General features: G+C 37.8%; 3 protein-coding genes and 1 pseudogene across 6 annotated transcripts in view; all 4 read left to right on the top strand.

Annotated features, from left to right (window-relative positions):
• LOC131838269 (RNA polymerase II subunit A C-terminal domain phosphatase SSU72-like) overlaps positions 1-5866 on the top strand; it is a 42294-nt gene extending 36428 nt beyond the window's left edge. Inside the window, exon 2 of the mRNA XM_059184546.1 lies at positions 5496-5866. Coding sequence (XP_059040529.1) covers positions 5496-5866 — 371 coding nt within the window. The remainder of the gene's footprint in view (positions 1-5495) is intronic.
• A 3336-nt stretch (positions 5867-9202) lies between these two features.
• Positions 9203-36655, top strand: TMEM33 (transmembrane protein 33). 2 transcript variants are annotated; one of them, XM_059162600.1, is made up of 9 exons: positions 9203-9419; positions 9530-9602; positions 14096-14190; positions 14621-14808; positions 19666-19733; positions 20687-20820; positions 26503-26586; positions 31152-31272; positions 32135-36655. In XM_059162600.1, the coding sequence occupies exons 2-9, from the start codon at positions 9558-9560 to the stop codon at positions 32138-32140; spliced, it is 741 nt and encodes a 246-aa protein (XP_059018583.1). In that variant the 5' UTR covers positions 9203-9419; positions 9530-9557; the 3' UTR covers positions 32141-36655. The 2 variants fall into 2 exon arrangements, with proteins under 2 accessions (XP_059018583.1, XP_059018574.1); XM_059162591.1 differs by having other exon boundaries at positions 31152-36655.
• Positions 36656-55357: 18702 nt separating this feature from the next.
• SLC30A9 (solute carrier family 30 member 9) lies at positions 55358-143962 on the top strand. Of its 3 annotated transcripts, none has more exons than XM_059162559.1 (18): positions 55358-55606; positions 66896-67063; positions 81464-81523; positions 83836-83935; positions 86258-86350; positions 86723-86805; positions 98171-98229; positions 103907-103974; positions 106187-106289; positions 116058-116113; positions 119132-119267; positions 122246-122285; positions 123334-123405; positions 123864-123971; positions 126546-126711; positions 129132-129261; positions 131901-132014; positions 140426-143962. In XM_059162559.1, exons 1-18 carry the CDS (start codon positions 55495-55497, stop codon positions 140468-140470), a joined length of 1713 nt encoding a protein of 570 aa, XP_059018542.1. In that variant the 5' UTR covers positions 55358-55494; the 3' UTR covers positions 140471-143962. The 3 variants fall into 3 exon arrangements, with proteins under 3 accessions (XP_059018542.1, XP_059018532.1, XP_059018552.1); XM_059162549.1 differs by having other exon boundaries at positions 81461-81523; XM_059162569.1 differs by lacking the exon at positions 81464-81523.
• Positions 77297-79281, top strand: LOC131824525 (ornithine decarboxylase-like; annotated as a pseudogene).
• Positions 143963-144179: the final 217 nt, after the last annotated feature.

Below are 144179 nucleotides of genomic sequence, written 5' to 3'. Positions count from 1 at the left end.
GCATTATTTGTAATAATAATTATAGTAAACCTGATAAGTTGTTATCTCCTTATTTTCATCCACTCGAAATAAATGATTTCTTTTTTGTAGCATTTCTAGAACCTCCAATGTAGAGCTACATCTGTGGTCCTTTTAGTCCTCGGCACATCTGCGAATGCAGAAGACACAAAAAGAATAAAATAAAAGGAACTCCATTATTAGAATCATATGATTATGCTGGGTCAGTCAACAAAACGAAGTCAAACCACTGAAGAGCGTTTTAATGGGGAATATCATCCTTCATAAATCGGGCAAGCAAACCACGAACCACTTGGAAAGCAACAGGTTTGTGCCCTTCTCATTTACCTTGATTTAACAGGTGCATGGGGCCATGGCCTGGCAGTGTCTAGTTAAGCGTGGGGTCTAATGTTGTGGGACAGATTGTTCCAACATCCTTTCCCCATATATTCACTTACAGTTTTTATTTAGCTTTCAAAGGCAAAGGAAAAAAATTGAACTCATAACAAAGGACTTGTATCAAAACATAACTTTAATATTAAATAGACTTTTAAAAAACCCCAGCAAACCAATAATAATAGATAGCATAAGAGACAAACAATCCAATAGAAGAAGAGACCACAGAATAGAAAACCTGAATGGCCAATTAAGTTATGAAAGGATGCTCAGCTTCACGGCTACTAAGGAACATGCACCTTAGGACAAAATGAAACAGCATTTCCAGACAAATAAGATTGGTGGTAACTAAGAATAACAAATGTTGCCTGGGATTAGAGATGTTATTGTAATCTAAGTACAACCACTAGGAATAAATTTGCAATTATTTTAATATACAAAGTTGAAGACATCCTGACCTACCAATTGCAATTCTATTTTTATTTACTTTTTATTATTATATTTTTAAAGGATTTTATTTATTTATTTATTTGTCAGAGAGAGAGAGGGAGAGAGTAAATGCACAAGCAGAGTGGCAGGCAGAGATGGAGAGAGAAGCAGGCTCCCTGCCGAGCAAGGAGCCTGATGCAGGACTCGATCCCAGGACCCTGGGATCATGACCTGAGCCGAAGGCAGCAGCTTAACCGACTGAGACACCCAGGCGTCCCTATTATTATTATTTTTTAGTAAGCTCTATACCCAATGTGGTATTCAAACTCACAACTCACCCCTACCCCCGAGATAAAGTTTCATGCTCCACCAACTGAGCCAGTCAGGACCCCTATATTCCACTTCTAAATACTTATTCTAGATAAACTGTCATGCAAAGCTGTCCATTTCAGAATTGATTTTAAAGGTAAAAATATGTCCTTTAAGATGCCAAGTAAATTCATTTTTGTAATTCATAAATAGGATTCCAGAGGATAGCTAGAATACATGAACTGAACCTAGGTGTAGTAACATTGTTACATCTTAAACACAATGTTGATTAAAAGAAGTGTATTTGATATCAGCCACAGCAACTTCTTTCAAGATATGTCTCCAAAGGCAAAGGAAACAAAAGTGAAGATGAACTTTTGGGACTTCATCAAGATCAAAAGCTTCTGCACAGCAAAGTAAACAGTCAAAAAAACAAAGAGGCAACCCACGGAATGGGAGAAGATATTTGCAAATGACAGTACAGACAAAAGGTTGATATCTAGGATCTATAATGAACTCCTCAAACTCAACACACACAAAACAGACAATCATATAAAAAATGGGCAGAAGATATGAACAGACACTTCTCCAATGAAGACATACAAATGGCTATCAGACACATGAAAAAATGTTCATCATCACTAACCATCAGGGAGATTCAAATTAAAACCACATTGAGATATCACCTTACACCAGTTAGAGTGGCCAAAATTAGCGAGGCAGGAAACAACATGTGTTGGAGAGGATGTGAAGAAAGGGGAACCCTCTTACACTGTTGGTGGGAATGCAAGTTGGTGCAGCCACTTTGGAGAACAGTGTGGAGATTCCTCAAGAAATTAAAAATAGAGCTTCCGTATGACCCTGCAATTTCACTACTGGGTATTTACCACAAAGATTCAGATGTAGTGAAAAGAAGGGCCATCTGTACCCCAATGCTTATAGCAGCAATGGTCACAGTCACCAAACTGTGGAAAGAACTAAGATGCCCTTCAACGGACAAATGGATAAGGAAGATGTGGTCCATATACACTATGGAGTATTATGCCTCCATCAGAAAGGATGAATACCCAACTTTTGTAGCAACATAGACGGGACTGGAAGAGATTACACTGAGTGAAATAAGTCAAGCAGAGAGAGTCAATTATCATATGGTTTCACTTATTTGTGGAGCATAACAAATAGCATGGAGGACAAGGGGAGATGGAGAGAAGAAGGGAGTTGAGGGAAATTGGAAGGGGAGGTGAACCATGAGAGACTATGGACTCTGAAAAACAATCTGAAGGTTTTGAAGGGGTAGGGGGTTGGAGGTTGGGGGGACCAGGTGGTGGGTATTAGAGAGGGCATGGATTGCATGGAGCACTGGGTGTGGTGCAAAAACAATAAATACTGTTACACTGAAAAAAATAAATAATTTTTTAAAAAGTGGATTCTTTTTTTAATTAAGATTTTACTAATGTATCTGAAAGAGAGAGACACAATGAGAGAGGGAACACAAGCAGGGACAGTGGGAGAGGGAGAAGCAGGCTTCCAGATGAGCAGGGAGCCCCGTGCAGGACTTGATCCCAGGACTCTGGAATCATGACCTGAGCCGAAGGCAGCGCTTAACGATGAGCCACCCAGGCATCCTGAAAAAAGTAGATTCTAGGACCATGCATGAAGTATGGCATCATCCATTTTTTAAAAAGATTTTATCCATTGGGGAGAGAGCACAAGTTGGGGGAAAACCAGAGAGAAAAGGAGAAGCAGATTCTCTCCTGAGTGCAGAGCCCAACGCTGGGCTCCATTCCACGTCTCTGAGATCATGACCTGAGCGGAAGTCACTTAACCAACTGAGTCACCCAGGCATCTCAGGACTATCTATTAAAAATGTACAAGGATACTAATCCACACTATAAATTGTTTATGGTACAAGTACAGAGATAATACAAATATAATGTAATAAAAGTATAAAAACATGAACAGAAAGAATACAGTAACTTCAGTGAAAGGATAGCTCTGATTGTTAGAATAATGGAATGGGGATGGGTTTGAACTCTATACACTGATTAAAAAAGAAAGAATCGGAAGCAAATATGGCAGAAAATTCACTTCTGTGATACACGTATCCCTGGCAGCACAAACAAATTCTCTAAAAGATGTACGGGTGTTCCATATTTCAATGGAATGAACCAAAGCCAAACTCCCATGTATTTGTTTTCCTAAAACTTATCTTTTTGAGAACTTGGCACACTGGTTCTTTCCAGATTCCAAAGGGCGTCCCTTGCAATTTTCTAAATCTTAGTAGCTGTTAAATTTTCCAGGGCACGAAACAAAGGGACAGTCTGAAACATGAAGTAAGATGTTGAGAAAGAATGACTCTAACTGGGTAACAAATCCTTTTGAAATCCAGCAAACTTGCCATAGTTTTCCTTCATGCCTCAACATCCTCAGAGCTGACAGTTACTAAGAGCCACAGAGACGTTTGTGAGCCTGGGGATCTCCTGGGAATACTGTACTGTGCTTTGGGATATATGTTAATCCCTCAGATTCACTCACTTGCTCCTTAAAATGTAAAATGTTGAATAAGAAGTTCTGGATACAATCGTGAGGCCCCTTGTCCTGACTCCCCTTGCAGGCCCCAGGGCAACTTTTTTTCCTTTTACCCATACAGGGTGTAGAGATTACTTAAAAATAAAATCTTAGGGTGCCTGGGTGGCTTAGTGGGTTAAGCCGCTGCCTTCAGCTCAGATTGTGATTTCAGGGTCCTGGGATCGAGCCCTGCATGGGGCTCTCTGCTTGGCAGGGAGCCTGCTTCCCTTTCTCTCTCTGCCTGCCTCTCTGCCTACTTGTGATCTCTGTCTGTCAAATAAATAAATAAAAATCTTAAAAAAAAATAAAATCTTAAAAAAAAAAAAGACTATCAACCGAAAGTCTTCCACCTCCTTCTATTCTCCATTGTGAAGCTTCTCATGTTTGCTTCCTTGAAACGTATGACCTTTGAGAATGTAAAGTCATTGAATTATAAGAAAAGATTAAATGAATTCTCTAAAGGAATAAGAATATATGCAGGGGTTTCATTGAGGGATTTTCTTCTGATGGGAAAATTGGGAGATTACGGATAGGGTCACTGAGCAGTGAGATTTAGGAGGCATAGTGGTATGCTGGAACCAGCTCATATTGGCTTGCAAGAGCTGATTGTTAAATTTTTAGAATTTTGTGAGATGGTTGTTATGCCCAACCATTATTAAAAGGATAAGTGTACACGTTTGCAATAAGTTGTATTAAAAAGAGATAACAGAGGGACATGGCTGACTCAGTAAAGTGTAAGACTTTTTTTTTAACTTTTTTTTTTAGATTTCATTTATTTATTTGACAGAAAGAGAGAGATCACAAGTAGGCAGAGAGGCAGGCAGAAGGAGAGGAGGAAGCAGGCTCCCCACTGAGCAGGGAGCTCTATGCAGGGCTCGATCCCAGGACCCTGAGATCATGACGTGAGCTAAAGGCAGAGGGTTAACCCACCGAGCCACCCAGGCACCCTTAGAGTGTAAGTCTCTTGATCTTAAGGTTGTGAGTTCAAACTCCATGTTGGGCACAGAGATTACTTAAAAAAAAAAAAAAAAGATAATAAACATTTAAAATTCATTCATTCTTAATTTTTTTTTACTACATTTTATCATTATCTATGCCCTTGAGGTTATTTATGTCTATTGTATCTGCATGATGGGAATATTACATAATGGTGTGTTATGCACAACTCTTCCCAATTCCACACTCAGGGACACTATGTTGATAGTTTGAAATAGGCGGTGGTGAGGGTATTTACAACATGGCAACACTAGCAGGCATTACAGATCAAGGCTCAATTTATTAGTTAGTTGATTGTGTAGACTTAAAAGTTATGGAGAGAATGTTGATGCAGATTAAACTTAAAAGTGTGTTATGTCTGCAGCTGTTAACATTGTAAATAGCATTAAAAAAAATTGAGTGGGAGCTCCTGTGGGGCTCAGTTGGTTAAGCATCTGCTTTTTGGCTCAGGTCATGATCTCGGGGTCCTGGGATTGAGCCCTTCATAGGGCTTCCTGCTCAGTGGGGAGTTTGCTTCTTCCTCTTCCTCTGCCCACCTCTCTCTCTCCCTTCCCTCTGCTTGTGCTCTTAGTTGTTTCGCTTTCATTTTACTGCTTAACAAAAATATCAAGCAATATTCATGGAATTACGCTGGTTTATCAAGAGCAACAATATGTTGCTTTGGTTATAAAAACTCAGTAAAAATCAACAAAAGTGTTTTCTGAGAATTAATTGGTTATACGGAATTTAAAGAGAGGACATTTATAAGTTAATATCTTTGTGATAAGAACATTTTTTTTAAAGTAGTTTTCAGGCTTGAGACAAAGAACTCTACACGCAGAATGGCATCTTACATATGTTGGACAGAAATAAGAGGATTGAGCCACAGCCAGAAAGATTCCAGAACTGCAGAGACCTGTTCGATCTGATCCTCACGTGTGAAGAGAGAGCGTATGATCAGGTGTTGGAAGATCTGAATTCCAAAGAGCAGGAGACCTGCCAGCCGGTGCACGTCATCAACGTGGACATCCAGGACAGCCACGAAGAGGTCGCCTTGGGGGCATTCCTCATCTGTGAGCTGTGTCAGTGCATTCAGCACACGGAGGACGTGGAGAACGAGATTGATGAGCTGCTTCAGGAGTTTGAGGAGAAGAGCGGCAGAGCCTTCTTGCACACGGTCTGCTTCTACTGACCCAGCTGGCCTGGCGCCAGGTGTGCTGCCCACCCTCCTGAAGCCATCTTTTTGAGCTTCCTTTTGTTAATACTTTTTCCTTCCTGATGCTTGTTTTTACTTTCAGGTACTCTGTTGGTCGATGGCAGTGGTACCAATAAACTGTGCATAGGAAACGCAAAGACACAAATGCGTGATTCAAAACAATCACGTTTTCTCTCTCCCACGTGTACTTACAAGTGGGATGTTGATTATAAAGTTTTTTTTTTTCCTCTACCCTAAACAGTAAACAACAGTTTATAGTACATTTCCCCCATGAATTTGTGGCTTTCATTGTGGTTCCTCCCTTCCACCCTCCAAACTTGCAGGAATGTACAAATCACCTAAATAAAGCAATGGGCTTTATCTTGATTGGGGGGGGGGTTGGGGAAACAAAAACCTTGAACTCACAACCCTGAGATTGAAAGTCACATGCTCTACTGACTGAGCCAGCCAGGCACTCCATAATAGGATTCTTACAAATCAGTAATACATGGGGAGGTGGGTGGGGGGTTGGGATAACTGGGTGACTGGCATTAAGGAGAGCCCGTGATGTGATGAGCACTTGGTGTTATATGTGACTGATGAATTGCTGAACTCTACATCTGAAACTAATGTTGTATTATATGTTGGCTAATTGAATTTAAATTAACAAACAAACAAACAAACAAACAGGGCGCCTGGGTGGTTCAGTGGGTTAAGCCACTGCCTTCAACTCAGGTCATGATCTCAGGGTCCTGGGATCGAGTCCCACGTCGGGCTCTCTGCTCAGCAGGGAGCCTGCTTCCTCCTCTCTCTCTCTGCCTGCCTCTCTGCCTACTTGTGATCTCTCTCTGTCAAATAAATAAATAAAATCTTTAAAAAACAAAGCAAAACAGTAATGCATATGCCTATATGTTGCTATGGACTGAACTGTGTCCTAAAATTCATATGGTAAAGCCGTAACCCCCAGTATGACTGTTTTTGGAGATAACATCTTTAGGAGGCAATTAAGTATAAATGAAGTAAAAGGGTGTGACTCTACTAATAAAATTGGACAGCCCAAAAAAAGGGAAGTGAGATCACTCTCCCTTCCTGCTTCCTAGCAGGAAAAGGCCATGTGAGCATACAACAAAATGGCAGCCATGTACAAGTCAAGAGAATAGACCTCAGAATGAAACCTAGCACCTTGGTCTTAGACTTTCCAGCATCTCATAACTGTGAGAAGTAAATTTCTGTTAAGCCACCCAGCCTATGGTATTTTGCTATGGAAGCCCAGACTTAGACACACACACACACACACACACACACACACACTCTGTTGATAGGTGTGCAAATACTTAAGAAATGTTAAAGAGGGGCGCCTGGGTGGCTCAGTGGGTTAAAGCCTCTGCCTTCGGCTCAGGTCATGATCCCAGAGTCCTGGGATAGAGTCCCACATCTGGCTCTCTGCTCAGTAGGGAGCCTGCTTCCCCCTTTTCTGCCTGCCTCTCTGTGTACTTGTGATCTCTGTCAGATGAATGAATAAAATCTTAAAGAAAAAAAAAGAAGAAATGTTAAAGAATGCTAAGTGCTATAAAAATATGGAGTAAATGATATGTGAGGAGTGCACTAGAGGTGGCATTTTAGGTAATCCAGGCCATAGATCATGAGGACCTGAACTTGGGCAGTGACCTTAGAAAAACTGAACATGGCTTCAAGAGGGCACCATTTGACTTGTCAGCTACAACTGACCAGCACCTGGACGGCCCATGGATGTTGGATATTTCTCCTGTATGTATGTAAAACATCCCACTTAATCCCCTGAGTTTTAATTTGTTCCTCTGATCATCCTCTATCCTATTGCCAGAGCAAATGTTCTAAATCTCATGATATCACATTTCTGCTTACAATTGTATCACGATTGCCTGGATATCAAGGTCAAGTTCAGATCTCCTTCTTAATACATCTGCCTACCTCTCTCTCTCTTTAAAGATCTTATTTATTTATTTGACAGACAGAGATTTCAAGTAGGCAGAGAGTCAGGCAGAGAGTCAGGCAGAGAGAGGGGGGGAAGCAGTCACCCTGCTGAGCAGAGAGCCCAATGAGGGGCTTGATCCCAGGACCCTGGAATCCTGACCCGAGTGGAAGGCACAGGCTTTAACCCACTGAGCCACTCAGGCGCTCCTGCCTGCCTCTCTATGTCACATCTTTTTCAATCCACTTCTCCCAGTTCCACCTCTATCCCAAACATGCACATCCCTTCATTCTGGTCATACTCAGCTAGTTCCTTTGCTCTGTCCTGTTGCTTCACGAGGTTTCTGTTGCAGTATCTGGAAATCTCTCCTCTGTTTAGCCAACTTCTTGTTTTCAAAATTTAGGGCCAGAATTACTTTTTCAAAGAAACCTTCCCAGACCCTTTCTGATTTAGGTCCCCTCCTCTGTGCTGTCTGTGATGAACTTGGCCTCTGCATATTACATTGTGCATATTACACAAACTCTGTGCCGTGCTATTGACTTACTTGCCTGTGTTCCCCACAATCTGTGTCATATTCATTCTTTTTTTTTTTTTTTTTTTTTTTAAAGATTTTTTATTTATTTATCAGAGAGAGGGTGGGGAGAGAGCGAGCACAGGCAGACAGAATGGCAGGCAGAGGCAGAGGGAGAAGCAGGCTCCCTGCTCAGCAAGGAGCCCGATGTGGGACTCGATCCCAGGACGCTGGGATCATGACCTGAGCCGAAGGCAGCTGCTCAACCAACTGAGCCACCCAGGCGTCCCCATATTCATTCTTTTTATCCTCCATACCAAATATGGGGCCTTTCGCATAGTAGGTCTCATTAAGTGCATGTTGGAAGAATTTATTTAAAAAAAAAAGATTTATTTATTAGACAGCGAGCGAGAGCGCGCAAGCGCACGCAAGAGCACGAGCAGGGGAGGAGTAGAGGCAGAGGAAGAAGCAAGCTGTCTGCTGGGCAGGGAGCCCCAGGCGGAGCTCCATCCCAGGACCCTGGGATCATAACCCGAGCCCAACGCAGCCGCTTAAGAAACTGAGCCACCCAGGTGTCCCAGGAGACTTAATTTTGTAAGTAGAGCTACAGGGCATAGTGAGCCCCTGGAGGAAAACAACAAAGAAAACTTTTCTGAGGCTTAAGAAGCAGACGTTTTGCGGCTTGGACTTTGACGGGGAGGACCACCTGGGAGCCGGAATACAGAGAAAAATTGCTCTGCCAGCCTCTCTTCTCAGCTTACCCAGCCAATCCGAGAGCCGGACAGGTGAAACTGAAACGAGAAAAACTACAGTTCCCGTCATACCTCAAGAACCCGCTCTCGGCGGCTTCTCTTCGTCACCGCCTCTTCCCTACGGAAGTGAAAGGAGCACTTCCGGGTTTGGCAAGAACCTGCGCTCGGCGGCGGCGTTCGCTCGGCCCTGTTGGGTCTTGCTCAGAAGCTCCGCCTCTCCCCGGTTTTTCTAGAAATCCGGCTTTGCTCTTGGTGGTGTCGTGCAGGTTATTTCCCCGCCACTTCGGGTGCTCTCGAGGCAGTGCTCTCCGGAGCGGGCGAGACTTTCCTGTTGAGGTTCGGAGTTCCCGTAGGGCGCGGCGGGCTTGTGGCACGGGATAAGGAAACCGGTTACCGGAATCGCGGCTCCGTGCTGACATCCCCTTTTTTTCCCTTCCCGATTTCAGCGTCCCAGGCGCGCGTGTGGGCTCTCCCATGGCGGATACGGCCCCGAACGGCCCCCAAGGGGCGGGAGCAGTGGTAAGTGAGCGAGCAGGGTCTTCTCTTTCGATTTACTGGAGTTAGGAGGGAGCCGGAGGTGTCGCCAAGACTGTTCTGAGACGTTCCACCTCAGTGCTGCCAGGGGGCTGGGTGGGATTAGTGATTGAGGTGGGGGTAGCGTAGCGAGGAGGGGTCTTGAGCAGAGATGTAGAGGAAGCTACAAGTTTTCTGTTTCTTGAGCCACTGTGGGCCGGGCTGGAGCAGGTGGCTCTTAGCCCTATGCCAGGGAAGTCGGGCCTTCTTACCTCCCCCGTCCCCCCCCCCCCCCCGCCAGTTTCTAATTGTCTTAGGTTCCAAGGTTGAAGATGCCAGCTGAGGTGGTGCCGCGACACAGGCCTCATTCCGCACACGCGTGCTCGCGGAGAATGTCTCTGCCCGTTTTATGGGATTATATGGAAATTACGCAGTGGGGGAAGAGCAGTCTTTTGTTTTTTTGTTTTGTGGGTTTTTTTGTTTGTTTGTTTCTCTTTTCGTCATTTTGTCCTTCTTTACGAAGAGAGATAATAGGTTTCTGTTAATATTTTATTTATTTTTTTTAAATATTTATTTGAGAGAGAGGCAGAGATAGTGACGGAGAGCACTAGCGGGAGGAGAGGGGGAAGCAGGCTCCTGATCAGGGAGCCCGATGTGGGGCTCCGTCCCAGGACCCTGAGATCATAACCTGAGCCAGAGGCAGCCGCTTAATCGACTGAGCCACTCAGGCGTCCCTAAATATTTTATTGTTAACGTGCAGATCTGCTTACTAGTAAGTTGTCCCTAAAGCATTGTTGCCCTCTAATTTTAAACACTATGAATATATGTTTCCCCCCCCTTAAACATTTTTTCCACTTGAAACATTTTACAGCATTTCCATTTATAGACACAATTTTCTTTTTCATTTTGTTGAACCCTTTGAGAATTAGTTGCATACACAATGATGGCTAATTCATAAATACTTAAGTATTGTTCAGTCCCACAGTGCAGCCATCGCTGCAATTTTTGCAGTTAAATTTCGTTGATACATGTTATTATCTGATTTATAATCCATATTCAGATTTCCTCCATTGCCTGTTAAAGCTGCTTCCTCCTTATCCAGGAGTTAGTACAAGCAAGCATTTTGCTTTTACTGGCATTAAGTCTCTTTAGTCTAGAATAGTTTTGCCTTCTTTGTACCATTTTTGACTCTCAAGAGTTCAGACTTGTTTTGCTTCTCAAACTGAAGTTGCTTGTTTTCTTTCCCTTTATAACTAGATTCAAGTTGAATATTTTGGTAGGAATATTCCATAAGTGATACTTGGTCATTTTCCGAGCATTATATATATTTCAGGAAACATTTTGTGTTAATTTATGTCATCATTGGAGATAAGTTTGATTATTTGGTTCAGGTGGTATCCAGCAGACTCTCCACTGTAAAGATACCTTTCTGTGGCATGGTGCTTTGAGACTGTGTGAATAGTTTTTCACCTCAGTAGGTTTTCACCCAACGTTCATTGATTTTTTTTTCCCCCCCAAACTATAACGTGACTGGATTGTTGACTCTTAAAGTGTTAACTGGGGTGCCTGGGTGGCTTACTCTTTAATTGTCTGCCTTAGGCTCAGGTCATAATCCCAGGGTCCTGGGATCAAATCCTTATATTGGGCTCCCTTGCTCAGCAGGAAGCCTGCTTCTCCCTCTCCACTCCCCCTGCTTCTGCTCCCTGTCTCACTGTGTCTCTCTCTGTCAAAAAAAATAAATAAAATATTTAAAAAATAAAAAAGAATAAACCAATGTACTTTTTTAAACCTTTTTTACTGTGTACCAAAATGCAGGTACATAAAGGTGTACAAAATAAAATGAACAGATAAGTGATTTATTACAAAATATCCACCCAAGGGGCAGCTGGGTGGCTCGGTGGGTTAAGCCTCTGCCTTCAGCTCTGTTCATGATCCCAGGGTCCTGGGATCAAGCCCCACCTCGGGCTCTCTGCTCAGCAGGGAGCCTGCTTCCCCCTTGCTCTCTCTGTGCTGCTCTGCCTACTTGTGATCTCTCTGTGTCAAAGAAATGAATAAAATCTTAAAAAAAAAAATAACCACCCCAAACCAAATAGATTTCATTTTATTTTATTTTTAAAAATATTTATTTTTATAAAGATTGATATATTTTAGAGAGGGAGAGAAACTTAAGCAGACTCTGTGTGAAATCAGAGCCCAGCTTCAGGCTTGAGCCTGAGATCATGACCTGAGCGGAAACTGAGAGTCGGAGGCTTAACCCACTGCACTACGCAGGCACCCCAAAAAGATTTATTTTTAAATTTTTAAAAAGATTTTATTTATTTGAGAGAGAACAAGCAGAACCAGGGGGAATGGCAAGTAGGGGAGAAGTGGGCTCTGCGAGCAAGGAGGTGGACATGGGGCTCTATCCCAGGACCTTGGGACCATGACGTGAGCTGAAGGCAGCTGCTTAACTGACTGAGCTACCCAGGTGCCCCAAACATTTTATTTTTAAGCAATCTTTATACCCAGTGTGGGACTTGAACACGCAACTGCAAGATCAAGAGTTGCATGCTCCATTGACTGAGCCAGCCAGATGCCCTTAAGCTTAAATTTCAAAGAACATGTTCTAAAATTTCAGACTGTAGTGTAAATTTCTGAATTTTCTAGAGAACCTGTGTACTGTAAGCTAGATTCATTCTTCCACTTGACTGTGGGTGATCATTTAAATTTAGAGAAGTCACAGTGTGGTAGGTTTGGATACAATAAACTAGGCATATTTCCAAAAATTACCTGAATATTGTTAAAAAGACATGCAGTGAAACATCTTTGGATTTTAAAATGTACTTGGATTTTTCCAAAAGGTTTTTCTATCTTTTTTTATTATTAAAGATTTATTAGGCGGGAACAGAGCCTGAGTGGGAGGTGGGTAGGGAGAGGGACAGGCAGACTCCCCACTGAGCAGGGAGCCCTGTGTGGGACCCTGTCCCAGGACCCCGGGATCATGATCTAAACTGAAAGCAGACGCTTAACCAACTGAGCCACCCAGCCACCTTGTTTTTGTATCTTTCAAAAGATAATTAAGTTAGATTGCTTAGAGTAGTGTTTTAGACTCCATGTTAAGATTCATTAGTGAGTTTTGAAATCCCTTTAGTGAAAACACTATTTCTAAACATTAAATAGAGTACAAAGCACCAAAATCCATTACACATTGGGAAGATATTATTTTGTGAAACTTCTTTGTAGAAGTTTATATATCCATGTGTGTTTGTATTGGACTTTGATGTAAAAATTATTAACGTAGATTCTATCAGAAAACATAAAAGCCACTTTAGGATTTGAATACAAGATACATTTTTTTTTTTAATTTTTTATTTTTTATAAACATATATTTTTTATATACATATATTTTTATCCCCAGGTCTGTGAATCACCAGGTTTACACACTTCACAGCACTCACCAAATCACATACCCTCCCCAATGTCCATAATCCCACCCCCTTCTCCCCAACCCCCTCCCCCCGGCAACCCTCAGTTTGTTTTGTGAGATTAAGAGTCACTTATGGTTTGTCTCCCTCCCAATCCCATCTTGTTTCATTTATTCTTCTACCCACTTAAGCCTCCATGTTGCATCACCACTTCCTCATATCAGGGAGATCATATGATAGTTGTCTTTCTCTGCTTGACTGAATACAAGATACATTTTGAAGAGAAAACAGATTTTAAGTGATTCTGTTAGTGTTAATAGCTCCATCCTTGGCAAACATAGCAAGGGCAAAGATAGAATGAGAAAACATGGAGAATCAAGTGGGTTATGGGAGTTTAATTTAGGGCCACTGAAATAGGGTAAGATGTATGGGGCAGCTTCCAAGGGGATGAAGAAAGTCATAAAATTGAAGAGGCAGGGACTCTTTAACATTTGACAGCTATATTTTGAACCCTGAGAGTATGTCGGGCCCTTGTGTTTATGTAAGCAAATTATTATGAGTTAGGTAGTGAATGAGTGTTCCCATGGTTTTACGTTTCTCCTTTGTAAGGTTTATTTAATCCAGATTGGCTTTGTGTGATGCCTTGTTACTCAGCTCTAAAACCTGTCTATTTGAATTTGAGATTTCTAAAAATAGGCATTATGGTTCTCTTGAGAGCAATTAGTCCTTATTTAACGTTCTTTTTAAAATAGATGAAGCCAGTATCACAACTGTTGAAGGAATACAGACAATTGTAATTAAATTTCTGTTCCAATGATTTCTTTCTTCTTAGTCTTTATGTTTTTAAATATCAGCTGGTATTTTTCTATTGAAGTATTTGACGCTTTTCTGAATCAGAACTATAGGGTGTTCAGAGGAGTCGCTGAGCGGATAGGTGAAACAGTTGCCTTAGGAGTTTTCACAATTTAATGATCTTAAGTAATCTCTGCAGGGTTGTTAAAACATTTTGAATAGGAATAAGACTACGTGATCTTCACCCTTGGAAAGATAATTTGCAGGCTTAGTTACTACAGTATTTTTCTTTTTTAAATTTAGCAATTCATGATGGCCAATAAACTGGACACGGCGATGTGGCTTTCTCGCTTGTTCACAGTTTACTGCTCTGCTCTGTTTGTCCTGCCTGTTCTTGGGTATGTATCACACAGATTTTCTGCCTTTGATACTCAGTTGTTTGGTGGGTTTTCCCGGACTGCCTTTTATGTGCCGGGCTTGTTAAATTGCAAGAGGTTCTGGAGCAGATCAAACACAGGTCTCATGCTTTAGGTGCTAATAACTCAGTAATAGCAGCAACTGGAAGGATGTCTTAGGTCCCGTGCTTTGTGAAAGCACATATTTTTTTCATTTTTGATTTTTGCACTTAAAGAAGATGACTGCTTTATAAAATTCAGTTGGGCAGATCTATGAAGGGATGCTTCTAGGAAGTATAATAGAGTCAAGTAGTTCTTTTCTATTGACAAGTAGGAGATTTAGGGGTTGTGCAATTATGATGCAATCCACAAAGGAGGAAGAGAGCTGCTAGTTGTTATGTCTCAGGATAACCTCTCCTCTGGTAATTTGCAGGTTGCATGAAGCTGCAAGCTTTTATCAACGTGCTTTACTGGCAAATGCTCTTACCAGTGCTCTGAGGCTGCACCAAAGGTTACCACATTTCCAGTTAAGCAGAGCATTCCTCGCCCAGGCTTTACTAGAAGACAGCTGCCACTACCTGCTGTACTCACTCATCTTTGTCAATTCCTACCCTGTTACAAGTATCCTTTTTGTGCCTTTTTGACAAGAAGTCACCTACCAAGTGTATAGGAGATCTCTTCTGATTATTTTTGGCAATAGGAGGGGTTCAACGATGAGGGCTTCCATGAACCTAGGTTAGTTGGTTTGTTGACACTTAATTTGAATGAAGATACATTTAGTGTAAGAGTTTCTGATTCTGACATGTGAAATCTAAATTTGAAGAGCAGATTGGGAATTTTAAATTTTGTATCTTTGTTCTTGCCTCTTGTAAGCTTCTGTATTAGCAATGGGTATTTCAAACTTCAGATTCAAAGCACAGGACTATGGAGGGCTTATTTTAGTATTTACACTTTTTTTTTTTTTTCATTTAATTCACATCTTTGGGAAATTGTCCGTATGTCTTGCTTTAAAAAAAGAGAAATCCTCAGCTTTTTCAACTCCTAGTGAACTAGAAACAAATGGAAATTCAAGAAATAACTTATTTAAGCAGAAAACTAGATAATAAATACAATAAAAATTTAGTATTTACTGCAGATAGAGTAGAAAATAAGGACACGTATAGTCTTTGGAGCTAATGAGAGTGAAATAACTCATTTGAAATGGTATGTTTACACATTTCGAAAGTGTGTTGGGTGAGAATAGCTTTACTCAAAAGGCTGGGGAGGGTTGGGAAGGAGGGGAAGCTCTAGATTAAACAGTTTTAAGTAGATTTCTTTACTACAGGACTTTTGATCTGCTAATGTGCATTGTGAGGCAAAGGGTGACTGGAGTTTCTCAGTCATTTTTAATAGTCTGTCCCCAGTATGGTTCCTCTGTCCCTCCAGAAAGTATTTTGTGCTTTAAGTGCTGCTCTTAAGAGTTTTTAAATGTTTGATATATTCTGATAAATTCATAAGCTATACATGTGTCTACATAACTATACCTAATGGAAAACACAATAAAATCTGTCTCCAGGGCTAAATATTACCTATTTAGATAATACTTTCTATGATTGTGAAGTACCAAATTTTAAATAGATTTTTTAAAAGTCTTAAGGAAAAAAGAGTAGGTAACTGAAATATTTTGAGTACCTGTTTTGTCAGTGCATATGAACTTTGCATACTTAGTCCTTGCAACACTGAAAAAAATCATAGTGAGCATCAGACATATATATTATATATATATATATATATATATATATATATATATTTTTTTTTTTTATTTTTTTTAAGATTTTATATTTTAGAGCACCGGTGGAAGTAGAGAGGGAGGGGGAGAAACAGACTTCCTGCTAAGCAGGGAGCCAGATGTGGGGCTCCTTGATCCCAGGACCCTGAGATCATGACCTGAGCAGAAGGCAAAGGCTTAACTGACTGAGCAGACCCAGATGTCCTGAGCACCATATTGATAAGGGGTTTCAAATAACTTGCCTGACATCACACTGGCAAGTACATAGTAATGCTGACAAGGTCTTTCTGACTTAAAAGATCTACCTAATTTACAGTTAATGTATGTGTAACATTTTTTTTTTTAAGATTTTATTTTTTTGCCAGAAGGAGTGATCACAAAGAGGCAGAGAGGCAGGCAGAGAGAGAGGGAAGCAGGCTCCCCACTGAGCAGAGAGCTGGATGCTGGGCTCAATCCCAGGACCCTGAGACCATGACCTAAGCCGAAGGCAGAAAGCTTTAACCCACTGAACCACTCAGGAATCCCTGCATAACACTTTAATATAATTTTGAAATCTTTCTGTCTGCCTGGACAAAGCCAGTCTACACAGCAGGTGGTCACCAAGTTTTGTTGAGTGAATCCTGAGTTGATGTCCAGTGGGGCTCAGGACCTCTCTGTCTTCTCTGCAGTTGGTTATTTACTAGCCCCTCCCTTTGGGAGTGTTGAAGAGTAAGGAGTTCGTGTTCCTTTAATTTTTACATTAGAGGTTGGGGAGTGGTGAGCAATAGGAAGAGCCTAAACTAGTAACTGGCAAGAAATACTAATTTGATTCTTAAAGTATTTGAGTATTAGGTTAGTGAATAAAGGGTGAGCCCCAAATCATATTACAAAGTTGTGTTCTGATCTTTGGTCTTAAAAAGGTGATGCCGTCCTTGCTCTAATGTTGATAGGTACTTAGAGTTTAACTTTGTAGATTTTTCACTCTTTACATTTTCTAGATAGTTTAAAAGTGACAATGAAAGCTAAGATTATGAATCTCTCTTCTAAAAAAATTTTATTTATTTATTTATTTGACAGATCACAAGTAGGCAGAGAGAGAGGGGGAAGCAGGCTCCCTGCTGAGCAGAGAGCCTGATGCGGGGCTTGATGCGGGGCTCAGTCCCAGGACCCTGAGATCATGACCTGAGCTGAAGGCAGAGGCTTAACCCAGTGAGCCACCCAGCTGCCCCCAAATTATGAATCTTTGATCAACGATTTGTGAACTATAGAATGTTAGTGATAAAAAACTCATTAGAAATCTGTAGCTTTTTTTGGTAGTATTTATTTGAGAGAGAGCACACTAGCAGGATTGGGGGGGCAGGAAGAGAGAGAGAGAAATCTCCAGCAGACTCCCTGCTGAGCTTGGAGGCCTGCTGAGCGCAGAGATAGACCTGGGTCGGGGCTCCATCCCATGACCCAAACTCATGACTTGAGCTGAAATCAAGACTTGGGTGCTTATCTCACTGAGCTACCCAGGCATTGCCCACCCCGCCCTTTTAAAAAAATTTATTTCTTTGAGAGGGAGAGAAATCTTTAGCTTTGATGAAACTTAGCCTAGGATATGAAGTTAATGTCAGAGCCATGATTGGAACCCAGATATCTTGACTGTCCTTTCAGGGTTCTGTTTTCATTACCTGCATCGCTTCTACTGAATCAAGGCTTCAAGTTAGGATATGCGTCAAGGTTTAAATTTAACTATTTAAGAAGCAACAGAATTTTACAGTAGCCTTGGAGAGGAGAGGCTTGTAGCTTTCATCAGTTTCAGAGGGATCTTGATTGATTAAAAAGTGTGAAACTATATATACATGGTCTCCACATGGTCTTCACTGAGGAGATTGGCATTTTACTTAATTCTTGTTAGTGTCAGGGAAGAATTGGTCAAGATATCAACTTGGAGAACTATATTAGGTAGGATTTTCCTAATCCTTGTGTATAATAGGTTACTGTCTTGCTTGCCAGTTGGAATTAGGCATTTTTGGATCCTAATGAGTTATGGTGGTAATGGATTTGGAACTCCTTGTGTTACAATAATCACCATTTCCCATCACACCTAAGCTTTCATTTAGTGTAGAAAAAATACAATGGTTCATTTCTTAGAAACTGCATGTACTTTTTTTTTTCCCAAATGAGGGTAATGTAAACATTTTTTTAAAAATGTAAACATTTTTTGATTTTTTTTTTTTTTTTTTAATAAGTAAACTCTACACCGAACATTAGGCTTGCAGTTGTAACCTTGAGATCAGGTCGCATACTCTGTTGAGTGAGCCATGCAGGCACCCCAGAAACTGCAAAAACCTTTTTTTTTATTAAGATTTTATTTATATATTTGACAGAGATCACAAGTGGGCAGGAGAGAGAGGGAAGGGCTGAGCGGAGAGCCCAATGTGGGGATTAGTCCCAGGACCCTGAGATCACGACCTGAGCCAAAGGCAGAGCCTTTAACCCACTGAGCCACCCAGGTGCCCCTGCAAATACTTTTAGGACATGTATTTTTGCCATTCATAATGAACTAACAGTTTGTATCATTTTATGAAAATACTTGACAAGTTTTGTTGTTCTTATTAGCAGCCTGGCAGAAATTGGGGTAAATAGGATCTTTTGAGCAATTTTCGTTATTCAAAAAGCTGAATGAGAATTGCATATTTATCCATGACATAAAGCCAAACAGTTGAACTCAAATCATGTATGTAATTATTATTTTTTAAGATTTTATTTATTTATTTGACAGAGAGAGAGAGAGCGCACAAGCAGGGGTAGAGGCAGAGGGAGAGGAAGAACCAGGCTCCCTGCAAAGCAGGAGAAGCCCGATATGGGACTCGATCCCAGGTCTCCAGGATCATGACCTGAGCCGAAAGCAGTGGCTTAACCAACTGAGCCACCCAGGCGCCCCTCGTGTCTGTAATTAAACTGATGAGACTCTCAATTAACTGTACTACAAAAGCCCAAATATATATATATATATACACACACACACACACATACACGTATATGCTTTTTATTTGTACAGATTGAGAACACATGAACTGTACAAGCAAGGTAGGTACGGTATCTTGAAATAATGGGAATCCTGTAGGAAAGAAATAATGAAAGATCTTTAGTTGAGGAAAATTGGGGAAGTACTATTTACAAGCTTTTTTTTTTTTAATTTTTATTATTTTACATAAACTCTACTTCCAGTGTGGGCTTGACCTTATCTCGAGATCCAGTACCACCCCAAGATGAAGTCCTGTGCTCTACTGACTATGCCAGCCGAGGCACCCCTGAGGAAGTACTTTCTAAACCATTATCCCAGACTCTGCTGAGCAGTTTCGATGAGGAAAGCAGGACCAAAGACTGCTTTATATTTGAAGGCCAAATTATTCAGGCCAGGATGGCCATTTTGGGGTTAAAAGTGGTAATATTTTGAGGTGGCCTGAATTTTGATAAAATTTAGCAAATGTTCATAATATTTTATTATCTAGTAGAAAAGAAAAAAAACCTTTTCACTGTAATAAAAAAACTGAGCTTTAGAATATGAACTTGTTTACAGGTAGAAAAACAAAATTTCATTTGGTTCCAAAGTAAAACAACAGAAGCCATCACTGGAGTCCTTTTAGCAGATACTGGTTCAGATCTATATTGGGCATGATACATAGCCTGTTTTACAAAGTACTTGATAAATGTTAAACATTTTCCTTAATTGTTTTCTCCAGTGAGTATTTTCCCAGTCTTGTTATTTTCTTTGCTTCATGCTGCCACATACACGAAAAAGGTCCTTGATGTAAGTAAAGCTCTGCCATTTTTTTGACTCCTGCGTTGCAGATTGTTGACATGAATTTGAATTCTAAGACATTTTGGTATTTGTCAGGAAAGTTTGCTTCAATCCCTGCAGACTTGTTGTAAATTATTAGTCATTTGAAAGTCTTAAGTTTGAAATTTTTTATTTAAGTTTCACAAAGTACACTTTATAGGTAAATGATTATATTGCAGAATACTCCCAGTCCCCAGAGAATTTCTGAAATTTGAAATAGATTTGTTTTTTTAAAAAAATCATTTAGGTTTGGTAAGTTGTCCGAGATCTCTTGTTCTGTCGTTGCTTAATTTTAACATACCAGGTAAGTAGAGTATTCTGAATTTCTTTTACTTTAGTGTTCAGAACTGCTGTTTTCCGAAAATATTTTCTTATTCCTAGGTTCGAACAGGAAGCGTCATTAAGTGTGCCAGGTGGATTGACTGCATATGCACTGACAGTTGAATTAAAATATCCAAATGTTTGTGCTCGCTTCGGCAGCACATATACTAAAATATCCAAATGTTTGACTTGTGTTGGCCTGTTTCTTTATTCATACAGTTCTTTGGTCACAGTAGTAATGGGATACTGTAATTTATTTAGCTAAGGACTCAGAAATATCTTAACTGTATTATTAGGTAGTTTGTTATGGTAAGGTTGAAATAACCACTATTTTTTTGTGAAATAATCTAGTCTTTTTAAAAAAAAAAAAAAAAGCATGGAAATGACTTACTAAAGTTGTCTTACTTTTCAAATACACAAAATCCAGCAAAGCAGGAAAATATACACTAACTTTTACATTATTTTGTAAACTTTTATATTACCATTTCCAAAATGTCTTTTAGTTGTATTACCTGTTGGATATGCTGTTTGTTTAAAGAAAGAAGATATTTGAGTAATCAAAAATGCTTCATTATTTCTGATACTGTTTTCTTGTGTTTTAGGCAAAGGGTTCAAATAGTTTACCTCTGCTGAGATCTATCTTGGATAAATTAAGTGCTAATCAACAGAATATTCTGAAATTTATTGCTTGTAATGAAATATTCTTGATGCCTGCTACAGTTTTTATGCTTTTTAGGTAAGAATAAAAATACATTTGTTTTGGGAGGCAGATGACTAAGTTAATGTAATAAAGGTATTATTTCATCTTGCTTAAATCTTGTTAGATACTGATATGCAGAACTAGATTGATCTTAGCAGCCATTTTTTATTGTATCGTAGAGAACCTGAGATGTTATGGTAAACCTAGGAACTTGCTTATTTATCATTGCTTGTGATTTACCGTTTACTGTTTTGAAAATTTATTTTAGAATTGCTGCCTTTGAAAGAATCTTAGGAAGCCTCATTTAATGTGTCTGCCATTATTTAGATGGTTTTTCTTTCAGAAAAATTACGGTCTGATACTGATAGCTGCCTATTATCACCTCCGTGTTTTGTATCTTTTTTTTTTTTTTTTTTAAGATTTTATTTGCAAGAGAAAGACCTAGTGAGAGAGAGAGCACTAGGGGGAGGGGAACTCGAGCTGGGAGGAGAGGGAGAAGCTGGCTCCTTGCTCAGCAGGGAGCATGACCTGAGACTCAATCCCAGAACCCTGGGATCCTGACCGGAGCTGAAGGTAGATGCTTAACCAACTGAGCCACCGAGGCGTCCCTTGATTGTTCTTAATTATAGCAGTAAGGCATGAATAAGTTTCTGTCCTGTTAGAAATTAAAACAGGCTAGTATTGACCCTCCCCATCAAGATTCTTGCATTTAAGTTTTAAAAGCTCATTTCTGGGGAGATGGGTGGGAGAATGGGTAAAAAAGATGATGGGGATTAAGGAGTGCGCTTGTGATAAGCACTGGGTGATTAAAATGAAAACTTGAAAAAAAGAAGAAAATGGAGGAGCATAAGCTTTGGTTACCAAGTCAAAAGTTCTTCTCTGTCTCTGTTAATGTGTTTATCTTCTTTGTTGTGGAAAGAAAAAAATTACTAGCTTCAAAGCTAAATTGGAGAAAAATTCAGATCAGCAGGAAAAAAAAAACTACATTTCTGCCTGGATTATTGCTTTTTTAGTTTTTCCAATAAGAGGACATTACAGATAAAAGCTAAAATACCATTTGAATCTGAGTTGTTGCAGTTCTGTCCTCTTCTCTTACATCTTTGTGCATGTTAAAAATATTTATACAGATACATAGAAAATACATACTATGGGGGCGCCTGGGTGGCTCAGTGGGTTAAAGCCTCTGCCTTCGGCTAAGGTCATGATCCTGGAGGGTCCTGGAATCGAGCCCGGCATTGGGCTCTCTGCTTAGCGGGGAGCCTGCTCCCACCTCTCTCTGCCTGCCTCTCTTCCTACAAAAAAAAGAAAAGAAAATACATATGGGTGCAGGATTTTGGGGTTTTGGTTTTTTTGTTTTTTATTTTGCGTCAGAAGTGCCATAATCCATCTGTTCTCTGCATCTTGCTTTTTTCCACTCCTCCAGTATGTTTTCGTGCCCTATTCATGTTGATAGATACAATTCTTGTTTGTTCCATTTAATGGCCATGTAGTGTTTGGTCATATGCTGCATTTTATTACCTGTTCCATGTTGATGGAGAAACATGTGTTTCCAAAGTTTTGTTTTTCTAAATATTGATGGATGAACATCTTTTTATCTTCTTAAATTTTTTTTTTTTATCTTAAATAGTCTCTACTCCCAATGTGGATCTCAAACCCCGAGATCAAGAGTTGTATGCTGCTTCGACTGAGCCCTCTTTTTACCTTTCTGCTTATATTTTTTGTGCATGTGTTTTCTCTAACCTAGAACTGATTTTGCTGAGGCTAAGCTAAGTGCATTTTATACTTAATAGACCATGCCAGATTTTAAGATGTCTGTATTTGCCGTTTTCCATGATCTCATTAACGCAAAAAACTTATTTTTTATGAAATATTTCATTTTAGTGTGCATTGCCTTAATGAGTGAGATTTTTGCATGTCTGACTCTTTAGCAGTCTGTAAGCCAGTAACAGTTTTATAGATTTCCTCATAAATGCATTCGTTCCATTCTTTTAAGTAATGTTTTTCTCTGGAAACTCCAGGATCACCACCTGTTGCTCAGGCTGTAGGATCATAAGTTAGGTAATATAATCTAAATAAAGTCTGAAATGGTAGAGTGGAAAGACTTATTGGGCGTTAGAGACCTGGATTCTAGTTGATGTGATCATTAACTTAGCCTTTTGAGCATTGATTTTTTTTTTTTCCACATTTAAAAAACTTAAACCTTGGGGCGCCTGGGTGGCTCAGTGGGTTAAGCCTCTGCTTTCGGCTCAGGTCATGATCCCAGGGTCCTGGGATCGAGCCCCACATCGGGCTCTCTGCCTGCTGCTCTGCCTACTTGTGATCTGTCAAATAAATAAATAAAATCTTAAAAAAAAAAAAAAAACTTAAACCTTAAACTGATTTTAATTTTCAAGATTATTGTAAAAGAGATGAGAATTTACCAGAGATATTTAAAGAGAGAAATCACCTTGTTATTTTAAAAGTCTAACATAAGATTATAAGCTTTCCCTCATAGGAAAAGCTCTTGATGATTTAATATCATTCGCATATAACACAAACTATAAAATTAACTTGAAGTCATTATTCCTTAGATGGTCCGTCCATGATAGAAAGACAATCTAGGGGCGCCTGGGTGGCTCAGTGGTTAAGCCGCTGCCTTTGGCTCAGGGTCTTGGGATTGAGTCCCACATCGGGCTCTCTGCTCAGCGGGGAGCCTGCTTCCCTCTCTCTCTCTCTGCCTGCCTCTTGGTCTGCTTGTGATCTCTTTCTGTCAAATAAATAAATAAAATCTTTAAATAAAAAAAAGACAATCTAATATTAGAAGCCTTCATTACGTTATATTTTTCTGAGCAATGCTTCAAGCTTTGTATTTTAAAATGAAGGTAAAGTCTGTGAGTTTATCTTATGTATACATGGACATGAGTGTAAAAAAAGATAAAAGGATGAGATCTTGTAGCTTTATTCGTTAGTAGAGAGCTTGTTACATAATAGTAATGCTAAGGTGAACTGGTTGAAGCTAAAAAAAGCACGAGGGAAATTTATGTGTTGTGCTGGGGATAATCCTCAAGATAAAGAAAATTTAGAAATTTGTTAAAGGGCGCCTGAGTGGCTCAGTTGGCTGAGTGGCTGCCTTCGGCTCAGGTCACGATCCCAGGTTCCGCAACGGGCTCCCTGCTCAGTGGAGTCTGCTTCTCCCTCTCCCTCTGCCTGCTGCTCTGCCTGCCGCTCTGCCTACTTGTGCTTTCTCTCTCTCTCTCAAATAAATAAATAAAATCTTTAAAAAAATTTTTTTTTTATTAAGAACTGTGTAGGGTGTTCCCTTTTATATTTTGGGATATGTTTGTATATTTAAGGGCATATGAATGTTTTTTTCTGCTTCAGTTTCTTCATCTTTGAAATGGGAGTGATAATGCCACTTCCCTCTTGGAATTGTTAAATGGATTCAGTGCATTGTATAGTGAGCACTGTATCAGTGTCAGTCATTATATGCCCTTGTGTGAGGGAATTTCTGGAAGGATTAATATTAGAGACTGAGCTGTAATTCTGAGGAAGGAGCTAACTTGGATGATGGAAAATTTTTCGTTGAATATTCCTTTCTGTATTTTCCTTTTTTTTTTTAATTTTTAAATTAAAATTTTTTAATTTTTAAATTAAAAAAAATCATTTATTTATTTGACACAGAGAGAGAGATTACAGTTAGGCAGAGAGTCAGGCAGAGAGAGAAGGGGAAGCAGGCTCCCCGCCAAGCAGAGAGCCTGATACAGGGCTCGATCCCAAGACCCTGAGACTATGACCTGAGCCAAAGGCAGAGGCTTAACCCACTGAGTCACCCAGGCATTCCTGTATTTTTTTTAGTATGTGTATTTTTCAATTTGAAGAGTTAAAGATTTGTCACAGGAGTTTTTGGGGAAAGTGGATGTGACATTTAGTTTAGTGATTAGTTTGTAACCATAAATTTTTATTATGAAAGTAATATCTCAGTTCAGAAGAAAAGGTAAAAATTAAGTTTAAAAACCACGTTAGCATCTTTAATGTATTTCTTCAAAAAGTTTTAATATAGAATTATAATATGTATAGTTTTATGCTCTGCATTCTTCAAGGTTGCTGTGTGGTTTTCATAATCAACACTTTACATAGTTGCATATTAACTCTATCAAATAAAGGTAATATATATAGCCTTGCTATTAACTATCCAAATAGTGATGCATTTAATTTGTAATTATTGCTGGTGAATGTCTTAATCCAGATGGTCTTTCTAGGAAGAAATTCTTGACTTAGAATTTCATAAATATATATATGGCTCTTAGGTATTAAAATTATGTTTAACCAAGCAAAATAGTAGAATAAGCTATGTGAATTTACTAGGGAACCTGTGTGATTTTATTAGCTTTTTTGTTTATATAAAATGAACTGGGGCACCTGGGTAGCTCAGTGGGTTAAAGCCTCTGCCTTCAGCTGGGGTCATGATCCCAGGATCCTGAGATCGAGTTCCGCATCAGACTCCCTGCTCTGTGGGGAGCCTGCTTTCCCCTCTCTCTCTCTGCCTGCCTCTCTGCCTACTTGTGATCTCTGTCAAATAAATAAATAAAATCTTTAAAAAAAAATAAGTAAAATGAACCACTTTTCATTTGCTATGTTGTAAAGTTTCAAAATTTGATAATCAGTTATTAGTGGTAATTATGGAAGCATTTATACATTTTCTTCTTTTGAAAGATTTTATTTATTTGAGAGAGAGATGGGGGAGGGAGAAGGAGAAGGAGAGGGACAAGCAGACTCCCTGCTGAGTGGGGAGTGCAACAGGGAGAGTTGGGACCAATCCCAGGACCCTGAGATCATGACCTGAGCTGAAGTCAGAGGCTTAACCTTCTGAGCCACCCGGGCACCTGTATACATATTCTGGTTCATTTAATAGCATTTAAAGTTTTTAAAAGTAATATATACATAAATACATGTTTATAAAAATTTAAGTAATAACATTTTACTTGTTAGCAATCACATATATTCTTTTATTTCTTTTTCTTTCTTTCTTTCTTTTTTTTTTTTTTTTTAAGTAAGCTCTCTGTTCAACATGGGGCTTGAACTTAAAAACTCCAAGATGAAGGGTTGCATGCTCTACCAACTGAGCTAACCAGGTGCCACTCTTTTACTTCTTTTAAGAATAACTTTGATTTAGGGGTGCCTGGCTGGCTTATGTGTCCAGCTCTTAATTTCTGCTCAGTTTATGATCTCAGAGCTGTGAAGTCAAAGCCCCATGTTGGGGTCTGCACTCAGTAGGGAGTCTGCTGCTCTCTCTCGTCTCTCTCTGCCCCTTCCCTTGCTCGCACTCTTGTTCTCTCTCTAAAGTAAATAAATAAATCTTAAAGAAAAAAGAGTAACTTTGATTAAGACTTGATAGGTATTACCATGACCATTTTTTATTTTATTTTATTTTACTTAGGGTGTACACACATGTGCACCAAGCGAGCCGAGAGGGTCGGAGAGAGGGAGATAGAGAATCTTAAGCAGGTTCTATGTCCAGCACTGAGCTGGATACAGGGCTCAGTCTCAATGATCCTGAGATCATGACCTGAGCCGAATTCAAGAATTGGACGCTTAATGAACTGAGCATCCCAGTCGCCCCTACCATGACCATTTAATGAATGAAGACACACACAGGCACTGGTTAAATTGCTTTAAGTTTTGAGAGCATACATAAGAATTGATAATGTGTATTTCTTGCCCTTGATTTGTTTATTTCAGTGGCCAAGGAAGTTTGCTCCAGCCTTTTATATACTATAGATTTCTTACTCTTCGATATTCCTCTAGAAGAAATCCATATTGTCGGTAAGCTGGTGATTAGTTTAAATGTCTTGTTTGTTGAGAGTATTGTGAGATACAATATTTATAATTTGTAAGAGTTGCCTAGCTTCTTTTATGTTAGAATTTAGAAGCAAGTGATATTTTTGTAAATTAAAGTTCCGGGCCTTAGTAGGATTGGTGAGGAGGTGGTTGTATTTCTTTTTACAAGCTGAGACCAGATTTACCTTGATCTCCACTAAAATAGTAAACCAGTAAAGCAGTATTTAAGTTTAAGGAATTTAAAGATGTCTAAGACATTAGTTCCAAACTCAAGGCACTCTCCTAATTGAAGAAACAAAACTGTATGTCAAATAATAAGGATGGGTTCACAAACGCATGTATGATGCATTGTTATGTTTTGCTTTATCGTATCAATACTGTAGTCCACAGGAAAGAGAGATCAGGAAATAAAAAGAGTCCATGAAAGTTTCACAAATCAGAGGTTTTAATTTGTTCAAGAAAGATTAAAGCCTTCAAATAAGACAGAATAGGTGAAAGCATTTTAGGAAAATAGTAGGAACACAAGTTCAGAGCCAAGAGGTAACAAGCTGTATTTATGACACAGAATAGACCTGTTTGACTCTACCAGGGATTCTGAATGGTAAGTGGTTACACTTAAGACTAAAAATGTATATTGGAGCCATATCATAAAATTTCTTGAATTTCAGGATAAAAAGTTTGGAACTTATCTTTTAGATGTATGAGAATGATGGTTTGGACATGGTTTGGACATGATCATATTCTTCGGTAGTCCTGTGCAGAATAGTTTGGAGTGGAAAAATGAGGAAGCAGTAATATATATATATTTTTTTAAAGATTTTATTTATTTATCAGAGAGAGAGAAGGGGAGAGAGCAAACACAGGCAGACAGAATGGCAGGCAGAGGCAGAGGGAGAAGCAGGCTCCCTGCCAAGCAAGGAGCCCGATGTGGGACTCGATCCCAGGACGCTGGGATCATGACCCGAGCCGAAGGCAGCTGCTTAACCAACTGAGCCACCCAGGCGTCCCAGAAGCAGTAATATTTTAATAAGTTACTATAATGTTCAGGAATGGAGGCTTCAGTGATAGCTGAGTTATGCATGTGGATCTCAGAAGTTAGAGTAAAACTGAAAAGAATAGCTGTTTTTAATAGCTTCCTGGATATGTTACTGAGAATACTAATGTTAACACAGTTTTTGTTTGCAAATTTAAAATAAATTCATTGTATAGTAGAATTCAGTCAGAAATCCAGTGAGTGTTTTAGCATGATCTTTATTTTCATGAGCAAAGTAAAAAGAACTGAAATCAAATGCTGGTCCATGTTTTTTAGATTAGGCAGGTTTTATAGTTTTTGTTTTATAGATTTAGGCAAGTTTTTAACTTTAGGCAAGTTACTTAAATTTTAATTTTTTCATTGGTAGAGGAGAAAAATCTCCTGGGGATGAAATGAAGTAATAACGTGCTTAGATTCGGTTGTGTTTCTAATACATAGTTTATTTTCCTTTTTCTGTGATTCTAATTATCCTGGAGGAGCTTTTATGTTCTGTTAGACAATGTCTTTCTTACAGTACTTCCTAAAATAGAGCTAGCTTCAGACACAGGTTCTTAAAGAGTCCCTAGTCAGAAATAAACTTTCGGTTTTACTTGATTCCATGAGTTTTTGCCCTTGTTTTGTATCTGGTTCATGTATTCATTTCAGACAATATCTTCTGGTCTCCTGCCCTAGTAATCCATTTTTCATCAGCAGCTTTGTTTTTTTCTGCTTCTTTATACCCTTTTTATCTCTAATCCCATTTTTCCCACTTGCCCTTAAGTCAGATTAGCACGCAGAAAAATTTAGAAGTGTCCAATGGGATAAAAAAGGAAATAGCAGGATCCAGGTAAGACAAGTATGTGCTAATAAGCATTTTCAAGGATCTCCCATAAACACACAAAACACATGAAAACAGTGGAAAGGAAATGGGAAATATTTGAGCTTATAAATATTGATAAACAGCCTATAAAACTACATTTTCTGTGCTACACTTTTTTGTTAGGGATTTTGCCAGCTTCTACCATTTGTACTTACAGTATCCATTCCCATGTTAAAGGTATCAGTCCTTTTTAGATGTCAAGGGTAGATTGTTCAGAACTGCGCTGTCCAGTATGGCAATGGGCAGCCACATTTGATTCTTTTTTTTTTTTTTTTTAAGTAGGATACATACCCATTGTGGAGCCCAACTTGGGGCTTGAACTCACTACTGAGATCAAGACCTGAGCTGAGATCAAGAGTCAGATGCTTAACTGATTGAGCCACCCATGTGCCCCACATTTGACCATTGAAATAAAAACTAAAATTCATAAACTTTAGGGGCATCTGGGCAGCTAAGATGAAAATCTTCCTTTGGCTTTGGTCGTGATCCCAGGTCATGGGATCGAGCCCTATGTCAGTCTCCTGCTTGGTGGGGGGTCTGCTTCTCCCTCTTCCTCTGCTTCTCCCCCTACTAGTGTTCTCTCTGTGTCAAATGAATAAATAAAATCTTAAAAAAAAAAAAAATAGAATTTGTAAACTTTAAAACCCAGTTCCTGAGTCACATTAGCCAGTTTCACACACTCAGAAGCAATGTCTGGCTGATGGTCACCCTACTTGACAGCATATGGAGACACTTTGATCATCACTGACCGTTTATTGTCCACTGCTCCAGCACTGTGACTTGGTCTAGATTATGCCAAGGACAGCCTTGAATGAAAGAACTGGCCCTGTGATTTTAGGCAAGCCATTGGCCTCTTGAGGCCTCATCTGTAACCTGTGGGGTTTGCTTAGAGTATTTTTACGGTGCCATCTAGTTTTATTCATTAGTCATTTATTCAGAAGACAGTGATTGTGTGTTGGTGAAGTCTGAGTTCTGGCACGTGGGTGCCTGAAAAAGTGCATGTTGCTGGAGTTACTGACGTATATAGGGGAGTTCTGAAGATCAGTGCTTCAAAGGGAAGATGGACAAGATCATGAAAGGGTTTGGAATTTATTTCAAGATAGGAAGAGCATTTGGAGTTCATAAGATGGAGGGGTTGAGAATATGATGAGATCTGATTTAGAAGTATTCCAGAAAATGCATTACATCCTCAGCAAGAGGAAGAATGGACCACTTTGGAGACTGGGAGAGTAGTTCAGAGCCTGAACTAATTCTGTGTAAAATAAAAGAGATAAATTTGAAAGATTTAGCAGGTTGGAGCTTAGGATTTGGGGAAGACTAAGATAAGGAAGCCCAACACAGGATACAGAAGGGTAGAACAGGAATTGTCTGTGTGCAGGATGAGTCAGCAGATAAAGTGAAAACTCAAAAGTGAATAATGAAAATTACTTCTGGTGGTATATCAGAATCTCTTGTAAATTACAGTTCAACCAACATACATGATTTTGTGTCTGTTAGCCTATACAATGTATGTGTGGTGTGTACAGTATGTAATAGAGAGTCCTTTGGAGGCAGCAAGCACAGTAAAAGTTCACAATGTGTTTCGGGCACAAATTTGCAACACAACTGGAATATAGGGGTCGTGGCAGAGAGTGGGAGAGGAGATGAAGCAGAAAATTCGATTAAGACCAGATTCTGGAGGGCATTTGATGTTAAAGAGTTGGACTTAAAGTCTGAAGGTAGACAAGAACTGGTTTGATCAGTGGGATGATCCAACTGGGAAGTGGCCTTTCTTGAGTAACTTCTGTGCTGTCTCACTCAAATTACTCTACAGCTGACTCCCATGAAGTACGTATGCCTGTTTTGTAGATGAGGAAAGCTCTAAGAGACATTATGTGTTTTGTTTTGTTCTTTAAGATTTTATTTATTTATATGACAGGCAGAGATCACAAGTAGTCAGAGAGGCAGGCAGAGAGAGAGGAGGAAGCAGGTTCCCTGCTGAGCAGAGAGCCCGATGCGGGGCTCTATCCCAGGACCCTGAGATCACGACCTGAGCCGAAGGCAGAGGATTTAACCACTGAGCCACCCAGGCACCCCTAAGAGACATTATGTTTAAGGCAATAGTGTTTTTTTTGTTGTTGTTGTTGTTGTTTGTTTAAGATTTATTTATTTGCGATGGTCTGAGAGAGCATGAGAAGGGAGAGGGTCAGATGGAGAAGCAGACTCCCTGCTGAGCGGGGAGCCTGACCCAGCCTTTGCTCAACCAGCTGAGCTACCCAGCCTCCCTAAGGCAATAATTTAAGGAAAATAGTAGGTGGGAGTGCCCATAGTATATAGTTTTCACCCTGTTGCTCTCTTTTTTAGAACTAGTTGAATATACCCAAGTTAAATGTGAAAATGATGTGCCTCTACTGTAAAGATAAAATCATCCTTTATCTCAGCCCTTGGAGATAACCATTTATTAGATGCTTTTGTTAAATGAACTCCCCCCCCCCCACCTCCCCTCAAAAAAACACATAAATGTTGATTTTGAGAATTTTATTTTGTGTGTTTCCTACAGTGCATTGTAGTTATTACTTTTACTTCAGATTCTTTACTGACTATGGGAAATCCTTCCTCGGCATTTGTTTTGTATTCTTTTTCCTTTTGTGTCTGAACGAAAACTGTTTTATCTTGCAGGACCTTGTTTAATGAACTGAGGATTGTTGTTGAACACGTAATAATGAAACCTGCTTGCCCACTGTTTGTGAGAAGACTTTGTCTCCAGAGTATTGCTTTTATAAGCAGACTGGCACCAACAGTTGCGTAGTTAAACATCCAGCTAAGTTATATATAGTAGAAATAAGCATTTTTAGCAGTTGGTACTTCTGCTAAGGGTTGTTAATTCCAGGTGTAAAACTGACCTCAATCCAATTTACATAAACGCATCTCAATGGAAAGTTCATCATTTTCCTGGCATGTTAAATCAAGCCTTTTAAAAAGTTCCCAAGAAAATTTTATTGTGCTGTGTTATTAATGGTTAAGGAAGTTTCTTTCCTGTGATCAGTGTATCAGAAATTTTTTAAAATGCTGCTGTGCCTTTATCATGAAGTACTTTTATTTCTCTTGTAAAAGTAGCTTTAAAATTTCTTTCAACCTAATTGGTACCCTAAATTTATATCTGGCATGATTCCATTATAGTAATATTAACATACATGAATTCATCATATTTTGAGACAGTATTCTTTTGCCATTCAGTAATTTTGGTTGATGATTTTAAAAGAAACATTTACCACTATATTTGATTTCAGATTGTTATTAAATTCATGTTCTGCTGCTTTGTTAGGATTTGTTTTGGATATATCATTTTAAGAGGAATTCTGCATGCATCTTGTATCTTATGCTATGATCTTCCAAATTTTATTTCCATAACTACTGAATGTGGCTTTGAATATTTTTTAAAAGGCTGAACTGTAAGCGTGTTAGCCAACTGGGTCACTATCTGGGGTCACTGCTGTTCCACGTCAGAAAGCCTTAGTGGTTATATGGCTTTCCTTTTAGATACCCATCAAGGTACCTTTCTCAAATTGGAAACCCTTTTACAAATGTGGACACATAGATGATTAGCATTATTGGAGTTTATAGAATTAGATTCTTGACTGCCAATTTTCTTGGTTTCTTAGGCTTGAATTTTCATAGACAGTTGCAGCAGTTCAGATGTCTTTTGAAAGGAATGTAACTGAAGATTGAGCATATGCCTGTGCTTGGGTCTGTTCTGAAATAATAATGAAGATTATCCTGTAGATTACATACTTGCCCATCAAATATGACTTAAAAGGTTAAATGGAAAGATTGATAGGTAAGATAATTGGTGGGGAATGGGGCTGGAAAATGAATTGTGGGGGATTAGTGTGTATTTTAATTTCTTAATGCATAGGTAAATTTGGGAGTCTTGGGTGTATTATGCAGCTGTGATTTGAGTTGTATAATATGTTAAATCCTGTTTGTTGAGCTGCTCTCAACTTCTTTATAAAATTCATTCTGATCTTTAATTACTGTTGCATGGTTGGGAATGTTTAAAACACTGCAAAAGTTTTAGTACACAGTGATGTAATGGTTTTTGTAACCAGTTTTCTTCTGTCTGCATGTAATTGGATTTCTCATACATTTATTAGTAAGTTGTCAGTAACATCAGTTTCTTTTTGTTCAACTTTCCCATCTTTGGAAATGTGATGTCTACTTGATAGCTCAACTGTAGCCAACTGTTTTTGTATTTTTTAAATATTTATCTACTAAGTTAGAAAAGCAGCCTCATGCAATACAGTTGATTGGGGTGGGTGGGTGGGTGTGTGGCTAGCCTCATTATCACTATATATGTAATATGATGGTTTTAAGAACTAATTTTCTAGAGCAATAAAGTGACTATAATGTTAAGTAAACATATTCCTGATTTCTAATGATGTCTTTAAAAATTAAGTCTTGAATTATATCAGGAAATCTTGGCAGCTGAAGTCATATTTATTTTTAAGTTACGTGTTTTTTTGTTTTCTACAATTTTTAAAAATCGAGATAATTTTAGATTTATAGAACAGTTGCAAAAATAGAGTTCTTGTATACCTTTTACTCAGCTTCCCCTTATATTAATACTTTACATAACTATATAGCATTTATCAGAACTAAGAAATTAGCCTTGGAACAATACTATTAATTAAAGTATAGAACTTACTCAGATTTCACCATTTTTTCTGTTAATTTTCTTCTTGTGAGCTGTTTTTACTGATTGTCTTTTAATGACCTATGAGTGTGCCTCTGTTCTGAGTTTTTCCTCTTTAGTTTGGGAATTATTGTTGGTCAAAAAGATTTCCCTAGAGGGAATAATTTCATGTTGGTTTTGATGAAAAGAATCTTAATATTAAAACTTAAAAATGTAGAATACCCTGTGCTTGAAAAGTTGAGGCTTTTTATCACATAACAGGATTATATTTCTCATATGCTCCTGTTGGACTATTCTTTAATGGAAGGTTTGATTTTTAAATAAAAAACTCCTCAATTCATGAAAAAGTAAACTTTACAATTTGAGTGTTATTGGATGTTTAGTTTGCATGAGCTAGTACCTAGGAATTCCATGATATGTGTATGTACAACCAGCTGATTTTACATCTGGAATTACAGTTTAATATGTACATCTATCAAATTAAAATTAAGGAAATACAGTAGCAGTATATGGAATGAATGAAGTAGAAGAAATTATAGCATAGCTGAACTTCATTTTACTTCCAAGTTTAAAAAAGTCAGCATCCAACAAGTGCTGTAATGCTATTCTAGGACTTTTAGATATTAAACCCTCTGGGACAGGTGGAAGCCTAAAATAAAACCTACTTTTATTATAACAAGAATTCTGTATTCCTTTTGTATACCTGATGCCTTGTGAATATAAACTCTATTTAATATCAGTCCCAAACTGAAATTTCTTAAATAGTAATTTTGCTCCTGGAAGTAAGCAAGTAATTTAGGTATTTAGGAATTTCCCTTACAGAAAAATTAAGGCATGCTGATATTAAACCAGAAGTTTTTATGAAAGACTTAGGAGGTCTCTTTAATAACTATGAATTGTAAAGCTGTTACAATACCTTTTCTTTCTAAAAATCAAGATCAAAAATTCTGATTAGGTTTGTAAGTTTAGGACATGAATATCATTCGATGTGGAAAGGAAGATGAGTGTATATGTAGTAAGATAAGTGGAACTGAGATTGTGTGTGTGTGGTTTTTTTTTAAGTTTGAGATAGAGTGAATGAAATTAATTTTGAGGGATTGTGGTTAAAGACTCTTATCTAATCCTAAGGAGTTTATTTTGATTCATATAGTTATTCTGAAACTCTTACCCCACTCATGCCTGCCCAGATCCCCTTAAGATCTGCTAGCCTCAAAGCTACCACCCAAACTTAGATCAATTTTGATTCTGACTCTTAAGGAAACAAACCTCAAGGGAGAAAGTAATCCCAGTCAGTTACGGATGTGATCAGTAGATGGCACTCTTTCCTCAGGTCATAGGCCCAGTTGGAAGGTTAAATGCCACCAAAAGTACGGAGTCAGCCATAGAACTAAGGATCTGATTTCACCTTTTTTAATATGTAATTACTCAAAATTCAATAAATATTTAGTGAACATTTAGGGTGAGTACATAGTAATGAATTGAAACTACACTACTATGTATTGAATTATATTGAAATCATAGTAAAATATTGAAATGTTGAAAACCTAGAAGAGTACCCTATTAATGTTTACCCTATTAATGTTTAATTATTAATGTTCTAGTCAAATGGTAATACAGGCCACAGTTTAGGGCAGCATTATTCAGATCATGGACTCTGTGTTGTTGTTTTTTTCTTTATAAATAATGCCTAAATCACCTAAAAATACATGAATTACAAAATTGTTCTTTGTCCTTAATTTTCAGGTGTATAGAAAAATGGTACTTAAAATTTTTTCATGGTCCTTTTGTAGGTACACAAGATAAAACCAGTTCAACCTCTTAAAATTTAGACTTCTCATGGTAATAATGTAAAAGCATATTGAGATTTTTGGTTATTTTATCAAGAATAATATCTAGACTTGTAAATTCAGTTTGAGTTGCAGTGACAGCTAGTTTCTCTTTCACACCTCATTGGAATTTCTCTACGATCAGGAGAATTCTGCAGAGGCTATATGATCATGTAGTTCAATAGATAGTGTGCCAAAGATGTGTGTTTATAAATCCAGGAGTCTTTTCCAGGGTTTGTTTTAATGAGCAGCCCTCTTCTAATGTGCAGAATGGAAAAGTATTACTGGATCTGGTATTAAGGGTAAGAAAGGAACTGCTAAAAGTTTGGAAGGATTCCTGGTAGTAATTATTCTAGGACATTTGTACCTTCTAAGGTGGTGTTCAGGTGGGTTCTTAGAAGGAACCTGGTTTTCTCTGTGTGTGGTATGAACTCTCTAGAACACTCTTGTGCAGGGCAAATAGGAAAACTGCTTTGAGTTTGAGTTGATGTGACAGGAGATAAAGTTCAGTATTTTTTAGAATCTAAAGCAGATTCTGTTTCTTAGGAAAGTGATAAGGAAAAAATTGGTAGATACCTTTGCTGGAATCTAAAAATTAACTCCTACTAAAGGAGAAGGAAAGTCTCCAGAGTCATTTCACATTGTCCTTCATAGCGTTCTTAAAACTAACTTTTTGATATGCTCAGTCCTCTTAAACTAATTTTTTTTCTTGGTTCATGACAGTTGAATTCCAGATTTTCTTTTGTACCTTTAAAGCAGAACAATTGCTTTTGACATGAATTTTTGCTTATATCATAAATATATATTTGTAAGTTGAGACCAAATGGGCAAAGTCTTGGGCAGGAAACATTTGTGACGTGTCTATATTGGAACAAATGTAAAAGGGTCACAAAGATTGGAAAGAGCCATAAAAAACTGCTTGATTTATAAATGCATTAGTTCTGGTGCTCCATATAATGGGATATATTGAACTAAAAAATTTGTATATATAGTATGTCAGCATTTCTTAGTAACTTCTCTTGAGTCCATTTTTAATATCTAATATTGTACAGGTTGGGGAGTTATACTCTTCAGGCCAATACTATCCAGACTGTATAAATTTATAAAATAAATTGAAAAATTCATCATTCTCCTATATTCAAGACCAACACACATAAATGCTAATGCAGGGCTCAGAGGGGAAATATATTTCTCCTGAATATTTGAGAAAATGTGAAGTCCTTTCAAGAAAATCTAATAAACATAATAATCATAGCCTGCTGACACTAAGGAAAAAGGACCTCATTCGCTCTTTCTTTTATGCAGTGATTTACTGGTCCCTACTGATTTCCAAATTGGATCACTGTAGTAAATTATCTATGCTGGTACCTGTAAAAGTAAGCCCTGGGATCCATATTTGTTTTGTGTTCTGCTTAAATCAGCAAGAATGATAAATTTGATGGTGTGAAATTGAAAGTGTCAAGGGCTTTCTTTGGTGATTGAACAAAATGATGTCTCCACTTTAATTTATTGTGACCCTTTTTCACTCTGTGTGCTTTGTATATCTAATATTTATTTCAATACAAATTAAATTCTTGTTCCTTCATCTGTATTGTTATATATCTAAGATTTTATTGATGTAAAAATCGAATTGTGTAATAAAAATCTCTCTGGATTTAAGCAGATTTGAAAATGTTATGTTGCAAAAAAACATTTACAGTTAGAATTCAGCTTTCCATTGTGCTTCCATTGCCTTATTGTTAGAATAAGGTGAATATGAACACTTCTGTTGTCCTCAGCCCATCACAGATAATAGAAATGGTGTAAATTTGTGGTCTAAGGTGAAACGGGAAAAAAAAAAGTTATAGTGGATCTCTGAGCTGTTTGAGTGCTTTACTTCTGTACCTTTTTTTTTTAGTGAGATTTATTGCCTAGTGGATAAGTTATTTATAACCCTCAAACTATTTACAATATACAATATGCAGTTGATTTATTTATATAATAACTAAATCAACACAGGGTAACAGAGGAATGTATTTTCCTTAGGTGTTCAGAATTGGCAGATAGTTTCTGTGGCAATTCTAACAACTTGTACTAAGCAAAATGCTGTATAAGTAAGTAGTTTATGGTTTTTGTTTTGTTTTGTGTTGTTTTTTTTGGTTGAATTCTTTGAATTTGGACCTCTGCAACCGTTATGACCAAGAGTTCCATAAGTAACAGGTCATTTCATTTAAATAACCAAAAACCCTCAAGACAAAGAATTGAAACTTGCAGTGATCCAGAATAATATGAATGTATTTTTTTCTTTTTGTCATTAACTCCTAAAAGATACAGTTGTTAAAAAAAAAAATAAAAAAGATACAGTTGTATGTGCAGGTTTCTCTGATCTGAAATAATGGTCCTTGATGCAGTGAACTCTCAGATTCATGTTTTACAGTTCATTTTGTTAAATCCAAAGCATATAGTTCATCCTATAAATAATCCTATTTTGAAAATAGAATTTTATTCCTTTATCTAAAAAGCTAAATTCCCTTTTGGGGCTTATAGTATTATTGGGCTTATTTTGAATTAATGTTTTATATATGAACTTAATATTTCTCTTTCCCAAAGACAGTCCTCAATTAAAAAAAAAAAAAAAAAGGCAGAAGTACATTCTTTAAAAATATCACAAGGGGGCACCTGGCTGGCTCAGAGGGTAGAGCATGCGACTCTTGATCTTGGGGTTGTAAGTTCAAGTCCCACATTGGCTGTAGAGATTACTTTAAAAAAAAAAAGTCTTAAAAATGGGAACACTTTTTAGAAAACTATTTTAGAATTTTATGTGGGCATATTGCTGGGAATAAAATATATTTGGAAGGGAGTAAACATTTACCCTAAATAGAACCTACCAGAGGGTTAGTTTGTTTTTGCCTTTTAATATTATAAAGTCAGAGGATCTGTAAAGCTTATTACTGTTTGGGTTTTTATATTTATTATAGTTTCTCTAAAATGGTTTTGTGGCAGTTATACTTGATATTTATATAGCACTAATAGCTTTCAGTAACATAGGTATTTTTTAACCCTTTGACAGTAAAGTGCCCAAATTTGAAGCAGGGTTGTAAAATCATTCTTAAGTCTATTGTCTATATACTAGGAGTTACCAGATCGTCAAATTTTAAAATATTAGAATCTTATTTTAAGTACAAGCACACTGCCCCCTATTGGCAAATTTTCTGAAAAATTCTAATGGCTTAGTTTGCATGTAATAAAAATCATAGCTTGACTCCTGATTTAATTATTTCCAGTTGGTTTTTACATTAAATGCTAATTTGGGTCATGAAGGGATTTTTATTTATGATTTCAACCTTTTAATGTTATGAAGTGCTTTTAGACCATTATCATTGGTTAATAATAGCTATTTCAAGATGCCTGAATTGAGCTGATGAATTTTTTCATTATATTTATGAGACAAGTAGACTTTTTGTCTGTGTTTTAAGACTGTGAAACCAGAATTCCAGATAAGCCCATGGAAATTCCTGACTGATAATTTGTGAAGGAAATCCGAGTACAGCTCTCACTCAGACCATGCTCACTGAATGCACATATTTATAGTCTAAATGATAGTCTTCGGAAACAGCGGACCATGGCTGTTCTCTGTGATACCATCATAATTTGGGTATTCATACAGTTCTTTTTCAAAATTTGTAGGATAAATCATTCAATATTTAGGAGATGCTTTTAAGCATTTGCTCTTTGCCCCACCTCAGAAGGTCATCTTAGATACCTCATATGTCTTCAAAGTTTTGAGCAAGGAAGGATAAGAGGAGATAACTTCTCTAGTAAATGAACATTTTTTTATTATTAATAATGATTCTCCTATACGTGGACCTCCTAATTACCATGCCAAGAAAAATATTTTATAACCATTTACACCAAATATTTAAAAAATTTTTTCCCTTGAGATAATGTTTTCACTCTCAGACATCAGTAGAACTTACCACTGGTTAAGTATTTTAGTGTCGTTTTGTATAATCTTATTGATAAGGCCTGTATTTTCACATTTTGTTACCACCATACATGGAATATACAAAAAGCCCTTTGAAAATACAAAGAAAGTTTGGGTTGTAATTAGCTACTAGTAAATCTGGTTGTAAATCATGGTACCTAAGTCACACAGAATCTTTTAAGGTTTTTTTTTTTTGCCTGAATGTTGATCAAGGCTCTTAGAAACATATATCCAGGAACCCAAGTTTTCAACTATTTATTATTACCCAAAGAAAATAAACTGAAAGGATAATGCCACACAGGCCAACATCCACAGGAGTTCTAACAACAGAACAATAGAATAGTTGTCAGTGAAGGACTGCCGTGAGCAGTGGGAAGACGGAACTGAGCAGGAGGGTACATGGGATTGAAATACAAATGAAGGGGCGCCTGGGTGGCTCAGTGGGTTGGGCTGCTGCCTTCGGCTCGGGTCATGATCTCAGGGTCCTGGGATCGAGTCCCACATCGGGCTCTCTGCTGGGCAGGGAGCCTGCTTCCTTCTCTCTCTCTCTGCCTGCCTCTCAGTGTACTTGTAATTTCTCTCTGTCAAATAAATAAATAAAATCTTTAAAAAAAAAAAAAAAAAAAAAAAAAGAAATACAAATGAAGACATTTTGACACTCCAGTCTCACCGTGGACCCAATTCAGCAATAGGTTACCAGCTCTGGTGTTCCTGGGCCAGTATACCCTTTAATAGGGAAGAGCTCTGTCCCAGATCTTCTTTGATTCCCTGCTGTGGGAAGTTGGGCTGGATTATATTACCCTCAAGAACTCATTCCTTTTGCTGAGATCCTTCCCCACCTTTGCCCTGTACTCCATCCTTGTTACTGACCCTGTCCCTGACCCCCATCCCTTTTGGTGGAGAAAATCCTGAAGTTTGAGCCCTGCAAGGCTTCAATCTTATAACCCCCTTGTCAACAATTTTCAGTTTTGACCAGAGGTAGGAGAGAAGGGAAAGGAGAGTGGGCATTGCTCAAGTTGGGGAGTATCTCAGGTCCCTGTGGCCTAAGGCTAAGTAATTTTTCCCACATCTCTGAAGTACAGAAAGATCAACCCAGGAGAAACAGCTTCTCCCTGAGGCCTAGAACTGAGCTAAATAAAGTGAGCACTTGGAAGACCTATTGAGGACACATGTTCTGCAAAGGCTTAGATTGTTTCCTTTTTTTTTCTGAACTTAACCCTGCCTTTATTTCCGCTTTTCTCTACCTCCAGACATCTCATGAACCTCTTTCTCTTGGCCGTGTCCTCAACACTTGCCCCATTGTTCTGTTCTGTTGTATTTGCCCTCCAAAACGTCAATCTCCAATCTAAAATAATACCTCCCTGGGCCTTCTTTCTCATAGCATTATTTTTTCTCTACACTTAATAGTGTTAACTCACATCTGGTATACTCTTCTTTCTTTTTATTCCTTATTTGCTGTTTCAGTTAAGTCTCAGGTATGTCAAAGTCTGTCACTGTGATAACAGATTTGTCAGTTCCTCTTGTAATCTCAGTTTCCTTACGTATTATTATTATTATTATTATTATTATTTTTTAAAGAAATCACAAGTAGATGGAGAGGCAGGCAGAGAGAGAGGGAAGCAGGCTCTCTGCCGAGCAGAGAGCCCGATGCAGGACCCGATCCCAGGACCCTGAGATCATGACCTGAGCTGAAATTAAGAGTTGGATGTTTCCATTGAGCCACCCAGGCACCCCTAGGTGTCTTTTGTGAACAGCTGTTCTGGATTATTCTGTGATCAGCTTGTTCAAGCTGGGAATGACATTATCCCAGAATTCCCTTTCTTGGGTTCGAGTGGGCCCAAAGACCAATTTGTGTGAGAAATGACTGGCCGAAAATGAAGGCGTGGCCGTTATTTGGTAGATGGGGGTGATGGATAGCTCAGCAGTGCCCCGCAGGGTCAGGTGTGTAGTTGCTCTTTGTACTTCATCCTGCTCTTCCTTTGGAATGCTGCCCGGGGTCGGCCCCCTGGTGCTTGGCTGCAGACCCACAGACCAAGAGTAGGAAAAGGCAACTTTTCTAGCTGCCTCTTTAAACTTCTCATGCAGTTGTTTGTTCCCCTTCCTGGGTGGCCTTCTTTATCCCCGGCTTTCTTGTCTGGTACTGGCTTCCCACCTCTTCCTCCAGGTTGGAGAGGTACTAGATAGATTACCTGTGTGTATTCACTTACTCTGAAAATTCTTTGTATTTTTGTATTTTGTTATCGTGGGGTTGTTTTTAAGGTGTGTGTTTGTGTGTGGGGGGGGTGGATTTATTTTCCAATTTGAGTAGATTTAGGGTATTTTAGGGAAAAGATTATTTGGGGTGTTGACCATACGACTAGAAACAAATCAGTCCTAACAAACTTAGGCTTTGAGACTTCAAAACTGGTCAAAAGAAAAGTCTTTTGGTAGGGTTTTATTCTGAATAATCCAAAGGATCCAAAGCCTCCCCCCTCCAAGATGGATGGAACTTAAATGATCCTTTATTGCCTGTCCAAGATAGACATGGGAACCTAATGGGATGCAAGGGGCAGGAAAAGACGGGGAAGGGAAAGAAGCCTTAGAAAAGGGACTGCTGTCTATCTGAAGTAGACTCTGATTCAGTCTGATAAGAAACTCCATCGGAAAATTAAATAAATGTTTTTGCCATATTCTCTGAGCTCTTTATTCAGAATGTCTCTGTTTTTTTTCTGGTTGATGGATTCAAACGGACATACCAGCTGTACGTTAAGAATGATCAAGGTGTTGCAAATACATGTAACCTCCATCAGGTATAATGTCAGAAAGTCCATAAATGGTAGTTACAATCTTTAGATATTCTCTTAGTTTCCTTGGACCTCAGTTTCCTCGTTTGTAGAACATGGCCAATAAAGAATTATTTTGAGGATTGTTTGAAGTGTACATATTCATATACTGTAATGGTTTGTTCAAATAGCTATGTTTTATACTCTGTTTCTCAATTTATCTTAGGGGATTCTAGGACTCCTGGAATTTAAAGAACAACTTTGGAGATCCTGTTTGATGAGTCAATATTTAGTTAAAACTTGTGTTATCATGTTTAAAGTCAACACCTTTCTGGGCAAAAAAGAAACTGGACCTGTTAAGAGAATCCCTGCCCCTGCCTTAAAATACAAAGCTTTATCTTGGCAGTTGGATTTTTCCAGGGATATGGAGGCTCAGGCAAGGTACGGAAAGCAAAAATGCTATTACTTGGCGCAGACATCAGATCAGCTTCTGGAATTGTGAGAGCTCTCTCCAGAAGTACATCTTCAAAATCAGTAAATGATTAAAAGTCCTCTAAAACATGCTCTTTCTAAACTACCCCAAATGAGTGCATAAGGAGGATGCAAAAATAGCCTAAGAAATGCTCAAAACTAAATTTATCTGTAATATGTAGAGAATGAGCCCCAGAATTACAATTCTTTCTTCTTTAGAGAATTTGCCAGAAATTGGGAGTGACTTCATTTCTTTATCCCAAGTGAGACACCTAGAAGTGGAGATGAGACCATTATCATTGGAAGGCACTAGAGCATGGCCCAGCTCTAGGGTTCTGAAATCTGACAGGCTTGGTTTCAATTTTTAGCCCTGTGATTGGTTTCTCCTATAAAATGGGGTTGAGAGGACCCCGTACTCTGTGAGATGATAAAATGAGCTTAAGAACAGAGTGTTTAGCACAGTGCTTCACACATAAGGGCATACATGTTGGCTATCATCATCATCCGTAATTTAAAACAATTCTGTGGAGTTTTATTGAATAATTTGAGTAGTGAACATAATTTCCCACTTACCTATATCCCAAAGAGAAAAGAACTATAACTATTTTCCAAGTAGTGTTTAGTAATAATTGATGTTTATATCAATGACCACCTCTCATTTTCTCCCTTACCCAGGTTCTATAAAATTTTGAATTGTCAAAGTTTGAATTTTGGCAATTACATGATACTGTGGTTTAACAGTAAGAGCACAGAATCTGGCTAGAGCCCTGATTTCAGTAGAAATCTACTTCATACAGATCTGTGACCTTGCATAATGCATTTAATCACTCTTGACAGCTTCTCTCTTGAAAAATAGGGAGTAATATAGGATCAAAATCCTTAACGTTATATACTGATAGCATAAAGTTTTCTTCCCTGCCACTCCTTCACTTTTCTAGAATGTTATATTCTCAGGGTTACACTAGTAGAGGGTGTTTTTAAAAGAATGTTACCTAAAATGGTGAAGGAGAAAAAGTATCAGTGCAATGAGGAAAGAGCTAATTGTATTCAATATTTTATTGGAAGGGGGTTTAGACTCCCTTAAGGTCTGCCCCCTTCTGCCTCATGCATATTCAAATTCTGAAATCTGCCCACAACAGTAGAACTAGTTGGAGCAGAGAAAGACTGGCAACATCCTTTGGAGGCAAGACCCAAGAAGAGCTGGAGCTGAGGTTCTGAGGAAAGTGTAATTAAATCAAAAGGACTAAGAGACTGTGTGTGCGTGTGTGTGTGTATGAAGAAGCAACAGAAGAAATACAATGCAAAGCACAAATGCAGGCCACATACATAATTTTAAATTTTCTAGGAGCACATTAAACACAGTAAAAAAAACAGGTGAAATTAATTTTTTAATGTTTTATTTAACACACTGTATCCAAAATATTCAAATTATTATTAATATATTTTATATATTTTTTCATATTAAGTTTCAAAAATCCGGTATATACTTTATTCTTACAGCACAGCTCAATTCATAGTAGCTACATATCAAATAATTACTCTCCACATATAACTAGAGGCTAATTAATTGGACAACAGAAATCCTGAAGTTATGAAGGAGATTGTAAGAGATTCTTTGGTGAACTTGGCCTTAGCACATGTTGCTTCCCCAAAGGCTAGGAGTAAGATTCCATAGCTGTGAATGGAGCTTAGGGGCCAGCTAAATGGAGTAAAATGATGATTCTAATCTCCACTGCCTTGTGAATTTTGTGTGGTTTGGATTATGTGGCCTGAAAATGAAGTCAGGATTGAACGTTTCTTTGGGGTTTTGTGTATATGTTAAATTGGCCAAATTAAGATTGTTAAGAGATTAAACCACCTTTCTCTTCCACAGTAATGGTGTATTGGTCTACTCAGGCTGCGACAGCAAAATACCATAGACTGAGTGACTTACATAGCAAAATTTATTTTCTCAGAGTTGTGGAGGCTGGGAAGTCCAAGGTCAAGGTGCCTGCAAGGTAGATTTCATTTTGAGGCCTTTTCTCTTGGCCTGTAAATAGCTACCATCTCACTGTATATTCAGATGCATGTACATGGAGAAGAAGAAAGATCTCTTTCTCCTCTTCTTACAAGCCTGCCAGTTGTGAGTTTAATAATGGATGTTAAAGTGCTTTTGTGAACTCTAGTGCTATTTAAGTTTTTGGTGATGTTATCAAATTACCATGTCCTGCACACAGTAAACACTGAAGTTGGTTTGTTTTTTTGTTTTTTCAAAGATCTTTTTAATAATCTCTCCACCCAAAGCAGGCCTTGAACTTACAACCCCAAGATCAAGAGTCGCATGCTCTACTGACTGAGCCAGCCAGAGGCCCCACTGAAAATATTTTTTAAATGACGTCAGCAGAGTAAGGATAATTGATGTATGTCATTATATATATCAGGTAGTATTAATGCTAAAGTCTCTATTAACGTAAGAGGGTTTATACTACTAATGTCAAGAATACATGTATTTTTGCCTTTTGATTCTTAGAAAACACATTAAATCATATGTGTTAATCCTGTATGTCAGAAGCATGAAGTCATCAGAATGTACCCAAAGCAACCTCTCAATAAATGGTGTCAGTTACATCTTCAAAATCTATCCAGAATCAGCCTATTTCTCTTCACCCACCTCAATTACTACCATGGACCAAACCATCTTCATCTCTCATCTGGTTTGTTTTAGTAATTCTTCACTTCTCTCTTTCTTCTGCTTTTGCCCATTCCCTTTTCCTATGTCAACTTTCAGTGCAGCAATCAGTGACCTGTTAAATCACGTCTCCTCTGCTCAAAGCCCCTGCAGTAACCTACCAGCACCTGCTGGGTCACTCTCCTCTTGGTCCTCATCATCTACTACTTTCCCCCTTGTTCACCATGTTCCAGCCACACTGGTTTCCTTGCTCTTCCTTGAATGTGCCGAGTACACTTCTGCTCACACACACAAGTCCTCGTTTCCCTTCTACTTAGAATGCTGACCTAGATACCCTTTCAACTCATTCCTTTATATCCTTCAGATCTTTATTTAAATGTCATCTTGGTCAGACTTTTCCTCTTTTTAAAAAATTTATTTAAAAAAAAAAAACTATTTGGGGAGGGCAGAGGGAGAGGGAGAAGCAGACAGGCAGACTCTCCCCTGAGTGAAGAGTCCTATGTGGGGCTCGATCTCACAACCCTGAGATCATGATCTGGACCAAAGACAAAAGTTGGAAGCTCAACTGACTGAGCCATCTAGGCTCCCTCCCCACTTTTTTAAAATTTAAATTCAATTAACATAGAGTGTATCATTAGTTTTACAGGTAACGTTCAGTGATTTATCAGTCTATATAATGGCCAGTGCTCATCACATCCCATGGCCTCAAAGTCCATCACCCACTTACCCCATCCTGCCACCCCACACCCCTCCAGCAACCCTAAGTTTGTTTCCTGTGATTGAGTCTCTTACTGTTTGTCTCCCTCTCTGAATTCATCTTTTTTATTTTTCCCTCCTTTCCCTTATGATCCTGTTTTGTTTCTTAAATTCCACACAAGAGATCATGTGGTAATTGTCTTTCTCTCACTAACTGATTTCACTTAGCATAATACCCTCTCGTTCCATCCACATTATTGCAAATGGGAAGATTTCAGTTTCTTTTGATGACTGAGTAGTATTCCAGTGTGTGTGTGTGTGTGATTTTTTTTTTTTTAATCTTTCGATGGACATCTGGTCTCCTTCCATAGTTTGACTACTGTGGACATGACTGCTATAAACATTGGGGTACAGCTGCCCCTTTGGATCATTACAATTGTATCTCTGGAATAAATACCTACTAGTGCAATTGCTGGGTGGTAGGGTAGCTCTATTTTGAACTTTCTGAGGAACCGCCATACTGTTTTCCAGAGTGGAAGCACCAGCTTGCATTCCCACCAACAGTGTAGGAGGGTTCCCCTTTCTCGCATCCTCACCAACATCTGTCATTTCCTGAATTGTTAATTTTAGTCATTCTTGGTCATACCTTTCCTGACCACCCTACTTAAATATGCCACACTCCAAACCTGGCATTTCTTTTCTTCAGATGCTTTGCTTTTCTCTACAATACTTACTGTCTTATAGTGCTTATCACATGGCATGTACCATTATCATGTATTTATCATCTGTCTCCCCTACCAGAGTGTAAGCTTTATTAGGACAAGAATCTGTTTGTTTTTTTCATTGCTTAAAGTCAGTTCCTAGAACACAGATTGCATTCAGTAAATATGCACTGAATGTTTGAAACAAAATCCACCACAGAAAAGGATCCCTTTTCTAGCATCCCTTTTCCTAGCATACTGGGTAGCTAACAAATCTGAAGTAGAGAGTCAAGCTTGGAAGCTATAGAATGGAGTGATGCAGCTTCTATTGGAGACAGTCATCACTAATGTGGGGGCACTCACCGGAACTTCTGTCCCTGTTCTGTCTGGAAACTGCACGTATCTTGGCTTCATACCTCTTCCCTTGCCCCACATTTATTCCATGAGATACCTTACTTTTCCCATTAGTTTCTTTCCAATGGAAGTGTCTGTCACATCTGTGAGCCCTAAGCTGCAAGGGGGCCTAGGGAAGCGAGTCCCAGCCTTTACTTTGGGGAGGTGGACCCCACAAGGTAGGAGATTCCCCAGATACTGGCGTTACATTAAAATATGCTGGGCAGACAGAAGATATGATCAATGTCCTTCATTAGCACCAGACTACTCTAGCATTTAAAAAAAAAAAAGTTCCAGGGGCATCTGGCCAGTTCAGTCGGAAGAACATGCAAACATGGGTTTGAACCCCATGGCAGTATAAACATTACTACAAAAAAAACACAAAAACCCCAAAACACACACACACACACACACACACACACACACACACCACAAAAAAAAAAAAAAAAAAAAAAAACCTAAAAAAAATTACAAAAGAAATTCATTAAAAAAATTTCACATCAGGAGACCTGAATTTAGATAGAAACTTTAAGCTAGAATTTGTTTTTCATTTTAGCAACAATTCCTAAAACTGCCCCAACGTGGTTAGTCTAACTCTTCTATACAGTCAAATGCATATGCATGAAAGGAGCAACCCAGCAGAGATGTGCTCTTAGCAGGAAAGGTCAGGACCACTGTCACCAGCCCCTTGGCTGCCCAGGGACCTGTGGGCAGAGCAGGCCAGTAGGTGTAGAGGAAGCAGGTGTGGGCTCACCAATAGCTTTGGGATGGCCAGAATTTGCTTCTAATACCAACTGTTAAACAGTCTGATGTTAGATTTGTTTTTCTTCATTCCTGATTTTGTTTCTAAGCTTTGTCAGTTGTATATTTTCTCATTTCACATCCTGATAAATAATAGCCAAACTCCATGGCCTAGAGTATGGTTTCCATCATGAACTTCTACTTCTTGGTCAGAGGGTGGAGTAAGTAAACTGTATGATGCTTTACTTATGGAAAAGGAATGAGTGTGAGTCCATTATCAGGAAAAGCAGCAGGGGTGTGAAATACTGGGCTGCCTCAGAGCTTTTCTTCTGTCACCCTAAAAACTATTCAACAGCTGGGTCAGTGAGTAGCCTGTTGCCCAGCCCAGTTTAAAGATATTAGAGTCTAGGACTAGTCTTGATTCCATTTAACCACTTTTCCCATGAACTTTTTCTTTTTTAAATTACTATTATATTTTTGCAAGTATGGGACAGAAACGACTCTGCCATATTATTAGAGATTTAAGTTTACAATTCATTGTCATTACTGTACAATTTAGTTGCTGACATAACATGCAGCAGAGGCTACACTGCAAGTTAATGAATAATTATTTTTTGTACTCTAGCTTCTGCTTGCAATTCATTTGTCCTAGCTATGTGGGGTTAGTAATTATTTTTTTGACACGTTCTAAAATGTTTTTATCTTTTTAAAAATATTTTTGCAGCTTATTTTTTATTTCCTCATTTGTTTAATTCTTTTCCGTTTATTAAATTCTTCCATTTGTCCCATTCTTTGAAAAGTCTCCTGGCTCTTTATGGTATGAATAAGAATGTGAAATGCTTCAATTAATTTATTCCTTATTATAAATAAGCCAAAGCCCCAGTCAAGCTTGTTTACCATTGTATGGGTACAGTTTAGGCCTCAGTTGTCAAGGGCTTATTTTCAGCTTGTTACAAAGCATGCTTTGGCTTCCCTTCTCCAAAGTCTGCTCCTTCCTAACCAGGAAACAGGGCAGGGACAGGATTCTTTTCTTCCTTTTTCGGTTTCTCTGTAGCTGCTGTATATAGATATGGCTTAGCTAAAATACAAGAATTGACTCAGTCCAAGCCCCCCTCCCTCCACTTTTACAGCTAAATAAAGAGTCTGGATATTTTTTAGAAAGAACAAATAATTAGTGCAGAATTTCACAGTAATCTGATACATATATATATAGAGAGAGAGATTGATGCCAGACAAAAGTACTTCCGGCTAGTTATCCAAACACAAGGACTGCTGGAGGTGTTAGATGGGAACAAAACAGCTGAAATGAAGTATGGCCATACTACTGAAATATTTGGTGGAAGATGGGTTCACAAGAGGATAGTAATAAAAAAGGCAAGATTGGCCCTGTTTATCTTTTCACCTTCCCATCCCCATGTGTATAGATATTTGAGGCAAGAAGGAAAGAATATTGCCTCCCATTCCTTTCCAGGTTCCCAACAATGATGCTGAGGTGGGGAAGAAGCTTCAGACATGGACAGAACTGATACATGGTAAGGCAGAGTTACGAGGTTATTTATGGAGAAATGGGAGGAGATTGAGTGGAATGTTGGAGACAGAGCAGGTAGGATTGGAGAGGCTGAGAGCGCCTCTCAAGAATGTAGCTCAAAGTCGTGTAACATTTTAAGGGGAAATCTTTCTTTCTCCTAGATCTGTTATGTATGTGTCTATTGAGGGGGAAGGAGAGCTGATTAGAAAAAGAGATAAAAGTGGATTGAAAGCTCTCTCTGTAGGGTGAAAGTTGCAGAGATTTTACAGACATAACCGTCACTCTTTCTCACTCTGATGGAGCCTCTGGACTAAAGGAGAATTAAAACAGTCATGTAGTTCTTATAGTTTGCATGGGTTCATTCACTCACTCACATACATCTTATGTCCCATGAACTACTATACACCGGACACCAAAGCTTGAAAGATGAAGAAGAAACAATCCCGGTCTAAAGATAATGAGGGGAGACAAAAGATGTGTAACCAGTTTGAGAATCTCAAGAGGCATAAGCATGAAATGTTCATATTTTCTATACTTAGTACTTGGTCAGACTTTATTGTTCTGGGGTAGTAGCCTCCCTGGTTCTTGAAACTTTAATTCCAGGTACTGAGATTTAATTCTCTTCATTTAAAACATTAATCTTGGGCGTCTGGGTGGCTTAGTCGGTGAGTGAGCATCTGACTCTTGGTTTTGGCTCAGGTCATGATTTTGGGGTCATGTGATTGAGCCACGCCGTGTAGGGCTTAGCAGGGAGTCTGCTTCTCTCCCTCTCCTCCTCTCTCTGCACGTCCCCCCCCCCCCCGTGCTCTCTCTCTCAAATAAGTAAGTATTTTTTTTAAAAAATTAATCTCATATTTAATTGACAAACACTCATATCTCTCCAGGGTGTAGACGGGACCTGTGGTTCCAACTCACTTTACACACACGTCTTTCTCTTCCATGTGCTTGCTTTTCTGATGGTGGGGTCAGGAGCTCAACAAGGGAAACAGGTGATCTCTCAAATGCACGAGTATAGTAAAGTTGCTCTTCCCTTTCTGTAGGTCATTGTGGCTTATCTAGCTACTTGTCAGTGAGGACACATAAGAATTCCCAACAGGCCCCTCTGCGGAGAAATTCAATCCCAAGCAGTTCTCTATGCTTTGATAGTTCTCTGCCAAGACTTGCTGTATCCATCAGCTTCCCACTGGCCTGAGACACACATGCCCACATTGTCCCAGGTTTGGTTGTTCTGTAACAAGTCTACAGGTCTCAATCTCATTTACTCTCCATGATCCCAGCTTGAGGTCTGTACGATAAGTCAGGATCCACAGTCTCTGCTCTCTGTACCATCACCCCCCAGTGCTCAAAATTTTCTCCCAAATTCATAGCATTGGAATAGATCAGTAAGCCTGTGGTTAAGCAAACATACAGATGGGGATGGAGATACCACTCTCCTCTTCTTGAAGATGCTACAGAATTTTACAAGTACCATAGCGTAAGTACAGATTTTCAAAACAGAACACAAAATATAGTCACTATTAGTGAAATAAATTGTTAACTTGGAGAATTTGATAATGTAACATTAAGAACTTCCTTTCCTTAAAAGACACCACTAAAAAGTGGTAAGAACTCACACAGTGGAAGATATTTGTAATACATATATCCAGCAAGGGAGTTGTTTCCAGAATATACAAATTAATTAAGAACCATACAAACCAATCATACAGATCAAAAGAAAGGTGGGCAATAACAGTCTTGAATAGAATATGAAAGGACATGCAAATGGACAAATATATATTTAAAAAGGTAACCAGCTTCACTTACCATCAAGGAAATGCAAACTAAAGCTACAATGCCATGTGCCTCCATACCTACCAGGAGGCTAAAAAAGAAGATAGTAGCAAATGTTGGTGTGGTCATGAGAAAACACAACTTTCACATCATGGAGTATATATTTTTACAACTACTTTGGAAAACTGCTAGTAACTGCTAAAGCTGCAAGTGTGCAGTAATTTTAGTCCTAGGAGTATATCCATCAGAAACACATACATGTGTCCATGATAGTTTGTAATAGCCCCGAACTGAAACTACCCAAATGCTAATCAGCAGGAAAATGGGTAAACTGTGGGATATCCATACCTTGGGATCTTACACAGCTGTGAGAATGAAAACCGTAAGAATCCCATAAACATAATACTGAAGTAAAGAAACTACTCTTTCATATGTCCTATGAAAGAATACAGTGTACACAATTCATGCATAGAAAGTGTCCAAACAGGGAAGATCAGTCTATGTTGTTAGATGAAGGATTCGTGTTCCCTTGAGGGGCAGGAGAGTAGTGAGTGGAAGAGAATCTTCTGGGAAGCTGGTAATGCTGTGTACTGGTAACATAGTTTTGTTCCTTAGTTAAAATCCTTAGAGGTGTGCCTGTAAGATTTGTGCTTTCATCTGTGTATTATACTTCAATAAAAATTTAAAATTTTAAAAACCTATGAGAATTTCTTCTGGTGCCCCCACTGTGGCTTTGCAGAAGAAATTGACTCTCTTCCACAAATGCTGCCCTTCCCCAAAGTACCCATACTACTTGCTCTCAGTCCCCAATTTATTTTTCTCAAGGATAAGCAGTCTCCTCTGTCCCCAGGAGTATTTGGTAAATTGATTTGCCCAACTGTAATGCCTGTAATCTGCTGATCACTAACCTTTGAGGAAAGGAGTTAGGGGCCCACATGGTGAAAGATGCATATATATGAACTTATATATAAAAATCTTCTCCCAACTTAACAAAATGAATTGCAGAAGGGGCCATTATTGGAGAAGCTAGGATGGGTAAGACAGCTAGGACCCAGGAATATGGTCATCACTAGAGAAATCACTCTTTCTATTCCTGGATGGAATGGGCAGAGTGAACCTACTGAATGCAAGTGGAGTTACTATCTAGTTAGAACATGTAATAATTGTGATCGAGAAACAAGTTACTTCACAAATAATGTGGGGAGAAAACCCATCAGAACAACCAACCTCTGCCTCTCCCCCTTGTAGCCCATGCGCACACACATAGATTTGGAGTCAGAGGACCTGTGTCTGATTCCGTGTTCTAGCCCATCCTTGCTGAGTGGTCTTGGGAAAATCACTCAACAGCTCTGAAAAATGGAGAGGAGGATTAGCAGCCCGGTCAGACATCATATCAAATTCACATTTCACTTTCTTTACTTATGCAGATGTTTGCCTATACATACAGACTATGTGTGTGCAGACCCACACTGCTTCTGACTACGTTTGTACAGCAGGCGCTGACACACTCGGCTCTGGCCAGGGAGTCTCCCTTTTAGCCACATGTATGCCATTTTCTTTTTGAAGTGTTTAGGTGGGCAAGCTCCCTCCACCCCCAATCCTGCACGAAACAAACATGATGCCCACAGATAGATGGATTCAAAATTAAATTTGTGTTCTTAGCATACCTCATGATAGAACCACTCATTTTATATTGCAATGGACTAAGTCAATTTTCCAAATAAATGGCCAAGTTTGTCTCATGATCAGAATCACTGTTTTCCCAAAGCAATAGACAAGGTGAAACCAAGAAACAGTCAGCTCAATTACGGAAGCAAATTCCTGAAAGATGTAGGAACTTCTTCAGAGTTCATGGAAAACCCTGCAGGTGTTGTGGTATATGCTAATAATCAAATGACAGTTCACTCCTTTCCTACTTCTATTTCCATCTCTCTGACTTAATAATTATCTACATTTAGGCATCTATTTATATCATAAATCCTCATGAAACTATTTATTTGAAGCTGTATGTATGATCATGTTGATCATACATTAAGAAATGTAGGGACATGCTCTCTTGACCTACATTTCAGGAGATAAAAGATCATGTTTTCATTCAGATCATTTGAAAGACCTGGTATTTTCACCCACAGGATAAAACCCACTGATTTGGAAAGTAACCTGCGTGGTTAAAGGCAAGATTTCTGCCTTAGTTTCCTTATCTATAACTTGCTCAAGTGTTATGAATGAGATAATGCATGTGGAGAGTGTGGCGATTAGTAAATGATCAACATTATTACTAATAACATCATTTTTTAAGTAAACCAACATGGGGTTTACCCCAAACATGGAACTCAGACTGAACCCCAAGATCAAGAGTCGCATGCTCTACTGACTGAGCCCCCCAGGCACCCCTAATAATATCACTATTTGAAATCTTGAGTTTATTTTGAAATTTTCTGTCTTGTTTGATAGAAAATAAGCTCCATGATATTGGAATCTAATCCATTTAATACATATTGGCAGCTGCTGAATGTGTCTGAGTGGAGCAGTAAGGCAAAATCTCTTGGTAAGGATAGGATTTCTCATTTAGGATCACAGGAAATTCTCCTAAGGAGCTCTAATACAGATTGCTTCAATTTTCAGCACTTGGGGAAATTTTGAGGACTGTCCAGCAGGACAAGTATATAATAACAATATAGGTCTAAATACCAAGACAGCTCCAGAAATATTTTAATGCAAGTCCATGGAGACCTTATTTGACAGAGCATTTTGAGGCATAAACAAGAAAACTCAGCATAATCTGCTGTGTTCCTCAAATTTATTTGGCAAGTCAAGGCTTCTGGAGTTTTATCAAAATTAATGCAGTATCCAAGTTAAGAAACCAGGGGCTACTTTAAGAATCCAAAGCAGGTAAGCATTATAGTGAAGGTCAATGGATATTTACATAAAATAAGAGCTAAGCCTTTATGTATTTTATATCCTAAAGTTGAATTTCTGTTAAGATCTATTTACAAGGAAGAGATAAGAACTTTCCAGTAATATGCAAGTATTTGAGTAATCTTGAGGTTATGAATATTTATGGCACAGCATTTTTATATATCCACTTAATATTTTTTAAGAGAAGGAAGGGAATCAAGTAAGTGGTAAAATTATTATTTTTTAAAGATTTTTGTTTGGGGGGGGGGATGAGAGTACTGCAGGAGAGGAGCAGAGGGCGAGGGCTCCATCCCACCATCCCGAGATCATGACCTGAGCTGAAATCAAGAGTGGGCCACTTTAGGGGCACCTGGGTGGCTCAGTAGGTTGGGTGTCTGCCTTGACTCAGGTCATGATCCCAGTGTCCGGTCATTGGGCCTCATCTGGCTCCTCTCTCTTGCGCCCCCACCCCCACCCCCCAAAGCCTCCCTTTGGTTCTCTCACGCCCTGTGTCAAACAAACAAACACAAACACCAAAACTTAAGGGAAAAAAAAAGTGGGGCCTTAATCAACTAAGCCACTGAGGTACCCTGACCATTTAACGTTTTAAACTATGTTTGTCATAGAAGTTAACTTTACCATTCTTGTGATAATTTCATCACTATGACTTCACTAATCTGGCTATCTCAATTAGCAAAAAAGACTTGATTCTCTCAAAATTAGGAACATGCTCATTTATTTCCCTTTGAAATAACTACTATGTAGTAACATAGTTGAGCTACTCAGATTGGTTTCAAAACAAACGACCATGCCATTGACTGGTTGTACCAGCTACTGTTTGACACCCTTGGAAAAAGCAAATGTACAAAACCTAAAATTCCAGTATCCTGACGCTTATTTTCGATTCTGAGAGACAGAAAATTAAAAAAAAAAAATACACTGATAATTTCGAATACTGATAAGCATCTGAAGAAAATATACAAGGCAACCGGGTAGAAAATAACCAGCCCTACCACACACAGCCAGAGCAGTTAAGGAAAGCCTCTCCCGAGTTTGCGCTGAGACGTGGACTCGCGTGTCCGGGGTAAACGCCGCGGTGCTTACCGCGGTGAATATCGTTCCTGTCTCTCTCTCCCTAGCACCAGACTGGCTCCTGCTCCGAAGTCTGCACCTCTCCGTTTACTCAGGCAAATCGTGAACACATGCTAGTCTGACTTTACTACATTACACACGAGACTCGGAGGTTCAGAGGTTAGCACGGCCATACCGATCCCAAAGCGAGTGCCTGCCTTCATGCACCGGCTACACGAAGGGGTCTTACAAAAGAGAACCAAGTACTGCGGCCAGGTCCGGAGAGTAGCGAGTTCCGCAGGTGAGCTGCCGCTTCGGCTCACCCGGGAGGGCTCCGAACGCGGTAGAGAAGGCCAGCATCCTTCCTTCCCACCTGTCTTCCCACTTCCACCACCACCGCTCCCGTGCGCTCAGAAAACAGGAGCAGGCAGACGCCGGAGAAGTCCCTGTCACTTCTCCCAAAGCTGCCCCGTTTCGATGAAAACAAGTTACGCGATGCTTTCCACCGAAAGTAAAAGACACAGATGCTGCGAAAAAACAAAACAAAACAAAAAAACAACAAACGGCGGACACCAACCCTGACTGCAGCCACGCCCTTCCCATGCCGCCCGTCTCGCTCTGCGGAGACCCGGGCTCAGGGTTTGTATTCCTCGTTACGTCACTTCCGCCGCCTGCCCGGCAGGCGCCGATAAACGCTGTTACCATTTCCGGGTCAGTGAGGCCGCCTACGGCGGCGCAGGCGTGAGTATTACCCGGTGTCCAGTCTATGGAGTCAGTTGTTCCCCGCGGCGTCGCGGAGGCAGGAGGTGGTGTCCGAGTGGGGGCCTTTGCCCCGCCAGGATGTTACCGGGCTTGGCCGCCGCCACTGCGGCCCACAGGTGTAGCTGGTCCTCCCTCTGCCGGCTCCATCTGCGCTGCAGGGCGGCGGCCCACGGCTCCAGCGAGCGCCAGGGTGAGTGTCCCGCCTCGGCCGCTGACTCCGCGGCAGCCGGCCTGGAGGAGCAGGCCGAGCTCGGCGCCTCGCCTCGGGCATTTCGGCCGCTTGACCTTCTCCAACCCCAGAACCTTCCTTTTGGGTCTGTGTCTTTGCAGTTCAGCTCGCCCGGGTGGCAGAGACCTCTGACAGCTCTCCCAGACCCTGGTTTTCCCCAGGGCCCTAGCACAACTCCCATGGAAACTGGCCGGTAGCTCCCGGGCCGGGTCACATACTTGAAGCCAACCATTTGTAGCAGATAAAATGCTACGTGCGCATCGCGGTGTCCTGCAATGTCAGCCCCTTTCCCCCAGGCAATGAGAAATTACGGAAACCTAAAAGTGCCAGGATCTTTCGAGTTCATCGGCTCCCCTTCGTTGAGCGCTTTTGGCTCAACAGATTTTCTTGCCCTGCTCCTTTTCCCGTTCTCCTAACTTTTTCCCTTAAATGTCCTAAAAAGGAAGGAGTGAGTGAGGGATGGGGGTGCTACTCATCATTTACGAATCACTCTTAAGTGTGAGGATACGACCATGCCACAGTCATTGAATGAATCCAGTTTTGAATCATAAAGCAAGCTAAGTGTTCAGTTTCGTTGAACGATCTTTACGGTGAAAGCGTGTGTAATGGAGCGGTAACCCAGAAAAACGTGGTTGACGAGAATTTTTATCCCTCTCCTTAAACACTCTTTTCTTACTCAAATTTAAGTTGTCCCGCAGTTTCCAAAATAGCATTGAATTTGTAAGTTTTAGTCCGGCTTACCTACGTTTTTGCCATAGCTTGGGATGCCATAATAGCATGACCCCTCGAAAACAGAGAGAAAAACAGAACCAAATCCGCCCCTAGTCTAATTCCTTAGATTCTCGAGCATAGAGTGTTTACAGATAACATTTTCCAAAAATTCATGTTTGAAAAAGCTTGTAGCATGTTTGTGGCGTGGCAGTAGAAGTTAGAACTTGTAGTCCAGTCAACCAAGTTTAAAAGTAACAAGTTATAGTGACACCTGTACTGTGAAGATAAATGAGAATATATTAGTATCGTTTATTTGTAGTAAATGTAAAAGCTTTTAAAATTTCAGAATGGTTAATTTTAACATCATGTTCTGTGACTTTTTGGTGGGGATAGAAACGTAGAGGTGGTTTTTTTTTTTTTTTTCTATATTGGCAATACAGCTGGTTCTCTTACGAACAAAATGAATCTTCTGATTATACCATACTCCAGAAATCCTCAAGTAAACTTTCTAGCATAGTTGATTCTATTTACCAAGCAATTTTGGCATTTTACACTTAAGTTAGGTATACTGGGTAACCTGTCTTCTAAGTCGGTAGAAAGGACTTGAAATTGTGTAATTTGTAATTATATAGTAATAATAGCCATCATCATACCAAAAATTATGTACTCTTTGTTTCACCCATCTGTGAACCACAGATAATAAGTACCTATTTCTTTGGTCAGGATGACTTTGCAAAGTTCTTTGGAATGTTTATCACCAGAAAATTAAGATGTGTTTTCACACTTAACACATAGTAGGTTTTAGGGGCGCCTGGGTGGCTCAGTGGGTTAAGCCGCTGCCTTCGGCTCAGGTCATGATCTCGGGGTCCCGGGATCGAGTCCCGCATCGGGCTCTCTGCTCAGCGGGGAGCCTGCTTCCTCCTCTCTCTCTCTGCCTGCCTCTCTGCCTACTTGTAATCTCTCTCTGTTAAATAAATAAATAAAATATTAAAAAAAAAAACACATAGTAGGTTTTAAAAATAACCTCCTTTGTGAAAATTTAGTTCCAATAATAACTGAAACAGTTTTTAAAAGGACAGCCATTATCGTAAAATTAAAAAGCATTAGGAAAGGGTACTATTTAAGTCAGATGCATGAAAGGAGAAAGTGATATCTGAAAATTTTCGGGGAAAAATAATCTAAAAACAGATGTTTTTCTTTGTCAAGAAATAAAATTTATGCTTCTAAAACTCTTGTATGGCAGAGGGGGTAGACTTACAAAGAATAAGGAGAGAAGGAAACCGTAAGGGAAATTCTTGCTTTATCTGCATACTTAAAAATGAGAAATGCCTATACACTGAAAGCTCAGTTTAAAGGTGAAAAGGAAAATAGCATTGTAGAGCCTTGCCATCCAAAAGAAAGATAACATGAGCCACGTATGTGATCTTGGGTTGTCTGATAGCCATATGTGAAACAGTAAAAACAGATAATTAATTTTAATATTTAGTTTAATTTAATAATTAATTTTAATATTATTTTATCCAGTATATTAAAAATATTTAAATATGTAACCGAGATCAAATTTTTGAGATATTTTACATCATCTTTTTGTACTAAACCTTCGAAGTCCAGTGTGTATTTTACATTTAGCACATTTTAGTTAAGAATAGTCACATTTCAAGGGCTCAGTGAACAGTGACTACTGTACTGGACAGGGCAGTTATAAAATTAGTATCCCTAATTTATGAAGAATTCTTACATACCAGTGTATCTTCCAGTTTAAAAAAAAAATGAGTGAAGAATATGAATGAGTTCATAAGGGAGTTCAGATGGCATATAAAAATGTAAAATGTACCATACTTACCAATAAGCGTAGAAATAAAAGCCTAAGGATTTGCTACTCATTGCCTGTCTTACATTGGCTATTTTTTCATATTGATACCTCATATTGAGGGTGCAGGAAAGCAGGAACTCTCTTTTTCTATTGATTGGGACATATAATTCAGTGTTCTGGTGGTCAGTTATTCTTTTATGAAAAGAACTTTAGGGGTGCTTGGGTGGCTCAGCCAGGCTTCTGTCTTTGGTTCAGGTCATAATCTCAGAGTCCTGGGATCAAGGAGCCCCGAATCCTGCTCCTTGCTCATCTGGGAGCCTGTTTCACCCTCTGCCTGCTGCGCCACCTATATGTGTGTGCTCTTTCTGTGTCAAATGAGTGAGTAAAATCTTAAAAAAAAAAAACTTTAAAGGTTTATACTTTCTGACCCAGTGATTCTATTTTTTTAAAAGCTTTTATTTATTTGAGAAAGAGCTTGGGGAGGGGGTTGTGGGGGAGGAGCAGAGGGACAGGGACAAGCACACTCCACACAGAGCCTGACATGGGGCTCAATCCCAGAACCCTGAAATCATGACCTGAGCCAAAGGCAGAGACTTAACTGACTGAGTCACCCAGGTGCTGCCCCCGCCACCCCCGAGTGATTCTATTTAAAACTATATAAAAAAATAATCAGATGGGTATTATAATGTGTGCACAAGTTCATTATTCATAGTAATAAATTGATAACATTTATAGTTATAGAGGGTTGGAAACTTAAATATATTATGGTGCCTTTATTATGGGCTGTTGATACATGCAACATTAAAAATCAATTTAGAAGAATAGTGACGGGAAAGTGCTTTTAAATATATATGTTTTATTTATTTGTATGAGAGAGAGAGAGAACATGAGGTGGGGGAGGGTGAGGGGAGAAGCAGACTCTCTGCCAAACAGGGAGCCTGATGTGGGACTCCATCCCTGGACTCCAGGATTGTGACCTGAGCTAAAGACAGTGGAGTGGCTTAACCAACTGAGCCACCCAGGTGCTTTGGGAAAATGCTTTTATACTATTAGGTAAAAGTAGAAAAAAGTATGGTTAAGAATATATACTGTGCTGGGCACCTGGCTGGCTCAGTGGGTTAAGCCGCTGCCTTCGGCTCAGGTCATGATCTCAGGGTCCTGGGATCGAGTCCCGCATCGGGCTCTCTGCTCGGCAGGGAGTCTGCTTCCTCCTCTCTCTCTCTGCCTGCCTCTCTGCCTACTTGTGATCTCTGTCAAATAAATAAAATCTTTAAAAAAAAAAAAAAGAATATATACTGTGCTATTAATAAGTTTCTCTAGAAAAATTTTTTTATTAACTGTATTTTTCAAACAATCTATAATAAACATAATCCTTTTACATTATAAAAATGTGACTTATTTCTGTAGTAAATATTTCCTTTTTAAGTTTCTCTGACTTTTCATAGAACACTTACTTTATTTTTCATATATTTATGCCTTGCCTCATTTGGCAAAAATTTGAGATGGGAGGCTTCTCCTTTAAGTACAGTATACCAAATTAATGGACACATGCTTTTGCTTAAATCTGAGGTTAATAGAAGTGTAGCTTTAAGTAAAAAGTATAAATTAAATTTTTGTATTTTACTCTTGTCTCTAATCTGACAAGAATTTTGTTTTGTTGTGCCCCCCGCCCCCCCCTTTGAAGAACTAACAAAAGACCATTCTGGCAGGCTGACACCATGATTCTATGTAGTTCAAGTTAATGATAGGATTTGTAGCTGTAAAATGAGGCTAACTATACTATGTTCCTCCTAACTTTTAGTGCGTGAGGTTTGGTTCAGCAAAGAGGTCTGAGGCTGGTGCTGAGCTGCTGAAGAAGACAGACATAGTATCCTCCTTTATTGGGCAGATACCAGGAATGAGAAAACATGGCTGAGTGCTAGGAAAGAAGTAAACTGGTGATGGGCTAGAAAGTAGCTACGAGAGGCCATTTCTTTAGATATGCTGAGGAAGCAGTGACTGAGTCAAGTCTTGAAAAATGAAAATGAGCAAGCCAGGTGAAGATCTGTGGTGAAGAGCAATCTGGGTAGAACAAACAGGAACCCTAGAGACCAGACTACTAGTATTCAGGAGCAGAAAAGAAAACTGCTGTGGCTCGGGTAAGGGAGGGGAGGATATGAAATGAAGTTTGAGAGGTACTGGAGCCTTTTAGGCCATAGGTTTAAAAGGCTATACACACACACACACACACACACACACACACATATATAAATAAATTATATATATATAAATAAATTATATATACATATGTATATATAATTTATTTATATATTTGACAGAGAGAGTGAGAGTGAGCACAGGTAGGCACAGGGAGAGGGAGAAGCAGGTTCTCCACTGAGCAGGGAGCCTGATGCGGGGTTCGATCCCAGGACCCTGGGATCACGACCCAAGCCGAAGGCAGTCGCTTTACTGACTGAGCCACCCAGGCGCCCTAAAAGGCAATATTGTAAAAATAGCAGTCTACTTTGTGGAAAATGGGTTTGGAAAGGAGAGCGTGAATTAAAGAGATCTTTTGGGAGTTGCTAGGCAGACAAGGCTGTGGCAAGGCCTTGGTAGCTAGCAATGAAGATGGAGGGAAGTAGATTGCTTTGAGGTATGTTTTGGAATATAAATTATACAATGTGGTAATAGAGGTGAAGTATTTTGGACAGTGGCACTTGGTCAACCCTGAATATATTAGATATTGTTGTTTTTATTTGTCTAAGCAAATATTAATAAGAATTAAGTGCAATAGAAATGTATACCAAGAGGCAGTGCAGGAAGTTGTCCCGATCTCATATTCTTAAAAAAAAAACCCAAAACCAAAAAACAGAACTTCCCTATTGGTGGATAAAAATCACGTCAGTAATAGTCCTCAAGGCTGAGCTACCTGATCTAGGTTACACTTTGCTTGGTAGATGATAGGCACAAAAGATTTTTCTGCATTTTTGGCTAGCCGAAAGAATTAAAGTAGATACTGTTAATATTAGTAGTAATAATAATAGAAGTAATTTAGCAATGACTACATTCTTAGTTTTTAAAAACTTAGGCATTTTTGAAAGTACAGCAAAGTGTTATAGAGTAAAAATTGTGCATAATCTAGATATTTCCCCAGTCACGTTTTTAAAAAGTAGGCTCTGCACCTAGTATGGGGTGCAAACTCACAACCCTAAGATCAGGGGTCACATGCTCTACTGACTGAGCCAGTCAGGTACCCCCGCTAGCCACATTTTTAATAGTTGAAATCCCACTATGTTGTTTTGTCTCTTCCTTTTTTTTAAATGCAGCATGATGAATATTTTCCCACATTCTTAAAAGATTTAAATATATACACAGTGAAAATGTAGGGACCTCTTATAACTTAATTATTTTTCTATTAGGAAATGTTTTAAGTTTTTTCCAGTTTTTGCCATGATAAATATTACCACAAAGAACAATTTTTGCATATTATTGTGTATTTAATGGGCCCAGCATGCCTCTGCTGTGCTACTCTGCTTATTATTGTGTATTTTAAGTTCACACTAACCTCTTATAAAATTAAGTATAACATGATCAACGTCAGTGCTTTAGGAATTTGGGGGCAAAACTACTGAAATAGTCTTTTAAGTAAAGAGATTGATCTTTAGAAGGTGTAAGCTACAATTTTGAGTCTCTAGCCCTTAAATGAGCCAGTAATGAAACAGCACAAACTGCAAGAAATCTTTTTGTTTATAGTTATGGTTATTGCAGGAGCAGCATATCCAGAAGATAGAATCGTCAGTTTGCATGAGACAGAGTTTCTTTTGTTGTTTGTTGTAGTGTGAAAAAGAGGGCCAAATTTTCTCTTAAAGCCAGAGGAAATGGTAGGTGACAAACCAAATTGGAGAGAGGAGACAAGTGCTTATCAGCAGTGATTGTGAGGAGCTACAGAGGCAATAACAGTAAAAAAGGAAGAGACGACTGATTGTTGTAACTTGATTGACAAGATAAGAGTCTCTCCGCAGTCTTGATGAAGATACAGCTCTTATATATATACAGTGATGAGAAGTCCTCGTCCAAGCCCATAGAACTGTGAGCACCAAACTTTCAAAAAGACTAATCTTCTGTGTGTAGCTTATTTTAGATGTTACCTTGAAGAAAGGATATATTAGTGGTGGGTACTATTTTTTTTAAACTGTTTTTCTGCATCCTAGTATTAACTAATGAATTCAGTAATTGATTTAAAAATGGCTCTTTCTTTCTTTCTTTCTTTCTTTCTTTCTTTCTTTCTTTCTTTCTTTTTGAAGATTATTTATTAGAGAGAGAGAGAGCAAGCACAAGCAGAGGGAGAGGGAGAAGTAGAGTCCCTGCAAAGCAGGGAGCCCTTCATGACCTGAGCCAAAGGCAGGCGCTTAACTGACTAAGTCACCCAGGCACCTGCGCGTTTCCTTTTTTTTTTTTTTTTTTTTTAATGGTTGTCTTTCAGTTGCTGTGTTTTAGATATTATATTTGGCTTATTGAATCAAATGTGGTCCTATATATTTTTTAGAATATAAAATGTTAAAGATGGTAATGTATTCTTCAAGTTTTTGCAGTTTTTGATCTTGCATTAATGCCTGATGTGTACTTTTGAAGTTGCTGATACCTGAAATTCTACTGAAGTTAAAAATTAAGGACTTTTTGGGACAGCTAGCAAGGTTATTTCTAGGTTAGTGTCTAAAGAATGCAGGAGTCAATTTGAAGAGACCCTTTTGGCCAAAAATGGGACCATTTGACCATTAATCAGAGCAACTAAAATGGATTGAAATAGATCAAATAATGTTTAAATCTACAAAATGATACATATACAAATTACTGTGTCACTACTTCAGGATAGTATGTAGTGAACTCATTATTTTGAGAACTGGTAAGTAAGGAGAAAATTTAGTCTGATTTTCTTGTAAACTGTACTGCTGAGTGACCACATATATGTGGGGAATTTTCTTTTTGAAGTATTCTGACAAATGAAGAAGTGGTAAAATTTGAATATCACCATTTTATACCCACCTAATGGGTAAATGGTTCTGGGCACTGAACAATAGCAGATACTACACAAATAAAGAAAGACAACCAAATATGTGGTACTTGATGAAAACACTTCCACTGCTTTTTTTTTTTTTTTTTTTAAAGTAGGCTCTAGGCCCAACATGGGGCTCAAACTCAAGACGGTGAGATCAGGAGCTGCTAACTATACCAGCTGAGCCAGGCGTCCCAGAACTCATCACTGCTTAGTAAATAGTGTTTGTTCTAATAAAAAGAATTAGAACTTAGATAAAACCTTCACATCCATGGATTTATATAGAAAATACAGAAGAACAGGTTAAACAACACCATGGGAATTAAGTCAGGAAAATTCAGATTGGAAAACTACCAGGACAAAAATTTAAGGTAAATAACCTGATTTCTTCAATTTAAAAATGGCTCTTTAAAAAAAAAAAAAAAAGACATCCTGGGGGCACCTGGGTGGTTCAGTCGGTGACTGAGTGACTCTTGATCTTAGCTCAGGTCTTGATCTCAGGGTTATGGGTTCAGGCCCTGTGTTGAAAAAAAAAAAAAAAAATACATCCTGTGGCTTTCAGGAGACTCAGAAGACATCTCAGTCAACAATAGTAAATGGATCTTATTAGGATCTGTTTATACACAAAAAATTATAACACTTGCAACAGTTGGAAATTGATGATATTTGATGATATAAAGCATTGCTTATTTTTTATCATGGTCGTTTGGCTGTGTTTTTTAGTTCTTGTCTTTTAGAATACATATGGAAAATTTTATGAATTTAATTATTTTATGTCTGAGGCGTGCCTGGGTGGCTCAGTAAGTTAAGCGTCTGGCTTTGGCTCAGGTCATGATCCCAGGGTTCTGGGATTAAGCCCCACGTTGGGCTCCCTGCTCAATGGGGAGTCCCCATCCTTCTTTGCCTCTGACCCTTCCTGCAGCTTGTGCTCTCTACCTCAAATAAATAAAGTCTTTATAAATAAACATATAAATAATTTTATGTCTGAGATTTGCATCAAATTAACATGGAGGTGAGGAAGTATTGGTGCAGGTAGATATGAGACTAGGTTCACCATGAGTTGATAATTGCTGAAGATGGGCAATGAGCACCTGGCCATTTATTGTACTGTTTTTTCCTACCTCTGCATATGTTTGAAATTTTCTGTAATGTTTGAAGAACTAAGGAGAACCTTGAAAAAATCTAGAATCAAATCATGGAGATATTTATATTCTTTTTTTTTTTTTTTGACACAGAGAAAGATCACAAGTAGGCAGAGAGGCAGGCAGAGAGAGAGGGGGAAGCAGTCTCCCCACTGAGCAGAGAGAGATGCGGGGCTCGATCCCAGGACCCCGAGATCATGACCTGGGCTGAAGGCAGAGGCTTAACCCACTGAGCCACCCAGGCGCCCCGGAAATATTTATATTCTGAGGGAGGATTTTTTCAACTGTGAAGTAGGGACAGCTGGATGGCACAGTCGGTTAAGCATCTGCCTTTGGCTCAGGTCGTGATCCTGGGGTCCTGGTATTGAGTCCTGCATCAGACTCTTTGCTCAGAGGGGAGCCTGCTTGTCCCTCTCCCTGATGTTCCCTCTGCTTTTGCGCTTGCACGCGCTCTCTCTCTCTCTCTCTCTCTCTCTGACAAATAAATAATATCTTAAAAAAAAAAAGACTTGAGTAGTCTCTCTTTAAACACTTTAGCACAGCTTATAAAAGCATTGTATCAGTGGGTGGAAAAAAGCATTGGTGGCATGTTGGCTTTGTTAGGTAATAATCACAAAAGATACCTTGGATTGGACTGACAACACCAGTGGCCACGGTAAACAGGATGCTTTTCTGGAGGGTGCGTTTCTTAGGAAAATTTGCTTTAGTCCTTGCTTCACTGATTTGGCTAATAGTAACAGATTTTACTTTTTTAAAAATATTTATTTATTTATTTGCCAGAGAAAGAAAGAGTGAACACAAGTAGGGGGAGCAGCAAGCAGAGGAGAGGGAGAACCAGGCTCCCCGCTGAGTGGGGAGCCCAATGTAGGACTCAATCCCAGGACCCTGGGATCATGACTTGAACCCAAGGCAGAGCTTAACAACTGAGCCACCCAGTCACCCCTAGGCTACACATTTTAATGTGCAAGGAGGTGCATTATTATATTTGCTTTACTTTAGTGTAAGAGTAAGCCTTTAAAAAAATAGAGGCAAATGCCCCAAAACATACTGGGCCTTCAACAATTATTTGCCAAATAAGGGAAACAATAAGTTGACAGAGATCACAAGGAGGCCGATAGGCAGGCAGAGAGAGAGAGAGAGAGAGAGGAGGAAGCAGGCTCCCTGCTGAGCAGAGAGCCTGATGTGGACCTCGATCCCAGGACCTTGGGAACTTGGACCTGGGATCATGACCTGAGCTGAATGTAGACGCTTTAACCCACTGAGCCACCCAGGTGCCCCTGGAAGATCATTATTAAGCAGTTAGAAAACTTTCACCCTCAGGGTGCATGGCTAGCTCAGTAGGTAAAGCACATGGCCCTCAATCTCAAGGTGGAGTTCAGTCCCCCAGTTGGGTGAGAGATTACTTAGGGGGAAAAAAAAAGGAAAGAAAGAAAAGTTCCAGCCCTTAAATGCATAACCCTCCACTCAGGAAAAACTTGACTATCTCTAATGATATACCTTCATTATTTCAGCTAACACTTTAAAAAATATGTAAATTATTCACAAGATGTTCAAGGTCTAGTACTCATAATTTAAAAAAAAAGAGAGAGAAAGAGGGTCACATGAAAGTAAAGACAGATTTAGTTTTCTGCCACTTCAGTGCAAGTGTGGAATATATTTTTCTTCAGTATTTCAGCCCTCCAAAGCCCACAGTCAACGAGATGCAGCAGCTGAAGTGCTTTGTAATTAGTCTTCTATTCTTCCTTCAATTAGAATTCCTGTGTACTGAGGGATCTCACCAAATGTTGATCTAATTATCTGATTAAAAAAAATCAGTGACAGTATGAATGACTGATTAATATAATTCACTTATTGATTGTGAAATGAAAGAGGAATAAATCTAGCTAGCAGAAGGACACAGGGTAATTTTGAGGAGGAAGCCCTCCTTACCTCCTCCCTCTCAGAGTTCTCTACTCTGAAAAGTACATTATGCCAACATTTTTTAACATGTAACCAGCATATACAAAATAAGAAGTATCATATGTCAGAGATGTTTCAGAAGAGGTGAATGATGAGAATGTCTTATCTGATTTTACATATTTTAAGTTTCCAGGGGCACCTGGGTGGGCTCAGTGGGTTAAACATCTGACTTTGGCTTAGGTCATGGTCTCAGAGTCGTGGGATTGAGCCCTGTATCAGGTTGCATGAGGAATCTGCTTGTCCCTCTGCCTCTCCCTTTGCTCTTGATCGTGCATGCTCTCTCAAATAAATAAATGAATAAAATCTAAAGACTTTTAAAAATAAAATTTCCCATATAGATAAATTTACAAATTAGAGAATAAGAATATTATTATTTTTTCTTTACAAAGCATAGTCTCCATACACATAGGGGTCAATAAAACACCTCTACAGAGAGGGTGGGTTGGCATGTGCTTTTGGGTATTTAGCAGAATGAAAGTTTTATTGTTACTCTGTAAAATTATTTTCTTTCTACCATAGTAGGTATGTTTTATTGGGTATAAAATTTTTGTTGTGAGTTTGTTTGACATTAATTTTTTTTTTTTTTTTGGTAGAATGGCAGAATGTAGTGACATTGGGAAGCTTTTCAAACATGGTTCGCTATAGTCACCCATTTATTTGTACACTGAGTCAAATGAAGTCATACTCCACAAATGTTCAGAAGGAAGGACAGGGATCACAGACTCTCAGAGTGGAAAAAGTACCATCATTTGATGAAACAGGTGTGTATAAATCTTTTAAAATCATTTTTTTTCCTATATACTGAAATAGCTTGTGTAAGATTATTTGTCCCTTGAATGTTTGATAGAACTTATGTATAAAACTATCTGGGTTAATGTTTACTTTGTGGAAAGCTATTAAACTGCTAATTTACTTTCTTCTAATTTTTCTGCTTTTGACTCAGTTTTGGTAAGTTCTATTTTTTTCTGGGAGTTTGTCCACTTAAACTAAATTTTTAATTTACTGGCATCAAGTTCATAATAGTCTCAGCATTTATAGCTTTATCTTTTTTTTTCATTCTTAATGGTGTTTGCCATTTTCTTGATTAATTTTGCCAGAACTCTGTCCATTTTCTTATTTTTCCAAGTAGTATCTTTTTACTTTGAATATTTATATTGTATGTTTGTTTCCTGTTTGGTTAATTTTTATTCTTACTTTAGTTATATCCTCCTGTTTTCTTTGTGCTTATTCTGTCATTCATTTTTAAATGATCAGATAGCTATATTGTTCATTAATTCCGTACCTTAAGCCACCATAGCTCTGGTGGATTTGACAGACTTTCCTTCAACAGTTGTCCCTAAAATTTCGCTTTATTTATTTTGTAGCTATGTTATTAGATACATAAACATTTAGAGTCATTACATAACACTGATGCATTACACCCTTTCTTTTTATGTAACAACTCTTTTTTTTTAGTGTCTCTACCAGATGTTATTAGTATTTGCCTGTTTTCCCATCCTTTAATTTTAACCTTTTTTGTCCTGATTTGAATCTTTGTCTAATAATTAGAAATTTGGTTTGTTTATATTTATTGCTATTACTAATATATTTGAGCATATTTCTGCCATTGTCTCATGAGCTTCCTTGTGGGTTTTTAAAAATTTTTTTAAATTTAATTTAATTTTTTGAAGATTTTATTTATTCATTTGTCAGAGAGAGAGCGCACAGGCAGGCAGAAGTAAAGGAAGAAGCAGGCTTCCAGCTGAGCAGGGAGCCTGATGTGGGACTTGATGCCAGGACCCTGAGATCATGACCTGAGCTGAGGCAGATGTTTAACTGACTGAGCCACCCAGGCTTCCCTGGTTTTGTTTTTGTTTTTTTTTTTTTAAACTTCTTTTTTGCCTTTTTTTTTCTTTTTTCTCTCTGCATTATCCTTTCTCCCCCATGTGCACACACATACATGCACTAGCTTGGGAGTTAAATACTCTGTGTACCTCACAGTCTAAAGGTAATTAAAAAGCTTAACATTCCTGTGACTTTAACAATGACACCTGCTCTTCTACCTTAGATGCTGGGACTGGCATTGCTCTCAGTGACCACACTGTCAAGCTCCTTTTCTGGTATGACAGTACATTTGGCTACAGCAACCGGGTGGTGGATGTTATGATCCTCATGGCCTTCAGGGAGTAAGAGCCCTCTAAACCACCACCCTCAGTGAGAGCAGAGGAAGAGAGAGGCCCTCAGCTGCTGAGAAGTATTTGCCATAACTTATCCCCAATACACTGAGAATCTCCCAACCTCCATAGTTTCCACTCCTTGAAGAAAAGGAGAGGCTTGGAGAGCCCTACATTGTTATGAACACCAATAAAGTATGCTCTACCCAGCCAAAATAAATAAATAAATAAAGTCTGTTTTGTATGGGAAAAAAAAAAAGCTTAACATTTGTTTCTGAAAAATATAAAGAACTTAGAATCCTTTAATTCTGGTCACTTTCTCCCAACTCACATGCTATTTATTGGCTAGTATTTTGTGTCTATTCTGATTTATTCCCTCTATACAATATACATCATTATTTGTTCAAATATCTCTAAAATCCTTGTTAACCACCTTTTCTTATTTCTCTGGTCTTTCTGTCTGATGTAGTACATCTTATACAAGTTCCTTTAGGTGAGGATCTTTTTATGGTAAAGGCAATTTAAGATGTTATTCCAGTGTCTTTTGGGTTCTGTTGCTGTTGAGAAGTCCATATCATGCTTTTGTTCTCATGTTTTTTCTATTTTATTGCTTTTTAAATTTGATTAACTTTATTTTGAAAGTCTTTTTCTTTGGTGTAAGCTGCAATTATACTATGTATGTATTTCTGCATACTAGGTATGTATTTCTGTGTATTTATCCTGCTTGAGATTTGTTGGGCTTCCAGGAACTGAGGATTAGTAGTATTCTGTAATTCTCTGTCACTATTACCTTTTCTTGGTTCTCTCTCTTTTTAAAAAATGTATTATTTATTTAAAGATTTATTTATTTGAGAGAGAGATTGAGCAAGCTCATGGGGAGTGTCAGAGGGAGACAGAGAGAGAACCTAAGTAGATGTGGAGTCTGGTGTGCAGGTTGATTTCATCACCCTGAGATCACAACCTGAGCGGAAACCAGGAGTCTCACTCACACTTAACAGACTTTGCTACCTAGATGCCCCTTTGCTCATTTATTTTTAAGATTTTTAAGTAATCTATACACCCAACATGGGGGTTGAACTCTAAACCCTGAGATCAAGAGTCACATGTTTCACTGACTGAGTCAGTTTTCAGTTATCTTTTATCTCTTTTTGGAACTCTAAGAATTATGTTAGATCTTTTTGCTTTATTTTCCATGTCTCTAAATCTCTCTGTCGTATTTTGTATTTCTTTATCTTTCTGGCCTGAATTCTGGATTATTTTTTTAGATCTGTCTAGTTTGCTAATTCCCTTGTTAGTTAGCCTCTGGTCTACTGGTTGATATGTATGTTGGGTTTGTGTGTGTGTGTGTTTTTAAGGTTTTATTTATTTGACAGAGAGACACAGTGAGAGAGAGAACACAAGCAGTGGGAGAGGGAGAGGGAGAAGCAGACTTCCTGCTGAGCAGGGAGCCTGAGGCAGGGCTCAGCCTGAGCCAAAGGCAGACACTTAACCGACTGAGCCACCCAGGCACCCCATATGTTGGGTTGTTAATTTCAATGATTATATTTTTCATTTCTAGAAATTGTTTATTTTTCACCTTGCTTATTTGTTTTCTTGTTCCTTAAGTTTTCAAACTCCTGTTTTATCACTTACCATATTAAATGTGTCTATTTTATATTCTATAAATGAAAATTGCATCTGAAATTTTTTCATTCTTACTGTATTATCTTTTTACTTTGTGCACTCATTCATGATGCCATGTCTTTGTTTTTTAATTGACAATTATTCATTTTCCATGGAGTTTAGTATTTTGGAACTATTCGAAGGATTGAAGATGCATTTCTGCATAGTTTGCTTGTGCCTCACTTAGCTGCTGGGAGTACAGCCTGGGACCAAATTAACTTAAATTCTTTGCGCTAGACTTTTTAGACTACGTTGGTAGCATGAATTCAGACTGCAGACTTGTGTGAGGGCTGACTTAGCCTTATGTTTTTCATCCCCACTATTTAACACCAAAGGAGAGGTTGGCATGCTTTCTTGCTGTTCCCTTCTGTGTGTGTGCTTTTTTTTAATTTTTTTTTTTTTAAGTTCACAGTTATGCTGTCTGTCTAGCTTTTTTTCTGGGAGTCTCCTGTTAGATGTTCCATCTGGAATAGAATGTAGTCATCTTCTCCTATCTCTCATGCCTCTAACAACAATGGAAGTAGAAGCTCAAAGACTATAAACCTCAACAGAGGGACACCTGGGTGGCTCAGTTGTTAAGCTCTGCCTTGGGCTCAGGTGATTCCAGGGTCCTGGGATTGACTCCCACATCAGGTTCCCTGCTCAGTGGGAAGCCTGCTTCTCCCTCTCCCACTGTCCCCCAGCCCTGCTTGTGTTCCCTTTCTCACTGTCTCTGTCTCTCTGTCAATTAAAAAAAAAAAAAAAAATCTTTAAAAAAAAAACCCACCTCAACAGAAATCTCAGGGGAAAGGTTGCTTGGCTTTGGTGTTCTCACTTAGTCTGTAGAGGTTCAGCTTTCCTTTTGTTTTTGCCCTCTTTGCATCATTTTTTGTGAGCTTAGCAATGTGTTTGAAAAGATTTCGTCCAGGATATCTAGTCTGCTGTGCAGCATTAAAATGAAGTCCTTTATTCATCTATTTATTCAAGAAGTGTTTTAGTTTTAAGGGTTTTTATTTATTCGTTTTGGAGATAGAACAGGGGGAGGAGCAGAGGGAGCGGGATAAGCAGACTCTGCTCTGAGGACAGAGCCAGACTCAGGGCTCTATCCCACATCCCTGAGATCATGACGTGAGTCAGAATCAAGAGTTGGACGCTAAACTGATTTGGCCATCCAGGCACCCCAAGATGTATTTATTGAATGCTTTTTATATGGCAGCAAAATAGAATGACTCTGACTTTATTACTAAAATGAAAATTAAAACAAAGTTAAGCAAACAAAAATAATACTGCATGGTAAATACCACGGCGGAGGAAATACTGTGTGCTGCAGAAGTACTTAGAGGGGTATTGAACTGAGTCTTGAATGATTGAGAAAGGAGAAATTTTTCCATGAGGAAATGTTACCTAGTTAGGGACCTAAAAGAAAAAAGTAGGTACTGGTGTGATGAATGGTAGATAAAGGCAAAACCGCAAGTGTTTTAGTGTGATTAGGTTAGTGAGTATGGGACCTGGTGATGATGTTGGTAGTTTTGAGAGCACAAGGGATGAATATCAGGTGGTCAGCAAAGTCAGATCAAGGTTTTGTTGAGGAATTTGGACTTTGTTTTCTAGACACTGGGAATCTGTTAGAGTATTTTAAGTAGGGGAAGTACTTGATCAGATTTAAAGTTTTAGAAAGATAATAGTTGCTTACTAGAAAACCCATTGGAAAGGAAGGAGAGTGAGAGCAGTATTACAAATGAGGGTCTAGATTAAGATAATGGCGATGCTTTTTTTAAGTGAGTAGATGAACTGGAGATTTAGGAGCTGAATAATTAGGACTTGGTGATTGAATTTAGGAAAAAGAGAAGAAGATCAAGTAAAGCATAGTGCCTGGTTACTGACTGGATTGGATGATTGTATAGATGATTCATTGATTGCTAAAATTGGGAATACCAAAACGAATGTGTATTTTAATGAGAAGATGGTGATTTAGTTTTGGACATCTGAACTGTAGGTGCCTCTGTGACATCTTAACAGATGACTGGTAGGCAGTTGGGTGTGCTGCTTTTCTGCAGTGAGACATCATCATCTCATCATCTCTTGGCTGGATTACTGCCTACTCCCTGGGCTTCTACTCTTTCATGCTCGTTATTCTTCAGCCAAACCAGTCTCCCTTTGGTTCTTAGTAAATAAAAAAACCTCGTTCTCATCATAGGGCTTTTGCTCTAGGTGCTTTCTCTTTCCAAGGTGACCTTCTACACATGGCTGACCCCTTTTGGTCACTTATATCTTAGTTAAAATGTCAACTCTGCACAAAGTCATTCTTTAATCATTTCATCTAAAGTAGCCACCCATTCAGTTGGTTAAGCGTGTCTGCCTTTGGCTCAAGTCATGATCTCAGGGTCCTTGGATTTAGCCCTGTGTGGGGCTCCCTGCTCAGCAGGGAGTCTGCTTCTTCCTCTGCCCCTCTGCCTTGCTTGTATGTGTATGCATGTGCTCTCCCTTACTCTCTCTCTCAAATAAATAAATAAAACCTTAAAAAAAAATAAAGTGGCCACCCAGTCAGTCTTTAATATTAGCCTAATTTTAATTCTCTCTGTGAGTAGCAGTTAATACCGATTGATATTTTCAATATTTCTTTTATTTCTCATTCCCTCCTTGTTTCTAAAGCCCCATACAAGCAGGAGACTCAGTGCCTAGAGCAGTGGTTTGCACGAAGTAGGGGTTTAATAAATATTTGTAAATGAGTGAATGCAGAGTTCTAACTTGGGGAGAGATTTAGGATTAGCTATTAACTATATCCAGGAGAAAACTGAAGTCATGAGTGTGTCTGGGGCAGTTCAGGAAGGGAGTTCAGAGTGAGGAGATAAGATCTTCCAGTACAGAAATCCCCAGTGAGTCAGGGGCAGATGAAAGAGGAGAAACCTGCGGAGAATACTTCAGAAGGAGCAGCCTGGAGAGGTGGGAGGGAAACCACGGGGAATATGGTGTCAGAAGAAGAGAGTGTTTGAGGAATAATAAACATTTCGAGACTACGTTTTCTTCAGTTGGATGCCTTTCACAGGGGAATATGTTACAGATTCCTAGAGAAACCTGTGCTTGTGTTTACAGTGCCTGTTTTTCATCCTTTTTCCTAAGCCCCATCCTCCCTCTGGGCTTCCTGTGCAGTTTTAACCAATTCGTTCTCTTTTCCTTGTGGTGATGGAGAACTGCAGGGACGAATATTGATTGAGAGCTTGCTATTAGAAGATGAAGGGATGGAGAGTGTAATGAGTCCTTCAGTTCCAGAAATAAGCATATTTATTGGAACATAGAAATGGGAAAAGAAGTGATAAAATCATACCATTCAGGAAAAAATATGTTATAATACTCTTCTGAGGTGAACATAGATTCAGGCAAAAGCACTTAATGTTGGTTCTGCTATACAGAATGTTTGAAATTGAAATCCATGACCAGGTTTCTTTTTTCTCCGCTGACTGAAATAAAAATGGTAGTTTATTTTCTTATATTAGAAATACATTGTTTACTGATGGTTTCATTTTGGGCTCAATTTTTCAAAATTTGCTTAGGTCAAATTAGAACTTGTTAGCCATTAGATAGAAAGCAAGTAATTGCTTGATTGAAAGATAATTTGTATATTTAAGGATTTGAGATTGACTTTTGAATAATTCAAATCACATGGTAAAGTCAGGAACAGCTCATTAAGAGGCAGAGACTTGCTAAGGAATCCTTAAATTTTTAAGGAGCATTCAGATGTTTTAAATTTTAGTAAAATTGGTTTTAATTTTGCTAATGACAGCAGATGTGTGGCAAACAGCCAGGGGTTGAGCTTTAAACAAGTGTCTAGAGATATTCATGGATAGACTATCTAGTTATTTATTGAAATCATAAAGATTCTACTCCAGTGATAGAATATAAGTTTATAAATATGTTAGTATGCCAAATAAGTATTCATACCTGTTTTTGAACCATTTACTTGCATTTCTTGTTTATGATTCTTAGCACTATATTATTAGTAGCATCTAGACAGTTTGTAGTGAGAAAAATATCCAGAAATATCAGTCTTAGAGCAGATTGTTTCATGTGATGTGGTTGAATTACTTTGATCATTGTGAAAAAGTGGGTTGTCTCTGAAACTTTTGACGGTAGATTTTAGCTGTTCAGATACTAGGTGAGTGATGAAATGTTTTCCCTTACTTTTGTCTGCGCTATTCTCTCTTCCCACAACAAAATTTTAAGAAATTGATATATAGATTTTTAAAAAGATGCTTTAGAATTTGCAAATAAATAAAAAAAAAAGACAAAAATGAAATCATATTGAACTGTTTGGTGTCAAGTGTTTTAAGCTGTAGTTATTAATTAGTGTGTTTTAAATTTTTTTAAAAATTTTTAAGTAATTCCTGAACCCAGTGTGGGCTTAACTCACAACCCCGACATTAAGAGTTGTATGCTCTACCAACTGAGACAGCCAGGCGCCCCTAAATAGGAGTGTTTGATACTATCATGATGTACTTTGGATTTGATGTATAGTTAAAGCCTTTTGGATTTTGCGTATGTGTTTTAGTTATCAAAACATAATGTACCATGTTAAGTCATTTCTCCAGTTCACTAAAAAAAACCCTAAGGATATACTAAAAATTAGATGTAAGATTTTTGCTTTTATTTTTTTATTTTTGAAGATTTTATTTATTTATTTTTGAGAGAGGGAGAGAGGCACAGAGGGAAAAGCAAACTCTCCACTGAGCAGGGAGCCAGGTGTGGGACTCAGTCCCAGGACCCTGGGATTGTGAGCTGAGCTGAAGGCAGATGCATAACCGACTGAGCCACCCAGGTATCCTTTGCTTTTATTTCAAAGAGCTTTGCCTTTGTTAGTGCCTAGGCTGTTGGCATGTAATTTATCTATAAAACCTTTGAAGGAAGGTAAATCAGTGGCTTAGGCAGAAATTCTTATCAAGATAGCATTTTGAATAGATGCTTTGAGGTATCTGTTCTACTTTTCCTTGGAGTGATAGGTAAAATATAGAAAGAGAAAACTGAAGAAACAACTAGACTCAGAAAAAGTTGTGCTGTGTCCAAGGAGTGTAATAGAAGGTGCTGGACTGTGGTCTGTAATCAGACATTGGCCACGAGGGGTTCCGTTTGGTTAGGATAATAAATCTACAGGTGCTACATGCATGGCCAGGTGCTGGAGTCAGACTCATTGTTTTAACTTACCCACACGCTCACATATTGGAGGCTAAACTGGCTTCTTCCATTTGTTATGTGAGGCTTTGTCTTGTAGGAAGTTGTAAGTTAGGGAGGCAAGAGGGAAAAAGAGGAATTGGATCCTGCTATTTGCTGGCTTCGAGACTGGATCGAGGGGTGGGAATTTCAAACTGGCGGTAGGAAATCTGGTTCAAGACAGAAAGACCAGATTGAGTTTTGAGGTAGAGCATGAGGAGAATGAAAGGATATATCTTACTCAGAATAGGATACTAATTAACAATTAGTTAATTAATAGGATTGTAATCTCCCAAACATAAAAATACACAAAGGATCATATTGCAATGTGTACATTTCAAATCAACACATTATACACCTTAAACTTATAAAATCTTGTATGTCAATTGTATCAATAAAAAAAAAATGCATGAAAAATCCTAGCTGTAAGAAAACCAACAAAATCAAATGTGTATTATCTCTAGATGATGCTAAAATAACAGCCTGAATTGCTTTAAAATAAGTTTAATATCCTCAGAAAAATAAGTGAAGTACTCATATTTGAAATACATACTGGCAGAGTAAAACCAGAACAAATAAATCTGGAAAAGAGCCAACTAGAAATCTTAGAAATGAAAGTGTAGTCACTAAAATAAAAATTTAATAGATTAGGGACACCTGGGTGGCTCAGTAGGTTAAGTGTCTGACTCTTGGTTTTGGCTCGGGTCATGATCTTGGGTCCTGGGATCAAGCCCTGTGGTGGGATCAGCTTGAGATTTTATCTCCCTCTTTCCCTACCTACCCCTCTGGCTCCTTCTCACTCTTGAAAAATAAATAAATAAAATTTTTAAAAAGATTTTATTTATTTATTTGACAGACAGAGATCACAAGTAGGCAGAGTGGCAGGCAGAGAGAGAAGAGGAAGCAGGCTCCTTGCTGAGCAGAGAGCCCAATGTGGGGCTTGATTCCAGGACCCTGGTATCATGACCTGAGCCGAAGGCAGAGGCTTTAACCCACTGAGCCACCCAGGTGCCCCTAAATAAATCTTTAAAACAAAAGTCTTTTTTTTTTTTTAAAGGTTTTATTTATTTATTTGACAGACAGAGATCACAAGTAGGCAGAGAGGCAGGCAGAGAGAGAGGGGGAAGCAGGCTCACTGCTGAGCAGGGAGCCCGATGCGGGGCTCCATCCCAGGACCCTGGGATCATGACCTGAGCTGAAGGCAGCAGCTTAACCCACTGAGCCACCCAAAACAAAAATTTAATAGATCAAATAGTCATCGTCAAGTAGAGGATTAGTAAATTGAATTGACCCTTGTGTGCATAGGGAAGCAAAAAGATTTAAAAAAAAATGAAAAGGCACTTAAAAGGCATAAAGCTCTTGGCTACATTTAATAGGCCATTTTAGAGAGAATAGAGAATTTGTTGGGAAGGCCTGTGGTTTCTTCAACTGCTGTTCTCTTTTAAAACCCATGTGGCAAGCCCTGCAGCAGGAGTAGGAGAGACAGAAAATTCTGTGTTTACCGGAGCATTTTACACTGCTGCACTGAGGGCACATGCATCTTTAGTGGGACTTGGAATTCTGGAGAGTTGTCTTTATGAAAAACTGGTTATAATTTTCTTTAAATCCCATCTCTTAGTTTTCCCTTTTGTTACATTTCGGGGAACATCGAGAAACCATGAACAACTTTAGTAATGCAGAATTTGACTTCCGTTTCTTCATGAAGGCTTTACTGCCAAGGAAATTCTGGACCAAAAAATTAATGAAGTTTGGTCTTCTGATAATAAGGATGCTTTCTCTATCACAGACCTAGGAGGCATTCTAAAGAAACATATGAGATGGTTAAAAGTTCTTCTTTGGGTCATCCCCTTTTATGCATTCAAATGCAATGATAGAACCATAGTGAAGACCGAACTTGGGACAGAGATCACAAGTAGGCAGAGAGGCAGGCAGAGAGAGAGGAAGCAGGCTCACTGCTGAGCAGGGAGCCCGATGCGGGGCTCGATCCCAGGACCCTGGGATCATGACCTGAGCTGAAGGCAGAGGCTTAACACACTGAGCCACCCACGCGCCCCAGATGATGACTTCTGATAGTGAAGTTAAACTGATGAAAATTGCCAAGTTACATCCAAAGGTAAAGTGGGTTTTGCAGATTGCCACTGATGATTCCAAAATAGTCTGTCTCAAATTTTAAATTTGATGCCACACTCAAAACCAGCAGGATTCTTTTGGAATGGGTGAGAGAGCTAAACATTGATTCCATCGATGTCAGCTCCTACGTGGGAAGTGGCTGTACGTAGCCTGAGAGTTTTGTGCAGGCCATCTCTAATGCCTGCTGTGTCTTTGACATGGGAGCTGAGGTTGGCTTCAGCATGTATCTGCTTGCTATCAGTGGTGGCTTTCCTGGATCTGAGGATGGAAAGCTTAAATTTGAAGAACTCAGTATCAAATTTATCAGTTATAAACCCTGCACTGGACAAGTATTTCCCGTCAGAGTCAGACTTGGGATTGAGAATCATAGCTGCGACTGGCAGATATTACATTGCATTAGCTATTGTGCTCGCAGTTAATATCATTGCCAAAAAAACTCATATTAAAGGATCACACAGGCTCTGATGATGAGGGTGAGTCGAGTGAACCAGACTATGTATTACATGAATGATGGAGTATATGGATCATTTAATTGGATCCTTTATGATCGTGCACATGTGAAGTCCCTTCTGCAAAATAGACGCAAACTGGATGTGAGGTACCATTCAGCTAGCGTATTGGGACGCATGTGTGATGGCCTTAATCACATTGTTGAGAGCTGTGATTTGCCCAAGAGGCATGTGGGCGATTGGATATTCTTTGATAAAATGGGTGTTCACACTGTTGCTGCTGCTTCTGCTTTGGATGGGTACCAGAGGCCAGCTGGGTGCTATAAAATTTAGGGGCTGACATTTGATTCTGTAGCAAATCCTGAATCACGACTTCCTGCCCTAAGTAGAGGACTAGGACGTCAGCCCCCTGCCTGCATCCTGTGCCTGGGAGAGGAGGACAATGCGTTCTCCCACTGCCTGTCCTTCAGCTAGCATTCGCGTGTGAGTGCCATTCCTGTAGCTGTTGACTTCAAGTCTAGCTTGGGTTGTGGGATTTGAAGGGACAATTTAAATTAATTACTGCTAGTTTTGAAATGTCTTTGTAAGAAAGATTGGCACGGATGCAACAATATGGAACACTAGGGAGATGGAGTCATTTATCTGTGTTCCTGTGGAAACTAATTGAATTTATTTTTTTTAAGATTTTATTTATTTATTTGACAGAGAGAGATCACAAGTAGGCAGAGAGGCAGGCAGAGAGAGAGAGAGAGGAGGAAGCAGGCTCCCTGCCGAGCAGAGAGCCCGATGCGGGACTCGATCCCGGGACGCGAGATCATGACCTGAGCCGAAGGCAGCAGCTCAACCCACTGAGCCACCCAGGTGCCCCTGAATTTTTGTTTTTAATGGGAATTTTATTCACCTCTCACACCCGCTACTGAAGAATGCCCCTCAGCTGCTGAGCAAGCATTTGTAGCTTATACTTTGGCAGAATGGGCCAAAAGCATAGTGTTGTGACCTGTTTTCAAAATAAAGTATCTTGGGGTGCTTGGCTGCCTCAGTCATTTGGGTGGGTGTCCTACTCTTGGTTTTGGTTCAAGTCATGATCTCAGGGTCCTAGGGGCAGGCTCTGCATTGAGCTCTGCGCTCAGCAAGAAGTCTTCTTAGGATTCTTTCCCTCTTCCTATCCCTCCCTCTCTGCTACTCTTCCTGATAAATTTCTTTGAAAAAATATTTTGAGGGGCACCTGGGTGGCTCAGTTGGTGGAGCCTGAGTCTCTTGATCTCAGGGTTATAAGTTAAAGCCCCACATTGGGTGGAGAGATTACTTAAAAATAAAATCTATATTAAAAAATATCTTGAAATTAAGAAAAAAAAAGAAAAAAGAAAAAACTAAGTGACTATCCTGAATTTTGTTTTGAGCTCCAAAAAGGGAATAGATTTAAACATTTGTGTGTATTGTTTAGCTTTTTTTTTTTTACTTTATTGTGTGGTAACTTATTGTGTGTATGCTTTTGTGTTTTACTTCATTACATTTTGGTAAGATTTATCCTAATGGTATATGTGTCTGGTTCATTCATTTTCATGGGGATAATTAGAGTACATACTTTTGAGGGCTGTGTGAATTAAATGAGTTGATAAATGCAAAGTGCTTAGAATAAATAGTGGTTGTCACATAGTAAAGGCTCAAAGAAAGATGGCCATTATTATATTTATAATATTCACCACTATAAAATCTATGACTATAACAGGGTATAACTGTCAATGCTTGTAGACATTTGGGTGGTTTCCAATTTGAAGCAACAGACCAGTGCTGCTCTGAAATACACATTTACTTTTCTCCTTGTACTCTTGTGCAAGTTTCTATTAAGGCAAATATATTGCCCTAGAAGTAGAATTTGCTAGGTCACAGGTTACGCTTGTGTTCAACTATATCAGATAATGGCAACTTGTTTAGCAAGGTAATTGTGTCTGTTTGTATTTCTACCAGCAGTATATGAATTCTCATTGCTCCAATCCTTGCCAACATTAGCTATTGATGTATTTCTTCATTTTCTTCTAATGATGGTTGTAAAATGGCTTCTTGTAGTTTCGTTTGGGTTTTGTCCGTAATGAGGCAGCCATTTCTTCATATGTTTGTTATTTACATTTCCTTTCTTTCTTACTGTCTTCTTTGTTTTTCTAATGAGATTTTTTTTCTTGTTGATCTAGAGTAATTCTTAAATATTGGTAGTTATCATTTGTTGATCCTATTTATTAGAAATATCTTTTCCCAATTTGAAGCTTTCCTTTTCTTTTTTTAAAGGATCTTTTGGGCGCCTGGGTGGCTCAGTGGGTTAATAGCCTCTGCCTTCGGCCCAGGTCATGATCCCAGAGTCCTGGGATCAAGCCCCGAATTGGGCTCTCTGCTCAGCAGGGAGCCTGCTTCCTCTCTCTATACTTGTGGTCTCTGTCAAATAAATAAATAAAATCTTTAAAGGATCTTTTGATGGACAGAAGTTTTGAATTTTGATTTAGCAGAATATACCCATTTTTTCTTGTTTAAGAAATCTGTCTGTACCATAAAAATATTGTCTGTTGTCTGTTAGGTGTGTAAATGCCTTAACATGTAAATCTTTACCTGAAATTGCCTGTTTATGGGGTGAGGTATATTTAATTTAATTTTTATTTAATTACTCATTTATTTTGGAGGGAGGGAGTTGTACAGTTGTCCCAGTAACCACTTGATAGTCATCCTTTCCTCATTGTATTCCTCATATTGTATCTCTACAATAGTTTTTTTACCCCCAAGATTTTACTTATTTATTTGAGAGAGAGAGCACAAGCAGGGGAAGGAGTAGAGGGAGAGAAAGAGGGACAAACAGCCTCCCACTAAGGAGGGAGCCCAACATGGGTCTTGATCCCAAGCCCCTGAGATCATGACCCGAGCCAAAGTCAGATGCCTTACTGACTGAGCCACTCTAGGTGCCCCTCTAGAGTAGTTTTGAGTAAAAGAATTCATAGTATGTGTCATCGTTTTGTTCCTTATTTTAAGATTTTATTTATTTATTTATTTATTTGAGAGAGAGAGAGAGAGAGAGTGAGAGAGAGAGAGTATGAGAGGGGGAGAAGGTCAGAGGGAGAAGCAGACTCCCTGTGGAGCTGGGAGCCCGATGCGGGACTCGATCCTGGGACTCCGGGATCATGACCCAAGCCGAAGGCAGTGGCTCAACCAACTGAGCCACCCAGGCACCCTGTTCCTTATTTTAAAGAAACGCATCTAAATTTTTCACCATTGAGTATGTTTATTAGAAGTTTGTTTTATTTTTTAAGGAAATCCCTTATGTTAATTTTCAAAAGTTTGAAAGTTGTATGGGTGTTGAATATTAGTGAATGCTTTTTCTTTAGCTCCTGAAATGATTCTATAGCTCTTGTTCTTCAGTCTGTTAATTAGGGGCATTGATAGGTTTACTAATGTTTGACTACTCTTGAATTCCTAGGATAAATACAACTTGGTCTATCATGTATTATCTTTTTTATACATTGCCAGATTGTTAGCTAATATTAAGTTTATAGGTTTGTATGAAAACAACTACTTATTGTTACTTTTTTAATAAACTTTATAGCAGAAAATATAGGCGCTGAACTGAAAGCTCCACTTATTAAGCAAGAGCCTCTCCAAGTAAGAGGTAAATATATTTTATTCTGTTTTTCATTATAATGGTGTTTTGAATATACAAAATTAGTTTATATAGAGCTCTGTATAATTGTATTATTCTGAGTATACTGCCTATTTTTATTTTTCTTTAAATATACTGACTGTAAAGATTTATACTCCTGCTTATAAGCTAATTTCTACTGAAGTTCACTTTGCATTTGGGTTATAAATTTGGTGGTAATTATTTTTTCAAAAGCCCAAAGAAGGAAGTAATGGCAAATAAAAGTCACCCATTGCTTTATCATTTTTAGAAAAGTAATGTGATTAAACAGACCAGTACCTTTCAGTTCCAGCACGTTCAAATCCAAATAGAGTTTGGACATTCTTGTCCAACTTTCTTTTTTAGGAATAACTGAGTGACGAAGGCAGTCTTGTTTGCAGCTCTGCTCTTTGTAATGAACTATGTCTCCTGTCTACAAAGCAGCGTGTTTGACAAGGGCAATAACTCTGTGACTAGAAGCACCATGGCTTTGACATCAGACAAAAGTGGATTTGGTTTGTGGTTCCAGGATGTATTAACTGTATGGCCTTGGGCATTTTCCCTGTGCCACAGTTTTCTCCCCTATAAGACTGTGCTAAAAATGGGATTTCTTTTCTAGGATAACCTTGAAGATGATCCGTAGTAGATATAGTGACAGTTAAAAATAATTAACATTGATAGCTGTCACCATCGTCAATACCCTGGCCAGGACAGGCCAATAGGGATTTCCGTATACTTTGAAGAAATCTTTAAAAAGTAATTTTAAAAAACACTCAGTTTTTCAGAAGAAAGAATAATTATTTGCTCCAGAGGAGCTCATCTGGATATAGAATTTTAGGATTATTAGAGTAAGCCGGTTTAGAGACTTGAAACTCACAGAAAAAGAATCCTGAACTTCCTTAGATGTTTTTTCAAATAAAGTTTTGATTTTTTTTTTTTAAAGATTTTATTTATTTATTTGACAGAGAGAGATCACAAGTAGGCAGAGAGGCAGGCAGAGAGAGAGAGAGGAGGAAGCAGGCTCCCTGCTGAGCAGAGAGCCCGACGTGGGACTCGATCCCAGGACCCTGAGATCATGACCCGAGCCGAAGGCAGCGGCTTAACCCACTGAGCCACCCAGGCGCCCCTAAAGTTTTGATTTTTATACTGAACTTTATGTTTGGAATGTTCTTATTTTTGCATTCGATTTTAATAGTTAATATGATATCTTAAGAGTCTTTTTTACCTACTGTATTGATGAATCATTTTAGTCTTAATTTGCTCTTCCCACTTCAAAGTACAGAGGAAAACTTGTTAATTAATATCTGAAAATAGAATATGAAGCATCAGGGTGATAGTTGGAAATGGAACACATGACTTTCTGTTGTTTTGCCCCTGCTCTTCAGATATTTGCTTATTTATCTGTGTCATACAATCAAAAGTCTCAGTTTCTGATTTATAAATATAGACCTATATTGGTGTAGTTTTTGATTCACAGGCTATAACTGATGCCAAACTGATACTTTGTTATTGATCTCTGGGTTTTATTTGTTTGTTTTTTGTTTGTTTGTTTTTTTAATGAACAACTTGATACTTGGTAGTAGGGAAACAGTTTAGTAGAAGGTAGTATTTTACCTATAATCTGTAGTAAACGTTCTATAATTTTTAACTGATAAAAATATTTCTTATGTTTACTTTAGCTTTCTTATGGACTATGGTGAAACAGTCCAGCAGCTTTAGGCTTTTCCGACTGCAAGTCATATAAGAAATATTAATGACCTCTACTATATATATATACACACACACACATTATTGTATGTAACTGAAACAAAAGCTTTCACAAAACGTACTTATTCATTGTATGTGGTAATGTTTATTCACTTTTTATTTGAATTTTTTATAAAATGCCGGTTTTACCCTGCAGTTTAGAAAACATTGAACAAGCATGTGATTTTTTTTATTGAAACCTCCTTTTTATTTAGACCCTAGACAATTTATTATTATTTTTGTAGACCATTTATATTGTATTAGTACAATTTAAACAGACCAGGAATACCTATACAGGGTATCCATTAGACAGAGGGTTGAAATTTGGCGTCAGTTACAGATGACTTAGGAGATAAAATCTAGACGGCTACAAATGGAATTCTGTCCTAATCTGCACTTGGGAGACTTTCTTCTTCTGGTGCCATTCAGTGCATCAAGAAAAACATCAGTTTTTCTATGAAATTCATTAGTGAGCCCTCTTAAATATCAGCATATGTTCATCTTCCAATGTGATTTCTAATGTCCATATTTATGTTTTTTTATATTTTTGGATTTAGTCAAAGCAGTCCTTAAGAAGAGGGAGTATGGACCAAAGTACACTCAGAATAATTTCATCACTGGAGTCAGAGCAATAAATGAGTTCTGCCTTAAATCCAGGTATAGTAGTTGTTTTTTTTATAAAATGTGATAGTTCTAGCTCATCTACATAACCTTGTATTTCTTAGAATGTGTTACTTGCTGCTATCCATGTGGAAATTTTCCCATGACTCCTTCCTAAAATGAAGAACTACTTTGTCCAGTTAAAAAAAATGTTGAAATTGTTAGCTTATGAAACTGAATTCTGCTTCAGTGCGGGCAATCCAGTCTTTCCTGGTATCTTAAACCCAAAGAAGCAGGTTCTTCAAGACATCTGTATCGCATAAGAACTTTAGGAGTTTTATTATTATGTTAATATGTGGCATATAAGATATCTTATCAATAAGATATTTGCATATTTGTATGTTTAACTTTTTAAAGTGTTGGGTTTTACATTGAAAAAATAAAATTAAAAAAAAAGTGTTGGGTTTTTTTTGGCTAGTGGAGTTGAATAATTTAGTTACATAGATGTTTATACTCCAACTCTGTTGAGCATAAGTTATTTTTGTTTTCTGATATCTTTTTGTTATGAATTTTCTTATAATCATAGATTTGTTGAGATATTTGTCACAAATTAAAAATTTCCCTTCCTTTCCGTGTTTACCTAAGCAAGCCATATTACATGGAAAATTTCTTGACAATTTAGTTATCAGATTTAGCCTCTCCTCCCCCCCCCCGCCCCGCCCATCACATCCTCTATGGTATATTATCAAGAAATAAGAATTCTTATAATCAGTTTTATAACTTACATACCTATTACCAACCAGTTGTGCCATTGATTGATGTAAAACAATGTCCTATTTCACATGGAGTATTTCATTTAGTTCTCACAAAAATTTTGTGAATTTAGTAGATTAGGTATTGCTAGCTCCACATTGTAGGCCAGAAAACATAGTAAAGACATCACTGATGACCCAGCTCATTTACTAAGTCAGCATCATGGGGTTAGAATACATATCTTTGATACCTTGTCCAAATTTTATACTAATATGTGATGGTTGGTTGTTGATTTATTGTATTGTATTTATTTTAAAGATTTTATTTTTAAGTAATATCCATACCCAGTGTGGGGCTCAAACCCACAATCCTGAGATCAAGTTGCATGGGCCACTGACTAAGCCAACCAGGCACCCTCTAATCTCCCAAGTTTAATTTCTTGGAACTTATACCAGCTTTTTATTTATAGGCCTTTTCATAACTCTTCTAAAATTTCCATAGGAAATTTGATCAAATTTAGAATGACTGTCGGGGCGCCTGGGTGGCTCAGTGGGTTAAAGCCTCTGCCTTTGGCTCGGGTCATGATCCCAGGGTCCTGGGATTGAACCCTGCATCAGGCTCTCTGCTCAGCAGGGGGCCTGCTTCTCCCCCTCTCTCTGCCTGCCTATCTGCCTACTTGTGATTTCTGTCAAATAAATGAATAAAATATTTTAAAAAAATTTTTAGAATGACTGTTTAGCAGTGTTGATGAATACATAAACCTTGAGAATGGAAAATAAATAACATAGAATTGACAGACACTCTTTATGACTTGATACCTGTAAATAATATTACCATTTAGTATCACCACTTAGTATTAATCTGGATATAAACAAGTATGACTATAAATTTTTTTTTAAAGAATTTATTTATTTATTTGAGAGAGAGACAGTGAGAGAGAGCATGAGCGAGGAGAAGGTCAGAGGGAGAAGCAGACTCCCCATGGAGCTGGGAGCCCGATGCGGGACTCGATCGTGGGACTCTTGGGATCATGACCTGAGCCAAAGGCAGTCGTCCAGCCAACTGAGCCACCCAGGTGTCCCTATAATTTTTTTTTTAAGATTTTATTTATTTATTTGACAGAGATCACAAGTAGGCAAAGAGGCAGGCAGAGAGAGAGGAAGGGGAAGCAGGACCCTGGGATCATGACCTGGGCCAAAGGCAGAGGCTTTAACCCATTGAACCACCCAGGTGCCCCTGACTATAAATTTTTGATTTAAATTCTTAAGTAAAGGATGTTACTCTAATCCATGTTTTTTTCTACTTTTTTTCATACATCAGACATTGCAGCGGGGTGTCCATAGCAGATAAAATACAAACACTAATGAAGAAATTACATCTCTTCCTATCACGTTATGGTATTTTTAGTGAGCATCAAGAAAAATTTTTATTTTTTCACTGTCTCTAGACCACAATTTTGTGTACAAAATGCCATCTTTAAACTGATTTTTCCAGCCTTAAACTGATCTGTATAGCCTTTAAAGATCAGGATCTAGGTAGTGGCTTTTACCTACCCCTAATAATCCTTCTAAGAACAAAAACTATGTGAACCTTTTCAGAATAAATTCAGCACGTTTCTTTCTTCAGTGATCTAGACCAGCTTCGAAAAATCAGACGACGAAGTCCTCATGAAGATACTGAATCCTTTACTGTATACTTGAGATCAGATGTGGAGGCAAAGTAAGAACATGCTTCTTCTAGAATAAATGTACAAGGCAAATTTTAGATTAATAAAAACCAGTATTGGATAAAGGCTTTTAAATGATCTACTTTAAAAGCAGAATATTTTTATCTTTGCAAACTTGTTTGTGAATTGCTAATATATACTAGTTAACTAAAAGTATTTGATAATTTATAAGAAAAGTTGATGTTGAATTTACTTACTATTTAGAGTTAATTTAGAAACATTTTTTAAGTCCTATGTATTTTTCCTAAAGGACCTTCTGCTTTGTTGTAATCTTTTCATGTAGTTATAGTTCATCTTGATTTAAATATAATTGCAATTAAGGCATTAAAATTGTCCATTGTTGATGGCCATATATGTATGCACAGATCCTTGGAAGTTTGGGGAAGCCCTGAAGCTCTGGCCAGAGAAAAAAAACTGCGTAAAGAAGCAGAAATAGAATACAGAGAAAGTAAGTATATTCAGTTTAAAGTGGAGTTAATTGAAAAGTAAGTTTTAGGTAAAACTTGGGCCTTTAATAATTGCACTCCCTAGTAGTTGCATGCCTCTCCGCTTAGGCTCTTTTGGTTCTAGCAAATACTAATTGCCACTTTGGGATTCAGTTACTTTTTAAAAACAGTATCAGGATGCCTGGGTGGCTCACTTGGTTAAGGGTCTGCCTTCATCTCAGGTCATGATCCCATGGTCCTGGAATGAATCCTAGCATCAGGTTCCTGGGTTAGTGGGGAGCCTGCTTCTCCTGCCTGCTGCTCCCCTCCTTGTGTGTTTGCATGCTTGTTCTCTCTCACAAATAAAATCTTAAAAAACAAAATAAATAAAATAAAAGCAGTATCTATTTTCTTGTGTTTTTCCTCTATAGCTCTTTTAAGGATGATGAGAGGAAACAAAGCTGGTTGGTGGTTTATTATAAGATACATGAATATTATACTTTATGGTCTGATTTGAAGATTACACTTGTTCTAAAAGTGATTGTGCTTTCTTACAGAAAAGTCTGTTAATTCAGTTTGCCCGTTTCTACTTTACTTTTCTAATTATTCTATTTATTCCAGGGAGAGTCGCATGAATTGGGGGAAGGGCCAAAGGAAGGGGGGAGAGAGAGAGACACAGACTCCCACTGAACCCAGAGATGCCAGGCTGATCTCATGTCTCATGAGATCATGACCTGAGCTGAAACCAAAGCTGGATGCTTAACTGATTGAGCCACCCAGGCACTGCCTGCCCCACTTGTACTTTAATTCATTCATTCAACAGATATTTATCAAACATTTACTGTGAACTAGAAGCTGTGGTTGATGCTTGAGATTTAGTTGCAAATAAGACTCTCTGGGCATTTAACACTCCAATAGTTGAGTGACAAAGCCACCTTTATAGAATTAGGATTCAGAATTATGTGAGATATAATTTAGCTAATTCTTTGATTTACATATATATATTCATTAATGTCAAAAGTGTTGCACACTTGTGATTTAAAAAAGGATACAAAATATAAAGAATAAAAGTCTCCTTTCATTTTCTCTGGTCACCATCTCATTTTGCTTCCTATAGATAACTGTTGCTGGAAGTTTGGGATATATCTATCCAGAATATTTCTCTGCTGCATTTTCAAATTTTATATACATCATTTTTTTCACTTAAACATAAATTGGTGACATTATACCTATTGTTTTGCCCCTAGTTCTTTATACTTAACAGTGTAACCATAAACATCTCCCCATGTTTTGTATGTTCTAAATATTTTTTCTTTTTTTTTTTTGGAGTCACCTACTTTTAAAAAAAATTTTATTTATTTTTATTTCAAGTTTATTTAAACTCCGGTTAGTTAACATATAGTGTAATATTGGTTTCAGGAGTAGAATTTAGTGACTCATTGTTTACATCTAACACCCAGTGCTCATCACAGCAAGTGCCCTCCTTAATTCCCATCACCCATTTAGCCCATCTTGTGCCCACCTCCCCTCCATCAACCCTCAATTTGTTCTCTATAATTAAGAGTTTGCCTCCCTTTCTTTTTTTTTATTCCCTTCGCCTGTGTTCATTTATTTTGTTTCTTAAGTTCCACATATTAGTGCAGTCGTACAGTATTTGTTTTTTTCTTACTGACTTATTTTGCTTAGCATAATACAGTAGCTCCATCCACATTGTTGCAAGTGGCAAGGTTTCATTCTTTTTGACGGCTGAGTAATACTCCATTGTATATTTACACCACATTTTCTTTTATCCATTCATTAGTCGTTAGACATTTGGGTTCTTTCCATACCTTGGCTGTTGTTAATAATGGCTGCTGTAAACAACAGGGTACATATACTTTGAATCAGTATGTTTGTACGCCTTGAGTAGTGCACCTAGTAGTGCAATTGCTGGGTGGTAGGGTAGCTCTATTTTTAACTTTTTGAGGAACCTCTGTACTGTTTTTCAGAGTGGCTGCTCCAGTTTGGATTCCCACCAACAGTGTAACAGGATTCCCCTCTCTGCGTTCTCATCATCTGTTGTTTCCTGAATTGTTAATTTTAGCCATTAGGGTGAGGTGGTATCTCATGGTGGCTTTGATTTGTACTTCCCTGATAATGAGTGATATTGAGCATCTTTCCATGTGTCTGTAGCCATCTGTATGTCTTCTTTGGGAAAATGTCTAGTTATGTCTTCTGCCCATTTTTAAACTGGATTATTTGGGGGGTTTTTTGGGTGTTGAGTTTGGTAAGTTCTTTGAGGATTTTGGATACTAACCCTTTGTATGTTCTAAATATTTTTAGAAATATTTGCAAATACCTTCTGCCATTCTGCAGGTTGCCTTTTTGGTTTTGTTCTTTCCTAAGCTGTGCAGAAGTTTTTTACCTTCAGGTGCCTGGGTGGCTCAGTCAGTTAAGCGTCTGCCTTCGGCTCAGCTCCTGATCCTGGGGTCCTGGAATTGAGCCCTGTATTGGACTTCCTGCTTAGCAGCGAGTCTGCTTCTCCCTCTCTCTCTCTGCGATCTCTCTTGCTTTTGCTGTCACTCAAATAAATAAATAAAATCTTTAAAAGAAAGAAAACAGAAGAAGAAGAAGCTTTTTGTCTAGGTAAAGTCCCAATAGTTCATTTCTGCTTTTGTTTCCCTTGCCTCTGGAGACATGTCTAGCAATAAGTTGCCATGGCTGAGGTCAAAGAGGTTGCTACCTGTGTTCTCCTCTAGGATTTTGATGGTTTTGTGCCTCACATTCAGGTCTTTAATACATTTTGAATTTATTTTTATATATGGTGTAAGAAAGTGGTCCAGTTTCATTCCACATGTGGCTGTCCAGTTTTCCCAGCACCAGTATGTTGAAGAGACTATCTTGTTTGCATTGATATTTTTTTCCTCCTTTATCAAAGATTAGTTGACCATATCGTTGTGGGCCCATTTCTGGCTTTTCCATTCTGTTCCATTGATCTATGTATTTATTTTTGTGCCAGTACCATACTGTATTGATGACTACAGCTTTGTAATATAGCTTGAAGTCCAGAATCATGATGCCTCCAGCTTTGCTTTTCTTTCTCAAGATTACTTTGGCTATTTGGGCTCATTTGTGGTTCCATACAAATTTTAGGACTCTTTGTTCTAGCCCTGTAGAAAATGCTGGTGGTATTTTGATAGGGATTGCATTAAATATGTAGATGCTTTCGATAGTATAGACATTTTAACAGTGTTTATTCTTCTAGTCTGTGAGCATGGAATGTTTTTCCATTTCTCTGTGTCCTCTTCAATTTCTTTCATAAATACTCTATAGTTTTCCAAGTACAGACCTTTTACATCTTTGGTTAGGCTTATTAGGTATCTTACAGTTTTCGGTGTAATTGCAAATAGGATCAATTCCTTGATTTCTCTTTCTGCTGCTTCATTTATGGTGTATAAAAAATGTGACAGATTTCTCTGTTGATTCTGTATCCTGCGACTTTGCTGAGTTTGTGTATCAGTTTATCGCCCTCGCCCCGCAAGGACGACAAGACGCCCTGGTTCGGATGCATCTTCTCTCTCTTCTCTCTCTTTATTTCCGCAAGTCTACACACTTATATACGCTTACATGACCAATCAGTGAGCAGGGTACAGCAGGGAGCGAATCAGGCTGTGCACCTAAACGAACAACTTCGCTAGCAACCAATGCTGTTTACTTCCTCTTTGGGCGTTCCGCTTAGTCTCACGAGGCAATCCTCACCTGGCAACTAGCCAGGCGCCATCTTTTAATGGCGGAGGCCGCCCTGGCCAGGGGCCTGCCTCTGACATCTCCCCCTTTTTTCTTTTATGGCAGGGATCGTGCCTGTCTTAGGTTGTCAGTGGCGGGGAATATCCTTACCCGTCATCAGACGGCAGATATCAATGATCTGCGTCCTGTCTTAGGTTGGTATATTTCCCCCACCAATCTTACCCGTCGTTGACTACCGATCCAGCATACTTAGCCACACTTGGGGGGATGTTCCAGCCTCGATGGCTAACAAGGCCTGCACCATGGCTTGCTGTTGCCTAGGTTGCTGTCGCCTCCAAATTTGCCATTTCCTTACTAGCAGAATCAAGCCCACTACGAGGATTATCATCAGACCAATTACGCTAGCCCATTGTTTTGTAAAGGTTAACACATCTTGCAATGTTTTGATTATCTCTGGGAGGGTTGCAAGCTCAACTCTGGTGATATTTATCCTTGTTATGCCTAGTAGCAGGTGCTGAGTATAGTTTTGGAATTCTGCGGACTAATTCCCCCGCAAGTTTTGGGAGAGCTGTCGGGAGACATTCTGTTAGTCACTCATATTAGTATAGGCTACGGGAGTTAACACAAATTGCCAGGAAGGGTACTATACATCCCAGTCCCAATAGGGCCCCCCATATGTCCACTTGTTCTTGAACCAAATCCACTCTCTGGTTGACTATCAAGATTCCTGCTTGCAGATGTGCATTGATCTGAGTCTGTGTTTGAAGGGCAGCTGCCGTTCCTTCTTCAAGGGTGTTCACAGCTTCCGCAGTGGGTATAGTTGCAGCAAGCGAGACTGCTGCTGCCGTGGCAGCTGCTGTAGATATAGCCAATGCTGTCACAACGGCAGCTGTGATACCAAAATCTCTCTTCTTTCTGGATAGCACCACTGGTAACTTGTCCTCTGGAATGGAAACTGGGATAGGAACATGGGTAGGGATACGCATAATCACAGCCAGCTTGAAGGCTGTGACATCCCAGCACTGGGAAAGATAGCAGTTCTTAGTGCAATTCAACGTATCATACAGCTCACTAGCCTTTGTTACGAGGAAAAGGAATGGTGGCGAGACCCATATGGGAGTGGGCTGATAAGTAATATTATTGGGACAAGACACATTAACTGTTGTCTCAAAGGTACTAGAGTCATTTTGTTTATAAGAACAGTTGAAGAATTTGCCACCATTTAACATGGACACTGCTGAGATATCAGTACATGCTCCTAGCAAGTTATAGACCTGCCATGCATCAAAGGGAGAGGAGGGAATATGAGAGAAGAGTTAGTCACTGGTAAAGGATATAGCCATGCTTTAACCACTGCTCACAGCTCTCTGGCTTGAGTCTGCCGCAGGAGGTGTAGCATCCCGAGTTATCATCAGCATCTTCAGCATCATGACTGGTGTTCGGAGGCAAGGCTGTACGCACCAGCAGCTCTGGGATCCAAATTGGAGCCTCCTTTTCCTGTGGAAAAACACATACAGACCCCCTACTCCATACTAACACTGGATCTGGTCCATTCCATTTTCCTGTGAGGATGTCCTTCCGAAGTACTAAAGGCTTAGGGGGAGCAGCAGCATCACTTGCATGTCTGTCTGCAGCTGATTTGCCCGTTTTGTCCAACGTTAAAAAATTCAAAATAAAGAGAATGGTGTTGAGCTTATCTTTAGGGGACCTGAAGGTGTCCCCTATTCCCCCTTTTTGTTTATAAAGCGCATTTTTTATTGTAAGATGTGCGCTCCACAACACCCTGTCCTTGTGGGTTATAGGGTATTCCATGTATCAAGTGAATGTCAAGTTGTTGTAGGAAGGCTTTAAAGGGTTGTGAGGTGTAGGCTGGGCCATTATCTGTCTTTAATTGGCGTGGCTTTCCCCATGCCGCGAAAGCCTGTAGGCAATGGGCGATAACATCTCTGGATTTTTCCCCCCGTATGCACTGAGGCGAAAATTATTCCAGAGCAGGTATGCCATATATGATTAGGTAACAAACCCTTAGGATTAACTCCCAAGGACGGTGCAGGTAGTAAGATCACTCAATTTCTGCAGGAGACTACTATGTCCCGTGCCTGTGCTTTTGTTATGTTAAATTTGAGGCGAAGAGTTAAAGCATTCTGTTTCTTCAAATCCTCCCCTAAGTGGTCCCATTGAGGTATGTTTAGCAAGCCTTCATCTAGGAACCATGGAGCCGCCTTTTCCACTGTATTCAAAAAGGCCCAAGCAGTTTTTGTTTTTAATGGCTTGCCATTGGCCTTTAGAAGGTCCTTTAGGGAACCCTCTAACCTCGACTTTGACAGTCCAGATCCCATAATTAGAATCCCAACCTAATGGCTGTTCCACGTATACTCGCCGCTAAATCCCGGCTCTAAGGCCACCCCGCTTCTTATTGCGGACTTGTACAAGTTAATCCTGGCTCTAAGGCCGCCCCGCTTCTTATTGCGGACTTGTACAAGTTAATCCCGGCTCTAAGGCTGCCCCGCTTCTTATTGCGGACTTGTACAAGATTCCCACCACTTTGATCGTGGTCCCTTCCCCGCTTTCCTGCGGTTTCAATAAGAAAATCCCGGCTCTATGGCCGCCCTGCTTCTTGTTGCGGTCTCGTACAAGTTTCCCACCACCTTTGTCATGGTTTTACCCCGCATACCTGCGGACTTCTCCCTTGCAAGGTTTTTCTGTTTTTACTCCCCGCTTTACCGTGGAATTCCCACTTTTGAACGTGGCTAATGTCCCCGCTTACCTGCGGACCTTTACTCCCCGCTTTCCTGCGGATTACCTTGCAAGATTCCTTTATTTAGTTCCCGGGTTTTGGCGCCATTTATCGCCCTCGCCCCGCAAGGACGACAAGACGCCCTGGTTCGGATGCATCTTCTCTCTCTTCTCTCTCTTTATTTCCGCAAGTCTACACACTTATATATGCTTACATGACCAATCAGTGAGCAGGGTACAGCAGGGAGCGAATCAGGCTGTGCACCTAACCGAACAACTTCGCTAGCAACCAATGCTGTTTACTTCCTCTTTGGGCGTTCCGCTTAGTCTCACGAGGCAATCCTCACCTGGCAACTAGCCAGGCGCCATCTTTTAATGGCGGAGGCCGCCCTGGCCAGGGGCCTGCCTCCAACATCAGTTCTAGCAGTATTTTGGTGGAGTCTTTGGGTTTTCTATGTAGAGTATCATGTTATCTGTGAATTGTTCCTTGCTGATTTGGATGCCTTTTATTTCCTCCTTTTTTTTTTTTTAACTAGTGAGGGAGAGAGTGGGGCAGGGTAGAGGGAGTGAGAGAGAGAGAGATTGCTAAGCAGACTCCACACCCAGCGTGGATCCTGATGTGGGGCTCATTATCACAATCCTGAGATCATGACCTGAGCAAGAATCAGGATAGATGCTTAACTGACTGAACCACTCAGATGCCCCAGGATACCTTTTATTTCTTTTTGTTGTCTGATTGCTAATGCTAGGACTTTTAGTACTATGTTTAACAGTGGTAAGAGTGGACATCCCTGTCTTGTTCCTGACCTTAGAGGAAAAGCTCTCCCGTTTTTCCCCATTGAGGATGATATTAGCTGTGGGCCTTTCATACATGACCTTTATGATGTTGAGATATCTTCTCTCTATTCCTACTTTGCTGCAGGTTTTTGTTCTGAGTATTTTCTCATCTTCCTTCTTCAGTTTTTGTTTCATTCCCCCCATTTGTGGGAGATTTCAAACATAGAAGTACAGAGGAAAGTATAACCACTCCGCAGGAATCCATCACCTAGCTTTACAGTTACCAACACATGGTCAACCTTGTTTTATCTATATCTCCTTTACCCTCACTCTACTAAATTACTTTGAAACCAGTCCATTTCGTCTTTAAATATTTCAGTGTATATTTCTGAAAAAACAGGTATTTGTTTTAGTTAATTTACATGGTAGTGGTAGTTGAACTGTTTTAGAAAATTCACTAAGCACTGCCTGTATTAATCTGTCATTTGGTCTTAACATTCTCTCAGTTGCACCTTGGCTGAAGATCTAGGATGGTTTTAGATAGTTTATATTCAGGCAAAGAAAATGAATGACCTTTTGCTCATTATTCCTTTTCTTGACAAAATTGAAAACATTTTTTCTTTTTTCAACTAATCTAGTCAGGAGGAATAAGGAATATGTTTGAGATTCTCATAGTCTTGCAATATATAATATGAAGTCATCTGCATGTTGAGCAAGTGTAGATTTTTTTGCAGAATCCAAGTCCTTTAAATCATTAGTATAACATTTTGGGAAGTAATAGAGAGAATCAATAAATCTTAGTATCTGTGGGGTTTGGGCCTCAGAAAAAGCAAACAGTTGCTGATTATATTCACAGATATGCTAAAGAGAGCTACAGTTAAATCCACAGGAGTGAAATACTGCCTTAAGAGAAATATATATTGGGGTCAGGGAACTTCAGAATTTTGGTATCACTATTCAGTTAAAGGCTTCCATTGGGTTCTTTAAGGTAATAGAGATGCTAATTCAGGATATGATCAAATGTTGTTCCAGTAGGGCAGATTGCATTGGGGAATTAGATGGTTGCACTGCAGTTATAGTTCTGGTTACTTTGGGGAACAGATATAATGTGGCAGGATTAAAATAGAGATAGAGATGCTAGTATCTGAGAAAAAGGTATACGTACTTTTCTTTGACAGGCTTTATTTAGGAGAATCTGAATTCTTCAACTGTATTTCTAAATTCTTTATAGGAATAAAGCGTAAAGGTGACAGTATTACCTTCCCTTGATGAGTTGGTGAAATTTCTAGGTGGAAATTGAGAGACAGTTATGGTCAGTAATATAGGAAGAAAAGGGAGAGAGAGAGTTTTTTGAGAGCGTGGGAGTTCAGTATGAAGAGGGTGAAGCAGTGGGATAGGAAGGAGATCAAAGAGAAGGGGAAGAAGGTGGAGGAGACATGCTAGGAAGGAAAGAACAAAGTAGACAAATTAGTGGTGTTCAAATCATCCCAGTTTTGGCCAATGGGCGCACCTCACGTTGGTTCTGAAGTCCCTTTGTCATAACCCTAGTATTGTGGCATCCTTTCTTTTAAGTATAATAAGTTGTTTCAGGTTTATCTTGTACATGTTTTGCCCAGACTGGGCATTGCCCATCTCTGAAAAGAACCCCATTTTTTTTTTTCTGTGGTAAATAAAATTGAGAGATTGTACTTGGGCCTTTGGGGTACTTTTTTTTTTTTTTTTTTTTGAGGGAGAGAGGGAGGGTTGGAGGGACAAAAGGAGAAGAGGAAAAAGAATCCTAAGCAGGCTGTATGTCCAGCGTGGAGCCTGATGCAGGGCTCAATCTCATGACCACAAGATCACGACCTGAGCGGAAATAAAGAGTTGGACGCCTAATGGACTGAGCCACCAAGCTGCCCCAGTGGTACTCATTTTTTAATAGGTTAACATATTTTTAATGTCTTTCCAGTGGACAGTAATAAGAAATACTTCATTTTCCTTAAGAGAGAAGCTATATAGGCTATTCTGGAAAATTTAATGTTTTCTTTGTTTTGTTTTTTAACTTTTCCTTACACTGAAAATTTTATTCCTTAATCCAATAATATAATTATATTTTTGGTTTACTCTTATATGTGTATACATACATATAGAAAGAACATGGTATAGTTTCAAAATAATACCAATATTATTGCCATCAGGATGACCTTTCGTTTTTTTCTTTAGTATATATTCCACTAGGGATGTATAATGTTTCTTTGTTTTAAATACACTTGAAATTTCTGTCTGCATAGATAAACCATCAAATAGATATAAAATGAGGTTCATTTGTTTCATTTTTGCTTCTGATATTTAGAAATAATTTATATGATTCCAAAGTCACATCTACCAGAAAGAGCCATCAGAGAAATTTGGTTTCCATCCTTATCTTCTCCACCCTGTTTCTCCTTCTCACATTGGTAACCATTAAAAAAATCAGTTTTGGAATTATTTTTTCCATTAAAAAATATGCTATGAAATAGCATGTATATGGTATTAATTCCTTCCCCACCTCCTTTCATAAATAAGGTATACTTTCTGTCTTTGGTTTTTTTATTGACATTATGTCCTGAGGACCAATCTGTAGCAGTAAATAGAGACATTTCTTCATTCCTTTTATAATACTCCATTTTGTGGGGTACAACATGGTTTATTCAGTCATTCCCCCATAGGTTGTTTTCAGTCGTCTGCGATTAAAATAATGATACCATGAGGCTGTACATCTATGAAAGGAAATATTTAAACATGGGGTTTGAGAAAATAAAGTAATAGAAATTCGTTTTTCTTGTATTTTTAAACCTTGAGCTAAAAATTGAAGAACTGGTTCTTCTATCAAGATTAAGTAATTAATATTTTTAGATAATATTGAGAAGAGAATCTTGTATCAAAGTACCTTTCTGGGGCGCCTGGGTGGCTCAGTTGGATAAGTGTCCAACTCTTGATTTCAGCTCAGGTCATGATCTCTGGCTTGTGAGATCAAGCCCAGCCTCAGGCTCTGCAGTAGACACGGAGCCTGCTTAAGATTCTTTTTCTTCCTCTACTTCTGGCCCTTCCTACCCCCACCCTCTAAAATAAATAAATAAATAAAATATTTTTAAAAGTGCCCCTTTCTCTCATTACATTTCTCCCTGCCTTTTTTTGTTGTGTTAAAAAGCACAACAGAATTTGTCACTTTAAAGGAATTATTAAGTATATTCACATTGTTAAGAAACAAATCTTTAGGAATTTTTTTCCCAGAGCTTTTTCATCACATAAAACTGAAACTCTGTAAACAAATAGTTCCCCTTTTCTCCTACCTGTAGCCCTTGGTAACCCCTGTTCTACTTTCTGTTTCTATGAATTTGACTCATATAAATAGAAGTATACAATATTTGTCTTTTTAACTGAGATTTCACATAGCTTAATGTCCTCAAGGTTTATCTGTATGCCAGGATTTCCTTCTTTTTAAAATCTGAATAATATCTCATTGTATGCATATACTGCCTTTTGTTTATCCATGGACATTTTGGTTGCTTTCACTTCTTGGCTGTTCTGAATAGTGGCGCTCTGAATAGGAGTATGTAAATATTTCTTTGAGACCTTGCTTCCTTTTTTCTTTTTCTTTTCTTTTTTTTTCTTTTTTTTGGATGTATACCTCCAGGTGGGATTGCTAGATCATATGGTAGTTTTTAATTTTTTGAGGAACCCTCCATGCTGCTTTCCACGGCGGTTGCACCATTTTACAGTCCCACCAGCATACAAAAGGTTTTCACTTTCTTTACGTCCTTGCCAACACTTGTTATTTTCTGAGCTTGGTTTTGTTTTGTTTTTGGATAATGGCCATTCTGGTGGGTGTGAGGTGATACCTTATTGTAGTTTTAATTTGCATTTTTCCATAAGGCGTTTGATATGAGCATCCTTTAATGTGCTTGTTAGCCATTTGTATATCATCTTTGGAGAAAGGTCTGTTCTAGTCCTTTGCCCATTTTTTATCCAGGTTGCAGATCCAGATTTTTTATAATAATCTGGTACTTTTACTTATAGCCAATAGAAAATATTTAACATAGTCTTAAAGAGAATAATTGTGTTAGTGTAGAACATGACTGATAGAATATGTATGAGCTAAATGTATTTTGTAATTCTTTTCTTATAAAGGGCTGTTTAGAAACCAAAAGATACTAAGAGAATATAGAGACTTCCTGGGAAACACCAAGGTAAGATTTTCTTTCTGATAATGTTACACGTGTATATTTTTGCACAGTGAAATTTTAGTATCAGTCCACTGTGAAATTTTAGCATGTCTGATCATAATTCAAGATTTTCTTAAGCACAGTGTAATTTACTGAATTATATAATCTGTCTCTGTTTGGTTTTCTTGAAATTAAAAAAAACTGGGACATAATTTCTCTTTAAATTCATAACATGTTATAAACCATAAGTATATAGATACAGGTAAGGGAGAAGACTTTATTTTCTTAGGTTTTTAGTAAAATTTAACTCTTTCGCATACACCTTTAAGTTCCTTTGTCCTCTCTCCTACTTCTAACCCTGATTAAATATTCAAACTGCCACTTCTCTGCTTGTACTCAAAAAGTTTAGCCCTTGGACAAGAAAATTACACAGCCATTCTGATTGTTCTTACTTATTATATGAGTATATATAAAATCATGGACACAATATTATTTGACAGTCTTACTGAACTTCCATAATGCATTCAGTCTCTCACTCCGTGAAACAGCTGTTGCGTACTTTTCCTGTCTTCCCAAACTTCCTACAGCCTTCCTCTTCAGCTGATGACCTTGCTTCATCTTTCACTGAAAAAAATAGATGTAATCAGATAAAAATACCTCACTTTTCATCCCCAGATTTACTAACTTATCTACTTGTGTGCCAGAATACTTCCTATTAGGAGGAAGTTAATACTGAGACCAGTATAGAAAGTTTACCTTTATCATCCTACCTCTTATTCTCTTCTGAATCCTCTTCCTTTGGGCTTTCATCCCCACAACTCCACTGAAATGGCTTTTATCAAAGTCACCAGTACCTCCAACATACCAAGTAATCATGTCCAGAGCCAACGTTGCATTTAAACTTGGTTGGGAGATAGCTCCTGTCGAGAAGTGAAGGTCCTATTTGGAGAAAGGACTAGCTGTGCAGATTGTCTCCTTTCTTCTGAGTTACATTTCAGACATTGCTCCCTTTTGGCAAAGTTTTGGTTGGCAGTGATGACGACTCTAGTCATATTTTATTTGTTCTTTTCTTTTCTATTCATTGTATTCAGAACTCCTTAATTTCTATTTCCTCTCTGAGTTTTGTGTTTCTGGCATCCCATTGGTGGAATCTTTGCCCCAGGAGCCAGCCTCTTCACTGCTGCTGTGGAATAACATAGGTTTGTGAGACCTGCCTCCTCGGAGAATCTGTTCCTAGGTGTTCTGTTTCCCATGAAGGGGTTCATGGTCACTAGATTTTTGAGAGTAGCTACTGACTTCTGAACTCAGTGTCACTAGAGGCCTTTTGAGGATTCATACTTGTCAACCTTGAAAAGTTCCAGGGTTTGAATGGAATTTTTTTTAAGGATTTTATCTATTTATTAGAGAGAGTGAGCAAGAGAGAGAGAGCACAATTAAGGGCAAAGGGAGAGGGAGACGCAGACCCTCTTGCTGAGCAGGGAGCCAGATGTGGGACTTGATCCCAGGACCCTGAGATCATGACCTGAGCCAAAGACTGACGCTTAACTGACTGAGCTACCCAGGTGCCCCCTAGAATTTGTTTCTATTATACTCTTTTTTTTTTTTTTTGTAGTAATAGGATAACCCTCTACTTTTCCCATATTTTTGGAAAAAACCTTTACTCTCCTACTGAAGATGGTTACTTTCATTCTCCAGAAATATATGGGGCTATTCCTGTTAAATACTTAATATTTTTAAATTAAATATGAAATTCTTCTACTCCCCCCACCTTTTGATCCACTTGATTTTCTGTGATATTTTGCTTTGTATTAGAGGAACTCTAGTAGTGATATATATGAACTCACTAGTTCTGGGTCTGCCAATATTCTCTTATTAGAACAGTATCTAACTGTCTGATATCTAATTTCTCAATGTCCTTTTAATACATTTCTCCTTTAATACACTTCTCCTTTCTTGTGCCTTTCCTTAGAATTCTAATTCTGTGAAATTATTTGTGATAGTCCTTTAGAGCATTAGAAGTACCTTTATCTCCACTTGCAGTTATAATTTTGAAGTGTCAGTAGTGCTTTGAGTATTTTATGCTGATTTGCTGGTAGTCGTTTTTGAAATATTGCCACATTTTCTGTTTTTGTTCCAATATTTTAAAAAATTATTATCAAAATTTCAAATATATACAAAAGTAGAAAAAATATTTGATGAACCCATCTTCCAGTTTCAGTAATTTCCAGCGTGTTGGCCATTCTGCTCTCTAAGGGTCAGTTCTCCAATTGCTTTTATTGTGGAGTTTATGGGTGGCTTTAATAGGATGCTTCCCACAAGGGTGTTGTGAATCCTGGCTCCTTGTAGATCTCTTGCTTTTCCTTAGACTTTGTCACTATTTCTAATCTAACAACCAACGTGTTTTCACCTTTTCTGTAATAATTTTTTATCAGCTATTTGAGCTCCGTAAATCTTTTTTTCCTTAAAACATTTTATTCTACTTTTTAAGATCTCATTTTCCTTCCTTGTCTGTCTTGTTTATCCCAAAAGTTCTTGCACCTTTCTTCTAAAGACATATTTCTCATCTTCCACTTTAAACAGCATCTTTTCATTTATCTCTCTGCATTTTTTTTTTTTTACTGTTCCTAAAATAATTTTTTGGAGTTTTGTTTTTCTTTATTCAGCCAAAGGACACAGCACATTCTCATTATAATAAAACAAACGTACTCTAGTTTTTATTTATTAATAAACAATAGAACTCAAAAATCTACAGCCATGGTCAGCGTTTATGGTTTGCAAATCTAAGTTCAAGTAAAATCATATGGATAAGGTTTCTTCCTGCCTAATTCCTGGTCTTAGCTCTGGAGGCAGTTCAAAACAGAATTTGGGGGCATCTAATTGCACATTGTCAAGAGCTGGCCTTAACACTTAAAATCTAGAAGCTCTCTCTTGTGTTCTGTTGTCCACAGGGAACGTAGGAGGTGTTTTTTAAAATCCTGGTCTGCAGACCTGACTTCAAAACACTATAAAAGTGAGAAGAAATTTAAATAGGCATTTTTCTCTCCTAATTCCTGATATGAAATCTCACCTCAGCTTTCTTGGCAATAACCAGCCAATTCTATAGAAATTCTATAGAATCCAAGTGTATGCTGCAGCAGCCTGACTTAGAGGACCTGCAGTTTCAGTGCGGGCTATTTGTCCCTCTTCAGGGCCATTGTGGTCTGTGTGCAAGGGAACAAAACTGCCATAAGCTGTGGTGACTTACCAAGAAGTAAGTAACTCTTACATGGCATGACCCCAGTAACAACCTGAAATCTGACTCCTTATTTGTTTTCCTCATCTGTTTTTCAGAGTTCCAATCCATTACATTAGATCTTAAAGACTGTTCTGATCTATTTATTTATTTTTAAAGATTTATTTATTTATTTATTTATTTGATAGGCAGAGATCACAAGTAGGCAGAGAGAGAGAGGGATAAGCAGGCTCCCCGCTGAGCAGAGAGCCTGATGCGGGGCTCCATCCCAGGACCCTGGGATCATGACCTGAGCTGAAGGCAGAGGCTAAACCCACTGAGCTACCCAGGCACCTCAAGACTCTTCTGATTTAGACTTAACCAGTAAATTGTTGACACCTCTACCTGTCTTGTCCAAATACAGAGCCGTGAAAGAACAGAAGAGAATGTCTACCAACTCCCAAAATAAAGGAGGGAGCTCATAAATATGCCCAGCACTCTCTTCTAAATTTACCTTACTAAACTTACTTAGTCAACCCCCAGACAACCACTGGGGAGGAGGGGATGCCACCAGTATCGGGAGGGGGGAAGTCTCTTCTTATGGAAATCCAAGAGGGAAGGAATAGTCAAGTGCCCGTCACCAGCAGAAGTATTCTTTTTCCTTGGAACACCTTGTTCTCTAGGAGCCTAAGATAGTCTTTCTCCTGGTTCTCCTTGGACTTCATTAATACCTTCACTTCCTTCATCTCTTCTACAAAAAAACTCCTCTGCTTATTTACTCAGTCTCCAAATATTAGAGATTCATTATAGACTCTTTTATGTTTAAATCCCATTAGCAGATCCAACTGGCATTTTCTCCAAGATAGATACCTATGTAACTTCTGCTCACCATGCCGCTTATTGAAACCTTAGTCTCAATCATCACCGTCCTTCACCTGGACTACCCTCCTAATTGTTTTCTCCATCTCTGCTTTGTCCCCATAATTTGTTCCTGCTGAGCAAGGGGCCTGATGTGGGACTCGATCATGACCTGAGCCAAAAGCAGATGTTTAACTGACTGAACTGCCCAGGCGTCCCTCTTCTCTCCATTTTAAGCTATGTCTTTGTAAAACCCAAATTAGACTATACCAAATATCTGCTTAAAATCATGGTGCCTTCTTTTTGCCAGTAGAACAAGAGTTATACTCCTTACCATAGTTTCCAAAATCCTGTGGAATATGGTCCCTGCCCCCTTCTCTGTCCTCAACCCCTACTATTTTCCTTGCTTTCTATGCTCTTAGTCACATCAAGCTTATTTTGTCCTTTCCACACACCAAGCTTATTTCTTTCCACGTCTTTAAATGTCCTGTGTGTATACTCCACCTGAAACCATTCTTCAGATTTTTTTCATGGTTGCTGCCTTCTCATCTTTGAACGTCTTTCATACTCTAGCTAAAATAACCCTTTCCACATACACCCTCCCCCCAGACATGATCTTCTCCATTCTGTTTTATTTTCTTCATTATGTTTATTATTTATGTTTATTATTATGTTTATTATTTTTATTATTATGTTTATTATGTTTATTATTATCTGATGTTATGTGTTTGTTTATGGATTTATTCTCTATCTTCCTGGACTCAATTGTGAGATCAGTGAAGGCAGGACTCTTGTTTACTGTCAGGTCCCAACATCTAGAATTGTGCCAGGCATGTGGTAGTTGCACAATAAATATTTCTTGAATAAATGACATAAGGCAGACTATATGAAGTGCTTTAATAGAAATGTAAAGTTCAATAATAAATGTGCAGCCGAGTGAGTATTCTCTGTGACTGACCAAGAATGGCTTTAAATAGAAAAGTACCAGTTGGCCTAACATGGAATGGGATGAGTAAAAGCTAGACCAATTGTGGTAGAAGATGATGCTAGCATTCCAGGGAGAGGACAAAGCAGGAGAAAAAACAAAGTATACATTGAAGAAACAGCGAAACTACCTTTAACTCAAGATAAATAGCTTTCTTTACTTGGCTTGTTTCTTTTGTTTTGGTTTGTTTTGGAATTCAACATTATCACTTGAGGTCTTTGGTATTTAGAGAGTAATAAGGAGTTAAATTGGAGAAGCAAACTTGGCTTTGACTGTTCCTTAAAAGTTAAGTTGCTCAAGAAGTGGAAAAATTTTAGAGTGTATCGATTTTAGTTCAATACATTTTTATCATTTTATCCCTAGTGTCTGTGAAACCACCGCAGATCTTTCCTGGCAACAGGCAGGAAATTACTTACAAAGAGACAGTTAAGTTTTTGGAAAGAGATTCACATATGCTCTCAATTTCTGTCTTCTCACTTTTTAACATGCAGATTCTAGAGAAAAGGAAGCAAATAACTAAATCTAGATGTTTAGAGGGTTTGATAGAGGACATATTTTCTGGTGTGTCAGATCACTTATAAGCATCAAACTGTTCTCTGGAAATTTTAGAGATTTTTTGTGTGTTTTTGTCTGTCTGTTTTTTATAGCCACGGTCCAGGACGACATCAGTTTTTTTTAAAGGGCCAGGAAAAGTGGTGATGGTTGCCATTTGCATGTAAGTACCACTTAAAATAAAAATATATTATTTTTAATGTGTGTATCTGTGAATGTAAAAATTTATTACTTGGTGTTTAGGTGAAGAGTTAGATGTTTATGTTATTATAGAAGGAAGTTGAATGAACCTTTTTAAATTCTTGTCAGTAAAGTGTTGAAGGAAGAGTCCACATAGATATCCGTGCTTGTGCTGGGTCTTGTTTTTGGAGTGGTTAGGATCTAAGAATAGTTGCTCTCTGAAAATTCTTTTATTTTCATTGGAGTTGATAGAAGTTTTTTAGAAAGGTGAATTGGCTGAGATCAGTTTTTGAGTAAACAAGCCTGGGTCATATCCACTGAACAATATTTACATTGTTGTTTTGCCCCACTTATCTTGGAAGAACATAACTGATATTTGTGCCTCTTCTTTTTCCTTCTGTCTTCTTGATTCCTATTGTTCTCTTTTTTCTCTTTTGCTGATTAATCTATTTTAGGATATTTAAAAGTATTAATTCCATAATTCATTAGTTTGTTTATTTCTAAAATATATACATATGACATGTCACGAATTGTGGTAGGGTCTTGAAATACAAAAATAGAATCCATAATTCTCATCTTTAAGGATTAGAGCAACACTAGACTTGAGGACATCATGTACAGTAATGCAGAGAAGAGACAATGATGCACTAAACTGAGATAATGAAGGTAGGGATGGAAAGGCATGTTTAGGTCCAAGAAATATTTAGGAGACATGGTCAAGGATGGTGCCCAGGCTTCTGGTTTGGACAGTTGGATAGCTACGGCATCATCACTGAGAGAAGGAGCACTTGAAGGAGGGGCAGGGTGGCAGAAAAGGAAATGATGAGCTTAGTTTTGAGTTTAATGATCTGCCTGTAGGGCACCCAAGTGGAGTTGGTCAACAGCATTAGTTCTTCCCATCAGTAACGTGAGGTTAGCAATTAAAACTTTCTTCATTGGAAGAGTGTATGTAATATATGTAAACTGCTTAGTGTAATACCCAGTACGTAATAGGTACTTAATAATTTTTGATATAGGTTGGTCTGAAGCTCACAAGGAAAGCTGGATTAGGGACTTAGAGTTGAGAGTTATTGATATAGAGATGATAATTAAAGCCATAGGAGTAATTAAAGATCACCTGGAGAATGTGTATGAAGTGTGTGGAAGAAAAATCCCTTAGGAGGAAACCTTGAAGAATGTGAACATCTGTGAAATGGGTAGAGGAAAGAGCCTGCAGAGGAGACTGAAGAAGAGGAACAAGCAAGCAAGAAAGGAAAGCAAATCTGGAATGAAAGAAGATCCAGGGATATCATGGATGCCAAGGAAGACAGTCTTCAAAGAAAATAGTGGCATATGCTTCTGGGGGATTCAGGAAAATACTAAAGTATTTTCAGGAATTTAGTGGCAAGAAACAGTTGTGCTATTAATAATAATCGAGGTATCTGAAACATAAGCCATTGTTAAATGGACCGAAGACTTAACGCAAAATGTGGAAAATGAAGACAGCAAGAGGAGATACAATCCTTTCAAGAAATTATTTGAAGTAGAAAAGAGGAGAAAGGGTAGCTGGAAGGGGATGTATAGTTTCCTTATTTATACAATGAGGATATTAGTATTTATATAATAATAGTGTTACAGTAAAACATGGTAAGTGGCTAAGTGTAGTGCCCAAGATGAGTGGTGCCAGTCGTTACTGTTGGAATCTGAACAGCTAGCTGTTTATTTTTAGCATCTATTATCTTCTAGTGTGACTCTGAGACTGCTTGGTCTTGATTTGTTTTCACCTCTGGCATATGGCACCTTCACATCTGGCCTGTTTAAGTAACTAGACTTTCACCAAAGTCTTGGTTTTGTCATTAGTATGCTGGACAATATCAAGTATAGATCTCTTTCACCTACATAAGACACTTAATTTCCTTCCTAACTTTACTTCATCCAAATATAAAACATTCTCTTCTCATCAGTTCTCAAAATACACTTAAATAATTTGTTTACACATATCATGTTTCTTCATTGGAATATTTAATGATATCATAATCTGTATTTTTCAAATTTATTCCCTTGTTACCTGAAGTATAATAAATTCTTAAAAGGTTAGAGATTCTTTTTAATTTACTTGGAGCAGAATCTAGTATAGAGGTTTACGTACTCAAATAAGCTTTTGGTAGAAATTTTTATCAAAATCTATGCTAAATTGTTTTATCTTTCTCTCCTAGCAATGGATTAAACTGCTTCTTTAAATTTCTTGCCTGGATTTATACGGGTTCAGCAAGTATGTTCTCTGAAGCTATACACTCTTTATCTGATACTTGTAATCAGGTAAGGTGTAAAAGATTTTTTCTTGTTAATTTTAAAGTAAATTTTTTTTTAAGGCTTTAATCTGAAAGTTGACCTATTTAAAAACAGAATGATTCCTGGGGCACCTGGGTGGCTCAGTGGGTTAAGCCGCTGCCTTCGGCTCAGGTCATGATCTCAGGGTCCTGGGATCGAGTCCCGCATCGGGCTCTCTGCTCAGCAGGGAGCCTGCTTCTCTCTCTCTCTCTCTCTCTGCCAGCCTCTCTACCTACCTGTGATCTCTCTCTGTCAAATGAATAAATAAAATCTTTTAAAAAAAAAAAAAAAAACCAGAATGATTCCTATAGTTGGCTTGAGGAATAAAGTGAAAGTTGTTTTTACTTTTGATGGTGAAGTACCTAAAAATTGATCATAGTATTTTATTATTATTTTTTAAATCAAGGATCTTCTTTATTACTTTTGTTTTTAAGAGAGAAAATGAGGTGAGTGGGTAAGGAGTGGGGCAGAGGGAGAGAGAGAAACTCAAGCAGGCTCCGCACCCAGTATGGAGCCCAGTGCAGGGCTAGATCTCATAACCCTGAGATCATTACCTGAGTGGAAATCAAGAGTCAGATGCTTAACTGACTAAACCACCCAGGTGCCCCTGATCAGATTTTAAAGCAGGTTGTTATGCTTTAAGAACTTACAACAATGGAATATGAAGTATAAGATTATTAGTACTAAGTGTTGGGCAAAGGTTTTTGTAGAAGAGATTCTTATCATTAGGTAGAAATTTGGTCTCTGAATATGACTATAAGGACCAATTAAGTTTTTTGAATAAAGCTATAAAATAATTGGGGCACCTGGGTGGCTCAGTGGGTTAAGTATCTGACTCTTGATTTTGGCTAAGGTTGTGATCTCAGGGTCTTGGGATCGAGCCCCACACTGGGCTCCATGCTCAATGTCGGGTCTGGTTGTCCCTCTCTCTTTGCTCCTCCTCTGCACTCATGTTCTCATGTGCACGCATGCTCGCTCTCTCTCAAAAAAGAAAGTCTTGAAAAAAATAAAGCTATAAAATAATCACAAGTGATTAGTGAATTAAAGTGATTTCACATTAGACTCTTTTTTTTCTTTAGATTTTATTTATTAGAGACAGAGAGAGAATGAGCAGCAGGAGGGCCAGAGGGAGGAGAGGCAGAACCTCAAACAGACCCTCTGCTGAGCGTGGAGCCTGATGCTCACAATCTTGAGCATCTCACAATCTTGATCACAGTCTCCATCTCAGAAGGCTTGATCTCAAAATCTTGAGGTCATGACCTGAGCTGAAATTAAGAGTTGGATGCTTAACTGACTGAGCCACCCAGGGGCCCATAAACTGGGATTTTTAATTCCTTTCCTTGAATGTGCAAATGAGGAAAGATTTTTATAAAATTAAGAATAAAAACAAAACCCAAAGTTAGCAGAAGGAAGGGAATAATAAAGATGAGAGCAGAAATAAATGGTATAGAAACTAGAAAAACAATAGTTCAGTGAAACCAGGAGTTGGTCCTTTTTTTTTTTTTTTTAATGAGAGCGTGGTTGCCATGCATAAGTAGTGGGGGAGAGAGAATTTTAAGCAGACTTCACTGTTACCATGGAGCTCCACATGGGACTTGATCTTACAACCCTGATATCATGACCTGAGTCAAAAATCAAGAGTCAGATCTTCACCAACTGATGCTTCACCAACCCAGCTACCCTGAGGAACTGATTCTTTGAAAAAAAAAATCAGCAAAATTGATAAGCTTCTAGCTAGATTGATCAAGAACAAAAGGACTCAAAAATCACAAATGAGAGAGAAATAACCAGTATCACAGAAATTCAAAAGACTGTCAGAATATTATGAAAAATTTTATGCCAACAAATTGGATAGCCTAGAAGAAATGGATAAATTAACCTACCAAAACTAAAGCAGGAAGAAATGGAAAATTTGAACAAACTGATGTTGAATCAGTAATCAAAAACTCCAGGGTTGCTTGGGTGTTTCAGATGATTAAGCATCTGCCTTTGGCTCAGGTCATGATCTCCAGGTCCTGGGATTAAGCCCCTCATCTGGCTCCCTGCTTGGGGGTGGTGGTCTGCTTCTCCCTCTGCCTCTCTGCCCTGCTCGTGCACACGCTTGCTCTCTCTCTCTCTCTCTCTCAAATGAATAAGTAAGATCTTGGGGGGAGAAAAAAAACTCTCAACAAACAAAAGTGCAGGGCCAGATGGCTTCACAGGTGAATTCTACCAAATATTTAAAGAAGAGTTAATAGCTATTCTTCTGACACTATCCCAAAAAATAGAAGAAGGAAAACTTCCAAATCTATTCTCTGAGGCCAGCATTACCCTGATACCAAGATCAAATAAAGATACCACCAAAAAAGAGAACTACAGTCCAAACCTCTAATGACATAGATGCAAAAATCCTCAACAAAATACTAGCAAACCAAATCCAACCATACGTTAAAATAATCATTCACCACAGTCAAGTGGAATTTATTCCTGGATTTCCAGGGTGGTTCAGTATTCCCAAATCAATCAGTGTGATACATCACACCAGTAAGAGAAAGGATAAAAACCATATGATCCTTTCAATAGATGGGGGGAAAGCACGTAGTAAAGTAAAACATCCATTCATAATAAAAACCCTGAATAAAGTAGGTTTAGAGGGAACGTACATCAACAAATAAAGTACTTACATGAAAAACTCACAGGGAACATCATAATCAATGGGGAAATACTGAGCTTTTCCCCTAGGTCAGACACAAGCCAAGGATGACCACTCTCACCACTTTTATTCAACATAGTACTGGAAGTCCTAGCCACAACAATCAAACAACAGAAAGAAATAAAGGGCATCCAAATAGATAAGGAAGAAGCAAAACTTTCACTGTTTGCACATGACATGATATATATAGAAAATCCTAAAGACTCCACCAAGAAACTACTAGAACTGATAAGTGAATTAAATCAAATCTCAAGATACAAAATCACCATACAGAAATCTGTTGCAGTTCTATATACTAATAACAAAGCAGCAGAAAGAGAAATTAAGAAAACCATCACATTTACATTTGTACCAAAAATAATAAAGTCTGTAGGAATAAACTTAGCCAAAGAGGTGAAAGACCCATACTCTGAAAACTGTAAAATACCGATGAAAGAAATTTAAGATGTAAAGAAATGGAAAGATATTCTCTGCTCATGATCGGAAGAGCAAGTATTGTTAAAATGTCTGTATTACCCAAAGCAATCTACAGATTTAAATGCAGTCCCTATCAAAATACCAACATTTTTCACCAAATTAAAACAAAACCTAAAATTTTTGTGGAACAACAGAACACCCCAAATAGCCAAAACAATCTTGAAAAAGAAAACCTAAGCTGGTGGTATCACAATTCCAGGCTTTAAGTTATATTACAAAGCCATATTAATCAAAACAGTATGGAGCTGGCACAAAAATAGACACATAGATCAATGGAACAGATTAGAAAACCCAGAAATAAACCCACAATTATACAGTCAATTAATCTTCAACAAAGCAGGAAAGAATATCTAGTGGGAAAAAATATCTTCCATAAATGGTGTTGGCAAAACTGGACAGCTACATGCAAAAGAATGAAACTAGACAACTTTCTTACACTGTACACAAAAATAAATGCAAAGTGCATTAAAGACCTAAATATGATACCTGAAACCATAAAAATCCAGAAGAGAACAGAGGCAGTAATTTCTCTGACAAAGAATTGAGACTACATCAAAATAAAAAGCTTTTGCACAGTGAAGGAAGCAGTCTACAAGACTGAAAGGCAGTCTGTTGAGTGGGAGAAGATATTTGTAAATGACATTTCTGGTAAAAGGTTAGTCTCCAAAATATATAAAGAACTGATACAACTCCACACTCCCCAAAACAAAGAATCCAATTAAAAAATGGGCAGGAGACATAAACAGATATTTCTCCAAAGAAGATATGTAGATGGCCAGCAGACACATGAGAAGATGCTAAGCATCACTCCTTATCAGGGGAATGCAGATCAAAACTGCAGTGAGATACTACCTCACACCTGTCAGAATGGTTAACATCAAAAACACAAACACCATTGTGGACAAGGATGTGAAGAAAAAGGAATGCTTATGTACTGGAGTGCAAACTGGTGTAGTCACTATGGAAGACAGCATGGCATTTCCTCAAAAAGTTAAAAATGGAATTACCTTATAATCCAGTAGTCGCACTGCTGTGTGTTATCCAAAAAATACAAGAACACGGGCATCTGGGTGCCTCATTCCATTCGGTGTCTGCCTTCGTCTTAGGTCATGATCTCAGGACGCTGGGATCAAGCCTTGCATTGGGCTGCCTACTTGGCAGGGAGCTGCCTTCTCTCTCTCCTGATCCCTCTTCTTGTGCTCTCTCTGTGTTGAATAAAAAAAATAAAATCTTCAAAAAAAAATACAAGACCACGAATTCAAAGGGATACATGCACCCCTCTGTTTACAGCAGCATTATTTACAATAGCCAAGATACAGGAGCAGCCCAAGTGTCCATCAGTAGATGGGGGATATAAACATATATATATATATATATATTTGGGATATTATTTGCCATAAAAAGATTGCAGTCTTGCCATTTCCAACAACATGATTGTAGCTAGAGAGTATAAAATCAGAGAGAGACAAATACCATATGATTTCATTCATGTGTAGATTTTAAAAAACAAATGAGCAAAGGGGGGAAAGAGACACAAACTCAGAAACAGACTCTTAACTAATAGTTGAATAGTTGGATATGTAGTTGGCTGTATATGTAGTTGGATATATACCAGAAGGGAGGTGGGTGGGGGATGGGTGTAAGAGGTGATGGGGATTAAGGAGGGCACTTACGATGAACACTGGGTCATGTATGGAAGTGTTGACTCACTATATTGTATCCCTGAAATTAATGTAACCCTGTCTAATAACTCTACTAGAAGTAAAATAAAAACAATTTTATAAATTCAGCAAATGGTTGTCTCTGATGTTGGGAGAGACTGACTGAAAAGAGGTACAGGGGAATTTTCCGAGGTGATTGAAAAGTTCTGTGTCTTGATGGGAAAATATGTTACAAGGGTATTGATTTGCCAAACCTTTAAGAGCTGTATATTTAGGATTCTTGCATTTCATTGTGTGTGCATTTTACCACAAATTTAGAATTTCCATATGTGGAAATGTGATTACTGAGTGTATATTTTTAAATGTTAAGGAATTAGTATTAATATTTAAAAGTATGATAATAGTATTGTGTCTGAATTTCCTAAAATGCCTTCGAGTTTTAGTCATTCAGGTAGAATATTTAAAGATGAAATGGCATGAAGCTTCCAATTTACTTAAATATTCATGGGGGGTGTGGGTATGGATCAGAGAAAACAGATATGTTACATATTTACAATTATTAAAGCTAAGCAATGGATGAGTTGAATTTATTGAAATGTTCTGTTGGGTTTTTAAAAAATGTTTTACCCATCTCTCTGTATGTTGACAGTTTCCATAATATAAAGTGCAAAAAAATGTGATGTAGATTGTAATAATCTTTTTTTAAGCACACACACACACCCCTCCCTGAAATCTGGCACAAATATATTCACAAAAGCAACATTAAAAAACTGTTTACAAGTATGTATGAAGATAGTCTGAAATATCCATCAGACTCTTAAATGATTCCCTCTCCTGTTCTATTTGATTTCTTTACAATGAGAATGCTAGTGTTCTAACTAGAAAAACAAATTAATTTTTGTAATAGATCGAGCAGCAACAGAGGTAAGTAAGTGCTAAAGTCATGTGGTATTGGTGCTTTGAGAATCCTTGGTAAATAGTTTGTCTTGATTAAAGTGGTCAGAATGGCTTTGATGAAAAAGATTTCAACGGGGCCTTACTGAGTAGATGGAAATTGTATTTCTTATGGTCTTTTGAAAACTATCTTAGGGGCCTTTGGATGGATCAGTTGGTTAAGCATCTGACTCTTGATTTTGTCATAGGTCATGGTCTCAGGGTTGTGAGATCGAGCCCCACATTGGGTTCTTCACTGGGCTTGGAGCTTATTAACAAAACAAAATAAAACTATTTTAGAAGTATAGTAATATTTTTAAAAATTAATTCTAAAGAACTCCTACAACCCCATAGTAAAAGTCCTATCTGATTAAAAAATGGGCAGAAGATATGAATAGATATTTTTCCAACTAAGACATAGAAGTGGCCAAAAAAGTACATGAAAAAGTGCTCAGCATCAGGGGGCACCTGGGTGGCTCAGTGGGTTTAAAAGTGCTCAGCATCACTAATCATCAAGGAAATGCAAATCAGAACCACAATGAGCTATCACCGTACACCAGTTAGAAGGACTTATCAAAAAGATAAGAAATAACAAGGGTTGGCAAGCATGTAGAGAGAAGGAAACCCTTGTATGCTATTGATGGGAATGTAAATTGGTACAGATGCTATGAAAAATAGTATGGCGGTTCATAAAAAAAAAATATTGAACTACCAAATGATCCAGCAGTTCCACTTCTGGAATTCTCATCTAAAAGGAAACAAAACACTATGAAAAGATATCTGCACCCTCATGCTCAATGCAGAATTATTTACAACAGCCAAGACTTGGAAACAACCTAAATGTCGATTTTGATAGATGAATGGATTAAAAAAATGTATGTATGTGTACACACACATGCATGGATATTATTCAGCCATAAGAATAAAAAAAAGTCCATCCTGCCATGGATGGACTGTGAGGGCATTATGCTAAGTGAAATAAAGTCAAACAGAGATAGATACTGAATGATCTCATTTATATGTGGAATAAAATCAAAATACCCCCAACTGACAGAAACAGGTTGGTGGTTGCCAGAGACAGGGAGTAAGTAGGGGTGGGTGAGATGGGTGAATGTGGTCAAAAGGTACAAACTTTCAGTTACTAAAAAATTAATTTGTTTGAATATTTTTATAACTATAGTGTTTTTTTTCTTTACCTCTGAGAGACTAAACGACCTCAAGTTTTAGATTTGGACTGTGCCTCTAGTGATACCTAGGTTGGCAACTTCTGTGGCAGCTCATTTTTTAAAACTTTATTGCTAAATAATATGTAATACATCACTAATATTAATTGATAGGAACTTATTGAACACCTGAGTTTATAATGTAATATTTAGGAGAAATTAGACTTTGCTTTGTCTTCTGTAAGGAGGTCAAAACAACTAGAAAGATAGTCCAAGGTAACATTTAAGCAGTTGCATGATAGTATGATACTTAAGGAAAAATCAAAAAAGGAAAGGATAATCATGGAGGGGGAAGCATTTATAATACTTCTTAGCCAGTAGATATTAATACTCATTATGCTGCAAACCAAACAGATGTAGGTTATATTTATATAACTGATACATATATATCTTTATATATATTAGTGTGTATATTTATTTATGTATACACACACACATTGTAATTGTGCAGAAAAAGGTCTGAAATCTATCTCCTGCTACTCCTACTCCTGTGGGGAGTGAGGCGGACAGGATTAGGGATGTTCTGTGACATCTTATTTTTATAGGAAAAACTAACAAGTTTGGTCCACATTTCAGTTAATGAACAACTTGTTATCCTACACTTCATTGCATGGCCAACCTGAATATTAAGGACTTCAGAAATAATGAATACCCATTGGCTATTTTGTAAGCATTATAAACACATGCATATATATACACAGTGTGAATTAATGAATATTTCAATTTCATTTACAAGTTTAAAAGAATTCTGTGTTAATTTGCTCTCATTTCTTGGTTTGATTCACTGAAAAGCCATCATCTTGTAGGTAGTTTGTTTTTTTTTTTAAAGATTTTATTTATTTATTTGACAGAGAGAGATCACAAGTAGGCAGAGAGTTAGGCAGAAAAGGGGAAGCAGGCTCCCTGCTGAGCAGAGAGCCAGATGCAGGGCTTGATCCCAGGACACTGAGATCATGACCTGAGCCGAAGGCAGTGGCTTAATCCACTGAGCCACCCAGGTGCCCCTCTTTTAGGTAGTTTTAACCTTCTTTTTCTTTGGAATCCAGTAGAAAAAAACTTGTAATACTCTGTAATTAGGGTAGGATTTCCGATATCAAAACTTAAAAGCCCAGTCATGTATTTGTTTTAGCCATTTCAAGATGGTGTAATCTCTATTTTTACTAGAGAGAATGTTTCTGTTAAGGTGTTTGTTTGTTTGTTTGTTTTCCCCAAGATTTTTATTTATTTGACAGATCATGAGAGCAGGAACACAAGCAGGGGGAGTAGGAGAGGGAAAGCAGGCTTCCTGCAGAGCAGGAGCCCGATGTGGGGCTTGGTCCCAGGACTCTGGGATCATGACCTGAGCAGAAGGGCAGAAGCTTAACAACCGAGCCACCCAGGTGCCTCTCTATCAAGGTTTTTGTAACCTACAGGGAAACCTCATCTATGAAGAATTTGGTTATCTTGAAGCTTTACCTGTCTGATTATTTGATACCGTGCTGACAAAATGGAAAAGCCCCAGAGTAGGCAAATAATATCATGTAGGATATTCACTCAGAGGCCTTCTGTTTTAAATAAATAATTCTAATAAGATAATCTTTTTATCTAAATTCACATCAAATTAGAATAGAAAGGAGTGGGCGCCTGGGTGGCTCAGTGGGTTAAAAGCCTCTGCCTTGGCCTAGGTCATGGTCCCAGGGTCCTAGGATCGAGGCCTGCATCTGGCTCTCTGCTCAGCGGGGAGCCTGCTTCCCTTCCTCTCTGCCTACTTGTGATATCTTTCTGTCAAATAAATAAATAAAAATCTTTAAAAAAAAAAAAAAAAGAATAGAAAGGACTTGCTAGGAACAAGCATACTAATATCAGGAGTTTCCTGTGGATAACTCTTTTTTTTAACAAAAGATGCAATTGAGAAACCAAGTAAGGAAAGGAAGAAAAGATCGAGTCCAGGGAGGATGGAAGGAAGGAGAGAGAGGTGGTAACTAGAATCAAAGACATGTTGGTATTTTTGCCATATTTACTTTGTTTTTGTTTTTTTAAAGAAATAAAATCTTAGTTGTAATTAACCCTACATCTTTATTCCCTCTTTCTATGCCCCAATAATCACTGCTCTGTATATATTGATATGTGTACTTCCTTTGCATAGCTTTGAAGTGTTCGTAGAAATGTGTATATCTGTATACAATGTATGGTATTTAAAATTTTAACTATCTTTTGTTTATTTAGCAATATGTTATTTTTCCTATAAAAATACCAGCTATCACCTACTATCCTAATCCTGCTTCTCTCCTCAGAGGTATAAACAGTTGAATGTGTATTCTTTTAGAACTTTTCCTATACCTTATATTATATGTGGTCTACAAAAACGACGTAAGTTTTTTTGTACTTTACACACTGTTCCTAAACTTGATTTTTTTTTTTTCTTCCACTTTAATGGTATGTGTAGGAGCTTTTACCATGTCAGTACAGAAAGCTGTGTCTCCACTTCATTCTTTTAAACTGTTGGAGAAGTAACTGTGTTTTGGCACCACCATAATTTATTTTGCCATTCCTTATTGATGGATTTTTAGGTTTGCTTTCACATTTTTCTTCTTTATAAGCAATGGTGTTTTGAACCCCTCAGGGTTAATCTTTATTTCTCTAAGGTAAAGACTGAAAACCGGAATTGCTGGGCTGTTGTGTATGTGCGTGTGAAGTAGTTCTTTGCTTTTGTCAGATTGCACACTCCAGATTAGTTCTATTATACTCTCCATCTTGCTAATAATTATTTATCCTTTCTTCTTCTCCATAGGGTTTACTAGCAGTGGGCATCAGTAAGTCTGTTCAAACACCAGATCCTACTCATCCGTAAGGACATTGCCTTTATTTTATTTTATTTTATTTTATTTTTGGCAGCAAGTCATTGAAATACAAGCAGTTGAATTTTAGAAGTCTCCTGCAATTTGTATATCTGCATTTTTGTATTAAAGATTTGGTCATTTCTTTCACAATAGTATCTAAGATACAGGATTCAACCACAATGTCAAAATAAACTCAAGATATAATTTGAAACTTGTTTTTAAATTATGTTTTTGCTTTGTAACAGCATAGAGATCTTGTCCTCTTCATATTTGATAATTAAAAGCAAAACACATATATTAATCTTAGAGTTTTATTCTACATTTAGACTAAGAGGCACTGAATCTAAAATTTTAATGATAACCAGATGCCTGGGTTGCTCAGTCTGTTAAGCGGCTGCCTTCAGCTCAGGTTATGATCCCAGGGTCCTGGGATCAAATCCCACATTGGGCACGCTGCTCAGTGGAGCCTGCTTCTCCCTCTCCCTCTGCCTGCCACTCTGCCTAACTTGTGCTGTCTGTCAAATAAATAAAATCTTTAAAAAAATAAAAATAAAATTTTAGTGAAAACTTTTATGAAATTCATGTTTAATGTATTTTAATTCTATTGGGACTTAGTATTCTGCTAACATTTCAAAATTGTTTATTTGTAAAATGAGTATTCTTTTATATTGAGTCACATCAGTTATTTGAGATACATATATATATATATATATATATATATTTTTTTTTTTTTACTAACATAACCCCTAATCCTTTTTTTTTTTTTTTTTAAAGATTTTAAAGATTTATTTTAAAGACAAGCAAGGGGAATAGGAGAGGGAGAAGCAGACTTCTCGCTGAGCAGGGAGCCTGTCCCAGGACCCTGGATCATGACCTGAGCCAAGGGCAGATGCCTAATGACTGACCCACCCAGGTGCTCCCATAATACTTTAGAATTCCTTGTGTATCATTTATTTAACAAGTTTCAGTAATAAAATTTGATCCACCTTAGGTCAAAATAATGTACTTTTATTTCTGTAAAGGAGTCTATTTCTGTGTTTTATATAAATGCCTTTTTTTTGTTGTTTTTTGGGGGGTTTTTTGGAAAATTTTTATTTATTTATTTGACAGACAGAGATTACAGGCAGGCAATGAGGCAGGCAGAGAGGGGAGAGGCAGGCAGAGAGAGAGAGGAGGAAGCAGGCTCTCCACAGAGCAGAGAGCCCGATATGGGGCTCGATCCCCGGACCCTGGGATCATGACCTGAGCCAAAGGCAGAGGCTTTAACCCACTGAGCCACCCAGGCGCCCCTAAATGCCATTTTTTACTCAAAAACATGACACTACTTTTTAAATTTTATTTTTTTAAGAATTTATTTATTTGTCAGAGAGAGAGCAGAAGCCTGGAGATCTACAGGCAGAACAGGCAGAGGAGGCAGAGGAAGAAGCAGGCTCCCTGCTGAGCAAGGAGCCCAGTGTGGGACTCCATCCCACATTCTGGGGTCATGACCTGAGCCAAAGGCAGACGCTTAACCAACTGAGCCACCTAGGCATCTCAAGACACTACTGTTTTTTTTATAAACAGTAGTGTATTTTGAATATCTTCGAACTATCAGTAAGCGATTACAGAGAACAACTAGTTTTCTTATCTACTTATTAACATCATTATAGTATTTTACTGTGTCAAGAAAAGAATTTTTTTCTGATTAGTTTTATACACCAAAATTTTAAAAACAGGATAAAATTTTACAGTTTTAGGTTGTGAAGATTTCTTTTTAAGGTATTTTCAACAATCTGTTTAGTGCTGCTCAATAGAATTTTCTGTAGTGATGGAAGTATTTTATATCTCTCCAGTATGATAGTCAGTAGCTACATGTGGCTGTTGAGCATTTGAAATGTGGCTAGTGTAAAGAACTACATTTCAATTTTTATTGTTTAACTTTAATTTAAATAGCATTTTGTGGCTGATGACTAATATGGGATGATGAAGATCTACATAGTTAAAATTTTCAATAAGAACCTACAATTTTTTGAAAACATAGAGAAGGAAAGTAATAGAACTTAATTTAGATCTTAATTTACTTTAACTGAAATAAATATAAATATATATATCCTATTTTACTTTGAGGGAACATTTAGAGAAAGTAAGTTTTTCTAAATCAAGCAGTAGAACATTTTCACATCTATAAACAGAATTCCCTATGGCAAGATTACTACATATTTGCAAAAATAATTTTAAAAAGCAGTTTTAATTAAGACCTGTTGTTTAAATTTGCATCTGCCAGAAGGGTGCCACAGAGTTTGGCTTTGGGAGTAAATTTCCCAGGAAATATTTTTATTGATGAGTGATTGCTTTCCTCATAAAGTATGTCATGTTTTTGAGCTTCTTAAAACTCAGTATTTTATTGGTACATACAATAATAGAAGATAATACACATATTGACCAAAGATTCTTAAAAAATAAATGAGACTTTTAAAAAAAAAACTTGCCATAAAAACACCCAGAAAACTGAAGCTCATAGTCCTAATAATAATAGTTAGAAGTTAATAGTGTGTTAAACTATTCAGAACCAGCCCCAGGTATCCAACATCTAATTATAGGCAAGAAGACCAAATGTTCAGTTAGAAACTGTATTACAGGGTAATTTAAATGTCATCCTCTCCATTAAGCACCTGAATGCATTTTTAAAAAGATTAATTTTATCAGTATTTGTGCATAATAGTAAATTGACTGTATTTAATCAAAACATACTATTGGAAAAGGGATTAGCAAATACCTGAATTCAGTCATATTCACTCTGTTTTTCTATATTTTCAAAGATCTTGCAGGTTTTTTTGCCTTTATATGTTATTTTCTGATTGAAGTTACATTTTAACTTTGATACACTTACATTTTAATATTAAATAATATAACTGATACACTTATTTTAATATAAAACCATAAACATCTTTATAAGAAATTTTTTATTTTCTTTTTCATTGGCTTATTTAACATATATTGTAAAATGATTTGTATTTCTTGTATACAATTTTTTTCTATTTTTCAGGTATGGATTTTCAAATATGCGCTATATTGCTTCGCTAATTAGTGGTGTTGGTATTTTCATGATGGGTGCAGGATTATCTTGGTACCACGGAATCATGGGATTGCTTAATCCTCAACCAATGGAATCCCTTCTATGGGTAATCTTTTTTCCCTGTCAGTTTTCAAGTAATATAAGTATGGGAGAATGCCTTTGTCATATTGATGTTAAAGAAAGGGACTAACATATGCCTTTTTGACTCTAATTAAGGGTTATGTGTCTGTAGTTGTGTTTTTTAGAACATGAGTACACATGACCTCTAAATTCATACGGTTCAATGATGTTGAACAAGAGTATCTCTACAGGTACAGGGGCACCTGACTGGCTTAGTTGGTGGAGTGTGCGACTATTGATCTCAGGGTTGGGGGTTCAAGCTCCACGTTGGGTATAGAGATTATGTAAAAATAAAATCTTAAAAAAAAAAAAAAGAGTAACTCTTTATGTACAATCATTAAATACTGACTCCTGGCTTAAAATCTTGGGCAGTTCCATTAATTTCTTGTTATATTGAAGAACAAGAAGATCTCTGTTCATTTTTAGTCCCAAGAATCATCTGTCAGGATTTAAAACATCCAGTGCCACAAGATAGTCATAAGTTGGAATTGTTGTATTTAAAGATGTTTTTTCCACTCATGTAGGTAGGAAGCTTGTACTGGGGAAATGGGAGGATGGGAGCATGGTCACCTAGATTTTCCTAGCTAGGGCTTCTGCCCTTCTCTCTTACTCCTGAGCTTGCCTCTGGCAGCATCAAAGGTAGGGACAGAAGACAGAAAAGTACTACTTTACCGGCACCAGCATCATTTTGCATTGGTTTCCTCTGGCCTTTGTGGATGCTTAAAGCTGCTTTTTTCTCTCATTGGAGCCTTCCTGATAATTACCCTGTGTGGCCATTCTGACTCTAGCTCCTTTGACAAGCACAGATTGGTCATGTGACATCCCCTCTTAGCTTCTGCATCTTACGATGTAGTTCCAGACTCTTTCTGCTGAGGTTGCCTTGCATTTTCCAGAAGGCTCTTTGGGCAGTTGATCTCTTTTTAAGAGACTCTTACTCAGAGTTCTCCTTGGGCCCTGTGTGGTAAAACAGGCATCTTTATTACCCTCTCAGGGAGAGTGCAGTTTGTTTGTTTGTTTGTTTTTCAGATGTAATCATCTACTCTGTTGACACAATCTGTATCAGTAGACTTGTCAATAAATTTATTTTTATATGTGCATTAGGCATAGTTCACTGTATTCTCTTCTAAACACTAGGGACACACATCCAGCTTTCTGAACAATCTTAATGGCTTAATAGCTTTCTTCAAAGAATTCTTCACTTTTAGCCTTAACCTTAGCTCTTCCTCATGGGTAAGTGGTATGGAGCTAGGAGTTGTAAAATCGGGCTGGGCATTCTCTACGCAAAGCCTGAAGAGATGGTGTAGCACCTCATTTTGGAATGTGGGAGTACTTACACCCTCATTTGTTCTCAATTGGAATGAATCTCATTGAACATCTTTTCCTCCATTCTGAAAATGCTCAGCCGCTTTATAGATACCTCATTCTAATAGTATTCATCTGTATTACTTCACAGAGACTAAGTGGTTAATGAAAATTAGTTAAATTTTCAATTGCATATAAGTTTTAAACCTACTAGATGCTCAGGGTGCCTGGGTAGCTCAGCCACATAAGCATCTGACTCTTGATCTCAGCTCAGGTCTTGATCTCAGGGTCCTGAGTTCAAGCTTTGCGCTGGGCTCCATGGTAGGTGTGGAGCCTATTAAGAAAAAAAACTCTTAGAGGCTCTTCAGTCTTTTTGCAGCTAAATGAGGTTACATAAGACTATGACTTTCAGTTAATAAATTCAATGTACCATAGACCAGTTTATGTTTATTAAGTATTGAAATCTTTTGCTGGGATATGCTGTTTCCCTTTATTGGGTGATAAATGTTCTTAAATCCTTTCAGGAAGGAGATAGAAGGATTAAAAAAATTATTGGGCAGTTAAGCTGTTCAAATTCTATTATAGGTTGGCAGTAACATTCAGTAGAGAGAGCCTAGAATTGAGACTGGAAAACCCATATTCTAGTTCTTACCCTGGTATCATTTCTATGTACTCAAGTGAATCACATAGCCCTAGGACATCTCAGTTTCCTTAACAGAATTATAAGAGTATTAGATGAGGCTCAGAATTTTCCAAACTTCTATTTCAGGGAAACCCAGGGTTCCAAAAAGATAATGCTGAAAATTCTACATATGTTTCGTTTGAATTTCATTGAAACTAAAAAATTCAAGTTGCTAGGTTGTCTCTTGGTTTAAAGCTTTTTTGCGATTCTTTATTTAATTCAAGTGTGTCCTGTTACTGCGTGGAAGATGATGTAATCCCAAATTGATTACTATTTATAACTGCTTATCTTTCTGGTACTGGGCATCCAGACAAACTCCAGAACAGAAGTTACATAGTTATGTGTATGGATCTTTCTTTTTGAGTTTCAGAGAGGGAAGGATTATTTATTTATTTATATTTTATTGACATATAATGTATTATTTGCTTCAGGGGTACAGGTCTGTGAATCATCAGCCTTACACATTTCACAGCACTCACATAGCACATCCCCTCTCCGATGTCCATAACCCAGCCACCCTATCCCACCTCCCCTATACCCCCAGCAATCCTAGGTTTGTTTCCTGAGATTAAGGGTCTCTTATGGTTTGTGGGAATGGATCTTACTATATCCTGGTATCCATACCCCAGATTTCAAATGTTTGTGTTGAACTTCAGAAAAATTTTTATACTAATTTTTTCATCTCTTATGTTATGATTTTAACTTAGGTCATGGTATAACATTCTGTAGAGTGGACAGATTACTCTTCTAAGCCTTAAAAAATGAGATGACCATCAGATTTTTAACTTTTATTTTTTTCCTTTTATGAAGATATACCATCTATTTCCTTGCCTTCATTTGAGCTGTCTCGCATCACGATTCTTATCTGGCTAGGATTTAAATTTGTGTTGCATTTTAAACATTATAAACTGTATGCATGAATCATTGTGATTCTCTAATGAAATATTAACTTACACCTTATTTTAATACTTATTTTCTAGGCATATTGTATTTTAGCGGGATCATTAGCATCTGAAGGAGGTATGTACTGTTATAGTATCTCTTTATTCTTAATTTAGTAATATATATTCAGCAGTTCATTTTTATAAATTGCTAAATTCCACTGATTAAAGAAAAACTATGGAAATAGGAATCTACTTCGAGGGAGTAAGTTCTTTGTATAATGTACTATGTTATTCCTCTAATGGATGTGGGCAAGGGAAAAGCTGTTATTTTGCTCTTGAGTATCTTAATCATAACCCTCAGAACATTTGGAATGGAGCCTAAAAACATACCTATATATTGAATTTTTAAAAATCATCTTTTAATGGGGCACCAGGGTAGCTCAGTCAGTTAAGCAGTTGCTTCCAGCTCAGGTTGTGATCTCAGGGTCCTGGGATTGAGCCCTGCATTGGGCTCCCTGCTCCGTGGGAAGTCGGGAAGTCTGCTTCTCTCTCTCCCTCTGCCTGTCCCCTGGCTTGTATTCTACTTTTCTTTCTCGCTCACTCTCACTCTCTCACAAATAAATAAAATTTTTTAAAACATAAAACCTTGGGAAGGTTTTAGTAATGTTAATCATAGAAAGCTGACTCTTTGCAATAAAATATTTCCAGGTTTCTGCAGGTTTCAGCTGTAGCAAGTTTTATGACAGAGAAGTACTACATCATGTAGGAAACTGCCTGATTCATTGCTGTGTTCATAGTGTGCTTACTTCCCATACGTTGTCATTTCCAATCCTGTGTTCCCTTAATCTTTGACAGTCTGTAAAATGGTGATAACACCACTGTCTCAAAAGGTCAGAAGGATCAAAAGTGTGTTTAGTGTGGTGCCTAAAACTAGTGCTGTCCAATAAATTAAGGTCATTAAGGTGGTGGTAATGATATTTAAATTATTACGGTTTAGAAATATGGGATTCCTTTCGTTTTAACAATAATTGGAATCTTGATAGTGACTAGTTAATATAGAACTTTCCTTTATTGACAACCCTGGCGTTTATTTAAAGTGTTGTACCGATTTATTTTGAGATGCCGTCTTTAAAATTTGGAGGCATGCAGTTTTTTTCTTGCTGATATGAATGCTTTTCTTTCAGCAACACTTCTTGTTGCTGTAAATGAACTTCGTAGGAGTGCTCGGGCCAAAGGAATGTCATTTTATAAATATGGTATGTATGTTAGAAGCCAGGTGCTTTACTTCATCTCCTTTATTTTCTAAAATTGCCCAGTACTATTGCTTTTTCCTTATAGGGGTGTACAAAATATATCTTGATGTCTTCTCTGTGTGGCTCTTACATTATATATCATCTCTTTTAAAAAGAGAAATGTAATGTGATAGGAACATGAATACTTTATATTTGGATTTTAACTGAAGTGACCTACAGTTTTTCTATACATCTTTTTATAACCAGAGAAAGTAATTTGACTTTAAATTTCAGTTACTGTCAGCATTTAAACTAATCAATTATGTTTACATTGAACAGGGTTTTTAAAATCAGGATCTCATACATTTTTTAATCTTAATTTTTATCTTAATTTGAGATAGATACTTATTAAAATGTTACATGATAGTATCAGATTGGGATTTCAGAAAGTTTCTTTTCTTGTCTCTACCCCAATGATTAAGTAATGGAAAGTCGTGATCCTAGTACAAATGTTATATTACTGGAGGATACTGCAGCGGTCTTGGGAGTGACCATAGCAGCTACGTGTATGGGCCTTACTTCTATAACAGGTAAATATTTCTTAAGTTACAGGTGATTTATTTGTACTACTTAAATAATTCTCTAATATGTGTGTATTTTCTTTTATATCATTGAATAACTTTAAACCAATAGATGGTTAAACGCTAATTCCACGCTGATCCTGTATTTGTATAAGACAGATAAGACGATAAAAGCCTTCAGAGTTCTCTCTCAGAAATAAAGAAGGCTGTTGTTAGAGCATTTCTCTAATGTGCTAAACCTTTGCCTTAATAAATTATGCAGCTACTCTGAGCCTAATAAGTATTGATAATATTTGGCCTAGTGACCTTGAAGGTTTATTAATATGTGGGAGAGAACTTTATAAACCCTAAAATTGTAAATAAATATATATTGTAGCTCTTCTTCACTTGTCTTCCACTGTTAGTGCCAATAATAACTGCTGTTGCTTTCCTGTTTCCCAGACTCTCTAGTTGATTTTATCCTCATTTTGGTAGCTAGTTAATTTGCAGAACAATTCAGTACAAGCCAGTGAGAAGACAGAGAAATCATTTTTATTTTCTAAAACAAAAGGACCATGTAGTATGAAAAGATTCCATTTCTGAGGATGGAACTCTCTTGGAATGGAACTTCTTCCATGCTTATCCGTTTGTCTTTGCACGTTTGAAGTAATTGTAGGTGATGAGCTTCCACAGTTCTGCATGTTTCTTAAAATACCTGAAATATGAATGAGTCTTACTCATTTCAAATGTACATCTCAAGACTAAACCAGCGTTCTCTGATATTCACTGTGATCCAGAATATTTCTAAAAGTTCTGAGTGTTTTTCTGGTTGACCTTACCATTTTAGACATTTCTTAGACAGATTATCACCTAGCAAAATCTTAGGCTTAAGGAAAGTGTCACTTGATGATAAGTCATCTATTAATAGATTATTTTCCTTTGGATAATAATAAAAGTAGTCAAATCAAACTTACATAAGTTTTTGTTTTGAGAGTTTTACATTGTTTTAATTAGTTAAATTAATTCATTTAAATTAAATAACATGCCAAGAAATAAATACTTTCCCACTAATATTTCTGTTTTCTATAGGATTATTTATACATGTATATTTTTAAATAATAATTAGGGAAATTTGGATTTTTAAAGAATAGTATTTGATTTTGAACTCTAATTACAAGCCTCCTAGTGGATTATATTTTACAAATGGATCATTTTTTTCTTCTTTTTTTAAAATTTTTAATTTTTTATTAACATATAATGTATTTTTAGCCCCAGGAGTGCAGATCTGTGAATCACCAGGTTTACACACTTCACAGCACTCACCATAGCACATACCCTCCCCAATGTCCATCGCCCACCAGCCTCCCCTCCCTTCCTCTCTTCTGCAACCCTGTTTGTTTGGTGAGATTAAGAGTCTCTTGTGGTTTGTCTCCCTCCCGATCCCATCTTGTTTCATTTTTTCCCTCCCTACCTGCCAAACCCCAATGTTGCCTCTCAAATTCCTCAAATCTGGGAGATCATATGATAATTGTCTTTCTCTGATTAACACCCTGTAGTCAACTGGATCATTTTTAATACCTTAGCACAGATTAGTTTTTTTACTTTTTCAGTGTTATAGTCTAAGTGTTACTAAAACTAGTATGTAAATTGTCTTCTTTTTTTAGTAAAATGTATGTTCTATCAGGCATTAAGAGAGTTAAATTTAGTACTGACATTTGATCTTTGGGATAAAAAGACTTAATTATAAAAGCCTTGTATGTAAAATTTATTATAAAAATTTAAAATATATTTATGGATGTCTGTTTTGTAAATACAAACCCACACATTCATAGATAATAAATCAACTCTTCTCACTGGTTCTGGGAGAGAATTAAGACCTAACAACGTAAGGCAAAGTTTAGAATCACCTGGAGGGCTTGGGAAGACCAAGAATGTTGGTCCCAACTCTGGACTTTCTGACTCAGAAAGTCTTAGGTGAGGCCTAAGAACTTCATTTTTAGCAAGTTCTCAAGCGATGCTGTTGCAGCTGCTGGTAAATAGCTGTACTTTGAGGACTACTGCTCTAAGTTATCTGTAGCATGCAATAAATTAACTTCTCCCCTTTGTATCTGGAATGCTACTAGCTATGTATCATCCTTGGTTAAATGAAAAGAGAGATCCAGATCATTTTTTGTATGGCTTCATTCTCTCACAGACTCTTGAGAAGAATAAGAGACAAAAAGTGGTCCCTTTTCAGCTGTTGATCTCACAGTGTTGCCAGCGTGGGACAGGAAAAGTGCTACTGATACATTAAAAAGAAATGGATTTTGTTATATTAGTAGTATGTATATGATGTCTCTAAAATGCTCTGAACCCTAACTCATGTAATGACCATATGCAAGAATTAGATCTTGAATAATTAAACCACATAATACGCCTGTGTATTGTGAAGCGTATGTAGCATCCCCATTTTGTAGTATAGTAAACTTATTAGGAGAAAGTCATTAAAGGAATTAGGAATGTATCTCAGGTCCTTTGTTTTACTAATTCTGGTTCTTTACTGACTAAAGCTTATTGAAACAATAGAAAATGTGAATTTACTGACTTCTCCTGTCCTTTATTTAGGTAATCCTCTGTATGACAGCCTAGGTTCTTTGGGTGTGGGCACGTTATTAGGCATGGTCTCAGCATTCCTCATCTACACCAACACGGAAGCGCTCTTAGGGCGATCCATCCAGCCAGAACAAGTACAGCGGCTTACTGAACTCCTGGAGAACGACCCATCAGTAAGGTTAGCTTATTCCAGTGATGCTGCTAAGGTTTCCAAAACATACTAAGAAATAGAAATGCTTGGCTTTTAAAAACTTCCGGAAGGGTTTGTGTCTCCCTAACTTTTAGATAGAACTTTTTAATCTATGACTTTTCAGACTTGTAACCTTAAAAGAAAATAAGTGAAAACATTTAGGAAGCTCCCTGTTTTCTTTTAAATTCTGTATATCTTTAACTTTTAAAATAAGGAACAGTTAGATAATGTAGTGGGAACAGAAGTTTACAAGCGATTGTCTCCTTAACGTAGAACCACTGTCGTGGAACCTTTGTATTTACTCTTGCCTCGTATTTGTATTATAATTACAAATTGCTATATTAAATTTAAGAAGATTTTTACTCAACGGGGAAGTGATTATCAAATTGAATATAAGTTATACTCCTTTTGAAAATAGACGTTTTGTTTTAGCTCATTTTACAAGTTTTTCTTTACAATCTTTATCTTTTAAATGATGTAAAAATGAAGAACTGAAGGAGGATCTGGCTGGCTTAGTCAGTAGAGCATGCAGCTCTTGATCTCAGAGTTGTAAGTTCCAGCCCCACCTTGGGGGGGAAAAAAATGAAGAACTGAAGACTTAGGAGATAACAGAATCAGAGTTCTAATTAGTACTTTATAGGAAATTCAAGTTTCAGAGTGACATGGAGGGAATAAGCCTTTAAAATCCCAATTTTCTACTAGCTACATATGTGTTAAACTTTAAAAGAATGTATTTTTCTTCTGTGTTATAACCAGATTTTTTTTTTTTAAGATTGTTTATCTGAGAGAGAGAAAACACAAATTGGGGAGGGGCAGAGGGAAAGAATCTCAGGCAGACTCCCCTCCAAGCATAGAGCCCAGACACGGGGCTTGATCCCACAACCATGAGATCATGACTTGAACACCTAACAGACTTGAGCCACCCAGGCACCCCTTAAAACCAGAATCTTTAAGTCTTTGAAGAATGACCTGTATATCCAAATCAGTAAAACAAATGAGTAAAATAATACTAGATTTATATTCTAAGCCCTATATTTTTAATCTGGAAAAGTAGTTACCATATTAGATTAGACTAGAAGTTGAGTATTCTTAGAATTAGTATTAGGCTTAGTACTTGATTAATCCATGTTAATATCCTTTTCCCGCATTGGGCTCTCTGCTCAGCAGGGAGCCTGCTTCCTGCTCTCTCTCTGCCTGCCTCTCTGCCTACTTGTGATCGCTCTCTGTCAAATAAATAAATAAAATCTGAAAAAAAAATAGGCTTTTACAGTTATGAATTTCCCTCTGAACATTATTTTATACTGTATTAGTCCAATAATGAAATTCATAATATTTTGTTAGGATTGAGGTAGATAAGCTTTTTAAAAATGAAAAAATTATATAGCTTCTTGCCTATCTGGACAAGTTTTGATTCATTGGGTATATATAACTTTGTAAGTATTAAATCATTCATACTTTAATCATTGATAAAGATGCTTTTTTATTTCTATCTAAAGAATTTTAGACTCACTATTTACTGATTTGCTCAGGATCACTCAGAAATTAGGGTCAAATGTTTTGAGTATTTGAAGCTCATTTAGGCATGTTTTCCTATAGCTTTCTATATCACTAGGATTCAGAGTATTTTGTTATTTTATATATACCATAAAGAAAAGATGTTAATAGTGGTTATCATAGAAAGAAAAGAATTTCTCAACAGTTTTCTAAGGAAGATTCATTACTGAGGGCTAGGGAAGAAGGGATGAAAAGTAGTTACAACACTAGGACATTTCTGGGAGGCATAGTATAATGGAGCATTGAGTATGGGTGTCTGAAGATCTGGAGGTGAGTCCTGCCTCTGCTGTTAACTAGCTAAATTACCTTAGGCAAGTCACTTAGGCCCCTCTAGGGCTATTTTATAATCTGTAAGGTAAATTTATCTACTTCCCTGAATTCCATTCATTAAATGCCTGCCATGTAGTTGCTACCATATTAAACATTGTGTGTATGTGTTGGCTCATTATTCCCCATATCAGATCCAATTAGTTAGTCATCACTAACCTCATTCTAATAGAGTGCTTCACTATTGTATGAAGACTTCTAAAGAAGCTTTGAAGAAAAGGAATTATGAGACAAAATTACAACATTGTAGAAAAGCAATTTAGAGTTCATTTTGTTAATCCACAAACTATGCAATTCATGTAAATACAGGCCATAGAATAATATTTTTTAAGTTTGCGTCTTTGTATGGCATTACACACAAATAGCTAAATGGACATTTGGGAATTTATAGATGGCACTTAATGGTGAATACTCTGAAAGCCATCTTGGTCCATCACTGATGGAAAAAAATAAGAATTCTGTACTTTGTGCCATTAAAATGTATATGTGTGCATATATGAATTTGTATGCATTGTTATTCATTGCAGGGCAATTCATGACGTTAAAGCCACAGATCTGGGATTAGGGAAAGTAAGATTTAAGGCAGAAGTAGATTTTGATGGACGAGTTGTTACAAGATCGTATTTGGAAAAGCAAGATTTTGACCAAATGTTACAGGTAAGTTTATGTATTTATTGTTTTCTTGTCAAAGTTAGAAAAATTACTTTAAAAAAAAAAAAGATTTTATTTATTTATTTGACAGAGAGATGACAAGCAGGCAGAGAGGCAGGCAGAGAGAGAGAGAGGAGGAAGCAGGCTCCCTGCTGAGCAGAGAGCCCGACGTGGGACTCGATCCCAGGACCCTGAGATCATGACCTGAGCTGAAGGCAGTGGCTTAATCCACTGAGCCACCCAGGCGCCCCAGAAAAATTACTTTTTAAGTAAACAAAATAAAACTTTTACAGGTCTTAAAGTTACTTCTGCTTTCAACTTCTTAGGGTTCCAAAATCTGACAGCCATTTTATTTGCTCTAGAGTGGGTCTGAGGAGACAGCAGCGGAGCAAAGTACTATTCAAGTGCTTGTCATGGGCTAGGCGTTTTACATGTGTTTTCTAGTATACTCTCAACAACTCTGTGAGGTAAAGAAATAATACTCAGTTTTATATGTAGGCAAATTAAGACACAGAAGGATTAAGTAACTTGTCTAAAATTGCAGAGCCATAATATGGAGTCAGATGTGAATGTAGAGCTCTGTGATTCTACATCCCATGCTTTTATATTAAGAATTAAATTTAAAAGAGAATTGAGAGGATAATATAATGAACAGTGCAAAGTTCATTTTATATTACCACTTGCCTTTATCAAATCTTAACATTTTATTCTACTGTGTTTGCTTAGGATCTTCAAAAAAGAAATGAATTGTTATAAAAACAGGTGAAGACCTTGTTTTCTCCTTTTAGATCTATTCTTCTTCCTCCATCCCTAGAACTAAAAATTGTCTTGAATTTAGTAGTCATTTCCATTCAGTTTTTATACTTTTCAACAGATTTTTCTTAGCACTCTAAGTATATAGTAACATTTTGAATATTTCAAAATTGATATAAATGATATCATACCATCTGATTCTGATTTCCTCTATAGTTTGCTTAACAGCATGGTTTTGAGGGGCACCTGGGTGGCTCAGTCTTTAAGCCTCTGCCTTTGGCGTCCTGGGATGAGCCCTGCGTCTGGCTCCCTGCTGGTCAGGAAGCCTCCTTCTCCCTCCCACTCCCCCTGCTTGTGTTCCCTCGCTCATTGTATCTCTCTGTGTCAAATAGCTAAATCTTAAAAAAAAAAAAAAATAAACACAACTCAGCATGGTTTTGAAATTCCTTCATATTATTGTATATGTATACACATACACACACATACACACACACAAGTCTAGTTCATTTATTTTTTTTTTGTTCATTTATTTTAATTTCTATGTGATATTCTATGAATATAGTGCAGTTTATTTATCCAGTCTTCATTTGATGCATATTTATTTCCACAATGGCATTCTCTTATGTTTTCTGTTCAGACATGTAAGAATTTCTTTAGGATACTGTACAGCTAGATTTGAAATAGTTGGGCTAGACTTGGCGCATCTGGGCGGCTCATTTGGTTAAATGTCAGCTCTTGATTTTGGCTCAGGTCTTCATCTCATGTTGGGCTCCATGCTGGGTGTGCTTACTTAAAAACAGAACAAAACAAACTTACTTTCATCTTCCCTAGGTGGCAGATTGTGCTCCAAATTGTGTCAATTTAATTTCCACCATCAGTACATCAAAGTTTCTGTTGCTTCCATTCTTACTAGATGGTATTATACTGACAGTTTTAAATTTTTGTCGTTATGATAGATATGAAACTGATGATTTATATGTAATTATAATTTCTGTCCCCCCCTCGTAGTAACAGTGAGGTTATTAAACATTTAAATTTATTGACCATTGGGATTTCCTATACTGCTTGTTTTTTTAGTTAATTTCTTATTCTGAAAAATTAATAAACATTTTCTTTTTAATATGCTGGACACTGATCCTTCCTCGGTTGTGAAATGCAAATAGCTTTTTTTTTTTTTAAGATTTTATTTATTTATTTGACAGAGTGAGAGATCACAAGTAGGCAAAGAGGCAGGCAGAGAGAGAGGAGGAAGCAGGCTTCCTGCTGAGCAGAAAGCCCAATGCAGGGCTTGATCCCAGGACCCTGAGATCATGACCTGAGCCGAAGGCAGAGGCTTTAACCCACTGAGCCACCCACGCGCCCCATGAAATGCAAATATCTTTTACTGTGTGGTTAACCATTTCACTTTGTTATTGGACAGAAGGTTTATTGTGTTTTTTAAAACTTACAATCTTTTTCTTTAGGCTTTTAATTATCTTGCTTGAGAAATACTTCTTTATTCCAGTATCATAAAAATATTCCTTTTTCTTCTAAATGTTTTGTGGTTTGTTTTCTACCCTTAGTTTTCGAATTCGCTTAGAATTATTTTTTTGTTTAATGATCTGAGATAGAGGTTTAATCTTTTTTTCCTATAGAAAAAGAATTGTCCTTGCACTGTTTATTGAAGAATAGTCTGTTCTTTTCCCACTAATTTTGTAATGCTATCTTTGTGAAGTATTATACTTAATTTTTTGTTGAATTAAATTTTTTTGGAACTAGGTGGTTCATCACCTTCAGCGTGAAAGTTTTTTGCTAAATTTAATGGTGTTTGTTAAAATTTTTTAAAGAACTCATCGGTATACTAATACGATTTTTTAAAAAGTTATTTTGTTTTCCTGTTGTTTTCTTTATAGGAAATTCAAGAAGTGAAAACTCCTGAAGAACTAGAGACCTTTATGCTTAAACATGGAGAAAACATTATTGATACTTTAGGAGCTGAAGTAGATAGACTTGAGAAAGAACTAAAAGTAAGATGTAATCATAATAATCATAATGCTGACTCTTAAGTACTTACTCTGTGTCAGAACACTGTGCTGATTGTATCATATGTGTACTTCTCTCAGTAACCTCATGGTTTGTGGTTGTGAACAAGAAAAATCACTGGGTTCAAGGAAGTTGGGTAATTTACTCAAGGAAGTAGGGAATTGGGCATTTATTGGTCAGTTCCAGATTCTGTACTTTCAACCACTATTCGATAGTGCCTGCTTAGTTTCTAAAGTAGCTAAAGGTTTTGTGTTTGTTCTGAAATAAAAAGCATTTTGAAAGTTTCTAGAGAAATGGAAACTAGATTCTCTTCAAAAGTTTGAAAAAACAGAATGTGACCTTGAATATCCACAATCTTCCTTTTACTCCATCTGTCATTATTTTATATTTTCTTTTTGCTTCTGTTCAGTTGGAGATCATTACAACCTATTGGTTTTTTACTGAAATATTACCTGATAAGACTATCTTTAAAACTCTCAGTATTCTCAAATTGTCATTTATTGACTCTTGAGTTCAAGTTATTGGAAAAAATAAAACTTATAAATGATCTTGAACATACATAGCTTGTTGAAGGCAGTGCATTTTCTTCAGCTGCTGTTTGTTAAACACTGAAGGCAAATAACAAAAATTGAAGGGCAGCATTTCTGTCACTACTTACTATTTTTTCTTTTAGACTCTAGTTACCAGAGTAATAGAAGCACTTCAAATAATATGATTGTGTTTATGTTAATATAATAGTTTACAACATGATTCTCAAGTTTGTAGATGAGCAGTTCTCAAATATTTTCATCTTTAAGATTCTTTATATTCTTAAAAATTATTCAGGACCCAGAGAGCTTTTATTGATTTGAATTAATATTTATTGATATTTATTAAATCATAAATTAAAATTGAGAGCTCTAAAAATATTCATTTAAAAAACCATAATAAACTGGGGCGCCTTGGTGACTCAGTGGGTTAAAGCCTCTGCCTTTAGCTCAGGTCATAATCCCATTGTTTTGGTTGAAGAATAAGAAGAAAAGGGAAAAGGGAAGAATCTTTAAAAGTATTCTTAATGTGTTTTCAGATAATTGTGATACTCTTTTTGGATATGATACCAATACCTGACAACTCTTAGCCTCTTGAAGCTTAGTTGCAATGTGGAATCCTCAACTGTATCAGAGAAGTTTCACGTACTGTTTGTGAAGTTAGGGGGCACAGTCCACAAGATTACCCTAATTTCTGACACCAGTTGCAAATTTCAAGGGGTTCCTCATGTCACCCTCAGGTTTGATAATTCATGAAAAGGACACAAAACTTACTGAATGCTTTTATTTATTTATTTATTTTTAAAGATTATTTATTTGAGAGAAGGAGAGAGAGCATGGCCAGGAGAGGGAGAGAGAATCCCAAGCAGACTCTACACTGAGTGGGGAGCCCAACTCAAGGCTTGATCTTAGCACGCTCAGGTCATGACCTGAACTGAAATAAGAATCGAGTGCTTAACTGACTGCACTGCCCAGACACCCCCACTGAATGCCTTTAGACTCATGGTTATGATTTAATACAGTGAAAGGACACAGATTAAAACTAGCCAAGGGAAGAGATACATAAGACAGCGTTCTAAACACAGAGTTTCAGTTGTCCTCTCCCCATGGAGTCATGGACAGTGTTATTTTCTGACAATGATGTGTGACAGTTTGCACAGAGTATTGTCAACCAGGGAAGCTTAACCGAGCCTTGGTGTCCAGAGATTTTACTGGGGCTCCTTTGTTGACTGCTTGGCTGGTCAACCTTTCATCTCTGGCCACTGCAAGGAAAAGCCCGCATTTTTTGTCTCCAGTCCCTTGTGGATATAGAACATATACTGTGTGGCCAAAGATAAAGACAAAATTAATCAGGGCATTCCAAGGGCCTAGAGATCACCTCCCATAGCCAAGGGCCAAAGCCAGATGTCTCTCTAGGTATGATTAATTATCGCTATACACTATTACTTTAAAATCTATTAGTCTGTCTTTGTACTTTGAATCTTTTAACCCATGCATGATTCTGGAATGTTATGAATTGGCCAGTTAGAAATACTGATTCACTGAATTTGTACATATCTTTCAAATGGTGATATATTTCTAAGTATTGGGAAGCTGTCGGGGTCGTAGTGGTAAGATAGAAGTTTTTCAGTATTCTGATTTTCATTAGAAACCTTGCATTTTACCATTAGCAACAAATATTATTGTTTTCCTTGAAGTAACAAATTTATTTTGTTCACTTTTAAAGAAGATCTCTGCCAAATACCCAAATTTGAATAATCATAGTTTGTTAGTTTTTCTTTCAAGTAAAACTGGGTTTTAGATAAGCTCACCTTTTTTTTTTTTTAAAGTAGGCTCCATGTTCAGTGTGGGGCTTGAACTCTTAAACCCTGAAATCAGGAGTTACATACTCCACCAACTGAATCACCCAGGAGCCCCTAAATGGTGTTTAGATTAAAAAGCATCTCCCTCAACCCATAATTCAAGCAGTCACAGAGGCGCTTTTCCTTGTGAGACTTCAGAAGCAGAGGGGCTTTCGAAACACTTTCCATTTTGTCATGGAATATCTTATTTATTTTTTAAAGATTATATTTATTTGTTTGAGAACAAGAGTGCATGAGCAAGTGCAAGTGTGGGGAGGAGCAGAAGGGGAGGGAGAGGGAAAGAATCTCAAGCCGACTGTGCTGAATGCAGGGCCCACCAAAGGTGGATCCCCCAGCCCCAGAGTCACCCCCTGAGCCTCACCACCCAAGTTGAAACCAAGTCGGTGGCTCAACCAACTGGGCCATCCAGGTGATGCTTCACAGACCATTTTAAAAAATATTCTCAAGGGTTGAGGTTTAGTAAACCAATGTTTTTACTACTTTATGAAGGGTATTTACTTTTTCATTAAGGACATTTTGGTTTTTTTATTTTATTTTTTTTTTAAAGATTTTATTTATTTATTTGTCAGAAAGAGAGAGAGAGAGAAAGCACACAAGCAGGCAGAGAGGCAGGCAGAGGCGGAGAGAGAGGCAGGCTCCCCACTGAGCAAGGAGCCAGATGTGGGACTCGAGCCCAGGACCCTGGGATCATGACCCGAGCCGAAGGCAGCAGCTTAATCCACTGAGCCACCCAGGCGCCCCACATTTTGTTTTTTAGATATTATTTATTTTAGAGAGAAAGAGAATGTGAGTGAGGGGAGGGGCAGAGGGAGAGAGAGAGAAGGAATCCCAAGCAGACTCTGTGCTGAGTGCGGAGTCCGACTGGGAGCTCAGACCCAAGACCCTGAGATCATGACCTGAGCCAAAATCAAGAATCAGATGCTTAACCAACTGAGCCACCCAGGCACCCTGATCATGAAGGGCATTCTAAAGTGAAACTGGCTTTTTTTTTTTTTTTTTTTTTTTAAATTACGTGTCTGACAATAAAGAAGCCCAGTGACTGTCTGGTTTGGTGCCAGTTGCCTTAAATTGTGCAAAGATGCCATCAGATTTATCTGCCATTGCTTTGATATGTCATCAGAGGAAATACCAGCATAGTTTATTATTTATTTGAAGGAGAATGAGTGAGAGAGAGCATGAGAGAGGAGAAGGTCAGAGGGAGAAGCAGGCTCCCCAGGGAGCTGGGAGCCCGATGTGGGACTTGATCCTGGAAGTCCGGGGTCATGACCTGAGCCGAAGGCAGTTGCTCAACCAACTGAGCCACCCAGGCACCCAATACCAGCCTAGTAAAGGCAAATAACATCAGTGGTTATTATGAAAATAGTTTTGACCTTGGAAGCCCCCTTGACAAAGTTTCAGGGGTTCCTCGGTGGCTCAGTTGGTTAAGCGACCAACTCTTGATTTCTGCTCAGGGTGGTAAGATTGAGCTCGGTGTCCCAGTTAGCGTCCAGGCTCTGCACTCAGCGTGGAGTCTGCCTGAGATTCCTTCTCCCTCTCCCTCTGCCCTTCCCCCTGCTCGTGCACATTCTCAAGTGTGTGCACACGCTCTCAATAAAACAAACAGACATATCTTTAAAAGAAAGAAAAGGTTTCAGGATCTTTGGGCCACACTTTGAAAAATCACTTTTCTAAACATAATGCCAGGTGACTATTTTTGTGCAGGGTGAAATGAGACTAAATAATCTTTGCTTTTCCCATTCTGTTTGTTTTTATTTCCCTGACATGGATAAAATAATGGACTTTTAGACTAAATCTTTATTTTATCTTTAATAGGAACAATAAGTCAGAAACCAGGTTTGAGTTAACAAATTGGTCATTCTTATATTTACTTTTATCACAATCAGGTAAATTTATTATTTTTGTCTAGCTAACTGTGTGCTTTAATTAGAAGCTATTAAATCTTTAAGAGACTAAACTAATCCGTACGTGTTTTTGAAATATAAGTCTCTCAAACCAGGAAACGAAGTTAACTTATACCTTTAAGTTGAAAACCTCTCTGACTAAGGTAATAAGGTGTAATTTATCTTTTTTAAAAAAGATATTATTTGGGGCGCCTGCGTGGCTCAGTGGGTTAAAGCCTCTGCTGTAAGCTCAGGTCACGATCCCAGGGTCCTGGGATCGAGCCCCGCATTGGGCTCTCTGCTCGGTGGGGAGCCTGTTTCCCTCTCTCTGCCTGCCTGCCTCTCTGCTTACTTGTGATCTCTGTCTGTCGAAAAAATAAATAAATAAAAATAAAAAGATATTATTTATTTATTTGTTAGAGAGTGAGAGAGAGGGCAAGAGAGATAGAGAGCATGAGCAGAGGGGAGAGGGATAGAGGGAAAAGCAGGCTCTCCACTGAGCAGGGAGCCTGATGTAGGACTCAATCCCAGGACCTTGGGATCATGACCTGAGCTGAAGGCACATGCTTAACCAACTAAGCCACCCAGATCTCCCTAATTTATCTTAAAGTTCTTCATAGTTGAGGCACCAAACCAACAGAGTGCATGAATTTAATTCTTGTTTCTTGTTAGGAAAAATAGCTGATTTTCTTTTGAAAACTGAAACTTTGGCATATTTCTTTCTTTTTCGTATCTAAGCTTGGTTGCCTTCTAGGTTTAAATTTAATAATTATTCAATTATTTTGGAAGATCAGCCTCAGTGATAAAATTTAGCAGTATGGCCATCTCTTTTGAGTAATGCCATCGATCTCATTATTAGAATGGATGGTATTTTTGGCATAAAATCTATAGCATGAAGAATAATAGAAGCTAATTTATAAAGTCCCATATTATAAATATGAAATATATTTTGTTTTTATTTTGAAGTTCTTTGAACTGCTAATTTAATTTTTTTTTTTTGTTCTACCTCTATGTCATTCTGTGGCTAGACTCTTCTCCTATCCCTCCATGAAGTTTTTTTTGTGTTTGGGAGGCAACAGTTCTGTTGGGAATTAATTTAGTGGGAAGATGCCATAGTATTTGCAAATTCCTAATAAGTAGTATTCCAGTTAAATGTTCTGCTCTTTAGTCCATCTTTTGCTTCTTGAATTGCATGCTCTTATAGCATTTTCTTGAGTCTGCAGCATTGCAAAATAAGTTATACAATGTGGTTTTCATCTCTCCATAGAGAGTTTTGAAATAAATTTGTGGTATGCAAAATGTTCAAGTTGGATACTGGCTAGGACATAATAAATCAATAAATATTTGTTGAGGGATGCCTGGGTAGCACAGTCTGTTGGGCATCTGACTTTTGGTGGCTCAGATCATGATCTCGGGGTCGTGGGATCGAGCCTCACATCAGGCTTTGATGTGAGACGGAGAGATTCTCTCTCCTTTCCTCTGCCCCTCCTGCTCGTGCTCTCTCTCTCAAATAAATAAATAAATCTTTTTAAAAAGTTAAGTATTGAAAAAAATGAATGAAAATTGTAAGTTGAACACCACTTATTGATTTTCGTTTCTATTTAACAAAATTTATTGTTTCTGCTATGTACATGATCTCTTATTAGTCACTAAATATTAAAATTTAAGGATATTCTATTTTTTTTCATTCATTCATTCAGCAAATATATTGTGTGTTTCTTTTTGTATTTGGCACATTAAATTTTAGGAATTTGATAGTTTTCTCTCTAAAAACTTGATTTTAAAACAGACTACATCAGCTTTTTACTTTTTCTTGAGATTAAATTTTTATTGGTACACATTTGTTACATAGTGTTTTTTTAGATAGAATATTTTCAAATTTTTCATTAATAGCTAAACTTTTTCAAGTCATATTAGGATGGTTAGGGAGGATTGGGAAGGGAAAATAAAATTGAGTTTCATTTCTCTTTGAGGAAAAGGAAATCTTTTTCGTTCTTTAATGAGTTTAGGGAATTCTAAATAGAGCAAATAGTTTAAGGTAAAGAGAGCATTGAGAACAAAAGGGTACACCTGTGTCTGGGGGGGCCCTGGCCATTCTTGCATTAAGATCCAAGAGGAAAGAACCCTCAAGTATAGTTGAACAAAACTAGTTATAAGAAAAATCTCAGTGTACACTCAGTAGAATGCTCTAACTGGAGCTCAATTCCAGTATTACATCAGATTTTTGTCTTTATACTCAAATTCCTTTAATACAGGGAATATGCAAATGTTCCTAGGATATTATTTTTTTTTTAAGTTAGGAATTATTAATCCTGATTGACTATCAGAATCCCTTAGAAGAGTTTTTCCTCCCATGTTGATTTATCTATCCATTTGTTTAATATTTATTTAAGTAATCTCTCCATCTAACGTGGGGCTCGAATTCATGACCCCCAGATCAAGAGTCACACGCTCTCCCAACTGAGCCAGTCTCACCATCCTCAATCCTTTGGCTCAGAGATAACCATGTTAATATTTTTTATATTTTGTACCATATTTCTATATGAAAGTCTTAAGCTCCTCATGATTTAAACATTATTTATTTCCTCTTTAATAGATGTAAGGTATATAATTAGTTTTATACATTCTCTCTGCTCTCCCTTTTCACAATGTCATTCTGTTCCATCTTACTACATTTTTAAATTACCCCACAGATTGAGTTAGGTGTCCTTCCTTTTTGTACTCGTAAAATCCCATTTTTTCTCTTCATTTTTTCTGCCTTGCTCTTCAAGTAGCAGCAGTCTGTTAAAATTGCCTGCTCACCTACCTGCATTTCCTCACCAGACAAGAGTTCATCGAAAACAAGTACCGTTTGTTTCCTCTTCATTGCTACATACTTCAGTGCCTGGCACAGAGTAGGCCCATAATAAAGATATTTTCTGTTGTTAGTGAAATGAAGTCCTTAAGTTAGCATTTAAGATTTTTCACAAGTTGGTTTCTGCGTGCCTTTCCTGCCTCCTTACTGATCCTACCCACTCTGCAACTTCTTTTTTTTCTTTTTTAAGATTTTATTTATTTATTTGACAGACAGGGATCACAAGTAGACAGAGAAGCAGGCAGAGAGAGGAGGGGAGGCAGGCTCCCTGCTGAGCAGAGAGCCCGACGAAGGGCTCAATCCCAGGACCCTGGGATCATGACCTGAGCCAAAGGCAGAGGCTTTAACCCACTGAGCCACCCAGACACCCTCACTGCAACTTCTGTGGCTAACTGTACCATGCTGCCAGTGCATGCTTCTTGGGCTCCCTGACTTTGCTGTCTGGTCCTCTTCATCATCTCTCTAGAAAAGTCACTACTTTCAAGTCTTGTTTAGATATTACATCCTTAGTGAAGTCTTGCTGGACCTCACGAGTTAAAGTAATAGACCTGACATTTTTGTTCCCAGAGTTAGCATCATAGTACATTGTAATGCTTAAGAGCTTGGAGTCTGGAATCTATCCTGGCTTCGTCGCTCACTTCTAGCTCCTTAAGTTTGGGCAGGCTAGTTAATTTCTTCAGACTTCTGTTTTCCCCCATGGAAAATGGAAATGATTGAGTTAGTAGAGGGCTTTAAAACACACACATGCATGTGAAGCCCCTTCCTTAGCACAGTACTTGGCCAAACAAAAGTAACTACCCCTCAGTGTTAACTGTCATTATTGTTAATGTTAATGCGCTGGCTCGTAGATGGTTATTGATATACTTGGCTCCCTGGCTAAACTGAGTCTCTCAAGGTCAGGAACAGGCTTATTTAATGATCATAGTTCCACTTTCTAGCACAGTGTGTGGCCCTAAACTATATGGCTCATTGCTAACATATATAGAATAAGTGAATATTTTATTTTCTTTCAGATTATTTCTTCTGATTATTATTATTATTATTGTCTTCCAGTGATTTTTCTTTTTACCCCAAATGAGTATATTGTGGAAGTTTTGCAATACCATATTGTTCATAGTGTGTAATATTCCTCTGTTGATTTTTATCTTGCTAACATACTACCAAGAAATTGTTTGACCATATGGTTTCAGTGGCTTTAGTGATCTAAAGGAATAAAAGGAAGCAAAATTCTCTTATGTTATGAATAATGTGGTGGTGATTTTTTCCTTCCAGAAACGAAATCCTGAAGTGCGACATGTGGATTTGGAGATATTATAGATTTGATGGAATGAATCGCCTTGGAAGGAAGCCTTGGAAACAAGTTTGGTGAGCCTGCTCTCCCACATCGAAGGAGTCCATGCTACTCAGAAGCTGTTTTATTAAGATGGAGGAAATACTTAATGTGAAGGGCAGTTCAGCAGTCTACAGAACTAATACTACTTCATATTTCTGAGAGACATATTACAAGTTGAATCAATTTGGAAATCTTGTTTTTATGTTTCAGTAGAGAACATTTTAGTTGTCTAAATTGTTCATAATTTTTCATTTTACCCCATCAGGGTGTATTGTACCTTGCAATCATGTTTCCTTTCTTCACATTGGTAAGAATAAACAACATCCATAGGATTATAATTTTTAATTTTATGACCACTGAAGATTTCACTCCATCAAAACCCATCAGTCTTGAACATCCTGGCTAAATCTTGGTTTTTAAACAGTCACTCTGTGTTTTTGTTTTTTTTCTTACAGAATGTGGGAATTATTTCTACATAATTCTGCCCTGAGCACTAAGAGGAACACTTTCCTAACCGAGTTATCCACAAATGTTCATTCCAGAAATGGCTTAGTTACTGAATTGAAGGAAGACATGTCAGTCCACTCATAGGCTATAGTAGTTGCCATTTTGTAAAATTTCTATGTCTCCTTAACTTTTTTTCTTTCTTTAGTTTAATTTTTCCAGTGTAGGAGATCCAAAATAACCCTAGATGTTTCCATAGGCCAGTTTGATGGCTGTTTTTGTTTGTTTGTTTTCATGTTTTTCACTGGCTTTGGTGCCATAATGTGTATTTACTAGGAGGTAATGCATTTATAAGCATTTTAACATTCTGTAAAATGGACTAGAAATATTTATAATTTTGCAGACAGGACAGCATTTTATTTTTAATTTATTTAAAAAGGCACTACTCATGTAAATCTGAACCGTGGGGTATTTCTTGCTTTAAGAGAAAGAGAAGTAAATCTCTTCTTATGCAGAAACTTGTGGCCATGATTTTGTATAATGTCATAGTCAATAGTGTGTCTGTAATATGAGTTTTTTGCAGTTACAAATGGGCATTTAACATAATATGTGGCTAAAACATTATGTAATTAAGTAGCTTTCTAGTGATCATCAGGTATCATGGTGAAAAAGCATACAATTCAGTAATGGAAATTTAGTGCAAAACTATAGCTGTGTCTCCATTCATCAAAATTACTTGGGGCACCTTGGTGGTTCAGTGGGTTAAGCCTTTGCCTTCAGCTCACGTCATGATCCAGGGTCCTGGGATCAAGCCCCACATCGGGCTCTCTGCTCAGCAGGGAGCCTGCTTCCCCCCCCACCCCCACTGCCTACTTGTGATCTCTCTGTCAAATAAACAAATAAAATCTTAAAAAAAAAAAAAAAAAAAGGCAAAACAACAACAAAAAACACCCAACTCATACGCACTTTAAATTGTTCAGGTAGCAGAGAGAATTGTCCAGGCAAGACTGATGGCTGGGTGATTTCTTTTGCTGGATAAGTGAGTGTTTGACCTAAGGACCTAACTGTATGAGGTCAGTGTCTAAAAACTTACTTAGATTGAGGTTAATGAATCACAGCAAATTGTAATCCTGGAAACAAAAAATAAACATTTGGTTAAAGGGGTTGTAATGGTAGTTTTTTGATCCAGGAATGTCATTTATTGGAAAATTATGAAAATTTACATAAGTGTACTTTTTTTTTTACCATTACAAAGCATTTTGCATGTACATTTTAAGTGAAATAACATTCCAGTTTTATTTTTGAAGATACAAAATTATTATATACATACATATACACATGTAACACACACAGTTTGATTCTCTTACGGTTTCAAATTCTTTACCCTTTCTTTTTTTTTTAAACTGTTTTTGACCCATTATACTTCACTCCATACTTCTAATGTCTAGTTCCCACTTGTCATTTGTCCCATGTCACTGTCATATGGGAAGGTACATGCAATTTCCTCCCAGTAAAATTACTCTGAAAAACTTCACATAGCTACATGAGAGTAATTAACTCATTTAGAAAAAAATGTTACAGTTGATGTGCACAAGTTATTCTAAATGGTAGATTTTTTAAGGATTCCCTAAGAAACCAATTCCTGATATTTCATTGAGTTTTCTAATCTGATTTTTATTGAAGTCATGCCAGTTCTTAAATAATAATAGAAAGCTTATGTTTGTCTTTTCTTTCCATTTTTGTTCTGTACTAATATTGTAAAGTTTAACATAATTTGACATAAAGACGTATGGCATAATCTAAGAATTTGAGTATTTCTGTGAAAATGTATGCTATCACTGCTCTGTTGTATTTTTTTTTCTCCTTTTAAATTAGAGTCCAGTTTGAATTTTAAAACCAGAGAATTTGGGCCTCTTTTTTTTTCAAAATAAGAGACTATCTGTTCAGGTTTCTTGGTTTTGTGTTTTTCTAAATTAATGATTCTATTTTAAGTCTTGACCTGATGATGCATTCATAGCATTTGAACATGTAAGCATATAAATCTTGATCTTTTCAAAGGAAATAGCTTCCGTGATAAAGTAATTGTGAAAGTAGTGTTGGAGAGTGAGAAGAGCAGTCAGAGCCCTTGACTCCTACTTGCTGACCTCAGGAACTCAAAGGTGAACACATACGCTGTTTTTAGTCCCCGCTGAGAATGGACCTCCAATCAGCTGTAAGTAGTAGGCCCCAAACTGGGTAAGGTGGCACATTTTTAAGATGACGGCAGTTAGGAGAATGAGGGATGGAGACCTATTTTTAAGTTGACCATCTTGGTGGCCAGTAATATCCAATTTTAATGAGCGAGATTTCTGAACGTGTACTAAAGAAACTGAGATAGGATTAGACTGGAAATTTTTCAGATTTTCTTCAAAAACAAAGTTAATCTCTGCATACATACATCCTACCCACACACCAAATAACCCTGAATAACAAAATGGCATAAGACTTGAATTTTGGGCATATGATTTTAGTGTTACCTTAATTGTCCCATAATTTGGAGAATGCTTTTTGCTAAAATTACACCATCTAAAGGAAATGACTTAAGTTTTAAATTTGATAACTTTTTGAGGTAGAATGCTAGAAACTACAGAAAATTGCACAGGCATTTAGAATTTATACTATCTTAGATTGCATTTGTCAAGCTTTGGCATTTCTTTTAAATGTGATGACCCCCAATTTGCCAAACTGTCAGAAGTCAGTGAAGCAAAGAATTGAAGGTAAAATGTTGATTCAAAGTTTGTCTCCCTTAAATCCCTCATCCCTGTGCCTGAAATGGAAATTTGGAAGGCATTTATGTAGAAGATTGGTCTGGCAGCCTTTATATTTGCATTAAGTTTAGTAGCATCTCTAGACTTTGGTTTTATGGAAGAGAAAATTTTTATTTTTATTATACTGTATTTCATCTCTCTGATTTTGCTGGCAGATTAAGACGGCCCTAGCCCCTCAGGATGCTTTTTCCCTAATAAATGTCAGATGTAAGTAAGAGCAGTTCACTTCTTAGTTTGGGTTTGTTCTTTTTTCTTTCCTGATAAATGTCTCATCAACTTAAATCCTCCTTTACCTCATGTACTAATAAGAACTAAACTGTAAACTAAATTGACACATTTTACCTTTAAAATGCCTGTAATTTTGAGCAGAATTTATTATTCATTGAGTATCCTTGTTTGTAAGTTTCCTGGTTTTACAATACCAAAATATAACAACTCAATC

The sequence above is a fragment of the Mustela lutreola genome, chromosome 1, assembly GCF_030435805.1.
Source record: "Mustela lutreola isolate mMusLut2 chromosome 1, mMusLut2.pri, whole genome shotgun sequence".
NCBI lineage: Eukaryota > Metazoa > Chordata > Mammalia > Carnivora > Mustelidae > Mustela > Mustela lutreola.
The sequence above is the reverse complement of the archived record's forward strand: the minus strand, read 5'-3'. Positions and strand labels throughout refer to the sequence as shown.

What these genes read in the sequence shown, in the direction of transcription:
- TMEM33 (XM_059162591.1), top strand. Translation starts at nt 9,558, where the DNA reads ATGGCGGATACGGCCCCGAACGGCCCCCAAGGGGCGGGAGCAGTG. An exon ending in CAATTCCTACCCTGTTACAA is followed by an intron (nt 14,809 to 19,665) that starts GTATCCTTTTTG and finishes TGTTTTCTCCAG; the next exon opens with TGAGTATTTTCCCAGTCTTG. An exon ending in AGAAGAAATCCATATTGTCG is followed by an intron (nt 26,587 to 31,151) that starts GTAAGCTGGTGA and finishes TTTATCTTGCAG; the next exon opens with GACCTTGTTTAATGAACTGA.
- SLC30A9 (XM_059162549.1), top strand. Translation starts at nt 55,495, where the DNA reads ATGTTACCGGGCTTGGCCGCCGCCACTGCGGCCCACAGGTGTAGCTGG. An exon ending in GAGTTCTGCCTTAAATCCAG is followed by an intron (nt 83,936 to 86,257) that starts GTATAGTAGTTG and finishes TTCTTTCTTCAG; the next exon opens with TGATCTAGACCAGCTTCGAA. An exon ending in ATCATTAGCATCTGAAGGAG is followed by an intron (nt 122,286 to 123,333) that starts GTATGTACTGTT and finishes CTTTTCTTTCAG; the next exon opens with CAACACTTCTTGTTGCTGTA.